This window comes from Coffea arabica, chromosome 3c (genome assembly GCF_036785885.1).
Source record: "Coffea arabica cultivar ET-39 chromosome 3c, Coffea Arabica ET-39 HiFi, whole genome shotgun sequence".
Lineage (NCBI taxonomy): Eukaryota > Viridiplantae > Streptophyta > Magnoliopsida > Gentianales > Rubiaceae > Coffea > Coffea arabica.
This window is the reverse complement of record NC_092314.1, coordinates 27,309,861-27,454,039: the sequence shown is the minus strand read 5'-3', so window position 1 is coordinate 27,454,039 and position 144,179 is coordinate 27,309,861. Positions and strand designations below refer to the sequence as shown.

Here is a 144,179-nt window from a genome sequence, read left to right as displayed (position 1 = left end):
CAGAAAATTCAAACCAGATATGAGCCTCAAAATAAAAGAGCAAATTGAAAAATAACTCAAAACCAACATTATCATTGTTTCCCATTACCCAATTTGGCTTTCAAATCCAGTCCCTGTTCCAAAAAAGAGTGGAGAGGTGAGAGTTTGTGTTGACTATAGAGACCTTAATAAAGCCAGTCCTAAAGATGATTTCCCTCTACCAAATATTCACATTCTCTTAGACAATACTGCCGGACATGAGATTGAATCCTTTTGCGATTGTTTTGCTGGCTACCACCAAATTTTGATGGCAGAAGAGGATAGGGAGAAGACTGCTTTCATTACCCCTTGGGGTACCTTTTGCTACCGAGTCATGCCTTTCGGTTTAAAGAATGCTGGAGCAATGTATCAGAGGACCATGACAACCCTATTTCATGATATGATCCACCGGGAGATGGAGGTCTACGTGGATGACATCATAATCAAGTCTAAGAGGGCAGAGGACCATTTGGTTGATCTGAAGAAGTTGTTCGAAAGGTTGCGGAAGTACAATTTGAAGCTAAATCCTGCAAAATGTGCCTTTGGAGCACCCGCGGGTAAACTTTTGGGATTCATTGTTAGCAAGAAGGGCATAGAGATAGATCCAGCGAAAATCGAAGCAATTCGAGATATGCCAATGCCGAAAACTCAGAAGGACGTGAAAAGCTTCTTAGGGAAGATCAATTTCATTGGGAGGTTCATCGGCCAACTAACTGCCACATGCGAGCCGTTGTTCAAATTATTGAGAAAGAATGTGCCGTTGTATTGGAATGAGGAGTGCCAACAGGCTTTTGATAAGATTAAAGATTATTTGTTGCAACCACCAGTCTTAGTGCCGCCCAAACCGGGCCGACCTTTGATTATGTATTTATCTGTACTCGATGGAGCAGTAGGGTGTGTTCTAGGTCAGCACGATGACTCTGGAAGGAAGGAACAAGCCATCTACTATCTAAGCAAGAAGTTCACGCAGTACGAGGCTAATTATTCATTCATTGAGAAAAGCTGTTGTGCATTGGCCTGGGCGGCTCAAAAGTTGAGACACTACTTGTTGAGCCATACCACTTATCTTATTTCCCGATCTGATCCTTTGAAGTATCTTTTGGAGAAGCCGATGTTAACCGGACGCCTAGCCAAATGGCAGATAATTCTATCAGAGTTCGACATTGTTTTCACTTCACAAAAGGCGGTCAAGGGGCAAGCTATAGCTGATCATTTGGCGGAAAATCCAAGGGATGATGATTATCAACCACTTCATACCTATTTCCCTGATGAGAAAGTTTTATTCGTAGGCGCTACAGATGATATAGGTGAGCAAAGCCCTGAATGGAGACTTTTCTTCGATGGAGTTTCGAATTCTCTCGGAGTTGGAATTGGAGCTGTTCTGGTCTCACCCGAAGGGAAGCATTACCCTGCCGCTGTCAAATTGCAATTTGCTTGCACAAACAACATGGCTGAATATGAAGCCTGCATTTTTGGTCTCAAAATGGCTTTAGAAATGGAAATCAAAGAATTGATAGCTTTCAGTGATTCAGATTTGCTCGTGCATCAAACCTTGAAACAGTGGATAACCAAAGATTCAAAAATTCTGCCATACCATTGCAGTCTGCTCACTCTGGCCAAGCAATTTCGAAATTTGGAGTTCAGACATCTTCCACGTGCCCGAAACGCATTTGCCGATGCTTTGGCCACTTTAGCTTCTATGATCCAATATCCTGATGAATTGAGGATCGAGCCAATTCTGATTCAACTTCAAGACAAACCTGCCCACTGTTGGGTTGTAGACAAGTCCTCCGATAATGTTCCGTGGTATACCAATCTTAAGGAGTTTCTAAAAACTGGGTCCTATCCTCTGCATGCTAGTACAAAGGACAAGAGTTTTCTGCGTAGAATGGCTTCAAAATTTTTCTTGAATGGAGAAGTGTTGTACAAAAGAACCTCGGATTTGAACCTGTTAAGGTGCATTGATGAAGATGAAGCTCAATAAATGATGAAAGAAGTGCATAGTGGCGTTTGTGGACCTCACATGAATGGCCATTTGCTAGCGAAGAAAATCATGAGAACCGGATATTTCTGGCTTACCATGGAGCATGATTGTATAGACTTTGTCCGGAGATGTATAAAATGCCAAATGCACGGTGACATTATACGCGCTCCACCCACTGAATTGCATAGCATGACCGCCCCATGGCCCTGTTCAATGTGGGGTATGGACGTGATTGGTACAATTGATCCTCCCGCTTCAAACGGACATCGATTTATATTGGTGGCAATTGAGTACTTTACTAAATGGGTTGAAGCGGAATCATTCAAACATGTCACGAAGAAGGTAGTGGCCAATTTCCTGAGAGATCACATCATCTGTCGTTTTGGAGTACCCGAAACCCTTATTACGGATAATGCCAAGAATCTGAACAATGACATGGTAGATGGACTATGCGAGCAGTTCAAGATCAAACACCGCAATTCTGCCATTTATAGGCCTCAAATGAATGGGGCTGTAGAAGCCGCAAATAAGAATTTGAAGAAGATTATCCGTAAAATGACAGAGAGGCATCGCGATTGACATGAAAAGTTGCCTTATGCATTGATGGCGTACCGGACTTCTATTCGGACATCGACTGGGGCAACGCCATATTCACTTATGTATGGGATGGAAGCTGTATTACCAGCTGAGCTTGAAATTCCGTCGCTACGAATCCTTATGGAAGCTAAATTGGAGGAGGCCGATTGGATCAAGCAGCGCCATGAGCAATTGACTTTGATGGATGAAAGGTGATTCAATGCTATTTGTCATGGTCAGTGCTATCAGAAACGTGTGGCCCGGGCTTACAACAAAAAAGTCCATCGACGGGCATTTGAAGAAGGTGATAAAGTACTAAAGTGGATTTTGCCAATGCAAGATGAAGCTAAAGGCAAATTTGCTCCAAATTGGCAAGGGCCGTTCATTGTCCAAAAGGTATTACCTGGTGGAGCTCCTGGGCGAAATGGATGGACGGACATTTCCTCAACCCATCAACTCAGATATGTGCAAAAAGTTTTTCATTTGATCATGCAAATTTTCTTTAGAAATTCATGCAAATGGCGAAATGCAAGTCGGGCCATCTTCTTTTACACTCAAAACATTTTATCTCTACTTGTCCCCTTTGAGCCATTAGAATTGCCAAATTTTCGTTTGATAGCCCTTGAGAATTGCAAACCCCACACTGGGGCAAATCTATTTTTGAAAAAGAGAAAAAAAAAAAGAAAAAAAAGAAAAGAGAACCCTACACTGGGGCAAATTTAGTTTTTAAAAAAAATGCAAAAGTGAGGAAAATACAATGGAAAATGCAAAAAGAGAAAGTCCGATTAAACTGGGGCAAATTTTCCTCAGTGTCGGAGTTGTTTTCAAAAGAGTGCAATCTCAAGTTATTTCACCCCTCGTATCAAATCTGCTTTCAAGCCTCAACTTTTCTTGAAAAATACCCCACCGGACCTCATTACAAAAGCCCAAAGTCCTGGCTTTCGTCACTTGCTGCATTTTTACTTGAAAGTTTGCTAATTAATTGGCAAGTGATGTCCATAATGCCTTCACCTAAAATTTATAAGGGAAGTGCATTTTACTGATGCCAACAATCTTTTAACCACATTTCTCAGTTGATCGGGAATGAGGTAGTTCTGCTATTCTATAGGTGAAAACCCGAAAGGGCACCTCGGAAAAAAAAAAGAAAAAAAAAGATGAAAAAATGAAAAGAAAAGGAAGGAAAAAGAAAAAAAAACAAAAAAACAAAAACAAAAAGGGTGGGGGCAACCTTGGTGAAAACCCGAAAGGGCGCCAAGGCAGGTTTTCTTAACAAGACGAGCTCGAGAATGAACAGCTGGTGACCTGGTTCATTTAGGCTTTTTCTCATGTTTGTGATACTTCTGCCAGTATCGAATTCTAAAGCAAAATATCCAAAGTCTTGAATATGATATTCGTTGGCCAACATTTGTATCTTTCTTTACAAATATTCTTTTGCAAAATGTAAATCTCTTAGTTTCTTTCAATTATTTGCATTCGATGCTTGTGGTTGTCTGCATTCTTTTGCATGTTCATCTTTGCCTGACATAGGAAATCATCTTGCATATATCATTGATTTTTACAAATTTTTCATGCATCATTCTTTCACTATTGGATTCGAATGGATGATAAACCCTAAGGTTTGCGCAAGGATAGGGGATTCCATCATCTATTAAAGTGGGTGAAGAGCAACAGAACTGCTACATAGATTCGGTGACGTGGTAAATACAGCTTCAGAAATTGAAAAGGGTTCCAAATTACGAGTTCAATTAAGGCAGACGCATCAGAAAAGAGGCAAAAGCATCACAAGACTCATGTTTACACGATTCTCAAGGCAAACCGGATCAAATGATGGTGGCAAGTCCATTATTTCTTCTTTTCTTGCAGGAACGTTGCATTTACAAACAAAAGCGGCCACTCTCCTTTTGGCATCTAAATCAATGACAGACAGAGTTTCCCAGTAAGCAAGGATCGATGTTATGTGCAAAGCTCGATCATAAGAAACAACATCAGCCATCGTTTCGGTCACAGAGATCCAAATCTCTCTCTTGGTACAAAAGTTTGAATCATTTTCAGGTAAAGACTCAATTCATTGTTTAAACTTCCCCAGTAAAGTCCCGTTTAAATTCCTGTTCGGGTCAGTCCCGTTTAAATTTCTGTTCGGGCCAGTCCCGTTTAAATTCTGTTCGGGTCAGTCCCGTTTAAATTCCTGTTCGGGTCAGTCCCGTTTTAAAATCCTGTTCGGGTCAGTCCCGTTTAAATTCCTGTTCGGGTCAATCCCGTTTAAATTCCTGTTCGGGTCAGTCCCGTTTAAATTCCTGTTCGGGTCAGCCCCGTTTAAATTCCTGTTCGGGTCAGTCCCGTTTAAATTCCTGTTCGGGTCAGTCCCGTTTAAATTCCTGTTCGGGTCAGTCCCGTTTAAAATTCTGTTCGGGTCAGTCCCGTTTAAATTCTGTTCGGGTCAGTCCCGTTTAAATTTCTGTTCGGACCAGTCCCGTTTAAATTTCTGTTTGGGTCAGTCCCGTTTTAAATTCATGTTTGGGTCAGTCCCATTTCAAATTTTTTTGTCAAAAGAGGTCAGTCCTCATTTCAAAAACAGCAGTCGTTCGAATAAGTGACAGCCGAATGGCACAGGTAGGTATTTGGTGTCTACTTCTTTGTCTCAAGTTTTTTCAAAACTCAGACAAAGAGGGGCAAACTGTAGACACCAAATTTTTGATTTTTTTTATTATTATTATTAGTTTTATTTATATTTATTTTAGTTTGGTTTTACTAATCTCATTTTTAGGCGTTTTAGCATAAAAAAAAAAGAAGAAAAAGAGAAAAACGAGAAAAACGATGAAAATGGAAAATGAAAAATGGAATATTGCAATTTTGCTGGTTATTATTTCTAGTTTATTCATTTTTATCCGATGTTAATTTGTTGGTTTTCATTTAATTTTATTACCATTTTGTTAAATTACTTCAAAAAGAAAAAGGGAAAAGAAGGAAGAAAGAAAGAAAATTAGCATTTTGTTAGCATTTCTGTATTTATTTTTTATTATTTATTATTAGGTAATTAGTTATCTACATTAATTAGTTATTTTAAAAAACATATATATATATGTCGCGGCATGCACGCTGCAATTTTTTGCAGCGTGTAAAGGACAGCCACGGATGCCCTTTGGAAGGCTGGATGTGAAGGCAAGGGTAAGCCTTCATCCTCACCATTCGGGAGAGGGTTTAGTGGCCTTGAGTTCCATATAAAAGGCAAGAAGAAAACATCAGCCGCAAGGAGAGAGTTTTAGAGAACGGCGGAAAGAAAAACTGAGCGACCGAAGGAGAGGTCTCAGAAGAGGACGGCTGGAAAATCTGGAGTGAGCAAGAGAGAGTGAGAGCAAGAGAGAAGGGACGGGCTGAGTGAAAAGCGAAGAGGGAGATAGCTAGAGAAAAGAATAGAAAAGGAAGAGCTTTCGGGGTAAAGAAATCAAACAGAGAGGAAGACTGTTTTGTAGAGAGAAAGAAACAGAAAGCTGAAGGTTTGGACGGTAGAAAGAGTAAAAGAGAAAGCTTTAAGAGTCTGGGGAAGAGCAGCCGGAAGAGGAAGCCGCAACCAGGAGGGAGACCGAGAGAAACCCAAGCAGCGACTTCAGCAGAATCTGCAACGGATTTCTTCATCGAACCCGAGCTGCAAATCCAAAGGTGAAACAGGTAGTCTTCAATCCTTGTTTTCGTTCATTCTTTTCATATGGAATCTGGTCTGTGTAACCAGAAATCTTAGGCTTTTACTTGCATTTAGATGTTGAATCACTGAAGTAAAGTTTGACGTTTGGATGTATTGGGAGGCAGTTCATCGTTTTTCTTGCATCCATTTCCATTTCATCAATCAAAGTTGTTTCCTTGTTGATGTTTTCTGTGTCGGACATAGCCAGGGTTGATGGCACTTGTTTTTTTTTTTACCATTTTTGTTTCTAAAATCTGGAGTCAATTCGGTCTTTCCTTTTGCACTTCATTCGACAATCTGGTTTGGAAAATTATGGGAAATGTATAATTTATGGCTGGGTTTGAGGATAGGTCATATAAAGTCTTGTTTTGTTTCGAAAAGATGGCTGTTTTCTTGAGTTTTGTGGGCTGCATACGTCCTGAATTCCATTGTTAGATTATGAAAAGAAAATAGTGGCTGGAAAATGGATTTTACCTGCTGAATGCGTTTATCGCATGATTTGTGTTGACTGGAGTCTTGCGGAAGTAGTGGGTATAATTACATTTCCATCTGAATTCATGTTCACGTCTGTTTTCTTGCCTGTTTGAAGGCTAGAAATTACAGAAATTTCTGGAGTTTGCTAGCAGATTTGAGTGCAGAAAGTTTACTTTTTTCGTAATTTGCATGAAGTTGGCTGCAACAAGCTGAAGTCCTTTGGTTTGTTGCAGCAACATAGGTCAAATTTTTGTTGTTTTTTTTCGCTGGTTTGAATCTTGGAGTTTACGATTTCATTTGGATTTTTGGCTAAGTGCATCTTGGACATGTCGGCTGTAAGTTACATTCTCTCTGTTGAGAATTGCATTTCCTGCCATAGTAGTGAACCAAATCTGGAAAATTGCAGCAAGCTTTGATTGCAGAATGTTTCTTTGTTGCCTTGCATGAACTCCTTTATGAATTAACATAGTTTCCTTATATGACTTTGTTTGCTTGGATTATGGTAGTTGTGCAGTTGTTAGTTAGTTCAAAGCTTGGAAGATTGATTAAGAAATTTTCTAATCTATTCTTGCTTGCCGAGACTTCAAAGCTTAGGAAGCAAATTGAAAAAAGCTTGCTGCACTCTTTCTTCTTTTGCTGTTTTGGTCTTCATTCTATTCTTGATGATCAGCTCCATCTTTTTGATTCAATCCTGCTATGAAGTAGCATGTTTAGTCGATGATGGATAGGTAGAATTCTGGTTTCTTGTTGAATCTGTTTGCATGATTGAAATGAAAAGAAAAGCTGCGGTTGAAAACCTTGCAGCAAACTTGAAAACAAAAGAAAGCATGCTTCATTTTTAGTTGCAGAAGTGTATCATTCATGTAAATTGCAGGACGTTGCCTTAAGGATTCTTGTACAAATGTCTAGTATTTTGGTTGCTTTATGGTCTAGGCTTTAGCATGTTTATTTGGATGGTCTGGTTTGATGTTTTGAGCAAGGTTTGGAATTTTTTCTGTTTCTTTCCTTGTTTTTCTTGCTTGGGATACTTTTCATTAGATCATATAGTGATAGGCAATCATGCTTGGGTTGGCAATTTAGATTTCATGTGAGCTTGGGTTGGCAAACAAATGAGTTTTTGTGTTTTTTTTTCTGGTATGAAATATGTATGTTTTGAAGCTGTCCAAGTTTGCGGCAGGAATTTGCAGAAATAAAGAAGATTTCAGTTTTTCTACGTAGCATGCATGCAATGTGTTCTAAAGTTTACATTTTAACCCCTCAAGTTTCCCCTTATGCCATTATGACCCACAAAATTGAGAAAACTAATCAATTGGGTCCCTGTGATTTTTGCAGCAATGCATTATGGCCCAATTACATTCCATGTTCTTGCAATTAAGTCCTAAGATATTTGCATTTGAACTATTACTTGCCCTTTTCTTTGCCCCTGGACCCTTGAAGTTCCTAAAAGTGTTTGATTAGGCTCGAGTGCTTGGTTAGTGTTTGCAATTGAGTCCTTGGTAGCCTCAACTTTGCAATTCGACTGCTCGTTTGCTTTCATTTGTTTAGGTGGTACTTAATACATGAATTTGTGAACTTTATGATCAAGCGAGCTTGTGTTTGTTTATTTTCTTTAATCTTCCCAAATAAAGTGGTATCTTGACCTTTTTATTGTTTTGAAGCCATTTTTCTTTCATTTGGACATCGTTCAAAGGGGGCGGTATAATTTCTTTTATCCCTTTTTGTGTCTCTCCTATGTGATCCAACGTGCTAAGTGAGAATTGCATGCCTACTTTGCTTTCCTAGCCTTTCCTTAATTCCTTTCATTTATGTCATTTACTTTCATTTTCATTAAGTTATTCTTTTAATGGGGTATGTGTACACCTCTTGGCTTGTAATAGATAGGGCTTTGGCAAGCAATTTGGTCCATTTTCCCCTTCCCCTTTTGTTTTAGTTAATGAATGTAATAAGTTCATTAGTTTGGTTGCATGCCTATGTGTTACGTGTTACTTGCTTTATTAGGTTTTGCATCTAGTCGAGCATGTTAAGTGTTACGTGCTACGTGTTTATGAGTGTTTGGCATGTCTACTAGCTTTCTGTAGTGTAGATGAATGGAATGGATGAATGTACGTTTCCACTAGTCCAACGCTAGTCGGAATTCATAGAATGGGCTAGTCCAACGCTAGACCCTTAGGGATTTCCCCTCGTTAGTACATATTTGCGTGTTCATTACATGTCATGCATTTTTCTTAGTTTATCATTTGGCATGCTCCTCGAACCCTTTTTCCCTTCATTTTAGGATTTTGGCATTTCATGCTAGTTATAGGGTTCATTTGCTTGGGTGTCCCCTTCCGATAAGGGAAACGAGCGAGTGTGGCTTCAAAATAGCCTTAGCACGCTAGTTCTCCCTTCTAATCAAAGGGAAAATTGAGTCACGATTTAGGTCTCCCCGTACCCAATATGCATGAATTCCCTAGGCTCATGCATTTTTAAATCCACTCTACCATTTTATACCCTCATCACACTTTCATTTTTCCTCCCATTTTTGCACACGTGCACCTTTATGTTTCTTCACTTGCACACGAACACTTTTATCATCACTTGCACACGTTCACTTCATATTATTATTTCACATACCGTACCTTGCCCACTCACGTGCACATTTTCATTTACATATTTATTGTTTTTATTACTTTTTTCAAACTCATGTCCTCACATTGCATACATTCCATTCATTTGCATCCCACTCGCATTATTCGTGACTTCTTCAAAGGATCGTTATTGGGCTTCACAATTAATGTGATTGGCACCACTCAACCTTTGAAGAGAAATTTCCCCCAATACCCCTAGGTCTAGGGTTTGCATTCATGTAGTGCATCCAAATGTAATAAATTCTTTGGTTAAAACAAGAAAATCTTTGATTAAATCACGCAACTAGCCTTGGCTAGGTCGAAGGGGTGCCTTGGATTTCTATCCTTGCCTTCCCCTTCGTCAAATGTGACTCCCGAACCTTTTTCGTTGGTTTACGTGGACTAGGAGTCGTTTAAAAGGGGTTTCTTACTATTTTTTCCTATTTTTTCTTTAAAAATTCATTTTTTGGTGACTTGGTACACCTTAACTCATTACCAAGTGGCGACTCCAATTTTTATTTCAAAAATCCTTTTTAAACTATAATTTTGGGTCAAATCGTCGTGTAGACACCAAATTTTGAATAATTTTATGTGGCATCTATTTCATGATTTTCATTTTAGATTGCTTGCATTCGTTGTTTACTTTTAGTTTTAATTTTTAGTTTTAGCTTTTAAGTTTAAAATTAGCATAGACTTTTTAGGAAAAAGAAAAGGAAAAACATCAAAAATATGTTTCAATCATTTTTGTTTTATTCAAGGCTTTCTTGGAAAAAAAAAAGAGAAAAAGAAAAGAAAAGAAAACAAGAATAATTAGCGTTAGCATTTCATTTTAATTTAGCTTTCTTCATTAGTTTTTCTTTTATTATTATGTATTTTGTTAAATTAGTTATGTTAATCAATTAATTTTCTTGAAAACCAAAAAAAAAAAAAAAAAAAAAACGATCGCGGCTTGCAAGCTGCATTTTTGGCAGTTTGCAAAGGGTTAGCTTCGTACGTGCCATTGAAGGGCAAGATGAATGCAGAGGCTGGCTTTCATCCTGACCATTCAAGGAAGGGTTTAGGAGATTTGGAAGTGGATATAAAAGAAAAAGGCAGCAGCAGCCGCAAGGGGGGGCTGACGGGAGAGAAAAGAAAAAACAGCGAAAGAAAAGCTAAGGGTAACAGCTGAGGGATAGAAAGGAAACAGCGAGAGAAAGAGAGGGAAGCGGGATTGAGAAGGCAGAAACTAAGGGAGTCTGGGGAGTTGAGAGGGTCGGCTGTGAGAAGGGGCGACGGGAGAGATAGAGGGAGAGAGCAAGCTGACGGCTGGAAACAAAAAGAAAAAATAGAGAAGTTCTTGGAAGATACGGGAGAGAGGAGATTAGGGGGAGGAACGGCCAAAAGAAAAACCAGCAGGAGAAGGCAGAAAGTGTCCAAGAGAGAGCAAGGGGACCATCCATTAGAAGCGAGAGCGAGGGAGATTCTGGGATAAGAAAAGAAAGGAACCAGAGGAAAGCTTTGGAGGAAGAACTGAAAACAACTGAAAGGAAGCAGCCGACAGCAAGGGAGGAGACTTCGGGGCCAAATGTCGCGCCCCACTTTTTGAATGAATTGTGTGAGTGATGTGTGTGTGAAGTGTGGTGTGAACGTGTGCAAAATGAAAAGTAAAAAGGCCATGGGACTTTGGAAAGCGACGATTTGGCCAATTGAAATTTTAAAAAGGGTTTTTTAAATATGAAAACGGAGTCGCCACTTGGTATAGATTTGGGGTGTACCAAGTCACCCAAAAAGTGTTTTTTAAAGACAAAGTAGTAAAACCCTTTTTAAAACGACTCCTAGTCCACGTAAGCCAAAGAAAAAGGTTCGGGGGTCACGTTTGACAAAGGGGAAGGCAAGGATAGAATCCAAGGCACCCCTTTGACCTAGCCAAGGCTAGTTGCGCGACTTAACCTTACCTTTCCTAATGTTCTACCCAATATATGTTCGCACGTTGGATATGACTATATGAATGCAAAACGGAAAAAAATGCAATCCTAAATTCTACGATGTCTCTCGTGAGGCTTTTGGTCCCAAACCACATGAATTGTGGCGGCCAACAAAGGAAAACCCCATAGAGGTCGATTAATGCAAATGAGACTCAAATGTGCAAGTGTGGAAGTGTATGAAAGAAATTAAAAATCCAAGTGTTTGTGTGCAAGTGTATGAAATATAGTGATAAGTGCATATAGGTGTAATTAAATGCAATTTTGTGAAGTAGAAATCAAAATGAACAATAAGGAAAGGAAAATGTGAATTGAAAAGAATAAGTGAGTGATAAATGAGAATGAATGAACCTAGGGGAATGCATCAGGTCGGGTATGGGAATGACTCCTAACTTGTCGACTTCGATTTTCCCTTTGATTAGAAGGCGAAACTAGCGTGCTAAGGCTATCGAGTAGCCACACTCGCTCGTTTCCCTTATCAGAAGGGGACTCTCAAGCAAATGAACCCTATAACTAGCATGAGATGCAAAAGCCCTAAAATGAAGGGAAAAGGGTTTCGAGGAGCATGCCAAATGATAAAACTAAGGAAAATGCGTGATATGTGGTGAACAAGCAAATGATGTATTAACGAGGAAAAACCCTAAGGGTCTAGCGTTGGACTAGCCCATTCTATGAATTCCGACTAGCGTTGGACTAGTGGAAACGATAAAAGAAGCCACAACTAGCATTGGACTAGTGTGGTGAAGTACATTCATCCATTCCATTCATCCACACTATGGAAAGCAAGTAGATATACCAAATACTCATAAACACGTAGCACGTAACATTTAGCAGGCTCGACTAGATGCAAGGCCCTAATAAAGCAAGTAACAAGTAACATATAGGCATGCAACCGAGCTAATGAACTTACTACATTCACTAACTAAAACAAAAGGGGAAAGGGAAAATGGACCAAATTGCTCGCCGCAGACCTATCTATTACAAGCCAAGAGGTGTACACATACCCCATAATGAATAACTTAAATAAAAGTAAAAGTAAATGAAATAAATGCAAGGAATTAAGAAAGCAAAGTAGACATGCATACTCACGTAACACGTAGGAGCACATAGGAGAGACAAAAAGATAAAAGAGATTATACCGCCCCCTTGGAATGGTGCTCTAATGGAGTGAGATCAACTTATTTACCCTCCAAAATAATAAAGGAGTCAAGGTGCCAATTTATTTGACAAATAATCACAAAGGATAAAAATAAACATGAATTTGAATCAATTAAATCATGTCAACAACCCACATTTAAGAAGTCAAAAGAAGAAAGGACTTGATTGCACAAATTAACAAAGTTTGGAGGTCAAAATTAAAGAAAAATAAAGTTCAGGGACCTATTTGCAATTAATTTAGGGACTCAATTGAAAGCATTGAAAGTTTGTAGGGCCATAGTGAGTCAAGGGGGAACTTGGGGGGTTAAAGAGCAAAATTCAGAAAGTATTTCATGCAATCCATGCAAATGTACGAAGCTGATTCTGCAATTCAACCAAGAAACGAACTTCAGCAACCAAATGTGAAGCTTGTTATATATTGAGTTTCAAACTCAGGTTTCGGACCCAAAACGCATAGCTTTGCTTGAAGATTTTCCAGCCAAAATCAGGATTTGTAACTAAACAACAAGGCATATAATTTCAACATCCAAACCAGCAAGAAACGTAAGATGAACTGGTGCAAAATCTAGAAGAATACTCATGCGAAAAAAAAAAAAAAAAACAAGGTTTGGCAGGTTGAAATGCGTTTTCCAGCAAAGTATTGGAACATGCTTCGAGCACTTCAGCCCCTAAACATGCAAATTCAAACACCATTTATCCAATTTCTGGTCAACAAGCAAGTTAGGGGGCAAAACTTGGTGAGCAATCGTGGAAAGGAAAACAGCAAAGAGATTGCAGCAGTTTTTCACTTCTCTTTTAGTTCAGCCAGAGATATTTACACGCAATGAGCTCAAACCAAATCTACTAAATGACCCACCAAACCAACCTGTTCAAGCTTCAACCCATTACCATCTAACACTCCCAAGCATAGTCATTTAACCCCAGAAACTAAATGAGACAGCAGGCATAAAATATAGCAAAAGAAAAGGTGAAACTTGCGACAGGTTTAGGAAACTTTCTTCAGTAATTTCAAGCTTTCAAACGCAGGTTTCATGCAAGACTTCAAGCAAGAGCTAGTGAAAAACAATCACTCAAAATCCTTGGGCCACTAAACACCTTACTCAACGCACACCCATCAGGAACACAGACCATCAAAATGAATGACCAAAATAGGAGACACAGGTTGCGGCAGAAAAGAGAACCAGCTATCCTTCTGCAACATCATTTCATTTCAATCAAGTACCAACGTAGCTAAACAGCAGAAATTTATATCAAGGAAAAGACTGGTATGCCTTAGTGACTTAGCTAAAATGGTTCCCCGAAATATGAGGTTAAACCACATTCCAAACACAGATGAACCGGGGACTCGTGACTCGTAAAAAAAATGTGCAACAGAAAGACACGAATAGATGGAGTGCTCCTCCAATCTACTGGGTTTGCAAAGCAAGTTTTCATTATCTATCCATGAGTGAAATCTCTACCAAACGTCAAACATTAGTCTCTTAAGCAATGAAAACACAGCAAGGCAACCATAAGAACAGCAAAGGGATCGAACACAACAAAGGACCGCAGGCGTGGTCCAACAATCCTCGTAGATTTCTCAGCCAAGACAGAGACAGAAACCCCAAACCCATTTCTTACAAAAATCATCTCAAGAAACCCCCACTAAAATCAGGAATCATGCATAATCCTTAGAAAAGATAACATATTTTTCCTTTTTACTACTGAAAAGGGAAAGAAACAAACAGGTTAAATGACTCTCATTTCAAAGATTTAAGGCAGGAAAAAGGTAAGGAAGCATTACCGTGCTCCTCCAATGACGGTTGTCAGCGATGGTGGTGGATTGTAGCGTGGTGGTCGACGGACAGCAGCAACAGCAAATGCGGACTGGTGGTGGGAGGTTCGTGGGAGGTGGTTATGATGAGCAGTGGTTGCTCCGCTTTCTTTTCCCCTGCCTCGCAAATGATCTTTTTTTTCTAAAATTCTTCTCGGCCCTCCTAGGTTTTCCCTTTCAGATGAAGCTTTCCGTTTCTTTTTTCTTTATTTCTATCTCTCCGATCCTCTCTCTCTCTCGTTGCCTCCTACTCCATTAGACCTCTACCCTTTTCCAATCAAAACCTCTCAGCCGTTAAAACCTCCCTGATTTTTCTTTTGCCGTTCCCCCTTTTTTTGTTCTTGTTCTGCCCCTTATCTTTTGCCGTTTCTTTCTAGCCCAATCCCCCTCCGACTCTCCCTTTGCGGCTGCTTGATCTCCTTCTTTTTATACCAGAAAACATCCTCCTAAACCCTTAAACATTCCCACATATTTGCAGCTTAAGGAGCCGCACAAGTCCTCCTTTGCAAGCTGCAAAAATTGCAGCTTGCCGTGACTAGCACCCTTTTTTTTTTTTTTTTTTTTAACTTAACCCTTAATAAATACAGAAATGATAAAATATAAATAATAATAATAATAACAAATTGACAAAAACCAGGTAATAATAATAATAATGAAAATAATTTAAAAACTAAAAACAACAAAAATGGCCATTTTTCCATCTTTTTTTTTTGTTTCATTTTTCATTTTTATCATTTTTCATTTTTTCCAAGAAAACATTGAATTAAAACATATTTTTTTTTTGAATGCTTTTCTTTTCATTTTGAGAAATTCTATGCTAAAAACTTAAAAATAATAAAACTATAAACTAAAAACTAAAAATCGAATAAAACTAACACGACAAAATAAAAAACTAAAAAAACTAAAAATAAATAGTAAATGAAATTACACCAAAAATTTGGTGTCTACAGTTTGCCCCTCTTTGTCTGAGTTTTGAAAAAACTTGAGACAAAGAAGTAGACACCAAATACTTACCTGTTTTATTCGGCGGCGAACGTCACGAACGGTGGACGTTTTAAAAAATGGGGACTGACCCCTTTGACAAAAATTTAAAATGGGATTGACCCAAACAGAAATTTAAATTTGGGATAGACCCACGGGATAGACCCGGACAGAAATGTAAAAATTAGATGAATTGAAGTGAGATGGAGTGTTGGTGGGATGAAAACACGCACATTAGTGAGATAGGCTCGATGCTAACGGCGGTAGGATGAAAACGCACACGTTAGTGAGATAGACTCGATGCTAACGGCGGTTGAAATGAAACACGCACGTTAGTGAGATAGACTCGATGCTAACGGCGGTTGAAATGAAACACGCACGTTAGTGAGATAGACTCGATGCTAACGGCGGTTGTAATGAAACACGCACGTTAGTGAGATAGACTCGATGCTAACGGCGGTTGAAATGAAACACGCACGTTAGTGAGATAAACTCGATGCTAACGGCGGTAGAATGAAACACGCACGTTGGTGAGATAGACTCGATGCTAACGGCGGTTGTAATGAAACACGCACGTTAGTGAGATAGACTCGATGCTAACGGCGGTTGAAATGAAACACGCACGTTAGTGAGATAAACTCGATGCTAACGGCGGTAGAATGAAACACGCACGTTAGTGAGATAGACTCGATGCTAACGGCGGTTGTAATGAAACACGCACGTTAGTGAGATAGACTCGATGCTAACGGCGGTTGAAATGAAACACGCACGTTAGTGAGATAGACTCGATGCTAACGGCGGTTGAAATGAAACACGCACGTTAGTGAGATAAACTCGATGCTAACGGCGGTAGAATGAAACACGCACGTTAGTGAGATAGACTCGATGCTAACGGCGGTTGAAATGAAACACGCACGTTAGTGAGATAAACTCGATGCTAACGGCGGTTGAATGAAACACGCACGTTAGTGAGATAGACTCGATGCTAACGGCGGTTGTAATGAAACACGCACGTTAGTGAGATAGACTCGATGCTAACGGCGGTTGAAATGAAACACGCACGTTAGTGAGATAAACTCGATGCTAACGGCGGTTGAAATGAAACACGCACGTTAGTGAGATAGACTCGATGCTAACGGCGGTAGAATGAAACACGCACGTTAGTGAGATAGACTCGATGCTAACGGCGGTTGAAATGAAACACGCACGTTAGTGAGATAGACTCGATGCTAACGGCGGTAGAATCAAATGTGGTTGTCAAGAGTGGGGAATGGAAAGGTGCGCGGCGGACACTAAGCTTTGCCAACAAGAAATGAAAAAATGGATTTTCAAGAAATAGGAATTTGAATTTGATTTGATTTTGATTGATTTTTTTCTGATTTTTTTTTATTTTTCCTTCTTTCTTTTTCTGATTTTTTGATTTTTTGATTGAGAGAGACTTGTGGAAATAATTTGCCCCAGTGATGAATTGGTCGGTGGGATTAGACCCGAGCCTGCCCAATGAAATTTTTGAGATGTTGGCGGCACCAAATCCAGGCCCAATAGGATTTTTGTGAAGTTGGCGGCACGAAATCCAGGCCTAACGAGATTTTTGAGATGTTAAGAGAAGGGGGGAAACAGAATGATGCGCGGCGTGCATTGAAACTTTGCCCACAAGAAATCAAATTTGATTTTTCAAGAAACAAGAATTTGAACCTGTTTTTTGACTTTTTTTTTTTTTTTGATTTTTTGATTTTTTTTGATTTTTTTTTTTGATTTTTTTTGATTTTTTTTGTTTTTTTTTTTTTGAGAAAGAATTTTTCAAAAATAATTTGCCCCAGTATGGTGAATTTTGCAAATTGAACCCATAGTTGATGTTGTTGCACCTTTTGATCAACTTTGCTTGCAAACATTTTCGATCTGTCTTTGTTCACTGGAGGACTCTTTCCGACACCGATTCCAGTGCGAGGCGTGGTTACTTTCATCTGTGCATGCAATTTTTCCTGTGAAAGAGAAAAAACAAAGAAATTGCCACCACCATTTGATCCATTTTCCTTTGTGAATCGTGTAAACATGAGTTTTTCGATGCCCGTATCAACTTTTGCTGCGGCAGCCGATTGAGTTGGATTTTTCACCCTGAGGCTTTTCTGATTTTCAAACTGACCAGGTATGTGCTTTGCTATATTGTGAAGTCTGTGTAGCTGGCTTGGCTGAATTTCAACTGTTCTCAAAAGATGACTGAATCCAAGCATACTTTTGCAATAAACCACGGGGATTGTCATTCACCACAATTCAATGATAAAGAATGAGGTATGCAAGAAAATTCACATGTCATGTAAAAATGAATATACACGAGAATGTACACCTAACCATTTGTGCTTAAATTCTACAAAAATGCCATGAATGCAAGTAATGGAAAAAATGAGTTTCCTAAGAATGTATTCGCAAAAGAATGTTTTACAAAATGACAGCTTTGGCCAACGGATGTCATATTCGAATCTCTGGGTATCCTTGTTCTGGGATTCAATGTTGCCAGAGGTATGACAAAAATGAGAAGAAATCTAAATGGACCAAACCACCAGTTGTTCTTCTTTGTGCTTGCTCATTGCAGAAACCTACCTTGGCGCCCATTCGGGTTTTCACCCAGGTTGCCCCCCACCCTTTTTGTTGGTTTTTCTTTTCTCTTTCTTCTTTTTTTCCCTTGAGGTGCCCTTGTGGGTTTTTCACCTAATGAAATAATGGAAGAGCTCAACCATAGTCGACTCAGGAATGTAAGTTGAAGATTGCTGGCATCAGTAAAAATGCGCTTCCCTTATAGACTTAATGAAGGCATTATGGACATCACGTGCCAGTTGATTAGCAAAATCCCTAATAGAAATGCAGCAAGTGACGAAAGCCAGGACTTTTGGGCTTTTGTAATGAGGTCAGGTGGGGTGTTTTTCAAGAAAAGTTAAGGCTTGAAAGCAGGTTTGATGAAAGGTGTGAAATAACCTGAAATTGCATCATTTTGAAATCATCTCCAATTTTTGAACGAAACCGAGGAAAATTTGCCCCAGTTTGATTGGATTTTTCTTTCTTTGTATTTTTCATTGCATTTTCTTCTCTTTTGCATTTTTCTTTGAAAACTAAATTTGCCCCAGTGTGGGGTTCTTTCTTCCTTTTCATTTTTCTTTCAAAAATAAATTTGCCCCAGTGTGGGGTTTTCCTTTTCTTTCTGATTACTTTTCAAAATGAATTTGCCCCAGTGTGGGGTTTCAATTCTCAGGGGTTGCCAAACGAAAATTATTGTTCTGATAGTTCAAAGGGGATGACTAGGGATGAAATGTTTTGATTGGAAAGGAAGATGGCCTGACTTTTGCCTCGCTCTTTGCATGATTTCCTAAAAGAAACTTTGCATAATCAAATAAAGAACATCTTACACATGTCCGAGTTGATAGGTTGAGGGAATGTCCATCCTTCCATCTCACCCAATAAGCTTTGTCAATTTGAAGCAAATTTGCCTTCGACTTCGTCTTTCATCGCTTTAGCACTTTGTTTCCTTTTTCAGAAGATCGGTGACGGATCCTTTTGTTATGAACAGAGGTCATGCGTTTTGACAACGTTGGTCATGGCACATAGCATTCAACTGCTTTCATTAATCAGAATCAATCGTTAATGACACTGCTTTAATCAATCAGCTTACAACCTGGCAGGAAAGGGATTTTCTCAATGAAGGAATTTCTCCATGAAGGTTTTTTTATGAAGGCTTTCTCCATGAAGGGGTCTCTCAAAGAAGAGATTTCTCAATGAAGGGATTTTTAATGGAGGGGTTTTCAATGGCTTTCTCAATGAAGGCTTTCCCAAGGAAGGGATTTTCAACGAAAGGATTTTTAACGAAGGGGTTTTCAATGAAGGGATTTTTAATGGAGGGGTTTTCAATGAAGGGCTACATCAGATTCCAAAACAGTGATATTCAAAGGATCAAATAATTTCATCTTTGGCCATCTCAAAGAATTAACAAAAATTTAGGACAATAATCAAATAAACAAATTGTGCATTTCATGAAACTTCAAATCAAAGCAGAAATAAGACAAAACTCAATTGCAAAAGATGCTTTCGTTAAGCTATTCACATATGCAAGAAAAAGTTTTCGTGAATTTTAGTAAATGACAACCCCTAGATTCATCGAAATTCCCTTCGAGAGGGAGGATAATCAGCCATCCAAATTGTGCAGAGCTCCTTCAGGATTTTTAAGTTTTGTCATTGGAGGTGGATGCCTCAAAGGTGTCCTTGTATTCAGAAAAAGGATTCGTACTTATGTTCGGTCCTTGTTCTTCCCTTTTCCTTAACACTATATTTCCTGCTTCGATCATATCCTGGATCTTATGTTTTAGTACCCAACATTTACTGGTCGAATGACCGGGCACTCCAGAATGGTAGGCACACGCGGCTTGAGGGTCGTATCCAGAAGAGAGACCTCGACGAGAGTAGTTTGGAGGAGGTATGTCATCTATTTTACCGGCAGCCTTCAATTGCTCATACAACTGGTCCAACGGTCTGCCTAGATTAGTAAAAGTGCGATTGCGGTTTTGCCTTTGAGGTTCAGTGGGTTGAGGGTAGTTGTAGGTGAGTCTATTTGGTGGAGGAAGTTGTTGATTGTAAGAGGGCCGGGATCGAATTTGTTGAAAATTAGGTTGAGTTATTTGAAAAGGGACTACAGGTGGATTAGGGTAGCTTGGGCGAGGTCGAGGGTGGTGGATATTGGCGTGATAAACAGGATGAGAGTTTGGATAATGGGGGTAAGGGTTGGAGTAGGTAGGGTATCGTCGAAATCTGAGTTTTGGGGTAGGGTTTTGATCCCAGACAAAAACAGTTTCCCCCTCTTGCTTTTTGAGTTGTTGCTTCTTCCCATTGCTACTTTGACTTTGCAAAACTTCCACTTGAGTTTTCAGGGCAGACACATTAACAATCTTTCCAGCTTTCACGAAGTCATCATATTCCTCCAGCTTATTGACAATAGCGGCAAATGAGCATCCAGTCATGCGAAAAATTTCCTCAAAGTACGGGGGGTCGTGTGCCTTAATGAAAGCTCGTATGATTTCGTCTTCAGTCATCGATGGCTCGACTTTTGCAGCTATTTTCCTCCATCTCTTGGCATAAGTCTTGTGATCCTCGGAGGGTCTTCTTTTCGTTCCTTCCAATGTGGTTCGCGTCGGAGCCAACTCGCAATTATACTCGTATTGCCTTATAAATGCATTGGACAGGTCCAGCCAGGTCTTTGCTTCTTCGGGTTTCAGCTTGGAATACCAGTCGAGTGCGTCACCTTCTAAGCTTTCGGGAAACAAACGAACTGGTAGATTCTCGTCATCTATTGGTTTGCCCAACTTGTTGGCAAACATTCGGAGATGCGTCTTGGGATTGCCTGTGCCATTGTATTTGTTAAATTTAGGGGTTTTGAACCTCTCAGGCAATTGTACATTTGGAAAGAGACAAAGCTCATCATAGTCCAGCACTCCTTGCTTGTTTAAACCCTGACTTTTCCTTATAAATTCATCAAAACGGTCAAGGCGTTTGAGCAGCTTTATATCAACGGGAGCGGAAGATTCCCCCATTTCTGGCTTGGTTTGAGCAGTATGGTCTGGTAGGAATGGCTCAGCAGCAGTGTGATAAAAAGTATGTGGCTCTGGTGGTATGTTTGAAGTGATTTGGGGTTGTGGGCCTTGCATGCAAGTAGGGAAAAATGAAGGATCAGGAGGGTAAGTGTATGGCAAATGTATAGTGGGGTATGTGAAAGCCCCTTCGGTTGGAATAGGGAAAGATGGAGCAACGGTGGCTTGAATTGAAGGTATGACAAATGGCTCTGGCCCAGGCTGCCTGCCGGGCACGGGCTCGGGTTGAACTCCACTGCTGATAAGCTCATCGATTAATTTCCTCTGGGCCGCCATCTCAGTGGTCATCTCACCGAACTTAGTGAGCATCTCAGTCAACTGAACCCCCAAACTTGTGGTCTCAGGCTGAGCGGTAGTAGTAGACCTATCTGATTGTTCCGGTTGTGAACTCATGTTTACACGACTCCTTTGAGCTTGGCTACGAGATCGTGTTATGATGGGGCTTCGACGAGAAGCTATGTTTAAATATTACCTGAGAATTTTTGAAAAATTGCCTTTAGATTTAACCCTTATTTAGTTATTACAATAAAAAAAAAAAAAAAAAAGAGAAAAAGGCAAGAGTTAGTAGATATCCAGGAAATTCGGATGCATGTCCTATGGGGGAACCCTTTTTGTGCCAAGGGTAGGCCTAGCATGAAAATGCAATCCTCCAGAGCAGGCACTATACCATACCTGATGGATCCGATCAACTCATTGAATGAGGAGTAATTTTGAAAAATTTGGTCAATTGAAGTGAGAAGAGACGTTTGTCAAAATGAGGATATCGTCCGAAGGGATTGATTGCTTTTGATTGATACAAGAATTTGCAAAAACGCACAGGTTTGACCTTGACGAACTTCCGATCGAAGAGATTGGAATTCGTTGACAAAATTTCTTCAGTAAAGCGCGGGTTAAAACCCCAACTGATCAAATGGCTGGATGCAATGGATGGTTTTTCTCAAAATCGACTAGGTTTTCCATTTTGAAATTCGACATTGAAATCCTAATTGGTCAAATGAAATTGACAATTTATTAAAAATCGACCGGATTATCCAAAAAAAGGAAAAAGGTCAAATGAATTGAATGAAATTTATGAATTGACCGAACGACCCTAAAAAGGGTAAATTGGTCAGATGAATTGAATGAAATTGATTTATTCAAAAATTGATCGAATCACCCTAAAAAGGGTGGATTGGACAAATGGACTAAATGAAAACTTGACTTATTCAAAATTGGTTCGATCGCCCTACCAATGGGTGAATTGGCCAAATGAATGAAATTGAATTAGTGATTTATTCAAAAATCGACCGGATGACCCTAAAAAGGGTAAATTGGTCAAATGAATTGACGATTTATTCAAAATCGACCAGGTGACCTTAAAAAGGGTAAATTGGTCAAATGACCTTAAAAAGGGTAAATTGGTCAAATGACCATAAAAAGGGTAAATTGGTCAAATGACCATAAAAAGGGTAAATTGGTCAAATGAATTGACGATTTATTCAAAATCGACCAGATGACCCTAAAAAGGGTAAATTGGTCAAATGACCCTAAAAAGGGTAAATTGGTCACATGACACTAAAAAGGGTAAAATGGTCAAATGAATTGACGATTTATTCAAAATCGACCAGATGACCCTAAAAAGGGTAAATTGGTCAAATGACCCTAAAAAGGGTAAATTGGTCAAAATGACCCTAAAAAAGGGTAAATTGGTCACATGACACTAAAAAGGGTAAAATGGTCAAATGAATTGACGGTTTATTCAAAATCGACCAGATGACCCTAAAAAGGGTAAATTGGTCAAATGACCCTAAAAAGGGTAAATTGGTCAAATGACCCTAAAAAGGGTAAATTGGTCAAAATGAATTGACGATTTATTGAATGAATTGGCAAAATGGATTGGTTGAATTGTCCGGCCATTGGTTATTTCAAATTTTTAGTCTATGAGCCTTCTAAAATCAAGATTTGGCCTCCATATTTATCATCTCAACCATGAGGAATCATTTGTGAATTTTCTTCAAATTAATGTCCTTTACGCAAAGGATTTTTACCAATTTTGATAAAAATGGCCAAAAAAAGTGATTATTAGACGCTCATATTCCAAAGATCACTCTGTGAAAATGATCGGATCCCACCTTACCTTGTGCACTACCCCTTTGGATGATACAAAAGTGTAAACGTGCAAGTCTCCTTGGATTAAGTATCCGAGACACAAGGTGGCTTATTCCTACACACGGGATTCCCTATGTGGCATTCCCTTTCTAGGGTTTATGCATGATGCCAGTTTATTAAAGCAATGTAAATATGTGACAAATATGGCCTAAAGGACATGAATAATGCATCGGGGGGAAAAGGTTTAAAAATGAAATGTATTTATTGAAAATCAAGTGTAATAACTGAAATTTAAACATGTGAGTCATCTAGTGGGTAAGTCACTAAAAGAGTGCCAAAAGGCCTCTTATTGCTAAGGCCCATGGATGCAAGCCAAGAAAACAAAAGAATGGTTAGTGCAATTGATAGTTCACATAACACATTGGGAGCAATTAAGAAAAGAAAATACAATAAAAACAAGTAAAAAGGGGTGGAACCCCTTCCCTCGTGCCTAATGTGCTTAAAAGAGGGTGAGGCTGACTCTAACCTAGGAAAATGCTAACATGGATGCATGAGGCTGGGGCTAACTAATGCAACTAGACTCGATAAGGCTTCGGCTCCCAAGCCTTCAGACCTAAAGGCAAAGGGTCATCACTCCCAAGGCCTTCGGTCGGTGGCTCGAGTGATCCCTTAGGTAGCGCTATGGGCGCAGAGCACACCATCCGCCTACCCAAGGCAATCGGTCCTAGTCCTACAAGGCGATGTGGGATGGCGCCCACGAAAATAAAAATAAAATGGGATAAAGCAAGTAAACATGCACGTATGAAGTGTTCCCCTATTTTGAGGGAAAGGGTTGAGAACCACGCGAGGCTCTAAAGGTGACACACACCCCCCCAAATGCAATGCAAGCGCGAGATACATACATCCAATCAACCAAACATACACACGTGAGTGAGGGAATAGTTTGATACGCGCGCGAGGCGAAAAAGTCCTAAAATAGAAAATGCAACCCTAATATCCAAATGCAATGCATAAAAAGGGTAGAAAAAGGAAACGCATGGTTAAGTCAAAATGCTTGGACCCACTTAGGAGTTCCCCAGTGGAGTCGCCAACTGTCGCGCCCCACTTTTTGAATGAATTGTGTGAGTGATGTGTGTGTGAAGTGTAGTGTGAACGTGTGCAAAATGAAAAGTAAAAAGGCCATGGGACTTTGGAAAGCGACGATTTGGCCAATTGAAATTTTAAAAAGGGTTTTTTAAATATGAAAACGGAGTCGCCACTTGGTATAGATTTGGGGTGTACCAAGTCACCCAAAAAGTGTTTTTTTAAAGACAAAGTAGTAAAACCCTTTTTAAAACGACTCCTAGTCCACGTAAGCCAAAGAAAAAGGTTCGGGGGTCACGTTTGACAAAGGGGAAGGCAAGGATAGAATCCAAGGCACCCCTTTGACCTAGCCAAGGCTAGTTGCGCGACTTAACCTTACCTTTCCTAATTTTCTACCCAATATATGTTCGCACGTTGGATATGACTATATGAATGCAAAACGGAAAAAAATGCAATCCTAAATTCTACGATGTCTCTCGTGAGGCTTTTGGTCCCAAACCACATGAATTGTGGCGGCCAACAAAGGAAAACCCCATAGAGGTCGATTAATGCAAATGAGACTCAAATGTGCAAGTGTGGAAGTGTATGAAAGAAATTAAAAATCCAAGTGTTTGTGTGCAAGTGTATGAAATATAGTGATAAGTGCATATAGGTGTAATTAAATGCAATTTTGTGAAGTAGAAATCAAAATGAACAATAAGGAAAGGAAAATGTGAATTGAAAAGAATAAGTGAGTGATAAATGAGAATGAATGAACCTAGGGGAATGCATCAGGTCGGGTATGGGAATGACTCCTAACTTGTCGACTTCGATTTTCCCTTTGATTAGAAGGCGAAACTAGCGTGCTAAGGCTATCGAGTAGCCACACTCGCTCGTTTCCCTTATCGGAAGGGAACTCTCAAGCAAATGAACCCTATAACTAGCATGAGATGCAAAAGCCCTAAAATGAAGGGAAAAGGGTTTCGAGGAGCATGCCAAATGATAAAACTAAGGAAAATGCGTGATATGTGGTGAACAAGCAAATGATGTATTAACGAGGAAAAACCCTAAGGGTCTAGCGTTGGACTAGCCCATTCTATGAATTCCGACTAGCGTTGGACTAGTGGAAACGATAAAAGAAGCCACAACTAGCGTTGGACTAGTGTGGTGAAGTACATTCATCCATTCCATTCATCCACACTATGGAAAGCAAGTAGATATACCAAATACTCATAAACACGTAGCACGTAACATTTAGCAGGCTCGACTAGATGCAAGGCCCTAATAAAGCAAGTAACAAGTAACATATAGGCATGCAACCGAGCTAATGAACTTACTACATTCACTAACTAAAACAAAAGGGGAAAGGGAAAATGGACCAAATTGCTCGCCGCAGACCTATCTATTACAAGCCAAGAGGTGTACACATACCCCATAATGAATAACTTAAATAAAAGTAAAAGTAAATGAAATAAATGCAAGGAATTAAGAAAGCAAAGTAGACATGCATACTCACGTAACACGTAGGAGCACATAGGAGAGACAAAAAGATAAAAGAGATTATACCGCCCCCTTGGAATGGTGCTCTAATGGAGTGAGATCAACTTATTTACCCTCCAAAATAATAAAGGAGTCAAGGTGCCAATTTATTTGACAAATAATCACAAAGGATAAAAATAAACATGAATTTGAATCAATTAAATCATGTCAACAACCCACATTTAAGAAGTCAAAAGAAGAAAGGACTTGATTGCACAAATTAACAAAGTTTGGAGGTCAAAATTAAAGAAAAATAAAGTTCAGGGACCTATTTGCAATTAATTTAGGGACTCAATTGAAAGCATTGAAAGTTTGTAGGGCCATAGTGAGTCAAGGGGGAACTTGGGGGGTTAAAGAGCAAAATTCAGAAAGTATTTCATGCAATCCATGCAAATGTACGAAGCTGATTCTGCAATTCAACCAAGAAACGAACTTCAGCAACCAAATGTGAAGCTTGTTATATATTGAGTTTCAAACTCAGGTTTCGGACCCAAAACGCATAGCTTTGCTTGAAGATTTTCCAGCCAAAATCAGGATTTGTAACTAAACAACAAGGCATATAATTTCAACATCCAAACCAGCAAGAAACGTAAGATGAACTGGTGCAAAATCTAGAAGAATACTCATGCGAAAAAAAAAAAAAACAAGGTTTGGCAGGTTGAAATGCGTTTTCCAGCAAAGTATTGGAACATGCTTCGAGCACTTCAGCCCCTAAACATGCAAATTCAAACACCATTTATCCAATTTCTGGTCAACAAGCAAGTTAGGGGGCAAAACTTGGTGAGCAATCGTGGAAAGGAAAACAGCAAAGAGATTGCAGCAGTTTTTCACTTCTCTTTTAGTTCAGCCAGAGATATTTACACGCAATGAGCTCAAACCAAATCTACTAAATGACCCACCAAACCAACCTGTTCAAGCTTCAACCCATTACCATCTAACACTCCCAAGCATAGTCATTTAACCCCAGAAACTAAATGAGACAGCAGGCATAAAATATAGCAAAAGAAAAGGTGAAACTTGCGACAGGTTTAGGAAACTTTCTTCAGTAATTTCAAGCTTTCAAACGCAGGTTTCATGCAAGACTTCAAGCAAGAGCTAGTGAAAAACAATCACTCAAAATCCTTGGGCCACTAAACACCTTACTCAACGCACACCCATCAGGAACACAGACCATCAAAATGAATGACCAAAATAGGAGACACAGGTTGCGGCAGAAAAGAGAACCAGCTATCCTTCTGCAACATCATTTCATTTCAATCAAGTACCAACGTAGCTAAACAGCAGAAATTTATATCAAGGAAAAGACTGGTATGCCTTAGTGACTTAGCTAAAATGGTTCCCCGAAATATGAGGTTAAACCACATTCCAAACACAGATGAACCGGGGACTCGTGACTCGTAAAAAAAATGTGCAACAGAAAGACACGAATAGATGGAGTGCTCCTCCAATCTACTGGGTTTGCAAAGCAAGTTTTCATTATCTATCCATGAGTGAAATCTCTACCAAACGTCAAACATTAGTCTCTTAAGCAATGAAAACACAGCAAGGCAACCATAAGAACAGCAAAGGGATCGAACACAACAAAGGACCGCAGGCGTGGTCCAACAATCCTCGTAGATTTCTCAGCCAAGACAGAGACAGAAACCCCAAACCCATTTCTTACAAAAATCATCTCAAGAAACCCCCACTAAAATCAGGAATCATGCATAATCCTCAGAAAAGATAACATATTTTTCCTTTTTACTACTGAAAAGGGAAAGAAACAAACAGGTTAAATGACTCTCATTTCAAAGATTTAAGGCAAGAAAAAGGTAAGGAAGCATTACCGTGCTCCTCCAATGACGGTTGTCAGCGATGGTGGTGGATTGTAGCGTGGTGGTCGACGGACAGCAGCAACATCAAATGCGGACTGGTGGTGGGAGGTTCGTGGGAGGTGGTTATGATGAGCAGTGGTTGCTCCGCTTTCTTTTCCCCTGCCTCGCAAATGATCTTTTTTTTCTAAAATTCTTCTCGGCCCTCCTGGGTTTTCCCTTTCAGATGAAGCTTTCCGTTTCTTTTTTCTTTATTTCTATCTCTCCGATCCTCTCTCTCTCTCGTTGCCTCCTACTCCATTAGACCTCTACCCTTTTCCAATCAAAACCTCTCAGCCGTTAAAACCTCCCTGATTTTTCTTTTGCCGTTCCCCCTTTTTTTGTTCTTGTTCTGCCCCTTATCTTTTGCCGTTTCTTTCTAGCCCAATCCCCCTCCGACTCTCCCTTTGCGGCTGCTTGATCTCCTTCTTTTTATACCAGAAAACATCCTCCTAAACCCTTAAACATTCCCACATATTTGCAGCTTAAGGAGCCGCACAAGTCCTCCTTTGCAAGCTGCAAAAATTGCAGCTTGCCGTGACTAGCACCCTTTTTTTTTTTTTTTTTTTTTTTTAACTTAACCCTTAATAAATACAGAAATGATAAAATATAAATAATAATAATAATAACAAATTGACAAAAACCAGGTAATAATAATAATAATGAAAATAATTTAAAAACTAAAAACAACAAAAATGGCCATTTTTCCATCTTTTTTTTTTGTTTCATTTTTCATTTTTATCATTTTTCATTTTTTCCAAGAAAACATTGAATTAAAACATATTTTTCTTTTTTTGAATGCTTTTCTTTTCATTTTGAGAAATTCTATGCTAAAAACTTAAAAATAATAAAACTATAAACTAAAAACTAAAAATCGAATAAAACTAACACGACAAAATAAAAAACTAAAAAAACTAAAAATAAATAGTAAATGAAATTACACCAAAAATTTGGTGTCTACACCAAAGCTTCGGGCTTTACAGCCCTGTACTGAACTTTGTGACCTGGGTTCGGTGGATCTTGCTAACCCCAGCATCCCCCACGGTGATTCGTTTCCAAAAAGGCAGTAAAGGAGGTAGCTTTAAACCCCATTCTTGTTTGCCTCTTCTAAAACTGGATGCGGATTCCTTGTTGATTAGCACGGTAATCGTCTGAATGCTTTGTTTGTTGGCAGAATGCTTTGTTGGTTAGTATAATTTCGGTAGTTGTGTTTTGAATTTGTTTGAGTGAGAATTCCTGAACAAAAGTCACTAGTTCACGTTCCCTCGCGAAACAGGAAGGTCGTGACTGAAATTTTGCAGCAAGTGTTCATATCATTTAGTGGTGTTTTGTCCTTTCCCTCTCCCTTCCCCAAGTTTGTGCCTCTAGATTCTTGCATTTGGTTTGTCCTACCTGAATTCGTTTAGGCTGAGCAAGGGAGTTGCTGCAATAGAAAATTTCAGCAAGTTTCACTCTCGATTTGCTGAAAATTTTCATTCATAGGCAATGGTTTCAGTTTTTGTTTATTCGTTGGAGTGTTAAAGGTTCTTGATTGGAGATGATTAGAAGGTTTTGCATGAACTTTGTTTGCCAAAAGATTGCATTTGATGGTCGAAGTTTGTGGACAAAAATGCAGCTGGCTGTTTTCTTTAAGTTGCAGAAGCAACATTGACCAGAAAATTGCAGAAATGCATGAGTTTCTTTGCATCTTTGGCATGAGGTTCCTTTATGTTTTTTGCTTGTTTAGGTGTTAAGATTCTATACTCATTTGTTTGGTCTAGAGTTTGATGTTTGGTAGGTGAAGTTCTCCTCAAAATTGAACCTGTGAATGGAACTTTGTGTTTGGAATTTGAATTTGCAGCAGAAAAATGGAAATGAAATCTGTTTTGCCGAGAGCCTAGTCTGCATTCTTGTTTGCATGAAAATCTTCCTCACTTTGTTTTCTGCCATTTCCTTTTATGAATGATAAGTTTAACAAGAACATGAGGTTAGGTTTTAGTTTGAGATGATTGTGTGAATGTACGGGCAAGGTTTTTGAAGTTGAGAGTATAAGAATTGTTGCAGAAATCTGTCTTCCTGCGATACATTGCATTGCATGCATGAAATAACTTTTAAAATTTGCACTTTAGCCCCCCAAGTCCCCTTTTATTTCACTATGACCCAATCAATTAGAGAATTTCATCATTTTGGTCCTTGTTAATTTTAATTTGTGCAACTTCATTGCTTGTTTGTTTCAATTAACTACTATGCTTAGTTTAAATTGCACTTAAGTTATGACTTTAGGGACTTTATGGCTAAGTGCGCTTTGTTTTGCCCATTTCTTTTAATTTTTCTTAAATAAAGTGGTGCCTTGACCCTTTTATTATTTTGGAGGGTAATTGAATAATTTCACTTCATTGGGGCGTCAATTCAAGGGAGGTACACTCTATCCCTCATTTGCACTTCATTTGACCCTACGTGCTCCTACGTGTTATGTGAATATGCATGTCTACATCGCTTTCCTTACCTCCTTGCATGCATTTGCTTGTTTTTTACTTTTATTTAAGTTTTATGGGGTATGTGTACACCTCTTGGCTTGTAATAGATAGGGCTCGGAGAGCATCTGGTCCATTTCCCCTTTCCCTTTATGTTTTTATGGGGTATGTGTACACCTCTTGGCTTGTAATAGATAGGGCTCGAAGAGCATCTGGTCCACTTCCCCTTCCCCTTGGTTGCTTGTTTTTGTTGCCAGATGTTTAATTGCTTTATTAGGCTCTTGCATCTAGTCGAGCATGCTAAATGTTATGTGCTATGTGTTTATGAGTGTTTTGGCATGTCTACTTGCTTTCATAGCCATGAATGAATGAAATGGATGAATGTACGTTTCCGCTAGTCCAACGCTAGTCGGAATTCATAGAATGGGCTAGTCCAACGCTAGACTCTTAGGGATTTCCCCTCGTTAGCACATCATTTGCTTGTTCACTACATATCATGCATTTCTCCTAGTTTTATCATCTGGCATGCTCCTCGAGCCCCTTTTCCCCTCATTTTAGGATTTTTGCATCTCATACTAGTTATAGGGTACATTTGCGTGAGAGTCCCCTTCCGATAAAGGAAACGAGCGAGTGTGGCTACTCGATAGCCTTAGCACGCTAGTTTCGCCTTCTAATCAAAGGGAAAATCAAGTCACGATTTAGGTCTCCCCGTACCCAATATGCATGAATTCCCTAGGCTCATGCATTCTCAATCCACTCTATCATTACACTTTCACTTTTGTCTCATTTGCACACATGCACCTTTTTATCACCTTCACTTGCACACGAACACTTTTTTGTCTCCACTTGCACACGAACCCTTTTATCTTCACTTGCACACGAACATTTTTATCTTCACTCGCACACGAGTACTTTCATCTACATTTGCACACCTTCACTCTTATCTTATTACTTTTATCATTTTTCTCACTTCATACAAACTCACACTTTCACATGGCATGCATTCCACTCATTTTTCACGTCATTTAGGTTTAGGTGTGACCTCTCCAAAAGGATCATTATTGGGCTTCACAATTAATGTGATTGGCACCACTCGACCTTTGAAGAGAAATTTCCCCCAATCCCCCTAGGTCTAGGTTTTTGCATTCATATAGACATATCCAATACGCGATACATACCTTGGGTAGAAAAATTAGGAAAAATTGGTTCAAGTCACGCAACTAGCCTTGGCTAGGTCGAAGGGGTGCCTTGGATTTTTATCCTTGCCTTCCCCTTCGTCAAATGTGACCCCCGATCCCTCTTTTGGTTACGTAGACCCAAAAGTTCTCAAAAAGGGTTTATTTACTTTTTTATTCAAAAACAAAAAGTCATTTTTGGGTGACTTGGTACACCCTAACTCTATACCAAGTGGCGACTCCATTTTTGATACAAAAAACCCTTTTGAACTTCACTTGGCCAAACCGTCGCATTCTAAGTCCCATGGCCTTTTACTTTTCATTTTGCACACGTTCACATATTACACAAACATCACATCACACATTTCCACATTCAAAAAGTGGGGCGCGACAGTTGGCGACTCCACTGGGGACTTCCTAAGTGGGTCCAAGCATTTTGACTTAACCATTCGTTTCCTTTTTCTACCCTTTCTATGCATAGCATGTGGATATTAGGATTGCATTTTTCATTTTTAGGACCTTTTGTCTTATGTACGTAATCAAACCAATCCCTCGACTCACGAATGTATGTTTGAATGAATGTTTACTTGTTATCTCGCGCTTGCATTGCATTTTGGGAGGTATGGGTCACCCTAGAGTCTCGCGTTGGTTCTTGACCCTTCCCCTCCAAACGAGCACTAGCATACGAGCATACGCTTTACTTCTTTTATCCCTTTATTTTTCTTTTAGTGGCTTGCCACGCCACTCCACCCTATTAGGATTAGGTGACTCACTTGGACATGTGATCACGACACGATGTGTGTGTAGCATGTTCCAATGGGTCACTCAATCTTCCACTTAAAGCTATTGGTTGATAGCCTTTAGCTTTTGGTCGAAGATTGAGGTTTTGATAGATTCACTCAAACACGTAGCCGTGACACGATGTGTGCGTAGCGGTGTTTGGGGAATCGCTCGAGCCACCGACAAAGAACCTTGGGATTGGTGACCCTTGGTTTCTAAGTCTGAAGGCTCGGGGACCTGAGCTCATCGAGTCTAGATGCATTAGTGAACCCCAGCCTCATGCATCCATGATAGCTTGCCTAGGGCAGAGTCGGCCTTATCCTAAGCTAGGGACACTATTCACGAGGGGAGGGGTCCAACCCCTTGTTCCTTTTTATTGCTTTATTTCTTTGATTGCTTTATCTTGTTATGACAATGTGTTATGTGCATTTATCTGGCTGAGCTAACTTTTCTTGGTTTTGTGTCCCCATTGCATTCACAAACTCTAGCAAATAAGAGGTCTGGTACGACCTCCTTTTAGAAACCTACCCTTATAGATAGGTTATTGCACGTTTAAATATTTTGGTATATTGCATTCATAGATTAGTAATTGCATATCATTCTAGGCCTACCTTGGCGTATAAAAGGTCCTTTTAGATCATGATTTCATTCCAAATTGCATGTTTTACTGCTTTAATAAAATGGCATCATGCATAAACCCTAGAAAGGGAATGCCATCTAGGGGATCCCGTGTTAGGAATAAACCACCCCATGTCTCGGATATATAATCCAAATGAGACTTGCACGTTTACCTTTCTCGTACCATCCGAAGGGGTAGTGCACAAGGTAAGGTAAAGATCCGATCATTTTCATGAAGCAATTTTTGGAATATGAGCATCTAATAATCACTTTTTGGCCATTTTCTCAAAATTGGTAAAATTCCCTTGCGTAAAAGGACATTAATTCGAAGAAAATTCACAAATGATTCCTCATTGTTGAGACGATAAATATAGAGGCCAAATTTTGATTTTAGGTGCTCATAGACCAAGGCATTGTAATGATTTCTTGAAACCACCCAGTGGGCGAATAATTCAATCATTTTTTGAACAAATCATCCATCTTATCCAATCCATTTTTTTTTCAATTCATTCAATTTTAGTACAATCTAATCATTTTTGAATAAATTCATTTCATCCAATTCATTTGACCAATTTACCCTTTTTAGGGTCATTCGGTCGATTTTGAATAAATCGTCAATTCATTTGACCAATTTACCCTTTTTAGGGTCTTTTGACCAATTTACCCTTTTTAGGGTCATTCGGTCGATTTTGAATAAATTATCAATTCAATTGACCAAATCACCCTTTTTAGGGTCACCTGGTCGTTTTGAATAAATCATCAATTCATTTGACCATTTTACCCTTTTAGGGTCACTCAGCCGATTTTTGAATAAATCGTCAATTCATTCGGCCAATTTACCCTTTTTAGGGTTATTCGGCCAATTTCTGAATAAATCACTAAATCAATTTCACTCATTTGACCAATTTACCCTTTTAGGGCGATCTGGTCAATTTTGAATAAATTCTCGATTTCATTCAATTCATTTGATCAAGTTCCTTTTTAGGGTGATCCGATCCATTTTTGAATAAAATTTTCAATTTCATTCGATCAAGTTCCTTTTTAGGGATGATTCGGTCAATTTTGAATAAGTTTTAAATTTTACTCAATTCATTTGACCCGTTTCCCTTTTTAGGGTAATGCGGACGATTTTAAATAAATTTCATTCAACACGTTTGACCAATTAGGGTTTCGATATCGAATTCCAAATTGGGAAATCTAGTCAATTTTTTAGAAAACCATCCATTATATCCAGCTATTTAATCAGTTGGATTTTTGACTCATGCTTCACTGGGGAAATTCGTCAACAAATTCCAATCTCTTCGATAGGAGTTCGTCAAGGTCAAACCCATGCGTTTTGCAAATCAAAGGTGATCAATCTATTCGGACGTTGACCTCATTTTGACAAATCTCTCGTCACTCCAATTGACCAAATTCTTTCAAAATTATTTCTCACTCAATGAGTTGATCAGATCCATCAGGTATGGTATGGTGCCTACCCTAGAGGATTGCATTTTCATGCTAGGCCTACCCGTGGCACAAAAGGGTTCCCCCATAGGACATGCATCCGAATTTCCTGGATATCTACTAACTCTTGCCTTTTTCTTTTCATTTTTTTTATTTTCTTTTAAATAACTAAGCAAGGGTTAAATCTATAGGCAATCTTTTCAAAAATTCTCAGGTAATATTTAAACATAGCTTCTCGTCGAAGCCCCATCATAACACGATCCCGTAGCCAAGTTCAAAGGAATCGTGTAAACATGAGTTCACCACCGGAATAGTCAGATAGGTCTGCTACTACCGCTCAACCCGAGACTGCAAGTTCGGGGATTCAGTTAACTGAGATGCTTACCAAGTTTGGAGAGATGGCGTATGAGATGGCCGCCCAAAGGAAGTTGAATAATGAGCTAATTAGCAGCGGAGTTCAATCCGAACCTGTACCCGCCAGACAGCCTGAGCAAGGGCCATTTGTCCTACCTTCGGCCCATGCCACTGTTATTCCATCATTTCCTCTTGCACCCGAAGCAACTTTCGCCTATCCCACCACAAATTTGCCATACGCTCACCCTCCTAATCCTTCATCTTTTCTTACTCGCAGGCAAGGCCCACAACCCCAGGCTACTTCAAATATATCACCCGAGCTACATACCTTTTATTACCCTGCTGCTGAACCTTTCCTACCAGACCACACTGTTCAAACCAAACCAGAAATGGGGGAATCTTCCACTCCCATTGATATGAAGCTGCTCAAGCGCCTTGACCGCTTTGATGAGTTTATGGGGAAAAGTCAGGGGTTGAACAAGCAAGGAGTTTTGGATTACGATGAGCCTTGCCTTTTTTCGAATGTGCAATTGCCTGAGAGGTTCAAAACCCCTAAATTTAACAAGTATGACAGGACGGGTAATGTCTCTGCCCTCAAATCGCAGTTGGATGCTTTGCAAGGACAAGGGAGCAGTGGGAAAGAGCAACAATTCCAAAAGGAAGAGGGGGAAATTGTTTTTGTTTGTGATCGAAACCGTGTCCCAAGCTCCAGGCCTAGACAACACCCTACCCACTCAAACTCCTACCCTTATTATCCAAACCCTCATCCTGTTTATCACGCCAACATCCACCACCCTCGACCTCGCCCAAGCTATCCTAATCCACCTGTAGTCCCTTTTCAAATAACTCAACCTAATTTTCAACAAATTCGACCCCGGCCCCCTTACAATCAACAACTTCCTCCACCAAATGGACTCACCTACAATTACCCTCAACCCACTGACCCTCAAAGGCAAAATCGCTATCGCACTTTTACTAATCTTGGCAGGCCTATGGACCAATTGTATGAACAATTAAAGGCCGCTGGTAAAATCGGCGTAATTCCCCCTCCAACTTACCTTCATGGCATGCTTGTTGGGTACAATCCACATGCTATGTGTGCCTATCATTCGGGAGTACCTGGCCACTCAACCGCCGATTGCAGGGCACTTAAGCACAAAGTCCAAGACATGATCGAGGCTGGGGAAATAGTGCTAAGAGGAAAGGGTGGACAAGGACCAAGTGTAAGCACAAACCCCTTTCCCAAACATGAGGACACTTTAGAGGCATCCACCTCCAGTGACGAAATCTGAGAATCTTGAAGGCACGTTGCACAATTTGGATGGCCAAGTATTTTCCCTCTCGAAGGGAATTTCGGTAAATCTAGGGGTTGTTATTTACTAAATTTCACAAAAACTGTTTCTTGCATATGTGAATAGTTTAATGGAGGCATCTTTTGCAATTGAGTTTATCTTGTTCCCACTTTGATTTGGAGTTGCATGAAGTGCATAATTTGTTTGATTTGATTATTGTCTTGATTCTTTTAAAGTTCTTTTAAGATGGCCAAAGGTGAAATTATTTGACCCTCTGAATATCACTGTTCTGGAATTCGATGAAGCCGCACATTGAAAATCCCTTCATTGAAAAATCCCTGCATTAAAACTCCTGTCCTTAAAAAGCCTTCAGTGAAAAATCCCTTCATTCAGAAATCCCTTCATATAAAACTTGCTTCAATGAAATCCCTCCATTAAAAATCCATTCCTTGGAAAAACCTTTATGAAAAGGCCAAAATCCCTTCATTCAGAAATCCCTTCATATAAAACTTGCTTCATTGAAATCCCTCCATTAAAAATCCATTCCTTGGAAAAACCTTCATGAAAAAGGCCAAAATCCCTTCATTAAAAATCCCTTCATTGATAAAAATTCCTCCCCTGCCAAGCTCGAAGCTGATTGGTTAGAGTAGGGTTACCAATGATTGATTCTAATTGATGAAAAACAGCTGAATGTCATAAAGCATGACCTATGTCCGCCACCGGTCCTTTAGAGAAGGAGGGCAAAGAGTTAAAGTGAGTTTTGCCAATGCAAGATTAAGCCAAAGGCGAATTCACTCCAAGTTGGCCAGGGCCATTCGTTGTTCAAAGGTGTTACCTGTCAAGGCATTCATTTTGGTAGAGATGGAAGGACAGACATTCCCTCGACCTATCAACTCGGACATGTGTAAATTTCTTTTTGGAAATCGCGCAAGGGACGAGGCACAAGTCAGGCCATCTTCCTTTCCAATCAAAACATTTCATCCCTAGTCATCCCCTTTGAGCTATCAGAACAATAATTTTCGTTTGGCAACCCCTGAGAACTGCAAACCCCACACTGGGGCAAATTCATTTTGAAAATGATCAGAAAGGAAAGAAAAACCCCACACTGGGGCAAATTTATCTTTGAAAGAGATGAAAAGGAAAAAGAACCCCACACAGGGGCAAATTTAGTTTTTGGAAAAATGCAAAAGTAAGAAGAATGCAATGAAGAAAATGCAACGAAAAAATCCAATCAAACTGGGGCAAAATTTTCCTCAGTTTCGTTCAAAATTGGAAATAATTTCAAAATGATGCAATCTCGGGCTATTTCACACCCCTTTCATCAAAATTTGATTTCAAGCCTCAACTTTTCTTGAAAAACACCTCACCTGACTTCATTTCAAAAGCCCAAAGTCCTGGCTTTCGTCGTTTGCCGTATTTTCTATTGGGAAGTTTGCTAATCAACTGGCAAGTGATGTCCATAATGCCTTCGCCTAATCTTACAAGGGAAGCGCATTTCACTGATGTCAGCAATCTTCAGTTCATACTCCTGAGGCGTTTAAGGTTGAGTTCTTCCATTGTTTCCTTAGGTAAAAACCCGAAAGGGCACCTCAAGAGAGAAGAAAAAGAGAAGAAGGAAAAAAGGAAAAGAGAAAGAGAAGAAAAAGAAAAAGGAAAAAACCAACAAAAAGGGTAGGGGGCAACCTTGGTGAAAACCCGAATGGGCGCCAAGGTAGGTTTCTGCAATGAGCAAGCACAAAGAGGAACAACTGGTGGTTTGGTCCATTTAGATTTCTTCTCATTTTTGTCATACCTCTGGCAATATTGAATTCCAGAACAAGGATATTCAGAGATTCAAATATGACATCCGTTGGCTAAAGCCGTGTCATTTTGTAAAACATTCTTTTGCAAATACATTCTTAGGAAACTCATTTTTTCCAAATTACTTGCATTCATGGCATTTTTGTAGAATTTAAGCACAACTGTTAGGTGTGCATTCTTGTGCATATTCATTTTTACATGACATGTGAATTTTTCTTGCATACCTCATTCTTTATCATTGAACTGGGGTAAATGACAACCCCCGTGGTTTACTCGAAGCATACTTGGGTTCAGTCATCGCTTAAAAAGGGCTAAGGTGCAACCAAGCCAATTACGAAGGCTTCGCAATATGGCAAAATGCTTACCCGGTCAGTCTGGAAAAGCAGAGACATTTGAAATGATAAATCCAACCAAGTCAGATGCCGCGGCCAACTTTGACGAAGGCATCAAAAGGCTTATGTTTACACGATTCTCAAAAGGCAAACGGATCAAATGATGGTGGCAATTCTTTTATTTTTTCTCTTTTGCAGGAAAATTCCATGCATGGACGAAAACAATCACACCTCGCACTGGAATCGGTGTTGGAAGGTGTCCTCTGGTGAACAAAGGCAAATCGAAAATGTTGCAAGTAAATTTGATCAAGAGGTGCAACAGCATGGCGATACAGAATCAGCAACAGACTCAAGTTGCAAAAATCCATCATACTAGGGCAAATTATTTTGTTGGAAAGATTCTCAAAAGTCGAAAAGAAAAGCGAAAAGAAAAATCACCAAACAAAAATCAAAAATCAAATCAAGTTCGTCTCGGCAGGACCGGGTTTTATCCCGCTGACCGCTTATTTCGGCAGGACCGGGTTTTATCCCGCTGACCGCCAATTTCGGCAGGACCGGGTTTTATCCCGCTGACCGCTTATTTCGGCAGGATCAAATTGGGACCGGGTTTCATCCCGCCAATCTCGGCAGGACCGGGTATAATCCCGCTGATCGCTTTTTATCAAATTGGGACCGGGTTTCATCCCGCCAATCTCGGCAGGACCGGGTATAATCCCGCTGACCGTTTTTTATCAAATTGGGACCGGGTTTCATCCCGCCAATCTCGGCAGGACCGGGTATAATCCCGCTGACCGCTTTTTATCAAATTGGGACCGGGTTTCATCCCGCCAATCTCGGCAGGACCGGGTATAATCCCGCTGACCGCTTTTTATCAAATTGGGACCGGGTTTCATCCCGCCAATCTCGGCAGGACCGGGTATAATCCCGCTGACCGCTTTTTATCAAATTGGGACCGGGTTTCATCCCGCCAATCTCGGCAGGACCGGGTATAATCCCGCTGACCGCCCCGAGACCCGCCAATCTCGGCAGGACCGGGTATAATCCCGCTGACCGCTTTTTATCAAATTGGGACCGGGTTTCATCCCGCCAATCTCGGCAGGACCGGGTATAATCCCGCTGACCGCTTTTTTCGTTGGGACCGGGTTTCATCCCGCCAACCTCGGCAGGATCGGGTATTATCCCACTGGTCGATCATCATGGCAGGTTCGGGTTTAATCCCACTGACCAATTCATTACTGGGGCAAATCTGTGGATACGTTTTCAAATAAAGTCTTATACAGTTTTCTTCATACAATCCCATTTGAATTTCCTATCTCTAGTCAATCCCAATTTTATATTTCTGTCCGGGTCTATCCCGTGGGTCTATCCCAATTTTACATTTCTGTCCGGGTCTATCCCGATTTCAAAATTCCTGTTCGGGTCAGTCCCGTTTTAAATCCCTGCTCGGGTCAGTCCCGTTTTAAATTTCTGTTCGGGTCAGTCCCGTTTTATTTTTCATGTTCGGGTCAGTCCCGTATTAGAATTCCTGTTCGTTGGAATCTTTTGCAAACCAATAACACAGGTAAGTATTTGGTGTCTACTTCTTTGCCTCAAGTTTTTTCAAAACTCAGACAAAGAGGGGCAAACTGTAGACACCAAATTTTGAATAATTTTATGTGGCATCTATTTCATGATTTTCATTTTAGATTGCTTGCATTCGTTGTTTACTTTTAGTTTTAATTTTTAGTTTTAGCTTTTAAGTTTAAAATTAGCATAGACTTTTTAGGAAAAAGAAAAGGAAAAACATCAAAAATATGTTTCAATCATTTTTGTTTTATTCAATGCTTTCTTGGAAAAAAAAAAAGAGAAAAAGAAAAGAAAAGAAAACAAGAATAATTAGCGTTAGCATTTCATTTTAATTTAGCTTTCTTCATTAGTTTTTCTTGTATTATTATGTATTTTGTTAAATTAGTTATGTTAATCAATTAATTTTCTTGAAAACCAAAAAAAAAAAAAAAAGGATCGCGGCCTGCAAGCTGCATTTTTGGCAGTTTGCAAAGGGTTAGCTTCGTACGTGCCATTGAAGGGCAAGATGAAGGCAGAGGCTGGCTTTCATCCTGACCATTCAAGGAAGGGTTTAGGAGATTTGGAAGTGGATATAAAAGAAAAAGGCAGCAGCAGCCGCAAGGGGGGGCTGACGGGAGAGAAAAGAAAAAACAGCGAAAGAAAAGCTAAGGGTAACAGCTGAGGGATAGAAAGGAAACCAGCAGGAGAAAGAGAGGGAAGCGGGATTGAGAAGGCAGAAACTAAGGGAGTCTGGGGAGTTGAGAGGGTCGGCTGTGAGAAGGGGCGACGGGAGAGATAGAGGGAGAGAGCAAGCTGACGGCTGGAAACAAAAAGAAAAAACAGAGAAGTTCTTGGAAGATACGGGAGAGAGGAGATTAGGGGGAGGAACGGCCAAAAGAAAAACCAGCAGGAGAAGGCAGAAAGTGTCCAAGAGAGAGCAAGGGGACCATCCATTAGAAGCGAGAGCGAGGGAGATTCTGGGATAAGAAAAGAAAGGAACCAGAGGAAAGCTTTGGAGGAAGAACTGAAAACAACTGAAAGGAAGCAGCCGACAGCAAGGGAGGAGACTTCGGGGCCAAAGCTTCGGGCTTTACAGCCCTGTACTGAACTTTGTGACCTGGGTTCGGTGGATCTTGCTAACCCCAGCATCCCCCACGGTGATTCGTTTGCAAAAAGGCAGTAAAGGAGGTAGCTTTAAACCCCATTCTTGTTTGCCTCTTCTAAAACTGGATGCGGATTCCTTGTTGATTAGCACGGTAATCGTCTGAATGCTTTGTTTGTTGGCAGAATGCTTTGTTGGTTAGTATAATTTCGGTAGTTGTGTTTTGAATTTGTTTGAGTGAGAATTCCTGAACAAAAGTCACTAGTTCACGTTCCCTCGCGAAACAGGAAGGTCGTGACTGAAATTTTGCAGCAAGTGTTCATATCATTTAGTGGTGTTTTGTCCTTTCCCTCTCCCTTCCCCAAGTTTGTGCCTCTAGATTCTTGCATTTGGTTTGTCCTACCTGAATTCGTTTAGGCTGAGCAAGGGAGTTGCTGCAATAGAAAATTTCAGCAAGTTTCACTCTCGGTTTGCTTAAAATTTTCATTCATAGGCAATGGTTTCAGTTTTTGTTTATTCGTTGGAGTGTTAAAGGTTCTTGATTGGAGATGATTAGAAGGTTTTGCATGAACTTTGTTTGCCAAAAGATTGCATTTGATGGTCGAAGTTTGTGGACAAAAATGCAGCTGGCTGTTTTCTTTAAGTTGCAGAAGCAACATTGACCAGAAAATTGCAGAAATGCATGAGTTTCTTTGCATCTTTGGCATGAGGTTCCTTTATGTTTTTTGCTTGTTTAGGTGTTAAGATTCTATACTCATTTGTTTGGTCTAGAGTTTGATGTTTGGTAGGTGAAGTTCTCCTCAAAATTGAACCTGTGAATGGAACTTTGTGTTTGGAATTTGAATTTGCAGCAGAAAAATGGAAATGAAATCTGTTTTGCCGAGAGCCTAGTCTGCATTCTTGTTTGCATGAAAATCTTCCTCACTTTGTTTTCTGCCATTTCCTTTTATGAATGATAAGTTTAACAAGAACATGAGGTTAGGTTTTAGTTTGAGATGATTGTGTGAATGTACGGGCAAGGTTTTTGAAGTTGAGAGTATAAGAATTGTTGCAGAAATCTGTCTTCCTGCGATACATTGCATTGCATGCATGAAATAACTTTTAAAATTTACACTTTAGCCCCCCAAGTCCCCTTTTATTTCACTATGACCCAATCAATTAGAGAATTTCATCATTTTGGTCCTTGTTAATTTTAATTTGTGCAACTTCATTGCTTGTTTGTTTCAATTAACTACTATGCTTAGTTTAAATTGCACTTAAGTTATGACTTTAGGGACTTTATGGCTAAGTGCGCTTTGTTTTGCCCATTTCTTTTAATTTTTCTTAAATAAAGTGGTGCCTTGACCCTTTTATTATTTTGGAGGGTAATTGAATAATTTCACTTCATTGGGGCGTCAATTCAAGGGAGGTACACTCTATCCCTCATTTGCACTTCATTTGACCCTACGTGCTCCTACGTGTTATGTGAATATGCATGTCTACATCGCTTTCCTTACCTCCTTGCATGCATTTGCTTGTTTTTTACTTTTATTTAAGTTTTATGGGGTATGTGTACACCTCTTGGCTTGTAATAGATAGGGCTCGGAGAGCATCTGGTCCATTTCCCCTTTCCCTTTATGTTTTTATGGGGTATGTGTACACCTCTTGGCTTGTAATAGATAGGGCTCGAAGAGCATCTGGTCCACTTCCCCTTCCCCTTGGTTGCTTGTTTTTGTTGCCAGATGTTTAATTGCTTTATTAGGCTCTTGCATCTAGTCGAGCATGCTAAATGTTATGTGCTATGTGTTTATGAGTGTTTTGGCATGTCTACTTGCTTTCATAGCCATGAATGAATGAAATGGATGAATGTACGTTTCCGCTAGTCCAACGCTAGTCGGAATTCATAGAATGGGCTAGTCCAACGCTAGACTCTTAGGGATTTCCCCTCGTTAGCACATCATTTGCTTGTTCACTACATATCATGCATTTCTCCTAGTTTTATCATCTGGCATGCTCCTCGAGCCCCTTTTCCCCTCATTTTAGGATTTTTGCATCTCATACTAGTTATAGGGTACATTTGCGTGAGAGTCCCCTTCCGATAAAGGAAACGAGCGAGTGTGGCTACTCGATAGCCTTAGCACGCTAGTTTCGCCTTCTAATCAAAGGGAAAATCAAGTCACGATTTAGGTCTCCCCGTACCCAATATGCATGAATTCCCTAGGCTCATGCATTCTCAATCCACTCTATCATTACACTTTCACTTTTGTCTCATTTGCACACATGCACCTTTTTATCACCTTCACTTGCACACGAACACTTTTTTGTCTCCACTTGCACACGAACCCTTTTATCTTCACTTGCACACGAACATTTTTATCTTCACTCGCACACGAGTACTTTCATCTACATTTGCACACCTTCACTCTTATCTTATTACTTTTATCATTTTTCTCACTTCATACAAACTCACACTTTCACATGGCATGCATTCCACTCATTTTTCACGTCATTTAGGTTTAGGTGTGACCTCTCCAAAAGGATCATTATTGGGCTTCACAATTAATGTGATTGGCACCACTCGACCTTTGAAGAGAAATTTCCCCCAATCCCCCTAGGTCTAGGTTTTTGCATTCATATAGACATATCCAATACGCGATACATACCTTGGGTAGAAAAATTAGGAAAAATTGGTTCAAGTCACGCAACTAGCCTTGGCTAGGTCGAAGGGGTGCCTTGGATTTTTATCCTTGCCTTCCCCTTCGTCAAATGTGACCCCCGATCCCTCTTTTGGTTACGTAGACCCAAAAGTTCTCAAAAAGGGTTTATTTACTTTTTTATTCAAAAACAAAAAGTCATTTTTGGGTGACTTGGTACACCCTAACTCTATACCAAGTGGCGACTCCATTTTTGATACAAAAAACCCTTTTGAACTTCACTTGGCCAAACCGTCGCATTCTAAGTCCCATGGCCTTTTACTTTTCATTTTGCACACGTTCACATAGTACACAAACATCACATCACACATTTCCACATTCAAAAAGTGGGGCGCGACACGTCGCATTCTTAAACCCCCATTTAGACCCATTTTTCTTTTAAATCACAAGTCATTTTTCAATCACAAATTGAATCAAAAAATACATTTTTAAACCATTTATTTAGTTATTCAAAAAATGGGGCGCGACAACGGATCGCCCGCTTACGCAGCGCTCGATCCTCTGGGCCCCTCCTACTCGGAGGTCTCGGTCCCACACCACTGGGTCCCGCATCACTCGAACCGCCCGGATACATACCTACAAAACATTAAGTCGTCAGTCAACCAGCATTTCAACTTAAAAGATATCATTCAACTTAAAATGGTCAAATATGCCTAGTGCCTATCGCGTATGTCCCACTTGCCCAAGTCCTCTAACCTAGGCGCTCTGATACCAACTGTGACGACCCCACTTCTCCCAAGGGCGGACCCAAGGGTATCGGCGGGCCGCCTGCCTAGCTCGCGCCAGGACTCAAATCTTAAAGTTCGAAAGAGCACTAAATACAATATATACAATCCAAAAGTTATAATTACATCTTCAAAGTCGCGAGTCAAACCACTCTAATATACTACAACCACAACCAGCAGAAGATAGACCCTAAGAAGGGTCCTTATACAAACCACCAAAACAAAAACAAACATCCTAACTGTCCAACTATTACAAACTAGACCTAACTTTACTAGCGGCAGAGTCCCAAAGTTCCCCGCGTCGTCCCCTGCTAAGGAAAACAAAGGAAACGGGGTAAGCTGGAAGCTTAGTAAGTAAACAGGGCAAAAGCGTAAATTTCACGTAACAGTTACACAGTAAGAGTAAAGCAAAAGCAGAAAAGTAACATCACATAATAAGGATACAGGTGGCTCCAAAGCCAATTCATATGCCATGCGTGATCTCCTGCCGACACTCCATCGACCACACTCAATGATCCGTAGAACTTCACTTGTACACCCACCGACACCTTATCACCCTCACTGGCCAGTCACCTCACAAACTTGCTCGGGCGAACGAAATCACAAACTTGAGCTTGAGTCACAAGCTCGGGTCACAAACTTGGTCACCTTCTCGGTGAACCGGATTCACAAAATTGGTTCATAACATGAACCTACAAACTTGGTGACCTCAGACTAAGTTGGACTGATTTCGACCAAACCCTAACCGGCTCGAATAGTCCATACAGGTTTTAGATCGGGCCCACGAACTCACAAACTTCACAAAATTCACAAACTTTACTCGAAAGTCGCCCCGAGCCACAAGCTCAAGGGTTTTGGTTCCAAAAGGTTCATATACATATGCCAAGTACAATTATACATTCAAATTAGGGTTTAGGTCGAGTGCGATAAAGTACACCCTCGCCTAAGTACCCTTTTCACATATCTCAAACACATAGCAAAAAAAAACACACCAAACTGGCCTGAATACTTACCCAAAATACCGAAAGTAGTACTAAAGCAAAATCGCTTCGCGCGTTCGCTAGTAGTGGGTCCCACCGGCTCCGCCTAACTCACCGCTGTCTGAAATAGAAGATTTTATCACATTATTATCACAAACGGCCACTAACATGCCCAAAACAAGCAAAATGGCAAAATTGGCACGCGCAAGTGCCGAAATGGCAAAAAGGGGCACACGCGCACGCGCGGAACGGCAAACGGGACGGCCAAATCTGCCATCTCAAACCGTTTTGGTCAAATGTTAGGCTAGAAATATCGGATCAAGGTGAACGAGACACCGTTTCGAAGATATGAGAAAGGTCTACAATTCTCATGAAGACACCTTAAACTGGATCCGAATCAAAACAAGTTGAAATCATGGAAAACGGTACCAGAAGTTTGCACTTTGAATGACAGACAGGGTCTGTTTACTAGACCATAACTTCTAGCTCACAAGTCCAAATCAGGAAATTCCAAAGGCATTAGAAAGCTGAGACATAAGGCTAAAACTTTGATGTTTTGGCCAAGATCTGAATCCACTCAGAATAGAACAAAAATTGAGTGCCAAAATACCCGTCAGAACTGTCCAAATACAAGGCAGTTCTGACGATCGATATAGTTTTGATCATAACAGGAACTACGGAACTCGGATTTCGACGCACTTTATACCGTTTCGAAGCTGAGACCAAGATCTAAATTTCTTATGAAGGAGTCGACACCCAGATCGAATGGGATCAATACGGAAAAACCCACTGTCAGAAACAGAAATTCAAAACGTACACAAACGAACGTCTAAAACAGGCCTGATGGTTTTGTCCATAACTCAGGATACACTAATCCGTTTGACCTGAAATTTTACAAGTAGATTCAGGACCTAAGAGGCTACAATTTTGAAGAAGGCCACTCAATCCAGTTTCGAGTATAACTAGGTCAAAAATGCAAGATACTACACCAGCATCGCAAAAACAGATTCACAAAACGTATTCTAGCACAAACATCATAAAACAGGCTACCTAAGTCCAAATTCCGAAATTCCAAAGCCATATGAAAGCTAAGATTTAAGACTACATTTCATCAGAAGACCATAACAACCAATTCAGAAGCAATCCCAACCAAAACAACCAATTACAATCGCAGTTCTTACATTCGGCCAAAACCAGAACAGCAAGGGTAAATTCGACTTTTCTCACTCTACGCTACTCCGATTGACCTGAAATTTTGTAGGCACCTCTAAAATGTCATTCCCTACAACTTTCATGTTTTAAGCCAAGGCCAATTCGGCCTCTATCTATGACCAAAATTTTCGGACAGAATGAAGAACCAAGAACCCTAATTTTCCAGATTTCTTCCAAAACAGAAATTCCTTGCAATCTTCCACCTTTTCCACCCTCTAGAATCATTATATACCATTTCCAATCATCATAGATAGCCACACAATCATGTTCATTTTAAAACAGAAAATTACCAATAAATAGAAAACTTCACCAATCCAACCAAAATCAAGATGTAATCCATAAACTTGCATCTCATTTCATCACCAAGCATGAATTAAACATTATTAGAAGAAGGAAAGTGGTCCTTCACAACTTACCTTAGAACAAGAGAGAGAGAGAGTACTAGGTCCTCTAGCTTTCCAACCAACTCCACACAACACCTTACAAGCACTAAACTAAGAGGTTTTATGGAAGGAATTCAAGATTAACCGGTTAGTTTGTGAGATTGGGCAAGATTGGAGTATGAAATTGAGAGAGGTTTTTCTTGTTTCTTCAAGGGAGAGAGCCGGCCAAGCTTCTATGTTTTTGAGGGATTTTTGGTCAATTTTTGGTTTTATTTAGAATTTGGAAAAAGGTTGAACAAAAAGTCAAAACAAGAATTAATCATATGGTGACACATGTCACCCTATTTAATGCAAGTTTATCACTTTGTCTCTCTCCACTCTCATCCATATATCAACCTTCAATTATCTCATAACACCCGGTAAATTAAATCCAGTATTCAGAACTTAACCTAGTTGGCCGAAATTTTCCGAACTTTTCGCACTAGTGGGTCCCACGTCCGATATACGTTCTTAATTTCTCAAAAACCAACTAATACTAGAAAAATCATCTAAAAACTCTATTTACTCAATAAAAATTATCTGGGGAATTTTCTAATAAAGAAAATGTAGAAAAACGGGTTTTCAATCTTAACCGGAACTTAGGGTTTAAATCTTAATCCCTACTTAGGGTTTTCGAAATACTCCCAAAACCAAACGTTACCGCCCAATTAATGAATATATCAACGTAGAACGAACTGGGGCCTCACAGGAGTGATATCTCCTCGACTAATCGGTATACTCGAGTATTACCACCCGTGTTTATTGAGGATTTTGGGCCCAGCTGGGGGTTTGAACGGTGGACGGAGAGTCGTGTAAGTGGTGTTCTACTGGATTGGTTACTTACTTGAAAGTTGACGGAGTGTCAACTACTACGTGATCAAGCTTCTGGTAATGCAACGGGAATTTGGCTCCTGAGAGTCATCTGTATCCTTATACTTTGGAGTGACTATTGTTTATTGGATTATTGTTGCTTTTGAAAAACTTCTACACTCGCTCATTTTAAGATTGCTACTTGACGTGTTATTGCTCACCTTTATGAACTCTTCATGCTTGTTACTTTGTTATACCGAAAACTTGTACTTCTAAATAATGGTCAATTTGCTATTTGGAACCTCACTAGGCTTTTAGCTCATTCCACTCCATTTGTTTTCCTTTCAGGGGTACGAGTGACGCGTGAGACTTGTAAAAGACTAGCGTAGCCTTTTGTTTTGACTTTTGACTTTTTGGTCTTGTACTCGCGCTATTCCTCGAATGGAACATGTTGTACTTGGATTGTATACGTATTGAACTAGTTGGGTGTGTTGAGACTTTGTACCTCGATTTCTATTAATGTAAATTATAAGCGTGAATTGGGAATGTTATTTATGGTTCATGGATGTGTGTACGTGACTCGATTAAGATAGTGAGTGAGTCCTGGCGAGAGTTGGGCAGGCGGTCCGCCGAACCCTTTGGTACGCCTTAGGGGGAGGTGGGGTCGTCACACTAAATGTATTTTAATCCAATGTTTTCTTTTGGTTGGTAAACTTATTAATATGTACATATTAAAGTGTTTCCTCATGTTTATGTGAAATTTGTATTTCGGAATGTACATTCTCTCATGTCATAATGGTGCTTGTGTAACGCCCCCACTTCTCCCTAAGGCGAACCAAAGGGTATCCGCGGGACGCCTGCCCAGCTCTCGCCAGGACTCACTACAATCCATCATTCAAAAGCTCGAAATACTTTAAGTAACTTCAATACATAATTAAAGTACTCCAAATATCTCACACTTACAATTATGCAGCTTCCAAGCTTAAATACAACCCAACGGAAAAGGGTACAATAGCCATCCGTTATAATATAACTTAAAGTTTTCAAAGAAAACAATCTAGTACTACTCACGAGCACCCTTGGTCTCGAACCCTGTAAAAGAAAACCACAACGTGGGATGAGCTACACAGCCCAGTGAGGTTCCAATACACTCTAACAGTTCAAATAAATCAAGTAAGTTGGGCATATCATATGCATGGTTCAATGTTACACAATGGCGTGTTATCATGAGGTGATAATCATTGTACGAGTAATTTGAGACATTTATCATGGTATGAGACATTTATCATGAGACAGGTATCATGATATAAGTACATTGGTCAGGTAACAGGTATGGAGCATATCACAGGCATAGTTCAGGATTTCATGTTGACATTTTAGCATGAAACAATTATCATGATACAAGGTAAACATATACGGTAGGATACGGTGTTCCAGTGGAATTCTGTCGGTCATCTGCACCTTATGACTTCTGATCCCCACGGTACGGTCTGGCCATCGCCTTATCCCTCCAGTGGTAATACTCGAGTATACCGAAACGGTGGCCCAGGGTTCCAACCTACCCGACCGAGCCCAGTCCTGGCTCGAGTAGGTCAGTAACCAAGGGCAGGGCCCAAGTTCAGCTTAGAGCTTACAACATGCACAGGTAACCAAGTAATTCGACAAAAGGTAAAATTCATCATTTGAGTAGGTCGAGTGAGGTAAAGTACACACTCGCCTAATAATGATGGACAGCTTCATATAACATGTGATCCATGATAATGAAGTAATCAGGTGGTCAAGTAACCAAGTAAGTTGGTGATCACGTAAGCAGATAACCAAGTAAGCAAGTAACCAAATAGATTAGAAAACGGTAAGTAAACACGGTTAACGGTAAACGGTAAACGGTTAACGGTAGTAATTACGGTTAATTGGTAGACATATGTCATTTCAATAGGCCGCCATTGGCCGTTTTTCACTTTCACCACGTAAGAGTCGAGGAGATTTACTCCAACCGACTTATGCTGTCATAGCATAATTAATCATTTAAACACATCATGAAAATATGCTCTCCAAACATTTCATATCTAGTATTTCAAGTAATCACATAAGTATGCTCTTTAAGCATTTCATATCGAATAGTTCAAATATACCTACTTCAGGTGTTTCATGTCGAGTAATTCAAGTATACATTATTCAAATGTGCATGAGTGTGGTAAATACTTAATGACCATGGGTTAAGCATGTCATAGACTTATTCCAATTACGTATTCCTATATGGAACACTCACCTAGTCAAAACAAGCGAGTAGTTCTTAAACAAGCGTCTTAGGTGTCCGCTCCGAGTTCCTCTGGGAGATTCCCTCGAGTGCCTGAGCAAACAATAATCAACTACCACTCAAAATCATTCTAATTATCGAGGAAAATTGTACACTAGTACAATCTAAGAAATTAACGCAGAGACGAGTCTAAGAGTTCGTGTAACTCGAGGTTCAAAAGTGGGTTTTAAAATACAAGACAAATCTGATTTCCATCTTTGAAATCAAATGTAAAACGATCAAATGATATTGAAGGAAAATGGAGGGTTTGAAACCCTTAGTTTCCTTTAAGTTAGAAAATTCCAGATTTAACAAGCAATATTTGAAAAATCATATTTCACTCTCCACAAGTCCAAAATTGGAAAACTTGGTACTGTTGGAATCCTCTTTCAAAGTACTAAAAGTTCTTAGAAGACACTTTTCCACGAATGTAAGTGAAAGGCACTCAAATTTTGGCTCAAAGTTGGTAACTTGAATTACCAAGACAGATTTAAGTTGGTTTTTGGCCAACTTTAGAAATTCGGCAAAATTCACTTGTTTTGAACTAACCTTTGAAATTTGGAAATCAATTAGTGTTGCAATCCAAGAGTATAACAAAACAAGCGGAACGAGAAATGGAGTTTCGAGCACCAAGATATAGTACCTCCAAGTTGCTGAAAAAGTTAAGACTGTTGGGCTATTTTCCAGGTTTAAAACTAGATTCGAAATATCATTTGGTCATCAAGTTGGCATTAGAAATACATCAAACTTGGTACACTAAATCTTCCATGTGTGAACAACATTTCTACTAAGTTTCGTACAAAAACTCTCACGGTAAGGTAGTCATTAAAACAACCAAAGTTTATGAAGAGTTCCAAGGCTAAACTACCTTCTCACTTTTCTTTCGTTTACAAACTTTTTGTACCATGAAATCAGTTCCAAATCTCTCCATTATTGAAACCAAGAGTTCATAAACATCCACTGAGCAATTTAAAGACCATTGACATCCAAATTCTAGAAATAAAACTCTCCAAATCAGATTTGACCATTTGGCTAAGAGAAAACGAAAAGTTTTCCAGATTCGATGAGCGAATTTTGTGACATCATTTGCATATCAAAATGGTCTTAGAATATTACCAAATTTTGTACAATTAAACCTCCATATGAGGATTACTCTTCTATCAAATTTCATTTGAAAATTCACACGGGAAGGTAGTTAACTAAACCATCAAAGTTCAGGAAATTTCCCAAGGTAAAACTGTCTTCTAGCTCTTCTTTCCTTTTCAAACATTTTGTCCAAAGCAACCAACCCAAATCTGGTTTATTTGTGAAACAAAGTCCAAGGAACATCTAATCTAAAGTTTGGTAGATGTCGGACATCAAAGTTTCCAAAACAACAAGTCCCAAATCATTGTTAGTTACAAATCTGTCCAAGTGGAAAATTCTATCACTGTAGCAGTTTCAAACTTTGGCCACAACTCACTCCATTCAACTTGTAATTGGGTGTGGTTGATGGCGTTGGAAAGCTCTCTTCTAAAGCTGAATTTTCTCAGAAGAAACCATTTTCAAATTCCATTCACAAATAGCTCGTTTTTGAGCATCAAGAAGCAATTTCTGTCCTGCCCCCTGGAGAGCAATGAAACAGGACAGTGATTTTCAATTGAATGGTGTGGATCACTCAAGTGGAACCAGATCGTGCATTTGGTACCAATGGAAAGCTGGGAATGTCTAGTTTCCAATGCCACAAACGGCACTTGATTTCGACATCGGAGTAAAGAGTTATGGCCGATACAAAATGACTGCCTGGGCAATACGGGAATCATTTTCCAGATTTGCTAACTTTCGAAATCAACTCATTTGACCAACCAAATCATGTTATTTTTCAATGAAATTTTGTACACACTTACAATAATAGATAAAAAACATAATCAATTCATTAGAATCTCAAAATCTGGCACGAAAACGGTCGGACAAGGCAGGGGTAAAACGGTCACTTTTGCTCCAAGCACCTCCTTTGATTTTCTACCAACAATACAACATTAATCTACTAATATAAGCACTAAACCACCATTAATTTCATCATCCAACATCAAATCAGCAACAACCCAAGAGTGGGAGTTCATAGAGCCCACTTTCACATTTTATACCATAAACAAGGCTACCCACATGATTATATAACCTTATATGTGCAATAAATCTTACAAAAACTAAGATCTATGGGTTGGATGATTTGCTACCTTCTTGGATGATTAGATCAGAAATTTTGGTCACTCTTTGCTCCAGAAAACCGTGGCTTTTCAGCTCCCTTTTGCAGCTCAAAATACTCCTCAAGTGTTAAGCTAAGTGTAGTTCGAATTTGGAGTGAATTGGAAGAGGTTTGGTGAAGATTTGATGGAGGAATTGGAAGAACTCTTGAGCTGTTTTTCTTGCTTTGTTGTTCGGCCAGATGAGGGAGCAAGAGAGAGAAATTGTGGTCTGAAATGAGGCTTCCAAAGGAAGCTTAATGACTAAGGATTGGGTGCACAAAAGTCAACCGCAAAAAGTGCGCGCACGCGCGCGTTTTGTGCTCGATTCCTCTCGCGTTTGTTTCACTAGTGTACTAAAATTCTAATGCATTTATATTCATATAAATATTATTCACTCTTAATTGTCCCAAAATAAGGGTCTAAAGTTCCTCAATTTAAATTGCGCGTGTGAAAACGCGTATCTCCAATTTAAGCGCAATAACGCGAAACTTCCGAGAAATTCTTATAACGATAGTACTAATAACTATCACTTGAGTATTTAAACATTAAAATGCCTAATTTAGGTCCATTGTACATGTCTCCAATATTTCAAACCTATTGTACTCTCAATCGATCAAGATTTCCAAAGACGTGTTCACTATTTTTACAAAACGAGCTTCCGAAAATTAATTTTTGAAACAAGTCATTTTAAAAATATAATGAAACTATATTTCCATGTAATTAGGTCTCAAGAGCTTAGAAAATAATATTCGGAGTAAAAGACCAAATAAATAATTAAATAAGCTAGAAATAGGAGATTAAATAAGTAAATTTTGTGAGTCCTCACAGCTTGTACCTGGTTGCATGATGACGTGGCAGCGGCCCGTCCAATTCGATTTGATTCTTGTAGTTTTATTCCGGTTTTGTTTGAGTGAACGACTGAGTCCCAATGAGAGTTGGGCAGACAGTCCGCTAACCTCTTTGGTTCGCCTTAGGGGAAAGTGGGGCTGTCACATTTAAGGTTCTATCTTTCTTGAGTTATAAGGTGAGTGGTTAAGAAAGTTCCCTTTTTGTTCTCATAACGGTATATTAGTGCTTCATAGTGGTTAAATATGTTGTTTTGCGGAAGGTTTCATGGGTTGAAGGAGTTTATGGTGAATTTCTGATTTATTAGGTGATTTTCTGATTTTATATTATAATCATGGGTTGGTCTTGGATTGATAGTTCTAAATGGTGTTAAATGGAGCTTTTGTGCGTTAATTACGACTGTTTGAGGAAAATTTCTGGTTTGTGCGGAAATTCCGATTTTAGGGTTTAATTTGGGGGTATTCTTATGGTTGGCTTTTAAACTTCTAATTAGTTTTGATTGAAAGATATTGTGGCCTAATTGGATGTGTTTTATTGCTTATGAACCGTATGTGTGATTGTGGTTGATTCTTGTAAGATTGGGTATTTGATTGTAGGGTGAAAGTGAAGAAAATAAGGGGAAGTGCTGTCCATTTCTTTTCTTGTAAATTGAGTGAGTTAAAGTGGATTTGAAAATGTGATTTTTGTAACAAGTTGGACTTATTTCGTTTCGTACTACCTAGACCCTCTCATAGGGTAATAAATGAACCACTTTTTTCTGAACTTGTACTTTTCCACCTGAGGAAGGTGGTGACCATTTTAACCGTTTTCAAACGTGATGCATAGCTACAACTATCTAGTTTTCACCATCAACTAATTACTTATTTCTTGCCAAAATAAAGAGGAGTGGTTTAGGATTTTCTTAGGTATTTTGGTCCTCTTTTCACATGATTTTTATCAGGACATTTGTTATATAATATCTACTTGATTATATATTGATTTTGAGCCACATAAATGATTTAGAAAGAATATTTCCTTAGCCTATCTATTTGGATTCTGATTTGTCTTTGGTTCAAGTGTTTTCCGTTAGAAATTTTATAACCCTTTTGAGTTTAGTTTTACGTTTGTTCGTGAAACCCTTAGTTATTCCCGTTCTCATATCCAAATGCTTTTTTTCACTTTAAATTCATCTTTATACGTTTTACTCGTAATTAGTCGAATTTCTTTGATTTCACCTAATTGTTTGTGCTAGATGAACTGTAATATTCTTTCTCGTTTAATCTTTGGTTTCATTGGCGACTGAGGATAATATCTGGAAGGATATTTTGGACGTTGTTTTGCGTAAATAGGTGAGTGCTCCTTGTTTGTTATATTTTTCTTGATTTCATGGCTTGTTGTTATTGTTTGATAATGTGTTAAGTGCTTTCAATGATTGCCAAAACAAGTTTTCTAGACGAGTGTGTACTTTATCGCACTGGACCTAAATAAATGTGAAATTTTCAATGATTCAATGATTGAAATGTTACTTGTGCATGAATGTAAGCCTTTTGGCTGAATTGGGCCCTGCCCTTCGTTACCGATCAACTCGAGCCAGAAAGCAGACTCGGTCGGGAGGTATGGTGACCCTAGGTGAATGTTTGGTATACTCGAGTATTACCTTGTAATCTGGTGGAGTCCGGCCAACATCTGGAAGGAGATGAATGAAATGAATGAACGATTGATATTGAAAATGAGGGGTTTTTACTCACAAAAATAAATTTTTTCAAATGATTGGAGGAATAAGGGAATGAAAGGAGAATGAATGAATGAATGGCTCCCTGTGAGCACGTATCCTTTTAATGAATGTGTTGTTATTGCTTTATATCGTAAATGTTTCTTGACTTATTGTTTGATTATCGCTTTCAATGGACTTATTGTTTGATTGTGTGTTCAGAACCTCACTGCGCTTTTGGCTCATCCCTTTAGTTTTGTTTTCCTTAACAGGGGAAGGCGAGCCAGGACGGGAGCTTTGTATAGACTAGCTTAGTCTAGATCTCTGAATTTTGTAATAGTTCTCGCCCTAGTGCTTGGCACGGGTTGGATGTATGAAGAATTGAGAACCTTTGTATATTCGATGTTTGTACTCCCTTTTGAGATAGAAATGTATATAAGTTACGCTTTAAGTTTTGGATTGTTGTTATACTTATTCTCGTGTTTTGATTTCGGATTTATTTGAGGTTTGACTGAGTCCCGGTGAGAGATGGGCAGGCGGTCCACCGAACCATTTGGTTCGCCTTAAAGTGAGGTGGGGCTGTCACACTGTGAACTATTAGTGAGTGTTTCCAAGTATATGATTGAACTTGATACTTGAATGAAATGTTTTGTTGATGTGATTGGATAGTACTTGACTTGTTTGATCGGACAAGGGTGTACTTTATCGTACTTGCCCTAATGTGACTTATTACTGTACACTGGTCACAATTGGTTTGATATATCTATGTGTATGACTTGAATACTGTCTGGAATTCCAAAACCCTGTTGGCCAGTTAATCGAGTCGAGTCGGCAAGAGCCTGGTCGATTAGATAACGAACCCTGGGTCCACTGTTTTGTCGGGTGGAGTGTTATCTTCTCGACTAATTGGTATGTTCAAGTATTACCACTACTGTTTATAGTGGAGATCGGGCCCGGTAGGAGGTTTGAATGGTGGACAAAGATTGGAGTTTAGTAGTGTACTACTGGACTAGTTACTCTACTTGGAAGTTGACAGAGTGTCAACTACTGCTTGGTAAAGCTATGGCTGAGTTAGCTCGCAAAAGCGACTGTATCCTTTTACCTGGAAATGTTGTATACCTAACAATTTGCTATGTAAAGTGTTATTCCTCACTTTTATGAACTTTATGCTCACTACTCTAATATTTCAAGTTTTATATAATAGTCAACTCGCTACTTGGGTTTGCATGATGTTTTGCAACCTCATTGAGATTTGGCTCACCATATTAGTTTTTGTTTTCCTTACAAGGGGTACAAGTATAGGCATGAGACTGGTACAGGCTGGTGTCGTCTAATTTTTTACTTTTGTGATTGTACTCGTGCTAGTGCTTGGTTAGGGTTGGAAGTTATCTAGAACTTGAATCTTTTGTTATATTTGGGAATGTATAAATGTTTGAGATAGAAATGAGTAAATGTACATTCTAAGTTTGGGAACTGCTGTTTCATTTACTTTTGAAGTTATACTTTGTTTTCTTGATGAAGAGAGTGAATGAGTCCTGGCGAAAGATAGGCAGGCGGTCCGCTAAACCCTGGGGTATGTCTTAGAGAGAGGTAGGATCGTCACAGTACTTATTTCTTATTTAATTAATAAAATAAGAAGTTGGCATCCCCACTTCATGGACAGGGTTTGCCCAAAAAAAAAGAGAAACATTTGATAACAAAAAATATAGCATTTTAATTAATTAAGTGGCACAAAATTTTTCATGCAAAAGACACTCCAAAAAATAAATGATAACCTATTCATTTATTATTTAATGTGATATACATTCAGATGTATCAGATTTAGTACATAACAATTGACTAATTTAATGGATTTAGATTTCACATTTAGGTTTTAAAATTCAATTTTTAGAATTCAGTTTTATTAGATGTACCTTTAGGCTTTGTAATAAACAAGCAAAATGATCCTGCATGGCTCTGTAACCGATTTAAAGGAATTAAAACTAAAGGTAATTTCTATCATGCAAAAATTAATTATCACTATTCAGTGACATACAACTTACATTCTTGCACATTTTTTATTTCAAGAAAGGTGTAGCATAATAGTATTTCATTATGTGCAACCATGCAAAGGTCATGCTTTGACATTTATTATTCTAATTCCTCAAACTATAATTTAGTTATCAAATGACGTTGAGTATCCCTACGAGAAATGTGACGCCCTTACTTCTCCCTAAGGCGAACCAAAGAATATCCGCGGAACGCCTGTTCAACTTTCTTCAGGACTCGGTACAAATTCCATTCAAGCTTAATACAATAGTATCTAAAGCGATAAGTCAAAGTAAAGAAGTGTGGAAAACTTCTATAACTTCTCCAACCATATACCATAAGATCACGATACATAAGTTATCCAATCCTTACATCAGGATTTCCAAAAGATACATTCGATTCCAAAATATGCAATAGTCAAAAGTCTAGCCAAATACATTTGAAACCTAATACAAGAGTACATCAAAAGAGGGTTCCATCAAGTTCCACTTCATTTATTCTTGTTAAGGAAAACAAATCTATGGGGTGAGCAAAAACGCTTGTGAGGCCAAGAACACACATGCAAGCACGTTATTCAAATAACAATCCCAATTTTTCAAGTCGAGTAATAACATTTCAATAAATGATAATTCAAGCTAGAAATGTAAATAGAAACAATTCAAAGATATAGAAACTCTCAGGAGCTATCACTACAAGAAAATTGGCCTTTTGTGACAACAAAAAATCGTCACTAAAAGCCACAAAGTCGTCATTATATGGATATAGTGACGACTTTTCCTTTTGTCACATGGTTGTCGCAAATTCTATGTCACAAATGAGTCAATGTGACCACCTTTTGAAAGTCGTCACAGAATCTTGTTATTCAATGACGAGGAAAAAGTCATCACTAAAGGACATCATTTTGTGATGACTTTTCTTATCACTATTTCACCTATATTTTTGTCATAGATGTAGCAAAAGTTGTCACAAATTTAAAATTTATAGTGACGACCAAAGCTTGTCACTATCAGTCCCATTATTCAGTGACAAAAATAGTCATTACTTAGTGAACTTGCAAATCAACTTTGTTTTGAAGGGCTGAAATTGACCATTATGAATATAGCATTTTCAACAAATTATAGTAGAACATTCAATTTGATAAAAGGCAAAATTAGTGTAGAATGAAGTCACAAATTAATATATATGGCCACAAGCATCTGTAAATTAATCAAAATAAAAGCCAACCAAAAATATTGGGTCCCAAATCCCACATAATCAGTTCAGGCACTAATGGTCAATACATATCCTTCCCAAAAAAATTGAGTACTACATTTCTTAACTAAAGCATAGATTGCACCACTAATGTTAGACTTCAACCATCTCTATCATCATATCCAACAGCCTCCTCATGATTAATATCAAATTAGATTTCATCGAAAATAAAGTATTATGTGCATTAGAATAGACTTTATTCTGAAAATAAGCTATTACAACCTTACACAACTAAATTGAATGAATAATCATACACAACAAGACTCCAACTACTGTCAACTTGATAAGAAGTAAAAGAATCAGTCAAAATAGAGTTTTAGCTAAAATAAAGAGAATATCATCAATTACTTCCAATAGCTTATTTGTTTGACATATTTGCATAGCTAGCAAATTTGGAATATAAGCGATAGCATAAACTGTCTTAAGTAACTCTTTCATTTGGGCAATCAAATCCTCATATAGCTCTCATGTTTCAAGTTGCTACTTCTGCAAGTTCTTAATCAGCTTGGAGTAAAACTGGTTGCCTGGATAGAGCTCTTTTTTTTCCATCTTCCAACAATCATATGTAGGTATCAGTTTCACTTTCATTCATATACTTGAGTTTTTAATCATCCTCAAAAACACACATCACCAGGAAGGAGATGCAAAATATCTTACACCAGAATTTACCTTTTACGAGATTTGACAGACCATTTTCCTTCAAACTTCTTGAAATCACCATCAACCATGGAAAACTGGAGTTCACGGTCATTTTCCTGAATAAATTTCATTTGCAAATAGTTAAAAACTGAGATAAAGTTATCACGTAAGAATACCTAGTTACTGCTACCTACTCTATCAGAATGAAAATGTAGTTTAACATCTCACATTATATTACTTGCAATAACTGCTTTGTTGTCTTTGCCTTTTGTAATCTCATAAAGGTTTAACAAATCACGTATCACCATCACAAGAAATCTGTTTTCCTGTCACAGTTGATGCAAAAAAATAAAAGTAAGAAAATGGTGAAAAAGAAAAAGAACCACAAAACTGAAAGCAATCCAAACGCAAGGTCTCATTCTGAGTAGAGAGAAGCCAGAAAATAGTCACTCAGCGAAGAAAGACTAAAAAATAGGAAAAATATACAGCATAAAGCAATACACCTGTTCCTCCATCATTGATCTTGATATAGATCCTATTGCCCATCACAAGGTATTTAGGTTGTTCCACGTCCAATCCTCACTATTCAGCTGTTTAGTTAACTTCCTCAGCATCTGTTAACAAGATTCATCATACATGTCAACACCATTTTTTTTTAAAAAATTTTACATGTCAACTCCTTGAACAAATATAGAAGAAAATCATAATAACTATAGCAGTTTTGACAAGAAAAGATTTGAGCCCCATCATTCATTTATAACCCAGGCCAACAAAATTAATGAGAACCATAGGCAGCCACCACAAATTGCAAAAGAATGTTACACATAATGGATACGAGCTAACAGAATGCCATTTAGGAGCATAATTGGTAGCCAATTGTATTAGATTCAAAGTAATAAAACAACTTAGGAGCACTGTTGCATATGCAGAATGCTAATACACATCATGTCCATTAATTTCAAGTCCCAATCAATCCTCTAAAGAGTCGATGCACACAACTTGTGCTTTCATGGAAACTATCTTTTTTGCAAAGAGTGGTCAACACGGGGATTTGCAATAGATATAACATAAGAATCTCTAGGTTGCCATAGACTTAACCACTTAACAACAACACAAGAAGAATAAACCCAAACTATCTTAATAACAATGCAAGAAGAGTAAAACCAAACTATTTTAACAATCAAGGCATGGAAATTAAGATGCCAGAAGACTGCATGCAATGAATACCTGCTTTTCAGTGTCTTCATGATCCGGATGTGATAAGTATATCAAGGTTTCTCACATGATCTGTAATATCAAACTTCATCAAATATTGCAGCATCGACATCGTCAGGGAACTTATAGACATCAAAAAATCAAGGCAGGGGAACTTAGCGATCAAAAATTGCAGCATCGACGTCATAAGGGAACTTATAGACATCAACAAAACAAGGCAGGGGAACTTAGAGCTTAGTGTAAATTTCCTGTTTCAACAGGTTAGTTGTTAGGCAGGAGCAAACGAAAGCAAGAAGATCATTTTCTTACTTATTCTATGAATAGAATGTTGAGAAAACATAGCATATAATAAGTTCAACTCCAAAGCCTGCAATCAAAACTATTTCCTCCCATGGAAACACACAGGCACATCATATTCTGGTAAGATAAACAAGTAGAAGAATGCACATGCACTTCAACATAAATTTGCAGGTCAATAATCAATACCAAACAAGGGCATCGAATTCACCACTTGCTTAAGAACAAAGGCACCCCAGATAACCATTAGCAGCAATATCTGGATACTCTCTGAGTTATATTATTGTTGATTCCATCATTGCTTTCACCTTTTGTGCAAATAAGAGCATTTATGTCAATTAACTAGTAGTTGGTCTTCTACCTTCACCTAGAAAGATTACCATACAACTAAGCATATTGAGCCACAACAATTTCAACTGAAAGTTCTCAAATGGGGGCAAAAAGAGCGGAAGGAAGTACAGTAACATTTGAAAAAATCTTCTTTGCCTTTAAAAATAGTGGAAATACCAGTTTTGCCCATGCCTTTCTTTTAACTTCTTAACTAAGGAAAGGTCCAAATGAATCTATTTTCTTAGCGGCATTGCTTGTCAGGAAACGAAGATGGATATGATAGTAACTCTTTTGTTATTAGAATTTCTTCTGCATAATATCAGTAACAAAAGGACAGACTGTAGAAGGATAGGACAGCTCTATAATCTAATACATCATAATTAATATCATGGATATCCTTGAATGGTCAAAATGTTTTTCAAGATCCCTCAGGCACCATTCTCAAAGAACTGCGCCAGTTACCTTAAAGTGTTGATGTATATTTTCGCCCTTACCCTACTCATATCTTTGTCAAAGTTAAATAGTTAAATGTTCTTCACTTGAAGAAAGTTTCTATGTAACAGATGCAAAAGAAATTTGCAGCTCAAATAGCAGCTTGACAAATACAATTAATATCTTAAGATTATAGAAATGCTTTAATATCTAAAGTTTACCAGATGACTGCTTTAATCCTCTATCAAATGACCCGTAAATCTCATCAAATTTCTCAAATGCTGATTTCGTCCAAACAATAAATCTCTCAACGTGACCTTCCGGGGCAAGTTTCAACAAATTCAAATGGCCACATCGACTCTAGGAATGTTACGAAAGGCCATCACGAGCTTAGTCCCTTCAGTACCATACACAACCAAAGGACTTTCCTGCAGATGTAGCAGTGGTTACACATCTTACCCTTTCCTGGGCGGATATCCTGGCTGTCTTTAGCCTTCTCAGCATCAGGGTAAGCCCCAATTTTCTTGAGAAGACTAATAGCGATGGAGGTTTTCTCTATGGCCTCAGCAGAATCGGAGATCACACAGGGGATTTGTAGGATAGACTTGATGCGGTGGCCGCGGGCCATGACAAGGGAAGGAACTGCAGAGGCGGCGATGGCAGAAACCACGACATACCATTTCTTGTTGACTGGGACCTATGGTGCCAACGGTGCCAGATCTTGGTCGGAGCAAACATGCGGCCGCGGCGGCACAGGTTGTGTGAAGACCCGAAATTTTCTTTATTTTATTTTATTTTACTGGCTTAATTAATTATTTAATTCGACTATTTAAAATCCATTTATATGGAAAAATGCCTCTCTTATGTTTTTAAAGCGTTTTGTTAGAAAAGTTACTTTTCGAAAACTCGTTTAGTTCAGAACAACGAGTACACATTTTTCAAAACTATATTTGAATTGAGAGTGTATTAATTTTAAAAAAAATAAGAATAATCAATAGTAGATTAAGAAAAGTCGTGAGGACTCGAAAAGAATTTATTTATTTTAAACTCCTATTACAAGTTTATTTAAATATTTAATTACCTGTTTGCCCCGAATATTATTTTCTAACCTTTTTAGACCCAATTACATGGAACTATGACTTTCATGTATTTTTAAAATGACTTGTTATGGAAATTAATTTTTGGAAGCTCGTTTAGTGAGAATAGTGAATACACGTTTTCGAGACAGCGATCGATTTGGCGATACAGTGAGTTTGAAAAATTGGAGACTTATACATCAGTCTTAAAAATAGGTATTTTTATGTTTAAGTACTCAATTATTAGTAGTAGTACTATCATTATCAGAATTTCTTAGAGGTTTCGCCGTAGCGCGTATAAATAAAAAATTCACATATATCGAGTCGGAGAGGTTAATTGGAGAATTAAGGAATTTATTCTAGACTATTAAGAGTGAATAATAATAGTATGAATACAAGTGCATTGGAGGTTTAGTGCATAAGTGAAACAAATTCGAGAGGAATCGAGCACGAAACGCGCGCGTGCATGCCAGAAAAAGAGTTGACCTTTGAATCAATGAGAGCCACACATTTTAGTTTCACATGGGAGCATCACACTAGATTAAAACCGTCCATATACTAACCTCAATTGCCACCTCTTTTGCTTCCATTCCAGCTGTACAACACCAAGAGAAAGAGACCAAAGTTCCTTCTTCATTTCACCTCTCAAACTTGCACCAAATCACTTGAAATTTCTACCACAAGCTCAAAACTACTTGGAGATTCACTTAGGCAAGGAGAAGAACTACATTTCCATGGTTTCTTGGAGTTTTCTTGTGGCAAAAAAATCTGACCTTTATCATCTAAGAAGGTATATGACGATCAAGCTCTCAAATCTTAGTTCATGGAAGTTATATTGCACTTATAAGTTCATATATTCATGTGGGTAGCTTTATTTATGTTGGATTTTGGTGTGTGGGCTCTATGAACTCCCACAATGACTTGAGGACTGATTTCATGAGTTTTGATGTTATTAATGTTGGTTTAGTACTTAAAATAGTGGAAATAATTTGTATTGATGAAAGGAAACTCAAAGGAGGTGAAGAGCAAAAATATTCCGATTATGCCCTTATGAATTTCGTGCACTTTAGTGCAAGTTTTTGAGGTTCTAATGACTTTTTTATGATGTATACATGTTATATGAGTTGTGTAGAAAGTTTCATTGAAAAATAACATGATTTGGTTGATCAAATGTGTTGATTTCGAAAGTATGGCAGAACTGGAAAATTTTCGCGGATTGCCCAGGCAGTCCTGTTGTTTCGGCTATAACTTTTTACTCCGATGTCGAAATCGAGTGCCGTTTGTGGCACTGGAAACTAGATATTTCCAGCTTTCTACTGGTATAAATACACATCCTGGTTCCACTTGTGTGAACCAAACCATTCATTTGAAGTTTGCTGTCCTGTTTCGTTGGTTTACTACAGGGCAAAACATGAACTACAAATTGATGCTCAAATGTGGGCTAGTTGTAGATGGATTTTGAAAATGGTTTCTTTTGAGAAATTGTAACTTTATGAATGTGTTTTCCAACACTACCAACCATGCTCAATTCTAAGTTAAATTGAGTGAGTTGTGACCAAAGTTTGAAACTGACTCAATGAGGAAATTCCTCATTTTGGACTAAATCTTTAACTAATCTTGGTTTGGGACTTGTACTCGAAATTCTTGGTGTTAATCACCCACAAATTTTGTTTTAGATGCCTCTTAGACATTTTCTATGCTGATGGACCGTGTTTGAGGTACTTTATAAGCTAAACATTTTGAAAACGGAAAACGGAACTCACAAGGCAGATTTGCCTTGGAATTTTTGGAACTTTGGTGTTTTGGTTAATCAACTTCCCATACTTATTTATCCATGAAATTTTTCAGAAAAATAGTCCTTATATGGTAATATTATACTGCAAATTTTGGTGCCATTCCGAGTTCATTTTCTTGATCAACTAAACTTCCAAAGTTCATGATTTGATTTTGGAAAACCCTTGTTTAACAAGGAAATTTGGGTAACTTTGAGCTACCATATCTTGGTGCTCAAAGCTTCAATTCTCTTTCCACTTGTTCCATTTTAAACTTGGATTACAACTCTAATAGAGTTCCAAATTTCAGAAGCTAATCCCAATTCTGTGAATTTTTCCGAATTTTCAAAGTTGGCAAAAAACCAACCCCGGAACTGCCTCGATAGTCTAGAACAAAAACTTTGAGCTGAATTTTGAATACCTCCCATTTGGAATCATGGAAAAGTGTCTTCTAGAAACTTTTAGTGCTTTGGAAGTAGTTTCCAACGGTACCAAGTTTTCCAATTTTGAACTTATAGAGAATGAGATCTGATTTTTCAAAGTTTGCTTGCCGAATCTGAAATTTCCAAACTTAAAGGAAATTGGGGTTTCAAACTCTCCATTTTCCTCCGATATTGCTAGACCATTTTACACTTGATTTCAAAAGCGAAAATTAGATTTCTCTTGTGTTTTTGAAACCCACTTCCGAGCCTCGATTATAAATAATTAAGGCTCAATTCATGAATTCTCCTTAGAATGAACACTAGTACAACCTTCTCGATAAGTAAGGAATTTTAAGCGATAGTGTGTAATAGACAACTATTGTTTGCTCAGGTGCTCAAGGAGACCTTCAAGAGGATCTCAAGGGGAACACCTAAAGGCTTATTTACACACTTACTCTCTTGTTTCAATAGGTGAGTGTTCCATATAGAAGTACGTAATTTGAATAAGTCTATGACATGCTTATTCCATGATCATTAAGTGTTAAGTGCTACATGTTAAGTATTTACCACACTCATGCATATTTAAGTAAGGTATACTTCGACATGAAATACTTGATTTGCATATTTATGTAATGTGTTTAAATGATTAAATATGCTATGGCTGCATAAGTCGGTTGGAGTGAATCCCCTCGACTCTTAAATGGTAAAAGGGAGAAACGGCCAATGGCAGCCTATTAAAATAACTAATGTTTACCAATTAACCGTGATTACTACCGTTAACCGTTGACCGTCAATCGTTAACCGTTTACTATAATTACTTACCGTTTTCCTATCTACTTGATTACCTGGTACTTGATTACTTGATTACCGTAAATTACATGTTCACATGAAATTATCAAATATTGCTTACGTGTTTATGTGTTAATTGTTGCTAGTAATTGCTTATATGAAATTATCCACCATTTTAAGGCAAGTGTGTACTTCATCTCACTCGACCTACCAAAAGAATAAATTTTTACCATTCGTCAAGTTATTTGATTACTTGTGCATGTTGTAAGCTCTAAGCTGAACTTGGGTCCTGCCTTTGGTTACTGACCTACTCGAGCCAGGACTTGGCTCGGTCGGGTAGGTTGGAACCTTGGGCCACCGTTTCGGTATACTCGAGTATTACCACTGGAGGGATAAGGCGATGGCCAGACCGTACCGTGGGGATCGGAAGTCATAAGGTGCAGATGACCGAAATGGTTCCACTGGAACACCGTATCCTTCAAATGTGTGTTTATTTTGTATAATGATAACCGTTTTATGCAAATGTGCTATACTTGTGATATGCTCAAATTACTCGTAGAATGATAATTGTCTCATATTCATATGTCAACGTGCAACCCTGAACCATACATGCGGTATGCTCAATTACTTGATTTATTATAACAACTAGAGTGTCTAGAAACCTCACTGGGCTGTGTAGCTCATGTGAGGACCCATAATTTTATTATTTCAAAATATTTTTAAATTGGTCATTTTAAAAATATTTCGTACTCGAGTTACCCAAAAAAAATAAAATATACTAAAGTACATGAATTTCTCGAAAATAAATTTTTCCGATTGGTTCTTTACGCGCATATTATTTTAATGCCCAAATTTATTCAAGATGAATTGCTTATCGTGATTTTTATTGTTATATATATATACTTGGATTATCATATTTTAGAGTTTTAGAATCGAATAAGTTGAATTTCCAAGTTCAAATGAGAAAACCCTTAAGTTTGACCTTTATACGCGAGCGTGCCGAAAAGGCCCCGACAGGCACATTAATTTGATTAATTGGAGATTTTAAGAACATGATATTGGACTACTAGTAATGTACTATTAATGTACTAGGGAAATTACCTCAGAGGTTTAGTGTACAAAAGTTGCAAACGAGCGCGAAAATTGGACACGCAAAGACCCTAAACGGACCTAGCATGAGTTGACACTTAGACTTAACCATTAAGTCACCAATTCTCTCCACTTTCATTACAATACCTGATTTCACTCTCTCTCCTCTCGTCACTCTCTAGTTGGCCGAAGATGGGAAGAAAAAAATCTAGCCAAAATCCTCACAAACTTGCTTCAATCCACTTCCAAATTTCATCATCCATTAGAGGGCTTTGATCCTAGCATGGAAGAGGGGGCTGTTCATCGGTTTTCTTGGAGGAATTTCGGTCAAGATTTCTGCCCTAAAGCTGTCCAACTAAGTTCTTGAGGTAACTCACTCACCTACACTTCAATCTTGCAAAATTATAGCTCAAATAGAGCAAAGGTAGCATAGGTTTGCAACCTATGGTAGAATTTGGGTTGATTGATTGAGTAATTATGTTCTTGCAATTCCATGACATGCTCGAGGGTTTGAGGATGTTTATTGGTGATTGATGTGATGAATTAGCATGTTGTGGTTGCTGATATTGTGCTATGTTACATGTATATAGAATGATTGATGGAATGAAGTTGGAAGAAAGTTAGAAATTTGGAGAAGGTACTGTCTGAAATTTCTGACTCGCTGCCGACTTTCTTGTTTGCTGCTGCCCTGTAATTTCGAAAATTTTCTATGCTAATTGAGCTTCCAAATTGGTGTAGATATGTTGTGCTATGTGTATTGTGGTTTTCTACCAAAAATCAACCCAAATGGTTGGTTAAATTTTGAGTTACAAGTAAAGAAGGAAAACTGGAACAAGCTCCAGAATTTTCTGACCAGCAACATTTGTGTAGCTATAATGTTTCGCTCATTGATCGAAATTGAGTGCCGTTTACAGCATTTGAAAGTAGACTCTTAGAGCTTTAAAATGGTACCAAGTTCATTTTCTAGTTCGTCCTGAGCGATTCGTGGCGAGTTTTGAAAGCTGGCTGCTTGTTTATTATTGTTCATCCGAGACTGTCCAAAAAATCCATTTTGTTGCTTGATTTTGAACCGCTTATGTCTGGATTTTGGAAATGATTTCTTCTGCATAAATATATCCTTGTGAACCTAGTTTCTAAAACCACCAACCGTTTTCAATTTCACTGAGAATCGAGTGAGATACGGCCTAATTAGCAAAGTGCATTAAATCTGGAAAATAGGCCAACAGTCCAGGAATTTTAGCGAACTTCAACTTTTTATTTCTTGAGCTAGGAACATCGGAATCGAGTTCCATTTTTTTCATTTGAAACATGGATTGGAACTTTACATGCATATCAAATTTCAAAGGCTGGTTTTGATTCTATGATTTTTAGCTAAATTCCAAAATTATTGGAAAAAACTTGGACTGTTTTGACCTATCTTCAATGAATAGTAAACTTTCTTGGAGAAATTGATTTGTTTCTGATTTGATTCTTGGAAAGTGACCTTCTACAAAGTTGTTATGCTTCGAATGAAGTTTTTGATGGTGTAAAATTTTCTATTTTAGACTTTCCGAACTTCCGGACTGATTTTTCCACGAATGACTCGAAAAGTGAAAATTTTCAATTTGGACCTAAATGTTCTTTTAAGGGCCTAGGTTACATTTTTACAACTCTTAGAGCATTTCAAACCTATTTTCATGAGTTCACCTATCACTTGAGACCTCATTTGAGAGTCGGTTCCTTATGAACTGAAATACTTTGGAAACTTGAATTGTGGAGTCAAAATTGACTATTTCTTTTCTTTACACGAATACTGTATGGCCTGGAATTTGAGATACAATGCATTATTGCATACTTTCAGGATCTCAAGAGGACTTCGAGGGAACTCCCGGCGAAGCGTCTTAGAGCTAATTTCTCAAACTTTAACTTTTGATACTTGGTGAGTATCAAGTGCATGTGCAGTGTTTAAATGAAATGATTCTTGTACTTGCTAGTTAATGAGGCTAGGTGTCGCGCCCCATTTTTTGATAAATAAATAAATGGTTTGAAAATGTGTTTTTTGATTGGAAGATGAATCGTGATTTAAAGAAAAATGGGTCTAAATGGGGTTTTGAGAATGCGACGATTTGACCCAAAATTATAGTTTAAAAAGGGTTTTTGAAATCAAAATTGGAGTCGCCACTTGGTAATGAGTTAAGGTGTACCAAGTCACCTAAAATGAATTTTTTAAAGGAAAAATAGGAAAAAGTAATAAGAAACCCCTTTTAAACGACTCCTAGTCCACGTAAACCAAAGAAAAAGGTTCGGGAGTCACATTTGACAAAGGAGAAGGCAAGGATAAAATCCAAGGCACCCCTTTGACCTAGCCAAGGCTAGTTGCATGATTTAATCAAAGATTTTCTTGTTTCAACCAAATAATTTATTACATTTGGATGCACTACATGAATGCAAACCCTAGACCTAGGGGGATTGGGGGAAATTTCCCTTCAAAGGTTGAGTGGTGCCAATCACATTAATCGTGAAAGCCCAATAACGATCTTTTGAAGAAGTCACGAATAATGCGAGTGCGATGTAAATGAATGGAATGCATGTATGCAATGTGAGGACATGAGTTTGAAAAAAATAATAAAAGACAAGAATGTGTAAATGAAAACGTGCACGTGAGTGAGCAAGGTACGGTATGTGAAATGTGAAGTGTATGTGTGCAAGTGATGATAAAAGTGTTCGTGTGCAAGTGATGATAAAAGTGTTCGTGTGCAAGTGAACATATAAAGGTGTACGTGTGCAAAATGGGAGGAAAAAGTGTTAGTGTAATGATAGAGTGGACTTAGAATGCATGAACCTAGGGAATTCATGCATATTGGGTACGGGGAGACCTAAATCGTGACTCAATTTGCCCTTTTATAGAGGGAATACAAGCGTGCTAAGGCTTATAAAAAGCCACACTCGTCTATATCCCATATTTAAGGGGACTCTCAAGCAAATGAACCCTATAACTAGTATGAAATGCAAAACCTAAAGTGAGAGGGAAGGGATTAGAGGGACATGCGAAATGATAAAACTAAAAAGAATGCATGACATGTAATGAATCATGCAAACATGTACTAACGAAAAGGGGAAATGGCTTATTGGGTCTAGCATTGGACTAGCCCTTTCTATGAATTTCTACTAGCATTGGACTAGTGAAAACGGAACAATGAACCACAACTAGCGTTGGACTAGTGTGGTGACGGGAAAGGGGGCCACAACTAGCATTGGACTAGTGTGGTGACGTCCATTCATCCATCACATTCATTCATGACTATAAAAAGCGAGTAGACATGCGAATCACTTATAAACACGTAGCACATAACACTTAGCATGCTTGACTAGATGCAAGGACCTAATAAAGCGATTAAACACGTAGCAACGAAAGCAAGCAATGAACTTATTGCATTTGCTAACTAAAACAAAGGGGGGAAAGGGAAATTGGACAAGAAAGCTCGCCAAGCCCTATCTATTACAAGCCAAGAGGTGTACACATATCCCATAAAGAATAACTTAAATAAAAAGCAAAAGTAAATGACATAAATAAAAGAAATTAAAGAAAGGCTAGGAAAGCAAAGTAGACATGTATTTCTCACGTAGCACGTTGGTTCACATAGGAGAGACAAAAAAAAGATAAAAGAAATTATACCTCCCTTGAAATGGAGCTCTAGTGGGGGTGAAGTCACTTATTTATCCTCCAAAATAAAAGAAATGGTCAAGGTACCAATTTATTTGGGAAAATTAAAGAAAATGTACAAACACAAGCTCAATTGATCATAAAACCTTTAAAATTGTGACTTAAGTGTAATTTAAGCAAAGCATAGTAGCTAATCAAAGCAAACAAGTAATGAAGTGTAAAAATTAAAACTATCAAGGACCAAATTGATGAAATGATTCAATTAGTTGGGCCATAGTGGAACCAAGGGAGACTTGGGAGGTCAAAGTGCAATTTTCAGAAATTATTTCATGCAAAATGCATGCAACCCACGTAAGAAACTTGTTTCTGCAACTAAAACATGAAGGCTACCGCAAATTACCATTTCTGCAAGTACATATCAACTTCAACACCAATCTTGATCAAAAAACCTTTCAACCAAACCTCCAAAACTAATCTAAACATCATAACACACAATTTCAACATTCAAACCAACTCAAACGTAGAAGAAAATTCATGCCAATGCTGGAAAATTCTATGCCAAGAGTTCAGCAATCCTGACTTGCTACTTTTCAACAAGCATTCGATCATAGCTAGCTCAAGCTTTTCCTTTTTTAGACCCCTACTTGCAAACTCAACATCAAACTCCCATTCCTTCCCTTCGACATAAGATTAGACATGCGGATTAAGTGTAAAGATTCATGGAAAAGAAGACAGCAATAAGAATGCAACAGATTTTTGCTTTGCTACGAATTTTGCAGCTTCGAACTCATGCAAATGAAATGCCGACCGCACACTGAATCAAACATGGTTACAACTTAACAACAAGGGGATTATGGGAATACTTTCATGCAAGTTTCATATAACAAAAGAAAGCAAAAAGCTTCTGCAACAAAACAAACCAAACTGCTGCATTTTGGTTTCCAGGCTTGCGGCAATTTTCCAGCAACTACTCTCCTCATTCTATCATGCAAACAGGTTCATCAGATAGCAGATTTCTACCTCTCTATCATCGACTAACATGCAACTTCATTGAAGGGTGGAAACAAAGAATTGGGGCTGACAATTAAAGATGAAAGTAAACAGCAAAACAGCAATAGAAGGAAAGAGAGGAAGTGCCGCAAGTTTCTGCATTTTTCCAGCCGAGACTTTTTTACTTCATCATGCAAACCAGATTTTTGATGTAAATACACAGCTTGGATTAGATATTTTTTAACCCAACATTACAACTTTGGACTGAGCAACAAACTACATGAATACCACCATCCAAATAAACAGCAAACTTAGAAGGACATCATACAAAATTCTGGACAACATGCAAAAGTGGTTTGGCAGCTTCGTTGGTTCATAAATCATGCAAACCATTCTTCAAACTAACAAATATCATGCGACCAAACACTAAATAAAGCACAGTCAATAACAATAGGAGGCAGAACTGCGTAGCTTTGCCGGGTTTTCAAACTTCGGCAAACATTACACAAGTTAAACCAGCAGAACAAACGCACTGTAAATCATGAACCCAACCCCAAACTGTCTACTGATGTTCAAAATAATCCTTCCCATATTTGCTTGTCTAACAGCCTAGTTCATCAAACGGAAGGTGGGCATAAGGAAAAGAAAAACCATGGTTCCCTACTCACAGGGGGTTGCAGCCCTCCTCCAGGTCCAGGCCAAACCCACACACTCCTCAACCAAAACCGAAATAAAAACCCAACCTTCCTCAAATATCAAAACCCAGCCATGAAACGAAAAGTGTTAGATGAAATGCCAAAAGAAAACAGACAAAGTTGGCTTCAGATTTTAGAAACAAAATGGTTGGTAAGAAAAACAAAACGTTATCAGGCCTGGCTATACTCAAAACACAGAAAAACAGCGAAGAAAGGAAACAACTTTGCTTGCAAACCCCAGTGAACACAAGAAAACAACATACTGTCTCGCAAAAATCATCCAAAGCACCAAGCTTTACTTTAGCAATCAAGAACTCAGTGTAAGACTCCAGGAACTCTAATTACGCAGACCAGATTTCATATGAAAGGGAAATAGACAAGGAAAACAAAATTTGAAGGCTACCTGTTTACTGTTTTTGGGACCTGAAGCTTGGGTTCGACTCCGATGAAGAAATCAGGAACTAGATGTTCAGCCTTGGATTTCCTCTTTCCCTTGTTCTTCCTCAAACCTCTCGGTTCCTCAGCCAACCTTCTTTCTTTTCTATCCCTCCGCCGCCAAGAAACTCTCTCCTAACCCCTGGTTTTCCTCAGCTTCTTGCCGTCACATAATCTTTCACTTCTCTTAGCTATCACACTTTCTTTCCTCGTAGCCGTTCTTTTGATTCTACTCTCAGCCGTCACCAATTTTCTGGGTTTTTTTTTCTTGCTTCCTGCTCGGCCAAAATTCTCTCAAAGCCTCCCTTTCCAGCCGCCACTTACTTCCCTTTGATTTTTCAGCCGTCCTTCTCTATCTCTCCCCTCTCTCCTAAACTCTCTCTCCTGCGGCTGTTCTTTTTTTTCTATTTATACGGACCTCCAACCCTAAAACCCCAGCCATCTCTCCTATATTTGCAGTTAAGGGCTGCCCAAAGCCCTCCTTTGCAAGCTGCGGCAGAATGCAGCTTGCATGTTGCGGTCACACTCTTTTTTTTTTTTTTTTAATAATAACTAATTAATATAGATAGCTAATTAATAATAAAAAAAACTAATGAAGAAATGCTAATTAAAGATAAAAATAAAATGCTAATTTTCTTTTCCTTTCTTTTCTCTTTTTTTCTTTTTTTTCCTTTTTCCTTTTTCAATTGATAAACAATAACTTGCATCTTAAAAGGAATAAAATATATTTTTTGTGAAGGATTTTTCTTTTCCTTTTCAATAAATTCCTACGCTAAAATTACTCAAAAATAAAATAAAATAAAATAAAATAATAACATAAAATACAAGAAATAAAAACTAAAAAAATACAAGAAAACAATACAAAACTAACACTAAAAAAATTGGTGTCTACAGTTTGCCCCTCTTTGTCTGAGTTTTGGAAAAACTTGAGACAAAGAAGTAGACACCAAATACTTACCTGTGTTATTTGGCTGCAAAAGATTCCCACGAACAGGAATTATAACACGGGACTGACCCGAACATGAAAAATAAAACGGGACTGACCCGAACAGAATTTAAACGGGACTGACCCGAACAGAATTTAAATGGGACTGACTCGAACAAGAATTTAAACGGGACTGACCCGAACAAGAATTTAAACGGGACTGACCCGAGCCTGCAGTGATGAACATGATTTGATTTTTGACTTTGATTTCATTTTTTATTTCCTTTTTTATTTTTTGATTTTTTTTTTTGATTTTTTTTTTGATTTTTTTTTTGATTTTTTTTATTTGATTTTTATTTGATTTTTGATTTTTTTGACTGAGAGATTTGTCGAAATAATTTGCCCCAGTGTGATGAATTGGTCAGTGGGATTAAACCCAAGCCTGCCCAATGGGAAGTTGGCGGCACGAAGTCCAGGCCCAACGTGATCTTGTAAAGTTGGCGGCACCAAGTCCAGGCCCAACGTGATCTTGTAAAGTTGGCGGCATTAAATCCAGGCCCAACTCGATTTTTGAGATGTTGGCGGCACCAAATCCAGGCCCAACGTGATATTGTGAAGTTGGCGGCACGAAATCCAGGCCCAACATAGTGATGTTTGGGAAGTTGGCGGCACAAAATCCAGGCCCAACATAATCTTTGGAATGTTGGCGGCACGAAATCCAGGCCCAACTTGATTTTTGAGATGTTGGCGGCACCAAGTCCAGGCCCACCAAGATTTTTGAGATGTTGGCGGCACCAAGTCCAGGCCCAACGAGATTTTTGGAATGTTGGCGGCACCAAGTCCAGGCCCAACAAGATTTTTGAGATGTTGGCGGCACCAAGTCCAAGCCCAACTTGATTTTTGGAAGGTTGGCGGCACGAAATCCAGGCCCAATGTGATATTTGTGAATGGCCAGTGGGATAAGACCCAGTCCTGCCACTCAATTGGTCAAGAAATTGAATTTGATTTGTCAAGAAACAAGAAATTTGATTTTCCAAGAAACAAGAATTTGAACTTGATTTTTGATTTTTGAATTTTGAATTTTTTCTGATTTTTCGAGAGAATCTTTTTCAAAATAAATTGCCCTCAGTGTAGGGTCCCTTTTCCCTTCTTTCTTTTCTTTCTTCGGCGTCGGCTTTCCACATCGCCAGATGCTCCTTCGTCGATTTCAACTATGAATACCTGCACAGGGCTTACTAAAATATGACATGCACTTGAATTTTATGAAAAGAAACAGCGTGATTGATTTGAAAAATGCCTTATTTGATTCTTGGACGAAATCCTCAAATGAACTATAAAAATTTTGCCCCAGTGTGGGCTTATTCTGTGAAATCCCATGAATAAAAATTTTTCCCCAGTGTGGGCCCATTTGATTGTAAAAATTGGTTTGGATGCTTCTCCATTTATTTGCACAGGGTAAGCAATTGCTTTTTCTAACATGAAGAAAATTGAATGTCTTGCTTAAACTGATATAGCACATTCCATGATGAATTTCTCAAAATAATGCCAAATTACGAAAGATTTCTTCCCCACTTTAGCATCAATGCTTTAGGTAATGGGTCACTATTTCTTGTTGGTTCATCTGTCAGGACCAATCAAGTGATCTGATTTTTTGAGGGGGTTAAGGGAAATGAGAAGATGAGATTTGTTTGGTTCTTGTGCCCAAAATTGTAATTCCTTCAATACCACATCTTAGTGAAAGCAAAGAGTTTGTCACCCTTATTTTCAAGAAAACTTAGTCAACATACAAGCTTTCTAGGCATGCAACGTATGGGCAGAAATGATAGCTAAACATGCGGAAACGGGTTATACCCTTATGATCACAAATGATTTGATGAATTTCTTATGAGCATAATCCTCACTTTGGATTGTCATGAAGGAATAAGTCAACAATGGACTTTATTAGCTCGTAATGTGGCTTGAAAACGATAGCTAAAGAATAAAACTTTCAAGGACATAGCACCGAAGATCGCATTTTTCCAAAATTGCCCCTATTTTGAACCCGAAGATTCTAAACTTTGTTTGATCATTCAAAAGGGACTTCACCATCGAATCTTTTGTATTTCATTTTTCCTTTTTGCTTTTCTGTTTTCTTTTCTTTGATCTGGTGGGTTTTCACATGGTGAGTAGCGTCAACCCCATACCCAAGCAATTCAGAAATACAGCTAAAATTTTCCGGCATCAGAAATTTTCTTGACAAGGCCATTGCAAAGAACAGAAGTCAGGACTTTCAGCTTTTGTAATGGGGTCTGGTGGGGTGTTTAGAAAAGTTAAGGCTTGAAGGCAGATTTCAAGAATGGTTTAAAGAATCTGAGATCGCATTGTTGTGCCAACCCTATTTTAGGGTTAAATCAGAATTTGCCCCAGTTTATGCTCAATTGAGGCTTTTTCTTTTTCATTTTCTTTCTTCTTTTGATTTTTCGGCTTTCTGCCATTTTTTGAAATTTTCACAAAACTTGCCCCAGTTTATTTGTGAACTGAGGTTCTCATTTCTTCTTTTGTCTTTTGATTTTGTGGCTTTTTACTTTTCACTTCTTGAAATTTTCATTTTCAACTCAAACTTGCCCCAGTGTGGGGTTTGCAATTCTCAGGGGTTGTCAAATGAAGTATTTTATTCTGAAGGCTCAAAAGGGATAACGAGGGATAGAATGTTTGATTGGAAAAGAAGAGGGCCTGACCTTTATCCCGTTCTTTACATTAACTCAGAAAGGAAACTTTCATTAATGACGAAATTTCTCGCATGTATTTGAATTAATTGACTGAGGAAGACGCCTGTGAAGCATAGATGATCCGCCAGATGAAATTCTTCCTTTTCTTTTTTCAACATTAGAACCCAAGTGGAATCAAATTTCCAATTTGCGGTTCTCTCCCTTTTAGTCTTAGCATTTTGGCTTTTCTCTCTCTTTTTGAAAATTCTCCAATCTTCTTCCCCAGTGTGGGGGCGATCATAAGTGCTTTGAAAAGAACCAGCAATTTTGGCTCAAATGAGGATGCAAGGGATAAAGCAGTGTTTAAATGGTAGAAACGATGGCCAAAGCATCATTCTTACGCTTCATGACAAACCAAAGTAAAGAAATGCTCATTGAGAATCCATTCCCCCTTTTGATATTCGAAAATTTTTCCATGTAGGGTTGTGATCATCAAGGCGCTTATTTGAAACGAAGTTATTCTTTTAAAGGCTCAAACGGGAGAGCAAATGATAAAATCTGTATGGGTAGAGAAACGAATGCTCAAAGTATCATTCCAAATTTTCAAAACAAATAAGAATAATGCACCCTTTCGCTTTCACTTAGATATGATTTGAGTCTAATTAGACACTATGGACATTTTTCCAAGTAAAGGTTGCCCCAATGGGGTCAATAGAAGTGGCAAAACATGAATTGTTCAGCGAAGGAGAAAAGGTATCTCATTGGGCCTTTTGAAGGACCTCTCTTATTTTTGAGCACTTTTATTGTACAGCTCGGATCACCAACCTGGTATGCATGAAGATTTTAGAGAGTATACACTTGTGAATCCTCAGACTGAGGTTGGAAAAAATCTCAATTTGGTTTTATTTCTCAAAATTCATCATGAACTCTCCAATGAGTAAGAATAAAGAATGAAATGTACATGAATATAAAAAAAAAATAATTGTCCAAAAATTTTTATTGCTGAAAAAATTTGAAACAAAATTTCTCGTTCAATTATGATACAAATGAGAAGAAAAAAAACTTCTAAAGAGCTCCACATATATACTCTTTTTGTCTCCCTTTCTTTTAGAGCAAAAATGTATTAACACATCAAATAAACAGAATTTTCCTTTGAAAAACAATTATAAAGCCTCTCAGAGATTTTGGCCTAGAGCCTTCAGATGGATCTTTCATGTCTCCGTGGCAAGATCTACCCAAGAATCAAATAATACTTGTAACCTTCAAACTTTATTGGACCAAAATTATCATCAGATATAGAAGAATGTTTTCGCCTTATTGAAACATTTTATGAATGCAGGGGAGGGGAAAACAAAAGAAAAATACCCCGAGTTAGTAGGCAAAACTGCAAAATCGGTATGCATGTCCTATGGGGGAGCCCTTTTATGCCAAGGGTAGGCCTAGCATGAAAATGCAATCCTCTAGGGTAGGCACTATACCATACCTGATGGATCCGATCAACTTGTTGAGTGAAAAATAATTTGAAAAATTTGGCCCATTGGAATGAGAAGAGACGTTGGTCAAAATGAGGACCTCGTCCGAAGGGATTGATCACTTTTGATCGATACAAGAATTTGCAAAAAACGTACGGGTTTGTCCTTGACGAACTTCCTATCGAAGAGATTGGAATTCGTTTTGACAAATTTTCTCAGTGAAGCACGGGTCAAAAAATCCCAACTAATCAAATGCAATGGATGGTTTTTCCAAAATCGACTAGGTTTCCCTATTTGAAATTCGACATTGAAATCCTAATTGGTCAAATGAAATTGACAATTTATAAAAAAAAACGACCGGATTACCCTACAAAGGGAAACAGGTCAAATGAATTGAATGAAATTTAATTTATCCAAAATTAATCAAATCACCCTAAAAAGGGTAAATTGAACGAAACTTGATTTATTCAAAATCGGCTCGGTTGCCCTAAAAATGGGTAAATTGGCCAAATGAATGAAATTGAATTAGTGATTTATTCAAAAATCAGCCGAATGACCCTAAAAAAGGGTAATTTGGTCAAATGAATTGACGATTTCTTCAAAATCGACCGGATGACCCTAAAAAGGGTAAATTGGTCAATGAATTGACGATTTATTCAAAATTGACCAAATGACCTTAAAAAGGGTAAACTGGTCAAATGACCCTAAAAAGGGTAAATTGGTCAAATGAATTGACGATTTATTCAAAATTGACCAGATGACCCTAAAAAGGGTAAATTAGTCAAATGAATGAAATCGGTGATCTTATTCAAAAATCGACTAGATTGCCCTAAAATGGATAAACTAGTCAAATGAATTCAAAATCGACTAGGTTGTCTTAAAAATGAACAAATTGATAAAATGGACTGGATGAAATTGAGGAATCAAATGATCCAATGGACTGAATGGCTTGATGCATTAGTCTATGAGCCTTCTAAAATCAAATTTTGGCCTCAGTTTATTTATCGTCTCAATAGGAAGAATCATTTGTGAATTTCTTCAAATTAATGTCCTTTTACGCAAGGGATTTTTACCAACTTGACAAAATGGCCAAAAAGTGATTATTAGACGCTCATATTCCAAAGATCGCTCTTATGAAGACGATCGGATCCTACCTTACCTTGTGCACTACCCCTTTGGATGGTACAAAATGTAAACGTGCAAGTCTCTTTGGATTAAGTATCCGAGACACAATGTGGTTTTATTCCTAACACGGGATCCCCTAAGTGGCATTCCCTTTCTAGGATTTAATGCATGATGCCAGTTATTAAAGCAGGAAAAAAAATGCAATTCGAAATGAAATGTGACCTAAGGAACCCTTTATCTGCCAGGGTAGGCTTAGAATGATATGCAATTACCAAAATCTATGAATGCAATATACCAAAATCTTTAAACGTGCAATAACCTATCTACGAGGGTAGGTTCTAAAAGAAGGTCATGCCAGACCTCTTATTTGATAGGGTTTGTGAATGCAATGGGGACATAAAACCAAGAAAAGTTAGTTCAGCCAGATAAATACACATAACACATTGTAGCAACGAAATCAATACAAAGAAATAAAGCAATAGAAGGGAGAAAGGGGTTGGACCCCTCCCCTCGTGAATAGTGTCCCTAGCTCAGGATAAGGCCGACTCTACCCTAGGCAATTCTAATATGGATACATGAGGCTGGGGTTCGCTAATGCATCTAGACTCGATAAGCTCAGGTCCCCGAGCCTTCAGACTTAGAAACCAAGGGTCATCAATCCCAAGGTTCTTTGTCGGTGGCTCGAGCGATTCCCCAAACACCGCTACGCACACATCGTGTCACGGCTACGTGTTTGAGTGAATCTATCAAAGTCCTCAACCTTCGACTAAAAGCTACAGGCTATCAACCCATAGTTTAAAGTGGAAGATTGAGTGACTCATTGGAACATGCTACACACACATCGTGTCGTAATCACATGGCCAAGTGAGTCACCTAATCCTAATAGGGTGGAGTGGCGTGACAAGCCACTAAAGAAAAATAAAAGGGATAAAAGAAGTAAAGCGTATGCTCGTATGCTAGTGCTCGTTTGGAGGGGAAGGATCAAGAACCAACGCGAGGCTCTAGGGTGACCCATACCTCCCAAAATGCAATGCAAGCGCGAGATAACAAGTAAACATTCATTCAAACATACATTCGTGAGTCGAGGGATTAGTTTGATTATGTATATAAGACAAAAGGTCCTAAAAAATGAGAGATGCAATCCTAATATCCACATGCCATGCATAGAAAGGGTAGAAAAAGGAAACGAATGGTTAAGTCAAAATGCTTGGACCCACTTAGGAAGTCCCCAGTGGAGTCGCCAACTGTTGCGCCCCATTTTTTGATAAATAAATAAATGGTTTGAAAATGTGTTTTTTGATTGGAAGATGAATCGTGATTTAAAGAAAAATGGGTCTAAATGGGGTTTTGAGAATGCGACGATTTGACCCAAAATTATAGTTTAAAAAGGGTTTTTGAAATCAAAATTGGAGTCGCCACTTGGTAATGAGTTAAGGTGTACCAAGTCACCTAAAATGAATTTTTTAAAGGAAAAATAGGAAAAAGTAATAAGAAACCCCTTTTAAACGACTCCTAGTCCACGTAAACCAAAGAAAAAGGTTCGGGAGTCACATTTGACAAAGGAGAAGGCAAGGATAAAATCCAAGGCACCCCTTTGACCTAGCCAAGGCTAGTTGCATGATTTAATCAAAGATTTTCTTGTTTCAACCAAATAATTTATTACATTTGGATGCACTACATGAATGCAAACCCTAGACCTAGGGGGATTGGGGGAAATTTCCCTTCAAAGGTTGAGTGGTGCCAATCACATTAATCGTGAAAGCCCAATAACGATCTTTTGAAGAAGTCACGAATAATGCGAGTGCGATGTAAATGAATGGAATGCATGTATGCAATGTGAGGACATGAGTTTGAAAAAAATAATAAAAGACAAGAATGTGTAAATGAAAACGTGCACGTGAGTGAGCAAGGTACGGTATGTGAAATGTGAAGTGTATGTGTGCAAGTGATGATAAAAGTGTTCGTGTGCAAGTGATGATAAAAGTGTTCGTGTGCAAGTGAACATATAAAGGTGTACGTGTGCAAAATGGGAGGAAAAAGTGTTAGTGTAATGATAGAGTGGACTTAGAATGCATGAACCTAGGGAATTCATGCATATTGGGTACGGGGAGACCTAAATCGTGACTCAATTTGCCCTTTTATAGAGGGAATACAAGCGTGCTAAGGCTTATAAAAAGCCACACTCGTCTATATCCCATATTTAAGGGGACTCTCAAGCAAATGAACCCTATAACTAGTATGAAATGCAAAACCTAAAGTGAGAGGGAAGGGATTAGAGGGACATGCGAAATGATAAAACTAAAAAGAATGCATGACATGTAATGAATCATGCAAACATGTACTAACGAAAAGGGGAAATGGCTTATTGGGTCTAGCATTGGACTAGCCCTTTCTATGAATTTCTACTAGCATTGGACTAGTGAAAACGGAACAATGAACCACAACTAGCGTTGGACTAGTGTGGTGACGGGAAAGGGGGCCACAACTAGCATTGGACTAGTGTGGTGACGTCCATTCATCCATCACATTCATTCATGACTATAAAAAGCGAGTAGACATGCGAATCACTTATAAACACGTAGCACATAACACTTAGCATGCTTGACTAGATGCAAGGACCTAATAAAGCGATTAAACACGTAGCAACGAAAGCAAGCAATGAACTTATTGCATTTGCTAACTAAAACAAAGGGGGGAAAGGGAAATTGGACAAGAAAGCTCGCCAAGCCCTATCTATTACAAGCCAAGAGGTGTACACATACCCCATAAAGAATAACTTAAATAAAAAGCAAAAGTAAATGACATAAATAAAAGAAATTAAAGAAAGGCTAGGAAAGCAAAGTAGACATGTATTTCTCACGTAGCACGTTGGTTCACATAGGAGAGACAAAAAAAAGATAAAAGAAATTATACCTCCCTTGAAATGGAGCTCTAGTGGGGGTGAAGTCACTTATTTATCCTCCAAAATAAAAGAAATGGTCAAGGTACCAATTTATTTGGGAAAATTAAAGAAAATGTACAAACACAAGCTCAATTGATCATAAAACCTTTAAAATTGTGACTTAAGTGTAATTTAAGCAAAGCATAGTAGCTAATCAAAGCAAACAAGTAATGAAGTGTAAAAATTAAAACTATCAAGGACCAAATTGATGAAATGATTCAATTAGTTGGGCCATAGTGGAACCAAGGGAGACTTGGGAGGTCAAAGTGCAATTTTCAGAAATTATTTCATGCAAAATGCATGCAACCCACGTAAGAAACTTGTTTCTGCAACTAAAACATGAAGGCTACCGCAAATTACCATTTCTGCAAGTACATATCAACTTCAACACCAATCTTGATCAAAAAACCTTTCAACCAAACCTCCAAAACTAATCTAAACATCATAACACACAATTTCAACATTCATACCAACTCAAACGTAGAAGAAAATTCATGCCAATGCTGGAAAATTCTATGCCAAGAGTTCAGCAATCCTGACTTGCTACTTTTCAACAAGCATTCGATCATAGCTAGCTCAAGCTTTTCCTTTTTTAGACCCCTACTTGCAAACTCAACATCAAACTCCCATTCCTTCCCTTCGACATAAGATTAGACATGTGGATTAAGTGTAAAGATTCATGGAAAAGAAGACAGCAATAAGAATGCAACAGATTTTTGCTTTGCTACGAATTTTGCAGCTTCGAACTCATGCAAATGAAATGCCGACCGCACACTGAATCAAACATGGTTACAACTTAACAACAAGGGGATTATGGGAATACTTTCATGCAAGTTTCATATAACAAAAGAAAGCAAAAAGCTTCTGCAACAAAACAAACCAAACTGCTGCATTTTGGTTTCCAGGCTTGCGGCAATTTTCCAGCAACTACTCTCCTCATTCTATCATGCAAACAGGTTCATCAGATAGCAGATTTCTACCTCTCTATCATCGACTAACATGCAACTTCATTGAAGGGTGGAAACAAAGAATTGGGGCTGACAATTAAAGATGAAAGTAAACAGCAAAACAGCAATAGAAGGAAAGAGAGGAAGTGCCGCAAGTTTCTGCATTTTTCCAGCCGAGACTTTTTTACTTCATCATGCAAACCAGATTTTTGATGTAAATACACAGCTTGGATTAGATATTTTTTAACCCAACATTACAACTTTGGACTGAGCAACAAACTACATGAATACCACCATCCAAATAAACAGCAAACTTAGAAGGACATCATACAAAATTCTGGACAACATGCAAAAGTGGTTTGGCAGCTTCGTTGGTTCATAAATCATGCAAACCATTCTTCAAACTAACAAATATCATGCGACCAAACACTAAATAAAGCACAGTCAATAACAATAGGAGGCAGAACTGCGTAGCTTTGCCGGGTTTTCAAACTTCGGCAAACATTACACAAGTTAAACCAGCAGAACAAACGCACTGTAAATCATGAACCCAACCCCAAACTGTCTACTGATGTTCAAAATAATCCTTCCCATATTTGCTTGTCTAACAGCCTAGTTCATCAAACGGAAGGTGGGCATAAGGAAAAGAAAAACCATGGTTCCCTACTCACAGGGGGTTGCAGCCCTCCTCCAGGTCCAGGCCAAACCCACACACTCCTCAACCAAAACCGAAATAAAAACCCAACCTTCCTCAAATATCAAAACCCAGCCATGAAACGAAAAGTGTTAGATGAAATGCCAAAAGAAAACAGACAAAGTTGGCTTCAGATTTTAGAAACAAAATGGTTGGTAAGAAAAACAAAACGTTATCAGGCCTGGCTATACTCAAAACACAGAAAAACAGCGAAGAAAGGAAACAACTTTGCTTGCAAACCCCAGTGAACACAAGAAAACAACATACTGTCTCGCAAAAATCATCCAAAGCACCAAGCTTTACTTTAGCAATCAAGAACTCAGTGTAAGACTCCAGGAACTCTAATTACGCAGACCAGATTTCATATGAAAGGGAAATAGACAAGGAAAACAAAATTTGAAGGCTACCTGTTTACTGTTTTTGGGACCTGAAGCTTGGGTTCGACTCCGATGAAGAAATCAGGAACTAGATGTTCAGCCTTGGATTTCCTCTTTCCCTTGTTCTTCCTCAAACCTCTCGGTTCCTCAGCCAACCTTCTTTCTTTTCTATCCCTCCGCCGCCAAGAAACTCTCTCCTAACCCCTGGTTTTCCTCAGCTTCTTGCCGTCACATAATCTTTCACTTCTCTTAGCTATCACACTTTCTTTCCTCGTAGCCGTTCTTTTGATTCTACTCTCAGCCGTCACCAATTTTCTGGGTTTTTTTTTCTTGCTTCCTGCTCGGCCAAAATTCTCTCAAAGCCTCCCTTTCCAGCCGCCACTTACTTCCCTTTGATTTTTCAGCCGTCCTTCTCTATCTCTCCCCTCTCTCCTAAACTCTCTCTCCTGCGGCTGTTCTTTTTTTTCTATTTATACGGACCTCCAACCCTAAAACCCCAGCCATCTCTCCTATATTTGCAGTTAAGGGCTGCCCAAAGCCCTCCTTTGCAAGCTGCGGCAGAATGCAGCTTGCATGTTGCGGTCACACTCTTTTTTTTTTTTTTTTAATAATAACTAATTAATATAGATAGCTAATTAATAATAAAAAAAACTAATGAAGAAATGCTAATTAAAGATAAAAATAAAATGCTAATTTTCTTTTCCTTTCTTTTCTCTTTTTTTCTTTTTTTTCCTTTTTCCTTTTTCAATTGATAAACAATAACTTGCATCTTAAAAGGAATAAAATATATTTTTTGTGAAGGATTTTTCTTTTCCTTTTCAATAAATTCCTACGCTAAAATTACTCAAAAATAAAATAAAATAAAATAAAATAATAACATAAAATACAAGAAATAAAAACTAAAAAAATACAAGAAAACAATACAAAACTAACACTAAAAAAATTGGTGTCTACACTAGGGCGTACTTTTTCGCCCTTGTCCTCTCTTTCATGAAATTGCTTGCTCGATAAGTGATACGTGTTACATGTGAATGCAAATGAAAGTGTTTTTCGTGAGCATTGAGCGGCAGAATGAATCATGCCCTTTTAGGGTAGGAGGTACCGCTCATCCCGTCTCAATGCTATGACCAAATCTTGTTGATTGGAGCTTCGTCTCATCGACCTAAAAGTGAATGGGGGGATGTAACAGCCCCACCTTCCCCTAAGGCGAACCAAAGGGGTTAGCGGACTGCCTGCCCAACTCTCGCCAGGACTAACGGTTCGGTTTACGTCGATCTATTACGTTCCGGAACATCGCATTGCGCATAAACAAGTCAAAATCACAAAAATAAAAAAAACGAAGATCGAAGCCGAAGATGAATAGTACATGACCCGTCGGAATCCGGCCGGAATCTGGCCGGATACTAGGCAGAGAGTTGCCAATTTTTTTTTCAAATTCTCCAAGCAATCCGGCCGGCAATCCGGCCAGTTTCTGGTCGGATTCTGTCCAGTGCCTTTCGTTCAAAATTTTCCTTTGGCCGTTTGAAACGTGAATCAGTCCGAAGTTCAACCAAACATCAATTTAACATACACACATTGAAATTCAACATTTACAACCACATTGGCATGCCAAATACCATTCATCATGAATGTACAAGATCGATTCGCCAATCAAAAGAAAACGAACCCAGGACACATTAGGGCTTCATTAGAGGGCTATACAAAAGACATGTACATGAGCTCAACTTGTCATTCAATTATCACAACCTTTTCCAAAAGTGTTCATTTGCCTGTAAGGAAAACAAATGGAACGGAATGAGCTAAAGCTCAGTGAGCAACTATCACGTAAGCATCTAAAATCACATAAGTGTAACCTTTCAGTTCAAGTATACAATTAAGAGTAAATCACACCAGTAAAAGGATACGGATGGCTCTCAGGAGCCCGTTTCCTCGCTTGTAGTCTTGTTCCAACCTCATTGACCCTCCGTCAATGTTAAAGAATAACCAACCGTAGACAACTCTTTACTTCCATTCCTTCCACCCAACATCCCCCAACTGGGCCCGCACTCCATTCAGTCATTTTGGTAATACTCGAGTATACCGGAACCAAGAGTCTCATTACTACAAGGTTCCCCAGTACAGAACCCGTGGCAAGTCAATTTTTCACGACCAAGCCCTCGCCGGCTCGATCCAATCGATTACCAAACGGGGTTGAGCTCAGTGATACAGTAAAGCCGTTGGATATTCGCCCATACGACACCAAATCAGTTTTCATGTAAGAAATTCAATATCTCATATCTCAATTGCAGTATTTCAGTAAACAGTACACCGTCATGAATATTATCACAAGGGGTGAGGGCGGTCAAGTACACCCTCACCTCTATCAATTCCAATAGCCAAGTAAGCCTTTAAGGCATCAAATTCACATATAGCAAAGCCACATTGTAACAATTAAGTGAGTAGTATACTCACAAAGCAATTAAGTGCTATGTCATGCACTTCCGTCAGGGGAATGTCGTGAACCGCCGTCACGCCCTAGAACACATAAGCAAGTACAATGAGACTCGATAACGAGTCGCAAAACAATGCTAAACACAACCCCAATAGGGTTTTCATAAACATATACAAGCATGGTAGCAAACCAGAAATTAAGAAAGGGCTTTAACTTAGGCCTTAATAAGAAAACCGGATTTGACCTCATAATGCGGTAATGGCACAACTCTCACTACAATTATCGGATGGGGGTGTAAGACCCACCGTTTCAAAGCCAATAAGCAGGGCTACAACAATGTAGAAGGCCCCTCAATCCAGTTCCTAGCTTAACTAGGTCAAAAATGCCAAATACTATACCAGAATTACCAAAACAGGTTTGCAAATCGTACAAAACTGTAATTACTATAACTCAGTCTATATAGGTCCAAATGCCGAAATTCCAAAGGCATATGGTAGCTAAGACATTCAGCTACATTTCATCAGAAGACACCAACTTCAAAATCCAAACCAATTCTAGCCAAAATAGCCAAATACAAGTACAGTTTTCGCATTCTGTCCAAAGCAGAACATCTACAGTAATTACGCCATAACTCACTCTACACTAATCCAATTACCCTGAAATTTTGCAGGCACCTCAAGCACATCAATACCTACAACTTTCATGTTTTGAGCAAAGTCAAATTCGGCCTCTAACCCTATGATCCAAAACCGGACAGAATTAGGGATTTTCAAACCCTAACTTTTCACAATGCACTCCAAATCCAAAATTAGTTGTATTTATCCACATTTCACACCCACTAGAGTCATTATAGGCCATTGCCAATCATCATAAACAACCACACCATCATAATCCAATTAAACCAGAAAAATCATCAATAAAATAAAAACTTCACCAAATCACTTCAAACCAAGATAAAAACCAGAAATTTCAGCACTCTAATCACTAATAAGCATAACATAAGCATCATTAGGTGTAGTAGGGTGTTTCAAGCCTCACTTACCAAGAAACAAGAGAGTGGAAGATGTTGGACACCTTAGCTCTTCAAACAAACTTCACCAAACAACTCACTAGCACTAGAAGGAAAGATTTTATGGAGTGGAATCTAGTGTAGGCTTTTGTTCTTGGAAGATTGAGTGAAATGGAAGCTTGAAAGTTGGAGAAATTCCTTTCTTCTTTGCAAGGAGAGGGCCGGCCATAATAGGTAAGAAAATGGTGATTTTTGTGCATTTTTTTTTTATATTTAATCCTTTGGTCAAAAAAGTCAAGAAAATGAATAGTGTTTCTTAAAGTCCAACAAATGAGAAGGTGACACTGTAGACACCAAATTTTTGGTGTAATTTCATTTGTTGTTTTTTATTTGTCGTGTTCGTTTTTTAGTTTTTAGTTTCTAGTTTTATTTTTTATTTTTAAGTTTTAGCATAGAATTTCTTGAAAAAAAAAGGAAAAAGAAAAAGGAAAAACATTCAAAAAATATGCTTTAGTCGTTTTCTTTCTTATTTAAATTCAATGTTTTCTTGAAAAATAAAAAAAAAGAGAGGAAAAAGAGGAAAAAGAGAAAATTGTTCACAAAATATGTTTATTTCTTTTAAATTCAACCTTTTGTCATTTTATTTATTTTTATTAAGTTATTTTGAAAAAAAGAGAGAAAAAAGAGAAAAATGATGAAAAATGAAAAATGAAAGAAAAATTGAAAAATGACCATTTTTGTTGTTTCCATTTGTTTAGTTTTTTAATTAATTAGTTTTTATTATTATTACCTGGTTTTTGTCATTTTGTTATTATTATTATATTCTGTAATTATCAGGTAAAAAAAAAACAAAAAACAAAAAAAAACAAAAAAAAACGCAGCATGCAAGCTGCATTTTGTTGCAGCTTGCAAAGAAAGGTTGAGATGGCTCCTTTGGCTGCAAATATGGAAAGATGATGAGTTGGTTTAGGGATTGGAGAGGCCTCATATAAATAGATAAAGGAAAGGCAGCCGGCAGAGGGGGAGGAGATGAAAAGCAACGGCTGGAAAAAGAAACTAATGAGAGGGGTTTTCTGGAGAGAGCTAGTGGAGATGAAAAGTGACGGCTAAGGGGGGTTGGGAAGAGAAAACCAGAGAGAGCTGGAGTTGGTGGCTGAATGAAAGAAAGGCTAAGCGAGAGTGAAAGAGAGGGGACAGCCGCAAAGGAGAGAGAGAGCAAGGGGGGTGGCGGCTGAGATTGTGAGGAAAAGAAAAGGAGAGGTAGAGAAACGGCAAGAAAAGAAAAAGTTTGAGAGGGGGCGGCTGTAAAAATCTGGAAAACGGCAAAAGAAAGAAACAGAGCAAGAGTGAAGTAGAGAAAGGAAACTTACGGTAAAGGAAAAAGAAGAGGGGAGCGGCAGCTGAACAAGAAGAAACGTTGCTGAGTTCCAGAAATTTCTTCACCAGAAATCTGTGGCGTTGAAGTCGACATCCTCACGCAAGTTCTTCGATTTATGCTTGGTTCACGGGATCCCATACGGTGCTAAAGGTAATCCCTTTACTTCATATCTTCTAGCAAGCCCAGCAGATTGTATAGTCTTTCTTTTTTCCATTAGATTTTCACGATCTTTAATCTGATCCGTAAGATCACGGTAGGAAGTTGCAGGTTTGACATGTTTTGATATGATGTGTTTATCTTGTTTTGATGTTCTGGGTTTGCTTTCTGGAAGTTGGGATTGAAGATTTAGAGATTGTTTGTCGGAAAAATTAGACTTGTTTGAGTGTTTTTTTTTTGATCATACACGCCTGGTATTCTATTCCTTCATGGCTGTTTTGACGAATAAAGTTGCTGAAGAAGTATGGAATTTCTGGAATGGATTTTTGTATGTTGAAATATTGGATGTTGTTTTCTTGCTAGCAATCTAAAAGCTTATGATGTTGGTTCTTGTGATGTTGGTTAAATGGTGCTCAAGGTTTGTGATTGAGGCTGAAGCCTGCGCACGAAAATGAAGAGTCTTTGCTGCATTATCATGTTTCGAGACCTTGTTGAACCTTCCCACTCCCTTTTGTCCCAGATTCATGTGTATCAATAAGTCATGGCATGTTTTGGGTTATTTTGTTTTTCTTTTCATGGTTTCTAGTTAAAAATATTAGCATCAATCTGAGCAACTAAAAATGTTGCAGCAATGCTGATAGCTCACGTTACTTGTCGCGTTCCAGGCCTGCAACTTTTTGTTATACTGTCTTCCTTCCCATCATTCCTGTTTGTCCATTTGCTTAAGTAGCTGTTGTCTTGAGAGGTTGTCTTGGCCAGCATTGGTTGTTTGAGATATGTTCTTGCATTTTAAGTGGTGTGTTATGATATGCTTGCTGGCATTTAAAAGAAGAAACAAGGGGCACAATGCCAGGCTGCAATACTAGCCGCAATACTGGTTTTTGTTTTGCAGCTATAGCTACTTTGGTTTTGTTTTGTTTTTCTGTTTGGCCGCAAGTTTTGATTTGCAGAAATTTGAGGTTCACAAGCGATAGTTTAGGGTGCAACATTGATTTCATGTTCTAGGTTCGATTTTGGGTAAAGAGTAAGCACTAGGATGTTTCATTGTAAATGTTAACATGTTTTTTTCCTCATTATTTGTTTCTTTCCTGCTCCACAGAAGTTTTGTTGGCAAGAGTTGGGTAGTCTAGTTCATTTTCTTGATGTCCGTTCATGCTAAAAGGATACGTAAGAAATCTTGTTGTTTGGTTTAAGTTGAGTTGTTGGATCCTTTGGGTTACTCTGTACAAGTACATCTCGGCTGAATGAGCTGCAAAATTGCAGAAAGAAGAAATCAGCAGAAACAAAGAAAGTGCCGTATGCATGCATGCAAGTTTTCATAAACATTGCACTTTGATCCCCCAAGTCCCCCTTTGTTCCACTGTGGCCCAAATAATTGGAAAAACTAATCAATTTGGTCCTTGTAATTTTGCAGCAATGCTATAAAGACTCAATTGAGTTCTAGTAGCTTGTAATTAGGTCCTAAGGTATTTGCATTTCAATCATTATTTGGCTCTTTTATTATTTTTGGGACCTTTGAAGTTCTTGAATGTTTCGATTGGACTCGAATGATTGATTAATATTTGCAATTGGGTCCTAAAAATGCATTTTTGAGCCATAACTTGACTTTTTCTTTGCCCTTGGACCTTTGAAACTCTTAAAAATGTTTAATTAGGCTTGAGTGCTTGGCTAATGTTCGCAATTGAGTCCTTGGTAGCTTTAATTTTTCAACTTGATTGTTTGTTTGCTTTCATTAATTACCATGTTTTGTTAGGTTGTATTTAATACATGAATTGGTGAACTTTGAATCTAAATGAGCTTTGTTTTGCACATTTTCTTTAATTTTCCCAAATAAATTGGTACCTTGACCATTTCTTTTATTTTGGAGGATAAATAAGCCATTTTTTCTTTCATTTGGGTACCATTCCAAGGGAGGTATAACTTCTTTTATCTTTTTGTTTCTCTCCTATGTGATCCAACGTGCTAAGTGAGAATTGCATGTCTAAATTGCTTTCCTTGCCTTTCTTTAGTTCCTTTATTTCATTTACTCTTACTTTTTGTTAAGTTATTCTTTTATGGGGTATGTGTACACCTCTTGGCTTGTAATAGATAGGGCTTGGAGGAGCATTTGATGAAGACCTATTGAAGACGTGTGCCTAGCTAGCAAATGTAATAGATTTATTAGTTTGGTTGCTTACCTTTGTTGCTATGTGTTATTTGCTTTATTAGGCTCTTGCATCTAGTCGAGCATGCTAAGTGTTATGTGCTATGTGTTTATGAGTGTTTGGCATGTCTACTTGGTTTCTATAGCCATGAATGAATGTGATGGATGAATGTACGTTTCCACTAGTCCAACGCTAGTCGGAATTCATAGAATGGGCTAGTCCAACGCTAGACCCTTAGGGATTTCCCCTCGTTAGTACATATTTGCATGTTCATTACATGTCATGCATTCTTTTTAGTTTTATCATTTTGCATGCCCCTCGAACCCCTTTTCCCTCCATTTTAGGATTTTTGCATTTCATGCTAGTTATAGGGTTCATTTGCTTGAGAGTCCCCTTAAATATAGGATATAGACGAGTGTGGCTTTTTTTAAGCCTTAGCACGCTTGTATCCTCTCTATAAAAAGGGCAAATTGAGTCACGATTTAGGTCTCCCCGTACCCAATATGCCTAAATTCCCTAGGCTCATGCATTTTTAAATCCACTCTACCATTTTATACCTTCATCACACTTTCATTTTTCCTCCCATTTTTCACACGTGCACCTTTATGTTTCTTCATTTGCACACGAACACTTTTATCATCACTTGCACACATGTACTTCATATTATCATTTCACATACCGTATCTTCCCCACTCATGTGCACATTTTCATTTACATATTTATTGTCTTTTATTACTTTTTCAAACTCAAGCCCTCACATTGCATACATGCATTCCATTCATTTGCATCCCACTCGCATTATTCGTGACTTCTTCAAAGGATCGTTATTGGGCTTCACAATTAATGTGATTGGCACCACTCAACCTTTGAAGAGAAATTTCCCCCAATACCCCTAGGTCTAGGTTTTGCATTCATGTAGTGCATCCAAATATAATAAATTCTTTGGTTAAAACAGGAAAATCTTTGATTAAATCATGCAACTAGCCCTGGCTAGGTCAAAGGGGTGCCTTGGATTTTATCCTTGCCTTCCCCTTTGTCAAATGTGACTCCCGAACCTTTTTCTTTGGTTTACGTGGACTAGGAGTCGTTTAAAAGGGGTTTCTTACTACTTTTTCCTATTCTTTAAAAGTTCATTTTTAGGTGACTTGGTACACCTTAACTCATTATCAAGTGGCGACTCCGATTTTTATTTCAAAAAACCCTTTTTAAACTATAATTTTGGGTCAAATCGTCGCATTCTCAAAACCCCATTGAGGCCCACTTTTCTTTTAAATCAAAATTCATTTTCCAACCACAAATTGAATCAAAAAACTACATTTTCTCAAATCATTTATTTATTTATTCAAAAATGGGGCGCGACAGTTGGCGACTCCACTGGGGACATTTGAGAGTCCGAGCAAATTTGATTTAATCAATCTTTTTCTTCTTTTAATCTTTTCATATATCACATTTGGGTGTTTAGGATTGCATTTTTTCCTTTTATTAGGATTTTTGCATTTCACGCGTATCCAACTACTCCCTCGCTCACGAATGTATGATTGGTTGATTGGATGTATGTTTACTTGCTTACCTCGCGCTCGCATTGCATTTGGGGGGGTGTGTCACCTTAGAGCCTCGCGTTGGTTCTTGATCCCTCCCCTTCAAACGAGCACTAGCATACGCGCATACGCTTTAATTATTTTTCTTTTAGTGGCTTGTCACGCCACTCCACCCTATTAGGATTTTAGGCGACCCACTTGGACATGTGATCGTATCACGACGTGTGCGTAGCATGATCCGAGGGGTCACTCGATCTTCCGCTTTAAACTTTAGGTTGATGACCTATTAGTTTTTAGTCGAAGGTTGAGGATTTTTTTTAGATTCGCCCAGACGGGTAGCCGTAACACGACGTGTGCGTAGCAACGTCTGGGGAATCGCTCGAGCCACCGACAAGGAACCTTGGGAGTGATGACCCTTGGTTTCCAAGTCTGAAGGCTTGGGGACCTGAGCTTGTCGAGTCTAGATGCATTAGTGAACCCCAACCTCACGCATCCATTTTAGAATTGCCTAGGGTAGAGTCGACCTTACCCTATTAGGGACACCATGCACGAGGGGAGGGATCCCACCCTCTTTCCTTATTTCTTTGTTGCTTTTGTATCATCTAATTGTCCAACATGTTATGTGATTATGTGTTGAACTAACGTTTCCTTGTTTCTTATCTTTTGCATTCACAAACGTTAGGAAATAAGAGGTCTGGCATGACCTCCTTTTAGGACCTACCCTTGTAGATAGGCTATTGCACGTTTGAAAATTGTGGTACATTTTGTTCATAAATTAATAATGCCATACCATTTTAGGCCTACCCTGGCAAATAAAGGGTTCCTTAGGTCACGTTTCATTTCGAATTGCGTATTTACATCGCTTTAATAAATGGCATCATGCATAACCCTAGAAAGGGAATGCCATTTAGGGGATCCCGTGTTAGGAATAAGCCACCTTGTGTCTCGGATACTTAATCCAACGAGACTTGCACGTTTACATTTTGTACCATCCAAAGGGGTAGTGCACAAGGTAAGGTAGGATCCAATCATTTTCATAGAGTGATTTTTGGAATATGAACGTCTAATAATCACTTTTTGGCCATTTTATCAAACTTGGTAAAAATCCCTTGCGTAAAGGACATTAATTTGAAGAAATTCACAAATAATGCCTCCTATTGAGACAATAAATAAATTGAGGCCAAATCGTGATTTTAGAAGGCTCATAGACTAATTTTTTGAAGCCACCAATGGCCGGACGATTCAATCGATCCATTTCTGTCAATTCATAATCAATTTTGAATAAACCATTCATTTGACCAATTTACCCTTTTTAGGGTCATTCGGTCAATTTTTGAATGAATCATCAATTCATTTGACCAATTTACCCTTTTTAGGGTCATTCGGTCGATTTTGAATAAATCGTCAATTCATTTGACCAATTTACCCTTTTTAGGGTCATTCGGTCGATTTTGAATAAATCATCAATTCATTTAACCAAATTACCCTTTTTAGGGTCATTTGACCAATTTACCCTTTTTAGGGTCATCCGGTCGATTTTGAATAAATCATCAATTCATTTAACCAAATTACCCTTTTTAGGGTCATTTGACCAATTTACCCTTTTTAGGGTCATCCGGTCGATTTTGAATAAATCGTCAATTCATTTGACAAATTTACCCTTTTTAGGGTCATTCGGCCGATTTTTGAATAAATCCCTAATTCAATTGCATTCATTTGACCAATTTACCCATTTTTAGGGCAACCGAGCCGATTTTGAATAAATCAAGTTTCGTTCAATCTATTTGATCAATTTACTCTTTTTAGGGTGATCTGATTAATTTTGAATAAATTTCATTCAATTCATTTGACCTGTTTCCCTTTTTAGGGTAATTCGGTCGATTTTAAATAAATTGTCAATTTCATTCAATCCATTTGCCCTATTAGGGTTTCAGTGTCGAGTTTCAAATTGGGAAACCTAGTCGATTTTGAAGAAAACCGTCCATTGCATCCAATCACTTGATCAATTAGGGTTTTGACCCGTAATTCACTGAGAAATTTTATCAACGAATTCCAATCTCTTTGATAGGAAGTTCGTCAAGGTCAAACCCGTGCGTTTTTGCAAAATCTTGTACCGATCAAAAGTGATCAATCCATTCGGACGTTGACCTCATTTTGATAAATGTCTCTCGTCTCTCCAATTGATTAAATTTTTCAAAATTATTTTTCACTCAATGAGTTGATCAGATCTATCAGGTACGGTATAGTGCCTGCCTCAGAGGATTGCATTTTCATGCTAGGCCTACTCTTGGCACAAAAAGGGTTCCCCCGTAGGACATGCATCCGAATTTCCTGGATATCTACTAACTCTTGCCTTTTTCTTTTTCTTTTCTTTATTTTTATTGTAATAACTAGGCAAGGGTTAAATCTAAAGGCAATTCCTTTCGAAATTCTCAGGTAATTTTTAAACATAGCTTCTCGTCGAAACCCCATCATAACACGATCCCGTAGCCAAGCTCATAGGAGTCGTGTAAACATGAGTTCACAACCGGAACAATCAGATAGGTCTGCTATTACTGCTCAACCCGAGACCGCAAGTTTGGGGGTTCAGTTGACTGAGATGCTTGCTAAGTTTGGTGAGATGGCATCTGAAATGACGGCCCAAAGGAAGTTGATTGATGAGCTAATCAGCAGTGGAGTTCAACCCGAACCTATACCCGTCAAGCAGGCTGAGCAAGAGCCATTTGTCATCCCTTTAACTCAAGTCACTGTTACTCCATCTTTACCTATTCCACCCGAAAGAACTTTCACATATCCCACCATACATTTGCCATACACTTACCCTCCTGATCCTTCATTCTTTCCTACTTACGTGCAAGGCCCACAACCCCAAATCACTTCGAATATACCCCCTAAGCCGCATGCCTTTTATCATGATACAGCTGAGCCTTGCTTACCAGACCATACCATTCAAACCAAGCCAGAAATTGGGGAATCCTCCGCTCCCGTTGATATAAAGCTGCTCAAACGCCTTGACCGTTTTGATGAGTTTATAAGGAAGAATCAGGGGTTGAACAAGCAAAGAGTCCTGGATTACGATGAACTTTGCCTTTTCCCGAATGTGCAATTGCCTCAGGGGTTCAAGACTCCGAAGTTTAACAAGTATGATGGGACAGGCAATCCCAAGACACACCTCCAATTGTTCGCCAACAAATTGGGTAGGCCAACAGATGATGAAAATCTGCCTTTGAAGCTATTCCCAGAAAGTCTGGAGGGGGATGCACTCGACTGGTATTCCAAGCTGAAACCCGAAGAGGCAAAGACCTGGTTGGACCTGTCCAATGCCTTTACAAGGCAATATGAGTATAATTGTGAGCTAGCGCCAACGCGGACCACACTGGAAGGAACAAAAAGAAAACCCTCCGAGGATCACAAGACCTATGCCAAGAGGTGGAGGAAAATAGCTGCCAAAGTCGAGCCACCGATGACTGAGGATGAAATCATACGCACTTTCATCAAAGCACATGATCCGCCGTATTTTGAAGAAATTTTCCGCATGACTGGATGCTCGTTCGCTGCCATTGTCAATAAGCTTGAGGAGTACGATGATTTCGTGAAGGCAGGAAAGATTGTTAATGTGTCTGCCCTCAAATCGCAGTTGGATGCTTTGCAAAGCCAAGGTAGTAATAGGAAGAAGCAACAGTCCAAAAAGCAAGAGGAGGAAACTACTTTTGTTTGGGATCAAAACCCTACCCCAAGACCTAGACCTCGACCACACTTTACCTACTCGAACCCTTACCCTTACTATTCAAGCCCTCATCCTGTTTATCACATTAATACCCCTCATCGTCAACCTCGACCAAATTACCCAAACACATCTACAACACCATTTCATATTTCTCCACATAGTTTTCAAACTAGACCTCGCTCTCCTTATCATCCAAGACCCACATTACCCGTCAACCATAATTACAACTATCAACAAATCGCTGGCACCCAAGACCCGGCCCGATATAGAACTTTTACCAATTTAGGTCGGCCCTTGGATCAACTATATGAGCAGCTCAAGGCCGCAGGGAAAATTGGTACAATACCTCCTAAAGCCTATGCTAAAGGATTTCCTCCTGATTATAATCCTCAATCTTTTTGTGCCTATCATTCCGGAGCTCCTGGACATTCTACTGCCAATTGTCGGGTACTTAAACACAAAATCCAAGACATGATTGAGGCCGGAGACATAATTTTGAGGGGGAGAGAAGAACAAGGACCAAGTATAAGTACAAACCCCTTTCCCAGACACAAGGACACCTTTGAGGCATCTACCTCCAATGACGAGATTTGAAAATCTTGAAGGAGCTCTGCACAATTTGGATGGCTGATTATCCTCCCTCTCGAAGGAAATTTCGATGAATCTAGGGGTTGTCATTTACTAAAATTCACGAAAACTTTTTCTTGCATATGTAAATAGCTTAACGAAAGCATCTTTTGCAATTGAGTTTTGTCTTGTTTCTTCTTTGATTTGGAGTTTCATGAAATGCATAATCTGTTTATTTGTTTATTTGATTATTCTTTGAGATGGCCAAAGATGAAATTATTTGACCCTTTGAATATCATTGTTCTGGAATCCGATGATCCCTTCATTGAAAATTCCTTCATCGAGAAATCCCTTCTTTGAGAATTCCTTCATTGAAAAATCCCTTCATTTGAAAAATCTCTTCATCGAGAAATCCCTTCTTTGAGAAAGCCTTCATTGAGAAAACCCTTCATTAAGAACCCCCTCATTGAGAAATCCTTTCTTTGAGGAAGCCATACAGTGGAAAATACCTCCATTTGAGAAATCCCTTCATTTGAAAAATCCCTTTACTTAAAAATCCTTTCATTTGAGAAATTCCTTCATTTAAGAAAATCCCTTTCCGACCAGGTTGAAAGTTGATTGGTTAAGGCAGTGTCATCAACGATTGATTTTGATTAATGAAAAGCAGTTGAATGCTATGTACCATGACCAATTTTGTCAAAATGCATGGCCTGTGCTCATAATAAAAGGGGCCGCCACTGATCTTCCGAAGAAGGGAACAAAGTGCTAAAGTAATGAAAGATGAAGTCGAAGGCAAATTTGCTTCAAATTGGCAAAGCTCATTGGGTGTTCAAAAGGTATTACCTGGCGGAGCATTCATGGATAGACAGACATTCTCTCAACCTGTCAACTCAGACATGTGTAAGAAATTTTTTATTTTGATTATGCAAATTCCTTCTAGGAAGTCATGCAAGAGACGATGCAAAAGTCAGGCCATCTTCCTTTCCAATCAAAACATTTCATCCCTAGTCGTCCCTTTTGAGTTATCAGAACAATAATTTTTTCGTTTGGCAGCCCCTGAAGATTGCAAACCCCACACTGGGACAAATTCATTTTGAAAAGAGATGATTAGAAGGGGAAAGCCCTACACTGGGGCAAATTTATTTTTGAAAAAAAAAAGAAAAATGGAAAAGAAGGAACCCCACACTGGGGCAAATTTAGTTTTGAAGAAAAATGCAAAAGTGAGAAATATGCAATGAAAATGCAAAGAAAAAAAATCCAAACAAGCTGGGGCAAATTTTCCTCGGTTTCGTTCAAAAATTGGAGATAATTTCAAAATGATGCAATCTCAGGTTATTTCACCTCTCATAAGCACAAATTGCTTTCAAGCCTCAACTTTTCTTGAAAACACCCCACCTGACCTCATTACAAAAGCCCAAAAGTCCTGGCTTTCGTCACTTGCTGCATTTCTATTAGGAATTTTGCTAATCAACTGGCACGTGATGTCCATAATGCCTTCGTTTAAGTCTATAAGGGAAGCGCATTTTACTGATGCCAGCAATCTTCAACTTACATTCCTGAGTCGACTATGGGTGAGCTCTTCCATTGTTTCATTAGGTGAAAACCCACAAGGGCACCTCAAGAGAGAAAAAAAAAAGAAAAAACCAACAAAGAGGGTGGGGGGCAACCTTGGTGAAAACCCGAATGGGCGCCAAGGTAGGTTTCTGCAATGAGCAAGCACAAAGAGGAACAACTGGTGGTTTGGTCCATTTAGATTTCTTCTCATTTTTGTCATACCTCTGGCATCATTGAATTCCATAGCTAAGATATCCAGAGATTTGAATATGACATCTGTTGGCCAAAAGCTGTGTCATTTTGTAAAAATATTCTTTTGTAAATACATTCTTAGGAAGCTCATTTTTTCCAAATTACTTTCATTCATGGCATTTTTGTAGAATTTAGGCATGAATGGTTAGGTGTGCACTCTTGTGTATATTCATTCTTACATGACATGTGAATTTTCTTGCATACCTCATTTTTTTTATCGTTGAATTGTGGTAAATGACAATCCCCGTGGTTTATTGCAAAAAGTATGCTTGGATTCAGTCATCCTTTGGGAACAGTTGAAATCCAGCCAAGCCAGCTACACAGACTTCACAATATGGCAAAACACATACCTGGTCAGTTTGAAAATCGGAAAAGCCTCAGGGTGAGAAATTCAACTCAATCGGCTGCCGCAGTAAAAGTTGATAAAGGCATTGGAAGACTCATGTTTACACGATTCTCGAAGGAAAACGGATCAAATGGTGGTGGCAATTTCTTTGTTTTTTTTCTCTTTCACAGGAAAATTGCATGCACAGGAGAAAGTAATCACACCTCGCACTGGAATTGGTGTTGGAAAGAGGCCTCCGGGGAACAAAGGCAGATTTGAAAATGTTGCAATCAAATTTGATCAAAAGGTGCAGCAACATGGCGATACCGAATCAACTATGGACTCAAATTGCAAAAATTCATCCAACTGGGGCCAATTAATTTTTTGGAAAGATTCTCAAAAGTCAAAAAAAAAAATCAAAATCAATCAAATCAAATCAAAAATCATCATCAGAAAAGTCAAAAATCAAATCAAGTTCACCTCGGCAGTGTAGACACCAATTTTTTGGTGTAATTTCATTTCTTTTTATTCTTAGTTTTTTATTTTGTCATGTTCACTTTTTAGTTTTTAGTTTCTAGTTTTAGTCTTATTTTTAAGTTTAGCATAGAATTTCTTGCGAAAAAAAAGAAGAAAAATCATAAAAAAGAAAAAAGGAAAAGGAAAATTGTTCACAAAAATACGTTCAAATTCAATCTTTTGGCATTTTGGTTTATTTTTGTTAATTTATTTTGAAAAAAAGAAAAAGGAAGGGAAAAATGAATGAAAAATTTAAAAAATTAAAAAACGGCCATTTTTGTTTAGTTTTTTTGTTTAAAATTATTTTTGTTTTGTTATTATTATTATTACCTGGTTTGTGTAATTTTGTTATTATTATTTTATTTTATCATTTCTGTAATTATCAAATTGTTAAAAAAAAAAAAAAAAAAAAGAAGCTCGTGGCATGCAAGCTGCATTTTGCCGCAGCTTGCAAAGGGATCATGGAGCGGCTCCTTAGATGCAAATACAGGGAAAGTTGCTGAAGTTTTAGGGTTGGGGTTTGCTCATATAAAAGCCAAGGAGAAAGGGGAGCCGCAAGGGGGGAGAAAAAGAGAGCAACGGTAGATGAAAAGAGTTTGGGGTGGACGGCAAAAGGAGAGTAAGGGAGATTTGCGGCTAAAAAAAAAGAGAAAGCTAGGAGTAGATGAGAGGGACAGCTGAGAAAGCAAGAGTTAGTGGCTAGGTTTTTTGAAGGCAAGAAATCTTCGGGAAAGTGGAAGAAAATGAGAGAATCTGGTGGGCGGCAAAAACGAAAAGGGAGCTAGAGGAAAGGCTGAGAGAGGCTGAGAGAGACTGAATCTTAGCAAAAGGAAAGGAAAAGCAGCAAACGGAAGGAAGAAACAACGCCTCTACCATCGGCTTCAACCATCGTTGAAAGGCACGGTTCTACGACAAGTCACCTGCTGTGATCTTCCTCTTTGTTTTCATCTAAGGTCCAAGTTGATTCCTTTGCTATTTACTTGTTTGGTTTGTTTCTTTGATTTTCATGTTTTGATGGTTGCTTTTAGATGGTTTCACTTAGGATTTGTCTGTTCCTAGATCCCTATTTTGACCCCCCCAACCATAAATCTCCACTGCAGCATATTTAGTCGTGTGTTTATGTGGGTTTTATGGAGTCAGATGAGTATTGGGCTCTTAGTTATTCATTTTGTGTTAGCTTGTCTATGTTGGCCTCGAACCTTCTTGTACAGATGCCTAGCATCTCGTTTGTTTCATGGTTCAGAATTTAGAATGATTCCTCGCATGTTTTAGTTAGGTGTTTCAAGTTTTTTATGATAGGGCTCTCTTTGTAACGTTTTCTGTTTGTGTTTTGGCCTGATTCATTTCTGTTGGGGTTCCTAGTGGTCGGGATCTTTGCATAGACAAATTCTTGTTGGATATTGGTGATAAGTATGTGAATGACCTGATGTTGGAATGTGTTTGTGAGCAGCTGTGGTTAAAAGTGGAAAAAGGGTCTGCGACGTTTGTATAAGAAAATGGATAGGAGTTGAGGTTCCCCTGGTTATGCATGCCCACTGGTTTTTGTTATATCGGAGCCATTGTTTTTTCCTTTATTTGTTCATTTGTTCTAGTACCTGTTTTCTTGTGTTTTAGGGAGTTTGTTGATCTCCCCAGAATCTGGTATAAGAGATTTCGGTTTTACTATGATTGGCGACTTTAATGGTTGCTCATCTTTTTCATCATACAAAGCGCGTGCTAGTGTGTGTTAGTTAATCATTTTCTGTAATCTCACCATGTTGAAGCATGAGCTCCAAGTTCATGTTACCTTGCTGCATTTCATGCCTGAAAGTTTGATGGATATTTCCCCCTTTTCCCTTGTTTCGCGTTCTCACATGTCTGCCCTTGGATAAGCTAAGACTGCATTAGATCATTTTTAGGAGCAACTAAAAGTTGCTGCAACAGGATCGGAACTCCTTGTTTGCCAATGGTAATGTTGATAGATTTGGGTCCTTCGCTTGTTGCAGCAGCGTGGAAGGAACCTTTTCTCTTCTTTCGGTTACTGAAGTTCTGGCTGGGCTTAGATTTTCTTTTGCTCTTGTTGGCTGTGTGATGGTGATGACGCGTATATACCTGCTGCAACTTAAAGCAGCGATGTGTACGTTGCAGCCATAGATTACTTTTCATTTCAGAGCTTCAATTGTTTAACCAAATTTGATTCTGGTTGCAGCCTCGATTTAGCATGTGTATAGTTTCTCTCTTTTCTTTTACTTTATGTTCGGTTAGAAAGGGGGTAAGTACAGAAATGGGTGAGTTCGAAAAAGCCCAAGGTTTCGATGCTTTGTTATGTTCTTGGATCCTATCAGCTCAAATCGTTGGGGTTGCCTTATCAGTTATGTATGTTTGTTTCTCCTTTTGTTCTTTCCTGCCTTGCAAGCTCTTGTCCTGGAAGCTTGGTTTATCACACAGTTGGGAGGCTTAGCTCATGTTCTTGATGCTAGAGAGCTGGATTGTATCTTTTGTCAAGACGGCATGCTATTTTTCCTCCTTTTCTGCTGTTGTGCAAGGAGTCATGAGCGAATGAATGGTTAAAGATTGCAGAAAGAATTGTAGAAGCATAAGCTTCATAAATTTGCATGAACTTGCATGAAAACTTCAGAAAATTGCCCTTTAACCCCTCAATTTCTATCTAATTGCGTTGTGACCCAAAAACTAAAAAATATCAAGTGGTCTTGGCCCAAGAAGTGAATAAAATGGTCCAAGTGGCCTGATCCATTAAGAAACCAGAAAATGCATTTTGCATATCAGTCCCTGAATTTCCCCTTGACTGTACTGTGGCCCTGGATATTTTTAACTTCTTTCGATTATGTCCCTAGCTTAATTGCAAATAGGTCCCTAAACTTTATTTTTCTTTGATTTTGACCTCAAAGCTTTGTTAATTTTTGCAATCAAGTCCTTTCTTCTTTTGGCTTCTTAAATGTAGGTTGTCTACATGATTTAATTGATTCAAATTCATGTTTGTTTTTGTCATTTGTGATTATTTGTCAAATAAATTGGCACCTTGACTCCTTTATTATTTTGGAGGGTAAATAAGTTGATTTCGCTCCATTAGAGCTTCATTTCAAGGGAGGTATAATTTCTTTTATCCCTTTTGTGTCTCCTATGTGATCCAATGTGCTAAGTGTGAATCGCATGCCTAATTTGCTTTCATTACCATTCTTTAGTTTCCATTATTTCATTCATTCTTGCTTTTATTAAATTATTCTTTTAAATGGGGTATGTGTACACCTCTTGGCTTGTAATAGATAGGGTTGTGGCGAGCAATTTGATCCATTTTCCTTTTCCCCTTTTGTTTTAGTTAGCAAATGTAATAAGTTCATTGCTTGCTTTCGTTGCTACGTGTTTAATCGCTTTATTAGGTCCTTGCATCTAGTCAAGCATGCTAAGTGTTATGTGCTACGTGTTTATAAGTGATTCGCATGTCTACTCGCTTTTTATAGTCATGAATGAATGTGATGGATGAATGGACGTCACCACACTAGTCCAATGCTAGTTGTGGCCCCCTTTCCCGTCACCACACTAGTCCAACGCTAGTTGTGGTCCCTTGTTACGTTCCACTAGTCCAACGCTAGTAGGAACTCATAGAAAGGGCTAGTCCAACACTAGACCCAATAGGTCCATTTCCTTTTCATTCGTGCATAGTTTGCATGTTCACTACATATCATGCAATTTTCCTTAGTTTTATCATTTGGCATGCTCCTCTAAACCTTTCCCCTTCACTTTAGGTCTTGCATTTCATGCTAGTTAGGGTACATTTGCTTGAAGTGTCCCCTCCGATTAGGGAAACGAGCGAGTGTGGCTACTCGATAGCCTTAGCACGCTAGTTTTGCCTTCTAATCAAAGGAAAAATCGAAGTCGAAAAAGTTAGGAGTCATTCCCATACCCGACCTGATGCATTCCTTTAGACTCATTCATTCTCAATTTTTCACTTACTCACTTTTTCAATTCACATTACTTTTTCCTTTCCTTATTGTTTAATTTGATTTCTACTTCACAAAACTGCACTTAATTACACCTATATGCACTTATCACTATATTTCATACACTTGCACACAGACACTTGGATTTTTCATACAATTTCACACATGCACCTTTTCATACACTTGCACACAAACACTTGGATTTTTCATACAATTTCACACGTTCACCTTTTTATACACTTGCACACTTGCACTTTAGCCATCATTTGCATTAATCGACCTCTATAAGGTTTTCCTTTATTGGCCGCCACAATTCATGTGGTTGGGACCAAGAACCTTACAAGAGACATTTTAGAATTTAGGTTTGCATTTTTCCTTCATTTTGCATTCATGTAGTGCATCCAAATGTAATAAATTCTTTGGTTAAAATAAGAAAAACTTTGATTGAATCACGCAACTAGCTTTGGCTAGGTCGGAGGGGTGCCTTGGATTTTTATCCTTGCCTTCCCCTTCGTCAAATGTGACTCCCGAACCTTTTTCATTGGTTTACGTGGACTAGGAGTCGTTTAAAAGGGGTTTCTTACAACTTTTTTCCTAAAAAATTCATTTTTGGGTGACTTGGTACACCCTAACTCTATACCAAGTGGCGACTCCATTTCTCATATAAAACCCTTTTTGAACTATTTTTCTTGGGTCAAATCGTCGCATTTTCAAAAGTCCCATTTAGACCCACTTTTTCTTTTAAATCACAATTCATTTTTCAATCATAAATTGAATCAAAAAATACATCTTTCTCAAACCATTTTATTTATTTTATCAAAAAATGGGGCGCGACAGTTGGCGACTCCACTGGGGACATTCGAGAGTCCGAGCAAATTTGATTTAATCAACCTTTTTCTTCTTTTAACCTTTTCATATATCACATTTGGGTGTTTTAGGGTTGCATTTTTTTTATTTATAGGATTTTTCATCACTCGCGTCTCAAATTACTCCCTCGCTCACGAATGTATGATTGGTTGATTGGATGTTTACTTACTTATCTCGCGCTTGCATTGCATTTGGGGGGGGTGTGTGCCACCTTTAGAGCCTCGCGTGGTTCTCAACCCCTTCCCTCAAAATAGGGAACACTTCATACGTGCACGTTTACTTATTGTTATCCCACTTTATTTTATTTTTCGTGGGCGCTATCCCACACCGCCTTGTAGGATTAGAATCGATTGCCTTGGGTAGGCGGCTGGTGTGCACTGCGCCCATAGCGCTACCTAAGGGATCACTCGAGCCACCGATCAAGGGCCCTGGGAGTGATGACCCTTTGCCTTTAGGTCTGAAGGCTTGGGAGCCGAAGCCTTATCGAGTCTAGTTGCATTAGTGAGCCCCAGCCTCATGCATCCATGTTAGCATTTGCCTAGGTTAGAGTCAGCCTCACCCTCTTTTAAAGCACTTTAGGCACGAGGGAAGGGGTTCCACCCCTTTTACTTGTTTTATTGTATTTCCTTTCTTATTTGCTCCCAATGTGTTATGTGTACTATCAATTGCACTAACCATTCTTTTTGTTTTCTTGGCTTGCATTCATGTGCCTTAGCAATAAGAGGCCTCTTTGGCACTCTTTTAGTGACTTACCCACTAGATAGCTCACATGTTTAAATTTCAGTCATTATGCTTAATTTTTAATAAATACATTTCATTTTAGACCTTTTCCCCCCGATGCATTATTTATGTCCTTTAGGCCATACTTGTCACATAGTTACATTGCTTTAATAAATGGCATCATGCATTAAACCCTAGAAAGGGAATGCCACTTAGGGGATCCCGTGTTAGGAATAAGCCACCTTGTGTCTCGGATACTTAATCCAACGAGACTTGCACGTTTACATTTTGTACCATCCAAAGGGGTAGTGCACAAGGTAAGGTAGGATCCGATTATTTTCATAGAGTGATCTTTGGAATATGAGCATCTAATAATCACTTTTTGGCCGTTTTATCAAAAATTGGTAAAAATCCCTTGCGTGAAGGACATTAATTTGAAGAAATTCACAAATGGTTCCTCCTTTTGAGACGATAAATAAATTAAGGCCAAAATTTGATTTTTAGACGGTCATAAACTAATGCACCTCAATGATTTTGAAATAACCAATGGCCGGACAATTCAACCAATCCATTTTGCCGATTCATTTCAATAAATCGTCAATTCATTTTGACCAATTTACCCTTTTTAGGGTCGTTTGGTCAATTTTTTGAATAAATCAATTTTATTCATTTCGTTTGACCAATTTACCCTTCTAGGGTCATTGGGTCGATTTTGGAATAAATCAAATTCATTAATTCATTTGACCAATTTACCCTTTTTAGGGTCATCTGGTCGATTTATGAATAAATCTTCATTTCATTTCATTTGGCCAATTCACCCATTTTTAGGGCAATCTAGTCGATTTTCTGAATAAATGACCAATTTTTCCATTCTTAGGGCGATCTTATCGATTTCGAGTAAATCATTAATTTTGTCCGATTCATTTGACCAGTTTACCCTTTTAGGGCGATCCGGTCAATTTTGAATAAATTCTCGATTTCATTTGACCAAATCCCTTTTTTAGAATGATTCGGTCAATTTTGAGTAAGTTTTTAAATTTCACTCAATTCATTTGACCTGTTTCCCTTTTTAGAGTAATTCGGTCGATTTTAAATAAATTGTCAATTTCATTCCATCTATTTGACCAATTAGGGTTTCAATGAAAAAATTCAAATTGGAAAACCTAGTCGATTTTGAGAAAATCATCCATTGCATCCAGCCATTTGATCAGTTGGGGTTTTGACCCGCGCTTTACTGAGGAAATTTTGTCAAACGAATTCCGGTCTCTTCGATAGTAAGTTCGTCAAGGTCAAACCCGTGCGTTTGTGATCAATTCATTCAGACGTTGTCTTTATTTTGACAATTGTCTTTCATCTCTCCAATTGATCAAATTTTTCAAAAATTATTTTTCACTCAATCAATTGATCAGATCCATCAGGTATGGTATAGTGCCTACCCTAGAGGATTGCATTTTCATGCTAGGCCTACCCTTGGCACAAAAAGGGTTCCCCCCATAGGACATGCATCCGAATTACCTTAATTGTTACTAACTCCTGTCCTTTCCTTTTTCCTTTTTCATTTCCTTTTGACAGCAATCAATCAAGAAGGGTATCTAATAAGGGTTTTCCTACATTCTCAGGTAGTATATAGCTACCCGAAAAAGCCCCATTATCACCCGATCGCGTAATCGAGCTTCAAGAGATAGTGTAAACATGAGTACCCATCCAGAATCATCTGATAGGCCCGTAACTACATCACCGACCGACTTGACAAATCTGGGAGCTCAACTGAGTGAAGTTCTAAACCGATTTAATGAGCTGAGCGTTGGAATGATGGCCCAACGGCGAGTAATCGATCAATTGGTGGCTAGTGGTGCTAGTGGTGAACAACATGAGCCCCTACCTCCTGGCCAATCTGAACCTCAACCCATATTTTTACCTTATATTCAAACCTCAGTTACTTCACAAGTCATAAACCCACCTGAGGAAGTCTTTACTTATCCCACTCATGGCCCACAACCTGCTTATGCACCTTACATCCAAACTAACCTTCCTCATGTCCAAATTCCTCTAAAATATCCACCAATTACTATGAGCATGCCATTCGAGCCACAGGGACCTTATTATTACTCTACCGCTGAGCCATTCACCCTAGATACTGCTGTTCAAGGGAAAGTTGAAGCCGGGGAATCATCCGCACCAGTGGATAAGAATTTGCTAAAGCGATTGGATCGGTTTGAGGAGTTCATAAGGAAAAGCCAAGGCTTGAACAAACAAGGAGGGTTAGACTACAACGAGCTGTGCCTATTTCCGGATATGCAATTGCCCATGGGTTTCAAAACGCCCAAGTTTAGCAAGTATGATGGAACAGGCAACCCCAAGACGCACCTTCGAATGTTTGCCAACAAGTTGGGCAAGCCAATAGATGATGAGAACTTACCTGTACGTTTATTTCCCGAGAGCCTAGAAGGCGACGCGTTGGATTGGTATTCCAATTTGAAGCCTGAGGATGTGAGATCTTGGATAGATTTGTCAACTGCTTTTATGAGGCAGTACGAATATAATTGCGAGCTTGCTCCAACGAGGGCCACACTTGAGGGGACTAAAAGAAAACCATCTGAGGACCACAAGACGTACGCGAAGAGATGGAGGAAATTGGCCGCCAAGGTGGAGCCTCCTATGATTGAAAACGAGATTGTTCGCACGTTCATCAAAGCTCATGACCCGCCTTACTTTGAGGAAATTTTTCGAATGACCGGGTGTTCCTTTGCCGAAATCGTCAACAAATTGGAAGAATTTGATGAGTTTGTGAAGGCCGGAAAAATTGTTAATGTGTCAACATTGAAGATGCAACTAGAGGCTCTGCAAGGCCAGAATGACAGTGGAAAAAAATCCCAACCTAAGGGAAAAGAAGAGGAAACTGCTTTTGTTAGGGATCAGGGCCCCACGGCCAGACCTAGATTTTCAAACTGCCTTGCTTATTCATCACCCTATCCATACTACCCAAACTCCCGTCCTATCCCCCATAATACCATTAACCATTCTCGACCTCGACCCAATTATCCAAATGTGCTCACACCACCCTTTCAAAATCCTCAACCAAATCTCCAAACTAGACCTCGCCCTCCTTTCAACCCAAGACCTATTCCCCCCTCTAGCCCAAATTACTACTACCAACAAACCAGTGACACCCAAAATTCAACGTCACATCGAACCTTCAACAATCTAGGTCGGCCTGTTGACCAATTATATGAGCAATTGAAAGCTGTCGGGAAAATTGGTGTTGTACCTCCTAAGATCTATTCTAAGCGCTTTCCTTCTGACTATGACTCTCAAGCAGTCTGTGCTTATCATTCTGGAGCTCCCGGGCACTCCACCAATGATTGTCGGGCATTGAAACATGAAATCCAGGATATGATCGAATTCGGAGAAATAGTGCTAAAGAAAAAGGGTGAACAGGGACAGAGCATAAGTACAAATCCCTTTCCCAAACACAAGGACGCCTTTGAGGCATCCAACCCCAATGAAGAAATCTGAAAATCCTGGAAATGGCTGAATTAGTGAGGTTCCTTTTGAAGAGAAGTTTTGATAAATTTGGGGAGTTGTTTTTGTTAAAACAAATGAAAATCGTTCATACATGTGTCTTTTGTTTAAATATGTTTTTTGTAAATAGTTTTCAATCAAGTGACTGCTAAAGACACGTTCCATGATATTAAGTCTGGTTTTTCAATAAAATGTACAGTTTTATATATTGTGACTTACACATTCTTTTCAGATGGCGCAGAATAAAACCGTCTGACCCTTTAGATATCACTGTTCAGAAATTTTATGGCAGTGATCTCATAAATGTGAATGTGAATTTCAAAATGAGATGAGTGGGGAAGAAGCATCCGAAAATGTTTCAAAGAAGCCCGAATGGAATAAAAGAAGTCCAAACCGAATCGGGATCAAGATTAGGAATAAAAAGCAGTTGAACACGGTCCATCGTGGTCAATATGATCAAGAGGATTGGTTTGTGATTACCACTAAAGGGTCAAATCATGACCATTCAGACGAGAAGGCAAAGCATTAAGGTGATTTTTATCAGTACAAGATGAAGCCAAAAGGAGAGTTTGCCGCAAATTGTTGAGGTGCTCTTATCATCAAAAAGGTATCGCCTGGTGGAGCACTTGTTCCCTCAGCCAATCAATTCGGAGATGTGTAAGAAATTTTCATCTGATAAACGAAAGTTTTCTTTTAGAGTTAATGCGAAGAACGGAATGAAAGTCAGGCTCTCTTCTTTTCCCATTAAGACATTATATCCCTAGTTATCCCTTTTGAGCCTTCAGATTAAAATACTTCATTTGGCAACCCCTGAGAATCGCAAACCCCACATCGGGGCAAAGCTGAGTTGAAAAAGGAAGAAAAGTCCCAAGAAGTGAAAAGCGATACATCAACAAAATCAAAAGAAGAAAAGAACCTCAGTTGAGTATAAACTGGGGCAAATTTTGGGAAAAATTCAAAAGAATAGCAGAAGGTCGAAAAATCAAAAGAAGAAAAATGAAAGAGAAAAGCCTCCATTGAGCATAAACTGGGGCAAATTTTCAAAAGATGGATGAAAAAGGGAGAAAATGAAAGAACAAAGAATCTCAGTTGAAAATAGACTGGGACAAGTTTTGGTTTAACCCTAAAATAGGGTTAACATGAAAATGCGATCTCAGATCATTTGAACTACTTTTTGAAGTCTGCCTTCAAGCTTTAACCTTTCCTAGCACCTCACCAAACCCCATTACAAAAGCCAAAAAGTCCTGGCTTCCGTTCTTGACTTTACCTCTTTTAAGGAAATTTTCTAAGTCACATGGCAAATGATGTCAATACGCCTTCACTCATGTTGTTAGGGAAGGGGTTGTCGCACTGATGCCATTATTTCTTAAAACACATTTTTTGAGTTGATAAAGGCTATTGGCAATATTTGTTCATCAGGTGAAAATCCGAAAAGGGGACCTTTGAAAAGAAAAGGAAAAGAGAAGAAGAAAAGAAAAGAAAGAGAAAGGAAAATAAAAAGAAGGAAAAGAGAAGAAAAAAAGAAAAGGAAAAGAAAGAAAAAGGAAAAGAAGTGGGAAAGGCCTTAGTGAAAACCTGAAGGGGCGCTAAGGTAGAGTTTCATGAGAAAAGTGAGATTGGAATTAGAAAGCTGGTGATTCGGTTCATTTGGGACTCCTCCTCGCATTATGATTTTTCTGTTGCCGACATTGAACTCAGGGCAGATGATATCTAAAGGGTCAAGCGTGGCATTTTGTTTGAAGTCGGAATACTTCGGTTTTTCAAGCGTAAATTGTCGAAATTATAGATTCATTTTTTTAAAATTAATTTTCTTTCAATAAATGATTGTTTTCATGTTACAGAAAGTTTTATCATTTTGTTGTGTAAATAGACTATTCTTTCATCAGTTTCATGGTTTTATTTATCTCTTTAGTCTCATCGGCTGGCAATCCCCCGGATTTATCGAAAATCCCTGGATACCAAGGGCCTTATTAGCGTTGGAAGTCAATGGAATTTGATCAGATCACAGAGCAAAGTTGAGTTTTCAAAGTATCAAGGGGAAAACATCAAAGTACTCATGTTTACACATTTTCTTGAAGGAGGAATTGATCGAATGGTGGTGGCATTATTTATTTTTTCCTTTTTGCAGGTTCATACTCGTTTCAAAGGACGAAACTGGGGCAACTTTTTGAATTGAGAAATGTCGCCCAAGAATTTTTATATGACTAAGGGGTTCGGACCAAAGAAGAAGTGAATCAAAAGTTTTAAGGAGGAGCAACCCTGCCATAATGCAAATCAAGTGATCGGTTGCACAATAATTGGTGGAGACTGGGGCAAAAAATTGTTTCTTGAAAAGTTTTCGAAAAAAAAAAAAAAAAGAGCAAAAATCGATCAATCAAAATTAGGTTTAACTTCCTATTTCTTGAAGAAATCAATTTCAAATCTCAAACTTTTAAATTCTTGTTGTCTTTTCTGGCGAAATTTCAGCATCTGCCGCGCACCCTCCTATTCCCCACTTTCGTGACATTCACGTTCAATTTCTTGACCAATTGAATGGCAGGATTGGGTTTTACCCCAAAAATCACGTTGGGCCTGGATTTCGTGCCGCCAACATCACCACGTTGGGCCTGGATTTCGTGCCGCCAACCTCACAAGGATCACGTTGGGCTTGGACTTGGTGCCACCAACATTCCAAAGATCACGTTGGGCCTGGATTTCGTGCCGCCAACTTTACAAAAATCACGTTGGGCCTGGATTTCGTGCCGCCAACATCACCACGTTGGGCCTGGATTTCGTGCCGCCAACCTCACAAGGATCACGTTGGGCTTGGATTTGGTGCTACCAACATTCCAAAGATCACGTTGGGCCTGGATTTCGTGCCGCAAACTTTCCAAAAATCACGTTGGGCCTGGATTTCGTGCCGCCAACATCACCACGTTGGGCCTGGATTTCGTGCCGCCAACCTCACAAGGATCACGTTGGGCTTGGATTTGGTGCTACCAACATTCCAAAGATCACGTTGGGCCTGGATTTCGTGCCGCCAACTTTACAAAAATCACGTTGGGCCTGGATTTCGTGCCGCCAACATCACCACGTTGGGCCTGGATTTCGTGCCGCCAACCTCACAAGGATCACGTTGGGCTTGGATTTGGTGCCACCAACATTCCAAAAATCACGTTGGGCCTGGATTTCGTGCCGCCAACTTTACAAAAATCTCGTTGGGCCTGGATTTGGTGCCGCCAACATCTCAAAAATCTCGTTGGGCCTGGATTTGGTGCCGCCAACATCTCAAAAATCTCGTTGGGCCTGGATTTCGTGCCGTCAACATCCCAAATATCAAGTTGGGCCTGGATTTGGTGCCGCCAACATCTCAAAAATCTCGTTGGGCCTGGATTTCATGCCGCCAACATCACATCCCGTTGGGCCTGGATTTAGTGCCGCCAACATTCACAACATCATGTTGGGCCTGGATTTAGTGCCGCCAACATTTCATTGGGCAGGCTCGGGTTTAATCCCACTGACCAAGTCATCACACTGGGGCAAATTATTTCGACAAGTCCCTCTTAGTAAAAAAAAAAAAAAAAAAAAAAAAATCAAATCAAAAAAAAATCAAAAAAATCAAAAAATCAAAAATCAAATCAAGTTCATCACGGCAGGCTCGGGTTTGATCCCACTGTCCGATTGTCAAGACATTTCATTTTTACAGCCACTGGAGCGTGAGGTTAGTCCCGCCAGTGAGCATTTCATCGTCACTAGCCGTGGGTCGGTCCCACTATGGAGCATTTCATTTGCATCACTAACAAACATGGTTCAATCCCATCAACACTCCATCTCACTTCAATTCATCTGATTTTTATTTTGTTCGGGTTAGTCCCGTTTAAATTCTGTTCGGGTCTATCCCAAGTTTAAATTCTGTTCGGGTCTATCCCGTGGGTCTATCCCAATTTTAAATTTCTGTTCGGGTCTATCCCAATTTTACATTTCTGTTCGGGTCAGTCCCGTTTTTAATTTTATGTTTGGGGTCAGTCCCATTTTAGAATTCTTGTTCGTTGGAATCATTTTTTGCAGCCAAATAATGCAGGTAAGTATTAAGTGTCTACTTCTTTGTCTCAAGTTTTTTCAAAACTCAGACAAAGAGGGGCAAACTGTAGACACCAATTTTTTGGTGTAATTTCATTTCTTTTTATTCTTAGTTTTTTATTTTGTCATGTTCACTTTTTAGTTTTTAGTTTCTAGTTTTAGTCTTATTTTTAAGTTTATCATAGAATTTCTTGAGAAAAAAAAGAAGAAAAATCATAAAAAAGAAAAAAGGAAAAGGAAAATTGTTCACAAAAATACGTTCAAATTCAATCTTTTGGCATTTTGGTTTATTTTTGTTAATTTATTTTGAAAAAAAGAAAAAGGAAGGGAAAAATGAATGAAAAATTAAAAAAATTAAAAAACGGCCATTTTTGTTTAGTTTTTTGTTTAAAATTATTTTTGTTTTGTTATTATTATTATTACCTGGTTTGTGTAATTTTGTTATTATTATTTTATTTTATCATTTCTGTAATTATCAAATTGTTAAAAAAAAAAAAAAAAAAAAAGAAGCTCGTGGCATGCAAGCTGCATTTTGCCGCAGCTTGCAAAGGGATCATGGAGCGGCTCCTTAGATGCAAATACAGGGAAAGTTGCTGAAGTTTTAGGGTTGGGGTTTGCTCATATAAAAGCCAAGGAGAAAGGGGAGCCGCAAGGGGGGAGAAAAAGAGAGCAACGGTAGATGAAAAGAGTTTGGGGTGGACGGCAAAAGGAGAGTAAGGGAGATTTGCGGCTAAAAAAAAAGAGAAAGCTAGGAGTAGATGAGAGGGACAGCTGAGAAAGCAAGAGTTAGTGGCTAGGTTTTTTGAAGGCAAGAAATCTTCGGGAAAGTGGAAGAAAATGAGAGAATCTGGTGGGCGGCAAAAACGAAAAGGGAGCTAGAGGAAAGGCTGAGAGAGACTGAATCTTAGCAAAAGGAAAGGAAAAGCAGCAAACGGAAGGAAGAAACAACGCCTCTACCATCGGCTTCAACCATCGTTGAAAGGCACGGTTCTACGACAAGTCACCTGCTGTGATCTTCCTCTTTGTTTTCATCTAAGGTCCAAGTTGATTCCTTTGCTTTTTACTTGTTTGGTTTGTTTCTTTGATTTTCATGTTTTGATGGTTGCTTTTAGATGGTTTCACTTAGGATTTGTCTGTTCCTAGATCCCTATTTTGACCCCCCCAACCATAAATCTCCACTGCAGCATATTTAGTCGTGTGTTTATGTGGGTTTTATGGAGTCAGATGAGTATTGGGCTCTTAGTTATTCATTTTGTGTTAGCTTGTCTATGTTGGCCTCGAACCTTCTTGTACAGATGCCTAGCATCTCGTTTGTTTCATGGTTCAGAATTTAGAATGATTCCTCGCATGTTTTAGTTAGGTGTTTCAAGTTTTTTATGATAGGGCTCTCTTTGTAACGTTTTCTGTTTGTGTTTTGGCCTGATTCATTTCTGTTGGGGTTCCTAGTGGTCGGGATCTTTGCATAGACAAATTCTTGTTGGATATTGGTGATAAGTATGTGAATGACCTGATGTTGGAATGTGTTTGTGAGCAGCTGTGGTTAAAAGTGGAAAAAGGGTCTGCGACGTTTGTATAAGAAAATGGATAGGAGTTGAGGTTCCCCTGGTTATGCATGCCCACTGGTTTTTGTTATATCGGAGCCATTGTTTTTTCCTTTATTTGTTCATTTGCCCTAGTACCTGTTTTCTTGTGTTTTAGGGAGTTTGTTGATCTCCCCAGAATCTGGTATAAGAGATTTCGGTTTTACTATGATTGGCGACTTTAATGGTTGCTCATCTTTTTCATCATACAAAGCGCGTGCTAGTGTGTGTTAGTTAATCATTTTCTGTAATCTCACCATGTTGAAGCATGAGCTCCAAGTTCATGTTACCTTGCTGCATTTCATGCCTGAAAGTTTGATGGATATTTCCCCCTTTTCCCTTGTTTCGCGTTCTCACATGTCTGCCCTTGGATAAGCTAAGACTGCATTAGATCATTTTTAGGAGCAACTAAAAGTTGCTGCAACAGGATCGGAACTCCTTGTTTGCCAATGGTAATGTTGATAGATTTGGGTCCTTCGCTTGTTGCAGCAGCGTGGAAGGAACCTTTTCTCTTCTTTCGGTTACTGAAGTTCTGGCTGGGCTTAGATTTTCTTTTGCTCTTGTTGGCTGTGTGATGGTGATGACGCGTATATACCTGCTGCAACTTAAAGCAGCGATGTGTACGTTGCAGCCATAGATTACTTTTCATTTCAGAGCTTCAATTGTTTAACCAAATTTGATTCTGGTTGCAGCCTCGATTTAGCATGTGTATAGTTTCTCTCTTTTCTTTTACTTTATGTTCGGTTAGAAAGGGGGTAAGTACAGAAATGGGTGAGTTCGAAAAAGCCCAAGGTTTCGATGCTTTGTTATGTTCTTGGATCCTATCAGCTCAAATCGTTGGGGTTGCCTTATCAGTTATGTATGTTTGTTTCTCCTTTTGTTCTTTCCTGCCTTGCAAGCTCTTGTCCTGGAAGCTTGGTTTATCACACAGTTGGGAGGCTTAGCTCATGTTCTTGATGCTAGAGAGCTGGATTGTATCTTTTGTCAAGACGGCATGCTATTTTTCCTCCTTTTCTGCTGTTGTGCAAGGAGTCATGAGCGAATGAATGGTTAAAGATTGCAGAAAGAATTGTAGAAGCATAAGCTTCATAAATTTGCATGAACTTGCATGAAAACTTCAGAAAATTGCCCTTTAACCCCTCAATTTCTATCTAATTGCGTTGTGACCCAAAAACTAAAAAATATCAAGTGGTCTTGGCCCAAGAAGTGAATAAAATGGTCCAAGTGGCCTGATCCATTAAGAAACCAGAAAATGCATTTTGCATATCAGTCCCTGAATTTCCCCTTGACTGTACTGTGGCCCTGGATATTTTTAACTTCTTTCGATTATGTCCCTAGCTTAATTGCAAATAGGTCCCTAAACTTTATTTTTCTTTGATTTTGACCTCAAAGCTTTGTTAATTTTTGCAATCAAGTCCTTTCTTCTTTTGGCTTCTTAAATGTAGGTTGTCTACATGATTTAATTGATTCAAATTCATGTTTGTTTTTGTCATTTGTGATTATTTGTCAAATAAATTGGCACCTTGACTCCTTTATTATTTTGGAGGGTAAATAAGTTGATTTCGCTCCATTAGAGCTTCATTTCAAGGGAGGTATAATTTCTTTTATCCCTTTTGTGTCTCCTATGTGATCCAATGTGCTAAGTGTGAATCGCATGCCTAATTTGCTTTCATTACCATTCTTTAGTTTCCATTATTTCATTCATTCTTGCTTTTATTAAATTATTCTTTTAAATGGGGTATGTGTACACCTCTTGGCTTGTAATAGATAGGGTTGTGGCGAGCAATTTGATCCATTTTCCTTTTCCCCTTTTGTTTTAGTTAGCAAATGTAATAAGTTCATTGCTTGCTTTCGTTGCTACGTGTTTAATCGCTTTATTAGGTCCTTGCATCTAGTCAAGCATGCTAAGTGTTATGTGCTACGTGTTTATAAGTGATTCGCATGTCTACTCGCTTTTTATAGTCATGAATGAATGTGATGGATGAATGGACGTCACCACACTAGTCCAATGCTAGTTGTGGCCCCCTTTCCCGTCACCACACTAGTCCAACGCTAGTTGTGGTCCCTTGTTACGTTCCACTAGTCCAACGCTAGTAGGAACTCATAGAAAGGGCTAGTCCAACACTAGACCCAATAGGTCCATTTCCTTTTCATTCGTGCATAGTTTGCATGTTCACTACATATCATGCAATTTTCCTTAGTTTTATCATTTGGCATGCTCCTCTAAACCTTTCCCCTTCACTTTAGGTCTTGCATTTCATGCTAGTTAGGGTACATTTGCTTGAAGTGTCCCCTCCGATTAGGGAAACGAGCGAGTGTGGCTACTCGATAGCCTTAGCACGCTAGTTTTGCCTTCTAATCAAAGGAAAAATCGAAGTCGAAAAAGTTAGGAGTCATTCCCATACCCGACCTGATGCATTCCTTTAGACTCATTCATTCTCAATTTTTCACTTACTCACTTTTTCAATTCACATTACTTTTTCCTTTCCTTATTGTTTAATTTGATTTCTACTTCACAAAACTGCACTTAATTACACCTATATGCACTTATCACTATATTTCATACACTTGCACACAGACACTTGGATTTTTCATACAATTTCACACATGCACCTTTTCATACACTTGCACACAAACACTTGGATTTTTCATACAATTTCACACGTTCACCTTTTTATACACTTGCACACTTGCACTTTAGCCATCATTTGCATTAATCGACCTCTATAAGGTTTTCCTTTATTGGCCGCCACAATTCATGTGGTTGGGACCAAGAACCTTACAAGAGACATTTTAGAATTTAGGTTTGCATTTTTCCTTCATTTTGCATTCATGTAGTGCATCCAAATGTAATAAATTCTTTGGTTAAAATAAGAAAAACTTTGATTGAATCACGCAACTAGCTTTGGCTAGGTCGGAGGGGTGCCTTGGATTTTTATCCTTGCCTTCCCCTTCGTCAAATGTGACTCCCGAACCTTTTTCATTGGTTTACGTGGACTAGGAGTCGTTTAAAAGGGGTTTCTTACAACTTTTTTCCTAAAAAATTCATTTTTGGGTGACTTGGTACACCCTAACTCTATACCAAGTGGCGACTCCATTTCTCATATAAAACCCTTTTTGAACTATTTTTCTTGGGTCAAATCGTCGCATTTTCAAAAGTCCCATTTAGACCCACTTTTTCTTTTAAATCACAATTCATTTTTCAATCATAAATTGAATCAAAAAATACATCTTTCTCAAACCATTTTATTTATTTTATCAAAAAATGGGGCGCGACAGGCAGGCTCGGGTTTTATCCCACTGACCGCTTTCATTTTCGTTGGGCACGGGTTTTATCCCTCCGACCTCGGCAGGCTCGGGTTTTATCCCACTGGCCGCTTTCATTTTCGTTGGGCATGGGTTTTATCCCTCCGATCTCGGCAGGCTCGGGTTTTATCCCACTGACCGCTTTTACTTTCGTTGGGCACGGGTTTTATCCCTCCGACCTCGGCAGGCTCGGGTTTGATCCTACTGTCCGATTGTCAAAAGCATTTTATTGCTACTGGAGCTGGGTTTGTCCCGCCAGTAAGCATCTCATTCTCATTGCTATTGGAGCTGGGTTTGTCCCGCCAGTAAGCATTTCATTTGCATCACTAACAAACATGGGTCAGTTCCATTAACACTTCATTTCACTTCTTTCATTTGTATCACTAACAAACATGGGTCAGTCCCATTAACACTTCATTTCACTTCTTTCATTTGCATCACTAACAAACATGGGTCAGTTCCATTAACACTTCATTTCACTTCTTTCATTTGTATCACTAACAAACATGGGTCAGTCACATTAACACTTCATTTCACTTCTTTCATTTGCATCACCAATAAACATGGGTCAATCCCACCAACACTCCATCTCACTTCAATTCATCTGATTTTAATTTCTGTTCGGGTCAGTCCCGTTTAAATTTCTGTTCGGGTCAGTCCCGTTTAAATTCTTGTTCGAGTCAGTCCCGTTTAAATTCTGTTCGGGTCAGTCCCGTTTCAATTCCTGTTCGGGTCAGTCCCGTTTAAATTCTTTTTGTTCGGGTCAGTCCCGTTTAAATTCTGTTCGGGTCAGTCCCGTTTAATTCCTGTTCGGGTCAGTCCCGTTTAAATTTCTGTCTCGAGTCAGTCCCGATTTTAAAATTTCCTGTCAGGGGTCAGTCCCCATCATTTGAGTAATTCGCAGCCGAATAACGCAGGTAAGTATTTGGTGTCTACTTCTTTGTCTCAAGTTTTTTCAAAACTCAGACAAAGAGGGGCAAACTGTAGACACCAAATTTTTGGTGTAATTTCATTTGTTGTTTTTTATTTGTCGTGTTCGTTTTTTAGTTTTTAGTTTCTAGTTTTATTTTTTATTTTTAAGTTTTAGCATAGAATTTCTTGAAAAAAAAAAGGAAAAAGAAAAAGGAAAAACATTCAAAAAATATGCTTTAGTCGTTTTCTTTCTTATTTAAATTCAATGTTTTCTTGAAAAATAAAAAAAAAGAGAGGAAAAAGAGGAAAAAGAGAAAATTGTTCACAAAATATGTTTATTTCTTTTAAATTCAACCTTTTGTCATTTTATTTATTTTTATTAAGTTATTTTGAAAAAAAGAGAGAAAAAAGAGAAAAATGATGAAAAATGAAAAATGAAAGAAAAATTGAAAAATGACCATTTTTGTTGTTTCCATTTGTTTAGTTTTTTAATTAATTTGTTTTTATTATTATTACCTGGTTTTTGTCATTTTGTTATTATTATTATATTCTGTAATTATCAGGTAAAAAAAAAACAAAAAACAAAAAAAAACGCAGCATGCAAGCTGCATTTTGTTGCAGCTTGCAAAGAAAGGTTGAGATGGCTCCTTTGGCTGCAAATATGGAAAGATGATGAGTTGGTTTAGGGATTGGAGAGGCCTCATATAAATAGATAAAGGAAAGGCAGCCGGCAGAGGGGGAGGAGATGAAAAGCAACGGCTGGAAAAAGAAACTAATGAGAGGGGTTTTCTGGAGAGAGCTAGTGGAGATGAAAAGTGACGGCTAAGGGGGGTTGGGAAGAGAAAACCAGAGAGAGCTGGAGTTGGTGGCTGAATGAAAGAAAGGCTAAGAGAGAGTGAAAGAGAGGGGACAGCCGCAAAGGAGAGAGAGAGCAAGGGGGGTGGCGGCTGAGATTGTGAGGAAAAGAAAAGGAGAGGTAGAGAAACGGCAAGAAAAGAAAAAGTTTGAGAGGGGGCGGCTGTAAAAATCTGGAAAACGGCAAAAGAAAGAAACAGAGCAAGAGTGAAGTAGAGAAAGGAAACTTACGGTAAAGGAAAAAGAAGAGGGGAGCGGCAGCTGAACAAGAAGAAACGTTGCTGAGTTCCAGAAATTTCTTCACCAGAAATCTGTGGCGTTGAAGTCGACATCCTCACGCAAGTTCTTCGATTTATGCTTGGTTCACGGGATCCCATACGGTGCTAAAGGTAATCCCTTTACTTCATATCTTCTAGCAAGCCCAGCAGATTGTATAGTCTTTCTTTTTTCCATTAGATTTTCACGATCTTTAATCTGATCCGCAAGATCACGGTAGGAAGTTGCAGGTTTGACATGTTTTGATATGATGTGTTTATCTTGTTTTGATGTTCTGGGTTTGCTTTCTGGAAGTTGGGATTGAAGATTTAGAGATTGTTTGTCGGAAAAATTAGACTTGTTTGAGTGTTTTTTTTTTGATCATACACGCCTGGTATTCTATTCCTTCATGGCTGTTTTGACGAATAAAGTTGCTGAAGAAGTATGGAATTTCTGGAATGGATTTTTGTATGTTGAAATATTGGATGTTGTTTTCTTGCTAGCAATCTAAAAGCTTATGATGTTGGTTCTTGTGATGTTGGTTAAATGGTGCTCAAGGTTTGTGATTGAGGCTGAAGCCTGCGCACGAAAATGAAGAGTCTTTGCTGCATTATCATGTTTCGAGACCTTGTTGAACCTTCCCACTCCCTTTTGTCCCAGATTCATGTGTATCAATAAGTCATGGCATGTTTTGGGTTATTTTGTTTTTCTTTTCATGGTTTCTAGTTAAAAATATTAGCATCAATCTGAGCAACTAAAAATGTTGCAGCAATGCTGATAGCTCACGTTACTTGTCGCGTTCCAGGCCTGCAACTTTTTGTTATACTGTCTTCCTTCCCATCATTCCTGTTTGTCCATTTGCTTAAGTAGCTGTTGTCTTGAGAGGTTGTCTTGGCCAGCATTGGTTGTTTGAGATATGTTCTTGCATTTTAAGTGGTGTGTTATGATATGCTTGCTGGCATTTAAAAGAAGAAACAAGGGGCACAATGCCAGGCTGCAATACTAGCCGCAATACTGGTTTTTGTTTTGCAGCTATAGCTACTTTGGTTTTGTTTTGTTTTTCTGTTTGGCCGCAAGTTTTGATTTGCAGAAATTTGAGGTTCACAAGCGATAGTTTAGGGTGCAACATTGATTTCATGTTCTAGGTTCGATTTTGGGTAAAGAGTAAGCACTAGGATGTTTCATTGTAAATGTTAACATGTTTTTTTCCTCATTATTTGTTTCTTTCCTGCTCCACAGAAGTTTTGTTGGCAAGAGTTGGGTAGTCTAGTTCATTTTCTTGATGTCCGTTCATGCTAAAAGGATACGTAAGAAATCTTGTTGTTTGGTTTAAGTTGAGTTGTTGGATCCTTTGGGTTACTCTGTACAAGTACATCTCGGCTGAATGAGCTGCAAAATTGCAGAAAGAAGAAATCAGCAGAAACAAAGAAAGTGCCGTATGCATGCATGTAAGTTTTCATAAACATTGCACTTTGATCCCCCAAGTCCCCCTTTGTTCCACTGTGGCCCAAATAATTGGAAAAACTAATCAATTTGGTCCTTGTAATTTTGCAGCAATGCTATAAAGACTCAATTGAGTTCTAGTAGCTTGTAATTAGGTCCTAAGGTATTTGCATTTCAATCATTATTTGGCTCTTTTATTATTTTTGGGACCTTTGAAGTTCTTGAATGTTTCGATTGGACTCGAATGATTGATTAATATTTGCAATTGGGTCCTAAAAATGCATTTTTGAGCCATAACTTGACTTTTTCTTTGCCCTTGGACCTTTGAAACTCTTAAAAATGTTTAATTAGGCTTGAGTGCTTGGCTAATGTTCGCAATTGAGTCCTTGGTAGCTTTAATTTTTCAACTTGATTGTTTGTTTGCTTTCATTAATTACCATGTTTTGTTAGGTTGTATTTAATACATGAATTGGTGAACTTTGAATCTAAATGAGCTTTGTTTTGCACATTTTCTTTAATTTTCCCAAATAAATTGGTACCTTGACCATTTCTTTTATTTTGGAGGATAAATAAGCCATTTTTTCTTTCATTTGGGTACCATTCCAAGGGAGGTATAACTTCTTTTATCTTTTTGTTTCTCTCCTATGTGATCCAACGTGCTAAGTGAGAATTGCATGTCTAAATTGCTTTCCTTGCCTTTCTTTAGTTCCTTTATTTCATTTACTCTTACTTTTTGTTAAGTTATTCTTTTATGGGGTATGTGTACACCTCTTGGCTTGTAATAGATAGGGCTTGGAGGAGCATTTGATGAAGACCTATTGAAGACGTGTGCCTAGCTAGCAAATGTAATAGATTTATTAGTTTGGTTGCTTACCTTTGTTGCTATGTGTTATTTGCTTTATTAGGCTCTTGCATCTAGTCGAGCATGCTAAGTGTTATGTGCTATGTGTTTATGAGTGTTTGGCATGTCTACTTGGTTTCTATAGCCATGAATGAATGTGATGGATGAATGTACGTTTCCACTAGTCCAACGCTAGTCGGAATTCATAGAATGGGCTAGTCCAACGCTAGACCCTTAGGGATTTCCCCTCGTTAGTACATATTTGCATGTTCATTACATGTCATGCATTCTTTTTAGTTTTATCATTTTGCATGCCCCTCGAACCCCTTTTCCCTCCATTTTAGGATTTTTGCATTTCATGCTAGTTATAGGGTTCATTTGCTTGAGAGTCCCCTTAAATATAGGATATAGACGAGTGTGGCTTTTTTTAAGCCTTAGCACGCTTGTATCCTCTCTATAAAAAGGGCAAATTGAGTCACGATTTAGGTCTCCCCGTACCCAATATGCCTAAATTCCCTAGGCTCATGCATTTTTAAATCCACTCTACCATTTTATACCTTCATCACACTTTCATTTTTCCTCCCATTTTTCACACGTGCACCTTTATGTTTCTTCATTTGCACACGAACACTTTTATCATCACTTGCACACATGTACTTCATATTATCATTTCACATACCGTATCTTCCCCACTCATGTGCACATTTTCATTTACATATTTATTGTCTTTTATTACTTTTTCAAACTCAAGCCCTCACATTGCATACATGCATTCCATTCATTTGCATCCCACTCGCATTATTCGTGACTTCTTCAAAGGATCGTTATTGGGCTTCACAATTAATGTGATTGGCACCACTCAACCTTTGAAGAGAAATTTCCCCCAATACCCCTAGGTCTAGGTTTTGCATTCATGTAGTGCATCCAAATGTAATAAATTCTTTGGTTAAAACAGGAAAATCTTTGATTAAATCATGCAACTAGCCCTGGCTAGGTCAAAGGGGTGCCTTGGATTTTATCCTTGCCTTCCCCTTTGTCAAATGTGACTCCCGAACCTTTTTCTTTGGTTTACGTGGACTAGGAGTCGTTTAAAAGGGGTTTCTTACTACTTTTTCCTATTCTTTAAAAGTTCATTTTTAGGTGACTTGGTACACCTTAACTCATTACCAAGTGGCGACTCCGATTTTTATTTCAAAAAACCCTTTTTAAACTATAATTTTGGGTCAAATCGTCGCATTCTCAAAACCCCATTGAGGCCCACTTTTCTTTTAAATCAAAATTCATTTTCCAACCACAAATTGAATCAAAAAACTACATTTTCTCAAATCATTTATTTATTTATTCAAAAATGGGGCGCGACAGACACTTGTCACCTCCATAAATGCATTCTTATCTTTCTTTTCTCTCTCACATCAATCATTTCACACACTCTACTTATCTCTTAACACCCGATAAATTTTACACAGTATCCGAAACTTAACCTTATTGGCCGAATTTTTTCGAACTTTTCGTACTAGTGGGTCCCACGTCCAATATATATTCTTAATTTTCTAAAATTTCTCCAATACTAGAAAAATCATCTAAAAACTATAATTACTCATAAAATCCACCAAGAAAATATTTCTAAGCCACAAAATGCAGAAAACATGCAATTAAGGGAACTAAAACCCTAGGGAAAATGATTAGGGTTTTTTTTTTTTTTTTACGGGTTCTCACACTCTTTCCCCCTTAAAAGAATTTCGTCCTCGAAATTCCTTATCATTGCCTACTCCGGGATCAAATTGAGCACTATACTTAGCTAACAGATCGGTACCCCTTCACTGGCCAGGTTCAGTAAATTATTACCTTCCACGTCCTCTAAGGGGTCAAAGACTTGATGTTGTTCTAAGGAGTACACCCGAGAGGACACTTTCGATCCATCCTTGTCCCCCTTCGGCTGGGCAGGGTTGGTCGTAGTTGGTGGCAAAGTCCCTTGCCGCTCGCGCAGGCGAGCTGGACAATTAGCAATTTGATGGTCGGCACTCCCACAGAGCAAGCATTTTCCTCCTTTCCTCCAGCAGTTATCCTCCGAGTGGTTTAATTTTCCGCAATACCCGCAGGGTCCGCGTGCTGTAGAAGCCGAGCCTCCTCTTGACGGCCTCTCCGGTGACACTCCCGGCATCCTTACTCCTCCCGTTCCTCGTCCAAACTTGGGAAGGGTACTTTCATCTCCCTGCCCCGAACTATTTCCAGGAAATCCACGCTTCTTAGCCTGGAAGTTTCGAAACTGCATTCGTGCACTTTCAACTCGTTGGGCTTTTTCCATTGCCTCGCTAAACGTAGTGATTTGAGCCGCCGCGAGGTCTTTCTGGATCTCAACGTTCAAACCCTGAATAAAGCGCCTAACCCGTCGTTGCTCAGTCATGATTAGTTCAGGCGCAAACTTGGACAGGCGGGTAAATTGACTCTCATATTCCGCCACAGTCTGAGCCCCTTGCCGGAGCCGGATAAACCCATCCTCCTTCCTCTCCTGGACTAGAGGAGGGAAAAACTTGGCATTAAATTCTCGGATGAAGTTCACCCAAGTCCTAGGCGTCTGCTCCCGCTCTCATTTCTGTCTAATTACGTTCCACCAGGAACGGGCTGCTCCCTCAAGTTGAAACACGGCAAAAGTCACCTGCCGTTCGTCTGGGTAGTGTAGAGCGGCAAATATATCTACCATCTTCTCAAGCCATTTCTCAGCAACGTCAGGGTCGGGTCCCCCAACAAACTTTGGCGGGGAAAACTTTTGAAAACGTTCGAGAGCTCTATCCTCGCTCTCGATATGGTTACCGGGGTTTCCGGGATTAGGGTTTGGGTTCTGGCCCTGTTGTTGCACTTCTTGTGCTAGTAAATTGGTCATTTGCTGCATAGCAGCAGCTATTTGAACAGTGGGGTCGGCTTGTGGTTCAGGATTGGGCCCAGTAGAGGTTTCCCCCGTACCCCTAATCGGTGTGGGTTGTCTACCCCTGCGTCCACGGCCTCGACCACTTCGGGTGCCTTCCATCAATCTAAGTCAATCTAGGTCATCAAATAAATACACTGTTAAAGGGCACCTAACCCTTCCTTCCGTAGCACCAGACAGGAACAATGAAACAAGAATAAGCAACTCAAACATTTACTGCGAAGAGCATTTAAACACATAACACGTATACATAGATCACATAACCAGGTTAAGCAATCATACGGAACAGTCAGTCAATTACATACGAAGTCATTGCATGAAACAATAGGGTCCTCAACAAATACTATGAACAACTAGGTCACAAGTACAAAAGAACTCACGAAAAGCTTTTCCCCTTCTAGGGCTTCGTCCAAATATTTATGTCTTAATCAAGGTCGATCACGCTTAACCACACCCAAACAAACCACACGAAGTTCCATAGAATTGCCTTTCTAGTTCACCAAATCCTTTCTAACCTAGGCCTTCATATCTTTCGTATTCGAGCGCAAGAATCTCGTCTAAGATAATTCACATCTCGAGCTGACCGGTCCCAAGAGTAAACCATCCTTATTAAAGATTCCTACCCGACATACATGCCTAGCTTCCTCGAGTCCCATAATAATGATTCGTACACTTATCACATGCCCGGTTCATAACTTACGCTCAAACGAGCACTTAGACATATTCATGAAATTAGGACCACAACACCACTTGGCCCAGTCTCACTTCGCGCAGAGACCACGCGAAGTGGCTCTGATACCACTTGTAACAGCCCCACCTTCCCCTAAGGCGAACCAAAGGGGTTAGCGGACTGCCTGCCCAGCTCTCGCCAGGACTAACGGTTCGGTTTACGTCGATCTATTACGTTCCGGAACATCCCATTGCGCGTAAACAAGTGAAAATCACGAAAATAAAAAAAACGAAGATCGAAGCCGAAGATGAATAGTGCATGACCCGTCGGAATCCGGCCGGAATCTGGCCGGATGTCCGGCCATATTCCTGGCCGGATACCAGGCAGAGAGTTGCCAATTTTTTTTTCAAATTCTCCAAGCAATCCGGCCGGCAATCCGGCCAGTTTCTGGTCGGATTCTGTCCAGTGCCTTTCGTTCAAAATTTTCCTTTGGCCGTTTGAAACGTGAATCAGTCCGAAGTTCAACCAAACATCAATTTAACATACACATATTGAAATTCAACATTTACAACCACATTGGCATGCCAAATACCATTCATCATGAATGTACAATATCGATTCGCCAATCAAAAGAAAACGAACCCATGACACATTAGGGTTTCATTAGAGGGCTATACAAAAGACATGTACATGAGCTCAACTTGTCATTCAATTATCACAACCTTTTCCAAAAGTGTTCATTTGCCTGTAAGGAAAACAAATGGAACGGAATGAGCTAAAGCTCAGTGAGCAACTATCACGTAAGTATCTAAAATCACATAAGTGTAACCTTTCAGTTCAAGTATACAATTAAGAGTAAATCACACCAGTAAAAGGATACGGATGGCTCTCAGGAGCCTGTTTCCTCGCTTGTAGTCTTGTTCCAACCTCATAGACCCTCCGTCAATGTTAAAGAATAACCAACCGTAGACAACTCTTTACTTCCATTCCTTCCACCCAACATCCCCCAACCGGGCCCGCACTCCATTCAGTCATTTTGGTAATACTCGAGTATACCGGAACCAAGAGTCTCATTACTACAAGGTTCCCCAGTACAGTCCCCATGGCAAGTCAATTTTTCACGACCAAGCCCTCGCCGGCTCGATCCAATCGATTACCAAACGGGGTTGAGCTTAGTGATACAGTAAAGCCGTTGGATATTCGCCCATACGACACCAAATCAGTTTTCATGTAAGAAATTCAATATCTAATATCTCAATTGCAGTATTTCAGTAAACAGTACACCGTCATGAATATTATCACAAGGGGTGAGGGCGGTCAAGTACACCCTCACCTCTATCAATTCCAATAGCCAAGTAAGCCTTTAAGGCATCAAATTCACATATAGCAAAGCCACATTGTAACAATTAAGTGAGTAGTATACTCACAAAGCAATTAAGTGCTATGTCATGCACTTCCGTCAGGGGAATGTCGTGAACCGCCGTCACGCCCTAGAACACATAAGCAAGTACAATGAGACACGATAACGAGTCGCAAAACAATGCTAAACACAACCCCAATAGGGTTTTCATAAACATATACAAGCATGGTAGCAAACCAGAAATTAAGAAAGGGCTTTAACTTAGGCCTTAATAAGAAAACCGGATTTGACCTCATAATGCGGTAATGGCACAACTCTCACTACAATTATCGGATGGGGGTGTAAGACCCACCGTTTCGAACCCAATAAGCAGGGCTACAACAATGTAGAAGGCCCCTCAATCCAGTTCCTAGCTTAACTAGGTCAAAAATGCCAAATCCTATACCAGAATTACCAAAACAGGTTTGCAAATCGCACAAAACTGTAATTACTATAACTCAGTCTATATAGGTCCAAATGCCGAAATTCCAAAGGCATATGGTAGCTAAGACATCCAGCTACATTTCATCAGAAGACACCAACTTCAAAATCCAAACCAATTCTAGCCAAAATAGCCAAATACAAGTACAGTTTTCGCATTCTGTCCAAAGCAGAACAGCTACAGTAATTACGCCATAACTCACTCTACACTAATCCAATTGCCCTGAAATTTTGGAGGCACCTCAAACACATCAATACATACAACTTTCATGTTTTGAGCAAAGTCAAATTCGACTTCTAAACCTATGATCCAAAACCGGACAGAATTAGGGATTTTCAAACCCTAACTTTTCACAATGCACTCCAAATCCAAAATTAGTTGTATTTATCCACATTTCACACCCACTAGAGTCATTATAGGCCATTTCCAATCATCATAAACAACCACACCATCATAATCCAATTAAACCAGAAAAATCATCAATAAAATAAAAACTTCACCAAATCACTTCAAACCAAGATAAAAACCAGAAATTTCAGCACTCTAATCACTAATAAGCATAACATAAGCATCATTAGGCGTAGTAGGGTGTTTCAAGCCTCACTTACCAAGAAACAAGAGAGAGGAAGATGTTGGACACCTTAGCTCTTCAAACAAACTTCACCAAACAACTCACTAGCACTAGAAGGAAAGATTTTATGGAGTGGAATCTAGTGTAGGCTTTTGTTCTTGGAAGATTGAGTGAAATGGAAGCTTGAAAGTTGGAGAAATTCCTTTCTTCTTTGCAAGGAGAGGGCCGGCCATAAGAGGTAAGAAAATGGTGATTTTTGTGCATTTTTTTTTTATATTTAATCCTTTGGTCAAAAAAGTCAAGAAAATGAATAGTGTTTCTTAAAGTCCAACAAATGAGAAGGTGACACTTGTCACCTCCATAAATGCATTCTTATCTTTCTTTTCTCTCTCACATCAATCATTTCACACACTCTACTTATCTCTTAACACCCGATAAATTTTACACAGTATCCGAAACTTAACCTTATTGGCCGAATTTTTCCGAACTTTTCGCACTAGTGGGTCCCACGTCCAATATATATTCTTAATTTTCTAAAATTTCTCCAATACTAGAAAAATCATCTAAAAACTATAATTACTCATAAAATCCACCAAGAAAATATTTCTAAGCCAAAAAATGCAGAAAACATGCAATTAAGGGAACTAAAACCCTAAGGAAAATGATTAGGGTTTTTTTTTTTTTTTTTTTTTACGGGTTCTCACAGGGGACGCCCCAACCCATTGGTTAGCCTTGTAACTCGAGTCGGCAAGGGCTTGGTCGAGAAACTTGGTGAACCTTGGGAAGTGTTATAGCTTGATCCAAATAAGGGGTCTTGCTAGGTATACTTGTTAAGTGATACCACCTACATGCTTGTTTGGTTACTGATCCTAGAGGGTGTCATGGTGGCTGGAGGTAGTAAGTGGCTCCTGACTACGTTGCTTTGGATGTGGCAAACAAGATTGGAATAATATGAATGAATTTAGTCATTGTTTTGTTTTCGATCAAAGATATTGTCTTTTAAGTATGTCTAGTTTGTCATTCTTGGTACTTTGAAATATTTGTCTAACCTTCCTCAAATACAAGTGTTTTTTGTCTATCCAAGAATCAGGTTCAAATATGTCATGAAATGTAAAACAACCAAAATGAGAAGCAAAAACAGGACAATCAGGTCGGACGGCCGAAAGGAAACTGTCGGACGTCCGAAAAGATAAAGAACATCAGGAAGGAAGCACCGTCGGACGCTCACATGGAAGCATCGGACGTCCGGAAGGATCGGACGCTTGCCATCGGACGCTAATCAACCGCATCGGACGTCCGAAAAATTCCAAGATAACTTGCTAGCTCTCGGCCCAAGGTCGGACGCTGTGCTGTCGGACGACAAAGAACTTATCGGACGTCCGAACCTCAACTTGGCTATCATCGGACGATTGGTTCGGACGATGATTCGATCGTCGGACGTCCGACAGCCCCAACGGCTAGTTGACTCTTCAGCTGCCTTCTATCCGTTGGAAGCATTGATGAAGCCCATTTCTGGATCCCTTTAAAATCAAACTGGTCTGAACGAAGTAGGAACTTTTGCTCACTTTGTTTACAAGTTCTCAAGAGATATTTTAGCTAGAAAATAGTCTCCAAAGCAGATTTGTATTAAAGTGGTGTGAATTTCTGTTGAGCATTTCTTTTGTGGTTGAAAGGATCTTTAGTGTAGCTTTGTTGAGGGTTTTCTGAGTGATTGTAAAACTTCCTAGCTTGACTAAGTGAGGCTTAGGGCAAGGAGGAAGAGCTCCCTCCATTGTACATCTAGTTGATCTTCGTTCATCAAAGAGAAGTTGCTCTTCCTAGTGTTTGGTCTTCAAGTTTGGGTAAAGCTTGGTAGACACTTGGTTTGTTTCTCTATTTTATATTTCTGTTTAATAAAATCTTCATTGCTTATCTATACTTGCTTCTCTGATTAATATTGCTATTGTCTTCTAATCTACTTGGTTGATCATTACTAAAAAGGAAGGTAAATTTTCATTAAAGAAAAAAAGTGCATAAACTTGGTTAAGATTTTAATCAACCAATTCACCCCCCCTCTTGGTTGTCTGTGGGACTTACAATTGGTATCAGAGCTTGGTCTCCTTGAGATTAAGCTCTAACGGCTTGGAGTAAAGATGACAACCAGTCATGCTATGTTTGTTGAGGGGCAATCTGTTACTAGGCCTCCCATGTTCAGTGGCTCTAACTATGTTAGCTGGAAAGAACGAATGATTATCTTTTTGCAATCTATCGATATTGAACTATGGTTTATTGTGAGTGAAGGACCGCATGAAGCTAACTTTCTTGATGCAGATACAGGGTTGCTTCGGCCAAAAACAAGAGTTGAAATGAATGCTCAAGATAGGACTAATCTCACATTGAATGCCAAGGCCATGAATGTTATTTATAGTGCCCTAGATTCAAATGAATCAATCAGAGTAAAAGGCTGCAAATCGGCTAAAGAAATGTGGGATAAACTAAGAGAAATCCATGAGGGTGGTGACAATGTGAAAGAACAGAAAAAGGCCATCTTGGTCACGAAATATGAATCATTTAAAATTGAACCTCTTGAGAATATTGACAAAATGTATTGCAGGTTCACTGACTTGATCAAAGATCTCGAGGCGTTGGGCAAAGAGTACACCTTGGGAGAGAAGAACAGGAAAATTCTCAATGCCTTGGGCAAAGAATGGGAAAATAAAGTGACAGCAATAGAGGAGGCCAAGGATTTAAGTTCTGTGCCTATTGAATCTATCATTAACTCACTAACCACTTATGAGTTGAAACTGAAATCTAAAGTGCAGGAGGAAGAGGATGCTAGAGCAAAGAGAAACATTGCTCTAAAGACTACTCAAGGTGAAGATGATTCTGCTCATCTGGATGATGAAGACTCGGATGGTGATGATAATGATCTTGCTCTCATCACCAGAGGCTTCAAAAGAATCCTGAATAAAAGAAAGTTTAGAAGGGGAGGACCTAGCAATCAATTCCAGAATCAGCCATCTATCGCAAAGTATAAAGGTAAACAAGATTTCAACAAGAAACAGTTGGACAAATGCTTCGAATGTGGACAGATTGGACATTATGCAAACGAATGCCCCATGAAGAAGATGAAAGATGGAAAAGCTGATCGAAAGCCAAGATTCAACAATTTTCAGATTACTTGGAATGAATGCAACTCCGAAGGGGAAGTTGAAGAAGAAGAAGAATCTGCTCAAATGGCCTTCATGGCTATTGGAAATAATGAGGTAACCTCCACACACTCTCAATCTGAAAGTGATAATGATGAAGATGATGATCTTGAATCTTTTGTTGAAAAACTGCATAATGCCTTGAAGGAATCCTATGATAAAAACAAGCAGTTAAAACAGAAAATGGCTTTTCTCATTCAAGAAAATGCAAGTCTTTTTCAACAAAATAAACAACTAAAGACCGACAATGAAAGTCTAGTAAGAGCTGGATGTAATGTTCAAGATGAGCTTGATAGAAAGACAAATATTTGTGAAATGCTGAAGGAAAGACATGGTGATTTGAAAAAAAGGATGGACAGCTTGGATGAGAATTTGAAAGCAAGAAAGCAGGAGTTTAACAAAAGGAACATGTTATCTACACATCCTACTACTTTTCAAAGAACATTTGCACACAACAAAATTGCACATGGTTTCACAACATATAGAAGAGGTGAATTAAGATATGTCAAACCAGTACATGTTAAGGACTCTTCCATTATGTGTGTTTTTTGTTGTCAAAGAGGGCATTTGAAAAGTAATTGCTATGTGAAAAGAAATCTGAACAAAGGGATGAAGTGCATGTGGTTAGTTAGATACAATGCTAACTATTATGGACCCAAAAATTAAAAAGGGTACCAAACACGTTATCTTTTCAGGATAAAGGATCAAACAAGTCAAAATGGTTTATTGATAGCGGCTGCTCAAGGCACATGACCGGTGATCCTTCCTTGTTCATAAAGCTGAAATCAAAATCAAGTGGAAAGGTAACATTTGGTGATGATGTGAAAGCTAAGACAATTGGAATAGGTGATGTTGGTAAGGATGGTGAAACTTTTGTTCATAATGTGCTCTTGGTTGATAACTTAGGTTATAACTTGCTTAGTGTTAGTCAACTGTGTGATAAAGACTTGTATGTGTTATTTAAAAAGCATGAATGCATTGTACTTGATTCCAAATATAATGTTGTGTTCAAAGGTAAGAGGTTTAATGACATATATATTGTGATTCTTGATAAAGTTGATTCTTCTAGCTTAAAATGTCTTAAAGCTTCAAATGAAGATTCTTGGTTGTGGCATAGAAGACTTTGTCATTTTAACATGGATTTACTAAAGGAAATTTCGAAAAAGGAGTTGGTTAGAGGCTTGCCAAAAATTAGTTTTGATAAGGACAAAATATGTGATGCATGTCAATTTGGGAAGCAAACTAAAATTTCTTTTAAACCAAAAATGTGTGTATCTACTTCAAAACCTTTGGAACTCTTGCATCTTGATTTATTTGGTCCCACTCAAATCACTAGCTTGGGAGGTAAAAAATATTGTTTTGTAATTGTTGATGATTATTCCAGATACACTTGGGTGATATTTCTTGCTCATAAAGATGATGCCTTCAAGAATTTTACTTCAATGTTTGCTAAAGTGCAAAATCTGCTTGGGTTAAAAATTGTTAGGATTAGAAGTGATAATGGGACGGAATTCAAGTATTGTGGTTTTCCAGAATTTTGTGATCATAATGGTATAACACATGAGTTTTCTATTGCAAGGACTCCACAGCAAAATGGTGTTGTAGAAAGGAAAAACAGGACTCTCCAAGAGGCTGCTAGAACTATGTTGAATGAATGTAGGTTGCCTAAATATCTTTGGGCGGAAGCGGTAAACACTGCATGTTATGTGATGAATAGAATACTCTTGAGACCTATTTTAAAGAAAACTCCTTATGAGCTGATTTTTGATAAGAAACCTACGGTTGGTTATTTCAAAGTATTTGGTTGTAAATGTTTTATTTTGAATCTAAAGGAACATCTTGGTAAGTTTGACAAAAAATCTGATGAAGGAATATTTTTGGGGTATTGTGAGAATAAAAGAGGATATAGAGTTTTTAATAGAAGGACACTTGTGATTGAAGAAGCTATACATATAACATTTGATGAAGCCAATGATGATAATTCCAAAAGTTTGTGTGAGGATGATGATGTAGGTGTTCGAGAAGGAATGGAAAAGCTATCAATTGGAAATGAAGGAAGTTCTGAACCAGCAGCAACTGAAATGGAAAATGAAGTTCATAATGATCAAGAAGAGGAAGATGAAGACAAAAATGATGATCCACTCAAAGATCTTCCCAAGGCTTGGAAATTCAACCAAAATCATCCAAAAGAGCTTATAATTGGTGATCCATCCGAGAAGGTAAACACTCGTTCCTCATCTAGAAAATTGATTGATAATTTTGCTTTAGTTTCTCTTTTTGAACCCAAAAATATCAATGATGCTTTAAAGGATGAAAATTGGATTTTGGCTATGCAAGAGGAACTTAATCAATTTGAGAGAAATGAAGTTTGGACACTTGTTGATAGACCTCAAAATCAACCTATCATTGGCACAAAGTGGATTTTTAGAAATAAGTTGGATGATAAAGGTGTTGTTGTAAGAAATAAAGCCAGATTAGTTGCTAAAGGATATGCACAAGAAGAAGGAATAGATTTTGATGAAACATTTGCTCCCGTAGCAAGATTAGAATCTATTAGAATGCTTCTTGCTTTTGCTTGCTTCAAAGGTTTCAAATTGTTTCAAATGGATGTTAAAAGTGCCTTTTTAAATGGTTTTATTGATCAAGAAGTGTATGTGGATCAACCCCCAGGTTTTGAAAATACAAAATTTCCAAGTCATGTGTTTAAACTTTCTAAAGCTTTATATGGTTTAAAACAGGCTCCAAGAGCTTGGTATGAAAGATTAAGTGGGTTCTTGATTGAAAAAGGTTTCAAAAGAGGTATTGTGGACACCACACTTTTTACTAAGCATGTGTTGAATGACCTTCTCATTGTGCAAATATATGTTGATGATATTATCTTTGGTGCTACTAATGAGTATCTATGTAAGGAGTTTTCCACCACTATGCAAAATGAATTTGAAATGAGTATGATGGGAGAATTAAATTTCTTCCTTGGACTTCAAATACATCAAACTCTTGAGGGAATCTTTATCAATCAAGCAAAGTATACCAAGGAATTACTGAAAAGGTTTGGCATGGAGGACTCAAAGCAAGTTGGAACTCCAATGTGCACTTCTACAAAGCTTGACAAAGATGAAGAAGGTAATCATGTGGATGAAAAGCATTATAGAGGTATGATCGGAAGCTTACTCTATTTAACTGCAAGTAGACCTGATATTATGTTTGCAGTTTGCTTGTGTGCTAGATTTCAATCGTGTCCAAAAGAATCACATTTGAATGCTGTAAAAAGAATTTTTAGGTATTTGAAAGGTACATTAGACTATGGTCTTTGGTATGCTAAATCCAGTGAGTTTGCACTATATGGTTATTCGGATGCTGATTTTGGAGGGTGTCGTGTAGATAGAAAGAGTACTAGTGGATCTTGTCACTTTCTTGGAAATTCTTTAGTCTCTTGGTTTAGCAAGAAACAAAATGCAATCTCATTGTCTACAACCGAAGCAGAATATATTGCCGCTAGTGCATGTTGTGCTCAACTTTTATGGATGAAGCATACCCTGAATGACTATGGATTGTTGTATGACTGCATGCCTGTATTCTGTGATAATACTAGTGCTATAAATTTGACCAAAAATCCTATTCAGCATTCTAGGACAAAGCATATTGAAATAAAGCACCACTTTATTCGTGATCTTGTTCAAAAAGGTGAAATTTGTGTAAATTATGTTAGTTCTAAAGATCAATTTGCTGATATTTTTACAAAAGCTTTGCCATTAGATCAATTCATTCATCTAAGATCAAAATTAGGAATGTTCGAAAAATCATCATAAATTTTTCATTGCCTTCGGACGTCCGAAAGAGGATGAACGGACGTCCGATGATGTTCTTCAGCCATTTTCCAGATTGCACCTGTTCGGACGCAGCTGTCGGACGCACAACTTCGTTCGGCCGTCCGACAGTGCAACGGCTCATTTTTTAAAATAACTTTCTTCCTTATTTGCTTCAGTCTCTTCCTATTCTATCTCCTCTCGGACGAAAACCCTCTCTTCTCTCACTCTCAAATTCGTACCATTCTGTAGCTACCATTCCCAAATTGACTCAACCAAAACATTTCCCCATCGTTTGCGTTTCATTTCTCCTGATCATTTCACCAAACTGAGTAACACTTCGCAAATCCCCAAATTTTCCTCACAACCCTACTCTTGCATAACCGCTCTGTCAAATCTCGTTCAAGGTGTTTTTGTCCCAAAATTTCTGTGCGATTCACTTCCCTACTGTTGTGTGCATCATTTGCATCCTCCATTCCACACATTTAGAACAATGGTGAATCTAAGGGGAGGAAAAGTTACTGCCGGACGCAAGCATCCACTCAGGGATGAGGATGAGAATCTTCCTACTGTCAAACGGACATCCAAACGCTTCAAAAGGGGAGCTATCAAGGGTCAAATGTCACGACCTACTCCACAACCCACTTCTCAACCAGAATCTGGACAGGGGACCTCTTCTCAACCGCCTCCTAAATCAGTCCCTCTCCCTCCATTCTTTGATGATGCTGCGAAAGACAAATACGCCTGGATATCTCAGAAGGGTGTCATCCCTCAAAGAACTGTAAACCCCTCTGAATTTCGTTCCATAGGTTTAGAATCCATTCTAAGTCTATTTGATTTCCAGAAATGGTCGCATCTCATTTCCATGCCCAATGTCTACTATCCTGATATGCTGCATCAATTTTTTGCTAACCTTAGGAAAGGAACTGACCAAACTGAGATCATGTCTAGGGTAAATGGGGTAGACCTAATCTTTGATTCTGATACTGTGAATTCCATTTTAAAGACTACCATTGAACGTTTGTGCAAAGATAAGGTTGCTAATTTCTTTTCTTATGAAGAGCTTCCTACTGCTGCAAATCATTTTGATGGGACAAAAATGTTAACTTATTTCAAAAGAAGTTTTTCTTCACCTGCTGATGCTAAGTTGAATGATTTGGCTCCTGTGAATTTGATTGCCTTTTCTATCATTTCAAACTTGCTTGTGCCCACTGATGGCCATAGAACTGATGCAAACAAAATGGAGCTGTATCTTTTTTACTGTTTTCGAGAAAAAATTCGGATTGATTTTGGCTTTGTCATGTGCAAGTTTTTACTTCGCTATGCTACTGACTCTCGAAGAAAACTATCCTATGGGAAGTTTCTTCAAAAGATTTTTGAATTTTACAAAGTTCCAATTCTAGGTGTTTGTCCCAAAGAAGCATCTTCTTATGCTTTTACCAGAGCATATTTTGAAAGGAAAAATCTTATTTTTAAAGATAATCTGTGGGCATATAAGGGGGCATCATCTAGTGAACAAAGATCTAAGACTGTACATGATTCTTCACCCATTTCACTCACTCCCATTCACCCTAGGAAGTCTACCACTAAAGCATCTTCCTCTTCCAGTAATGAGGTAATTGAGCTTCTTCATGAACTCAAACAGCATGTTCTTCTTCTAGAACATGGCCTAATGCTCACCATGTCTTCTGAGCAACAAGCTGCCTTTCTTGATAAAAAGAACCTTCTTTTTCCTCCACCTGTGGTTGAGGAAGTCTCACATGACAAAGAACCTCGAACCACTGATCCAGGTTCATCAGTTCCAGATCCGAATCCATCAACTCCTGTGACTCCTCATGGCCCTTCCACATCAGACAAAGGCAAGGCACCAATTGAAGAAGCTACTGAAGATGATGAAGAAACTGATGAGGAAGACCTCTCTCAATATCAGCTCTCTCGGAGGACTCCTGGATCCACTTAGTTCATCATTTAGGACATTTGCATTCTGTTTGTCTCTTTTATGTGTTTGTGGTATTCAACAATGAATATGTATTGTAATGGATATTTTAAGTTTCTTTTGGTATGATCTGGTGGATGTTTAAGTACTGTTTTGATGAATGTCTAAATATTTTGATGAATGATTGTCTATTCTGCTTGTGTGAATGTAATGAATTTGTGGATTGTATGATTGTCTATTGAATATGATTGTTTATTTTAAGTACTGTTTTGATGGATGTGTTGGATGGTGTCACCAGGATGTTGATTTGTGAACTTGTGTAAATTTGTGACTGTGTGGATGACAAAAAGGGATGTTGATGTTGATGTGATTGGTTGCCCTTTTGTGATGACAAAAAGGGGGAGATGGTATAATGATTGGATTGAGTGATGATTGGTGATTGATGAATGATTGGATTGAGTGATGATTGGTGATTGATGATTAGTGATGTTAGGATATGTTGGATTGATTGTTTAAATTTGGATTGGCTGATATGCTTAATTGTGATGATTAGTGATGTTAGGATATGTTGGATTGATTGTTTAAATTTGGATTGGCTGATATGCTTAATTGTTTAATGTTTAATTGTTTAACTCGGATGGGCAGCCAAGTGAGGGGGAGGTTTTCAAAATTTTTAAATTTTAGGATTCACTAAGACAGGGGGAGTTTTCATTTCAATCATCAATTTCATTTCAAACTTTTGTTTTGTCATCATCAAAAAGGGGGAGAATGTTATTCTTGGTTTTGATGATCACAAAAGTTTGTTTATACAGACCAAGAAAGTGAACACTTTGATCAGGTCTGTTGGAACAAAGAAAGCATATGTTCGTTTATCTCCTGACTACGTTGCTTTGGATGTGGCAAACAAGATTGGAATAATATGAATGAATTTAGTCATTGTTTTGTTTTCGATCAAAGATATTGTCTTTTAAGTATGTCTAGTTTGTCATTCTTGGTACTTTGAAATATTTGTCTAACCTTCCTCAAATACAAGTGTTTTTTGTCTATCCAAGAATCAGGTTCAAATATGTCATGAAATGTAAAACAACCAAAATGAGAAGCAAAAACAGGACAATCAGGTCGGACGGCCGAAAGGAAACTGTCGGACGTCCGAAAAGATAAAGAACATCAGGAAGGAAGCACCGTCGGACGCTCACATGGAAGCATCGGACGTCCGGAAGGATCGGACGCTTGCCATCGGACGCTAATCAACCGCATCGGACGTCCGAAAAATTCCAAGATAACTTGCTAGCTCTCGGCCCAAGGTCGGACGCTGTGCTGTCGGACGACAAAGAACTTATCGGACGTCCGAACCTCAACTTGGCTATCATCGGACGATTGGTTCGGACGATGATTCGATCGTCGGACGTCCGACAGCCCCAACGGCTAGTTGACTCTTCAGCTGCCTTCTATCCGTTGGAAGCATTGATGAAGCCCATTTCTGGATCCCTTTAAAATCAAACTGGTCTGAACGAAGTAGGAACTTTTGCTCACTTTGTTTACAAGTTCTCAAGAGATATTTTAGCTAGAAAATAGTCTCCAAAGCAGATTTGTATTAAAGTGGTGTGAATTTCTGTTGAGCATTTCTTTTGTGGTTGAAAGGATCTTTAGTGTAGCTTTGTTGAGGGTTTTCTGAGTGATTGTAAAACTTCCTAGCTTGACTAAGTGAGGCTTAGGGCAAGGAGGAAGAGCTCCCTCCATTGTACATCTAGTTGATCTTCGTTCATCAAAGAGAAGTTGCTCTTCCTAGTGTTTGGTCTTCAAGTTTGGGTAAAGCTTGGTAGACACTTGGTTTGTTTCTCTATTTTATATTTCTGTTTAATAAAATCTTCATTGCTTATCTATACTTGCTTCTCTGATTAATATTGCTATTGTCTTCTAATCTACTTGGTTGATCATTACTAAAAAGGAAGGTAAATTTTCATTAAAGAAAAAAAGTGCATAAACTTGGTTAAGATTTTAATCAACCAATTCACCCCCCCTCTTGGTTGTCTGTGGGACTTACAAGATTTTGAATTTCGAATGGATAACCTTTGGTTTTAGCTTGTGTTATGGTTTGATTGGATCTAATTTCGTAAAAGCATGTGATCTGATTGAAATTAGTGATATTTGGACCCTTTGGTTTAACTATGGACTTAGGAAGGGTGGTGCACGCCGTGAGGCCTTTTGTATCCTGCTTGCATATACTTCTATATGTGGCATTTAATTGCCTTTATGCAGTATTTGACATATTGGGTTTGTTTTGTGACTTCTAACTCGTGCTATAACTTTTGATACAAGTAAAGAAGCATGTTTTGATTCTAAATATTTTTGCAACTTGTATATGCATTAAGTTCTTTTATGGTTAATTATTCTTTTTCTTGTGCTTATAGACTTCTATTAAGTATGGCAGCAGGAATGAGAAAAAGGGGTCGTGGCCTAGGGCTTAGACAACCCCGTACTCATGAGAGAAATTGATGGGTAGTCCTATATAATATAATGGGGGCGACGCCCTAACCCATTGGCTAGCCTTGTAACTCGAGCCGGCAAGGGCTTGGTCAAGAAACTTGGTGAACCTTGGGAAGTGTTATAGCTTGATCCAAATAAGGGGTCTTGCTAGGTATACTTGTTAAGTGATACCACCTACATGCTTGTTTGGTTACGGATCCAAGAGGGTGTCATGGTGGCTGGAGGTAGTAAGTGGAGTTCTACATGGATAACTGTGAAAGTTGACGGAGGGTCAACTACTTGAGCTTGGATCGCGCGTGGATTAGCTCCTGAGAGCTTCCGTATCCTTTTATTGTGATTAAATTCCCTAGTTGCTTAACGTTTCGTAGTTACTTGTTACTCGAGTTATTGCTTTATATTGTGTCTTTGCTAGCATGCTTGCATGTTTTTCCCTTGGCCTCACTGAGCGTTAGCTCACCTCAATTTGTTTTCCTTAACAGGTTTGGAAGTGGAAGTTTTGAGGCTTAATTAGTGACCCCAAAAATAATTTTTCCCCACAGGGCTCGAGGCCAAAGAAAGCGCTTGTATTGAGTTATTAGTGCCTGAAGGGATATCTCATATATAATTTGAATTCGATTCACTTGATAAGTATTTGAGTACTGAGGACTTTTGTCTTATTTGGGGAATGATACCCTTACTTGAGATTTATAATGTATCTTATCTCGTTCTAAGTTTGAAAAATGTTATTTCGTTTATTCTTGAGGTTGTACCCTATGTTATTGGATGTGATTGATGTATTTTAATTGAGGACTGTAGTGAGTCCCGGCGAGAGCTGGGCAGGCAGTTCGCCGAGCCCTTTGGTTTGCCTTAGGGGGAGGTGGGGCTGTCATAACTCATCCCACGTTTTGGGTTTCTTTAACAGGGTTCGAGACCAAGAGTGCTCGTGAATAGTACTAGATTGCTATCTTTTGAAGACTTTAAATTGTATTACAGCAGATGGCTGTAGTAAATATTCTTTTGGGTTGTATTAAGTTTGAGAACTGATTAATTGTAAGTGTGAGATATTTTGGAGTACTTTAATTATGTATTGAAGTTATTTGAAGTATTCCGAACTTTTGAATTAAGGATTGTAGTGAGTCCTGGCGAGAGCTAGGCAGGTGTTCCGCGAATACCCTTTGGTTCGTCTTAAGGAGAAGTGGGGGCGTCACAGGTTGCCATAGGCACCCTGACCAGCACAGTGAGTGCCACCGCCAGGAACACGAGAGATACGAGAAACAGCACGACCAGTACCCCAAGACTCAGCCGAGGTCTGGTGGCCGGCAGACCTAGAGACGGCGTACGGTTGGCGAGAGTTCTTGGAGATGTGATACCCTAACTTTTAGGATACTATTGTTGTTTAGTTTCAAAGAGAATATTATGATTTCTTTATTTAAGACATTGTTTTGCTTTAAACATGACAAACGCTAAATTCTAGAAACCATAAAGTCTAATAAAAAAACCCTAGTTTACTTGTGACTAACCGATTTTCTTAAATCTCTCATTTTGAATCAAAACCCTAATTGTAATCACTGGAATTGTAAAATCCCTCATATTTTCTTAAAATTCCTTTTTATTTGGCATTTATTCCCTTATAATAGCTATACTACTCATTTTACATCCCCAATGTTTAGAATAAAGAATAGAATTAAGAGTTTTCCCTTTTGCATTCATCGTTAGGGTAAACTAAGATTTTTACGCCTATCCGTAATGTGACTGTGACGACCCCACTTCTCCCAAGGGCGGATCCAAGGGTATCGGCGGGCCGCCTGCCTAGCTCACGCCAGAACTCAAAACTTAAAGTTCGAAAGAGCACTAAATACAATATATACAATCCAAAAGTTATATTTACATCTTCATAAGTCTCGAGTCAAACCACTCTAATATACTACAACCACAACCAGCAGAAGATAGACCCTAAGAAGGGTCCTTATACAAATCACCAAAACAAAAACAAACATCCTAACTGTCCAACTATTACAAACAAACTTAACTACACTAGTGTAAGTGCCAAAATCCCCGCGTCGGCCCCTGCTAAGGAAAACAAAAGGAATGGGGTAAGCTAAATGCTTAGTAAGTAAACAGGGGCGAAAGCATAAATTCACGTAGCAACAATTACACAATAAGAGTAAAGCAAAAGCAGAAAAGTAACATCACATAATAAGGATACAGGTGGTTCCAAAGCCAATTCATATGCCATGCGTGATCTCCTACCGACACTCCGTCGACCACACTTAATAGTCCGTAGAACTTCACTTGTACACCCACCGACACCTTATCACCCTCACTGGCCAATCACCTCACAAACTTGCCCGGGCGAACGAAATCACAAACTTGAGCTTGAGTCACAAGTTCGGGTCACAAACTTGGTCACCTTCTCGGTGAACCGGATTCACAAAATTGGTTCATAACATGAACCTACAAACTTGGTGACCTCAGACTAAGTTGGACTGACTTCGACCAAGCCCTAACCGGCTCGAATAGTCCAAATAGGTCTTAGATCGGGCCCACGAACTCACAAACTTTACAAACTTCACAAACTTTACTCGAAAGTCGCCCCGAGCCACAAGCTCAAGGGTTTTGGTTCCAAAAGGTTCATATACATATGCCAAGTACAATTATACATTCAAATTAGGGTTTAGGTCGAGTGCGATAAAGTACACCCTCGCCTAAGTACCCTTTTCACATATCTCAAACACATAGCAAAGAAAACACATCAAACTGGCCTGAATACTTACTCAGAAACTGAAATAACAAAAGTACGAAGTCGGATAGAAATGAACAGCTAGTAGTGGGCCCCACCAGTTCCGCCCAGCTCACCACCGTCTGAAATAGAAGATTGTGTCACATAATATCGCAAACGGCTACTATCGTGCCTAAAACAAGCAAAACGGCAGAACGACACGCGCGCACGTAAATATGACGAACGGAAACGGAAACGGCCGTTAGCGGAAACGGCAGATTTGACACTCGTTTCTAGTTTACTCATAAATTGAGCTACGAATATCGGATTAAGGCGTATGAGATGCCATATCGAAGCTTAAAGGATGAACAACAACTGTTATGAAGACATCCAGAACTGAAACTGGAGGCTTCAGTCCCAAATGAACCAAACACAATCACTTACGAAATCTGGCCAATGCACAAATGGTCAGTTTTGAGTGCAACTGTTTTCTATGCTACACATGGTCAAAAGAGCTGAAAATTGGCAGTTAGATAGTTCATTCCAAATGGAACAACTTTCATGAAGGTCGGCAATCCAAATTCGGAACGGAAATTGGTCATCAGGACCAAAACAGATCTGACCAGAAAATGGTCATCTTCACGGACAAGCCTTGTTTCCTCGGCTATATCTCAGGTTTTATAAATCCGATTCATGAAATTCCAAGGGCGTTAGAAAGCTCTGATATAGGGCTATAAGTTTGGTGTTTTGGTCGCAAGCCCAAACAGCTTGTAACCCAGTCAAATGTGAAGCCAAAGTTCCAGTCATACACTTTCCAAAAACGTAACAGAATTTGACGGTCAAAACAGGTCTGAGTATTTCGTTTATAGCTCAGGATATACTAATCCGTTTACCCTGAACATTTACAGAAATATCCAGGACTTAAGGGGCTACAATGTTGAAGAAGGAAACTTTGTCCAATTTTGAATGTAACAAGGTCAAAAATGCAAGACACTATACCAGAATCGCAAGACAGGATCACAAACCGTATTTGACCTCAATATGCGGTAATGGCACCAAATTCACTACGGTTATCGGATGGGGGTGTAAGACCCACCGTTTCGAAGCTAAGTAACAGGGCTACAACAATGTAGAAGGCCACTCAGTCCAAATCCTAGCACAACTAGGTCAAATATGCAAAATACGAAACCAGAATTACCAAAACAGGTTTGCAAATCACATAATGCTGTAATGAGTCCAACTCAGTCTATACAAGTCCAAATGCATTGATTCCAAAAGCATATGGTAGCTAAGACATTCCTCTATATTTCATCAGAAGACACCAACATCTAAAACCAAAGCAATTCCAGTCAAAATGGCCAATTACAAGTGCAGTTTTCGCATTCTGATCAACCCAGTACAGCAACAGTAAAATCGACATATCTCATTCTACACTAATCCAAATGACCTGAAATTTTACAGGCACATCAAACACATCAATGCCTACAACTTTCATGTTTTAAGCAAAGTCCAATTCGGCCTCTAATCCTATGATCCAAAACCGGACAGAATTAGGGGTTTTGAAACCCTAACATTTCACATTTCAATCCAAATCCAAAATTGGTTGCAATTATCACTAATTCACACCTACTAGAGTCATTCCCCCTCATTATCAACCATCATAGATGACCACAACATCACATTCATATTAAACCAGAAAATTCCTCAAAAATATAAAAACTTCACCAAATCACTTCAAATCAAGAAATAAATCACAAATATCATCACTTTAGCCACTACTAAGCATAACTTAAGCATCATTAGGTGTAGGAGTATGTTCAATCATCACTTACCTAGTATACAAGAGAAGAGGAGTTGTAGACCACCTTAGCTCTTCCAAACAAATCCACAAAACAACTCACAACCACCACTTGAAGGTGTTTTATGGAGCAAAATCAAGGTTGGATGGTTGGTTTTGATGATTTGGAACAAGATTGAAGTGTTTCTTCCTTGTACTTGGAGTAAGAGAGAGAGAAAGAGAGGAAGAGAGGGCCGGCCACAAGGTGAAAGAAAATGGTGATTTTTGGTTAATTTTTTAGATATTTAACCAATTTGGTCAAAAGTCAAAAAATGAAATAGTAATTCATAAGTCTTCTCCAATGAAATGGTGACACTTGTCACCACCATTAATGCATTCCTATCCTTTCTTTTCTCTCTCACATCAATCATTTCACACACTCAACTTATCTCTTAACACCCGATAAATTTTACACAGTATCCGAAACTTAACCTAATTGGCCGAATTTTCCGAACTTTTCGCACTAGTGGGCCCCACGTCCAATATATATTCTTAATTTTCTAAAAAATTCTCCAATACTAGAAAATCATCTAAAAACTATAATTACTCATAAAATTCACCAGGAAAATATTCCTAAGCCCGAAAATGCAGAAAACCTGCCATTAAAGGGTTTAACCCTAGGAAAATTTATTAGGGTTTTACGGGTTCTCACAGTGACTCTCCGGTATGGAGAGTGGATCAAATTTGGTGATTAAGAGTGAGTTTTAGATAATATTAAGTGTATGATGAGAAGTGATAATAATAAGTTAGTGAATTATAAGTTAAAACCCTAGTATACGCGATTTAAAGAAAATCGGCTCGAACCGATGGGTACCGTTCACTACCAATTGAACACACCATTTGACCACCATTTTTATCAAGTTAATCTTCTTGATATTAGAGCTTAAATATCAGCTCAAAATCTGATCTTGAGGGCCGAAATTTTTTACTTGGAAAACAAGAGAAAAGAAAAAATTTTGGATTAACCAAAGTGTGACACTTGTTGGTTACTTAGAGACCTTTGACCAAGCCAATTTTCTTTACTTCTTATCTTCACTTTGGCTCCATTTCTTCACCATTTTTCCTTGGATTGGCTGAGAGCAAGAGAGGGAGAAAGAGTGAAGAGAGCTTTCCATTTCAACCTTGAATCAAGCCTTGTGAGTGAAAACAAGAACAAATAAACCGATTAACTTGTAATTGGAAGCTTGGGAAGCTTAGGGAACTAAAAATTTCAAGGGGAAGTGAAGAAGAACACTAGAAAGCTCTGGTTTTGAGGTAAAATAGCTGACTACTCTTTTCTTTTCCCTTAATCATGTTGGAGTTGTTTAGTAACTTGTATTTGTGATTGTGATGCTTAAATGAAGGGAATTTGGATGATTGGGGTGATGCATTTGAGTTAGGATTTGAATGATTCCCTTATCATACTTGTTGTATGGATAGTATATGATGTATATAAGCTTGTATATGAGGTGGTAGTGATGGTTTTATGTGACGCCCCGAAAAGTAGGGTTTTCATTTTATGGATATTTTCGTTGGACGAGCGAAGGAGCACAACTTTTAAATTTGGAAAAAAAGAAAAAATTTTGGAAAAGTGAAAGGGGCCAAATCCGGCCGGGAATCCGGCCAGTTTCTGGCCGGATAGCTGGCCGGATAGCTGGCCGGATTGCCTTGCCATTTTGAAAAAAAAATTGGTTTCGTCTCTGCCTCGAATCCGGCCAAGAATCCGGCCAGATTCCGGCCGGAATCTGGAGTGGCATGTCGGCCAACAGCTTTGACCAGCTGATTTCTCTGTCTTTTTATACTGTTTTGCACCCCAAAAATATCTCATTTTTGCTTCAGCTCAACCGAGCTCTTGAGAAAAGAAA

At 38.7% G+C, this 144,179-nt stretch overlaps 1 protein-coding gene, 2 long non-coding RNA genes and 1 pseudogene across 3 annotated transcripts in view; 1 reads left to right on the top strand and 3 right to left on the bottom strand.

Annotated features, from left to right (window-relative positions):
• The window catches only part of LOC140037899 (uncharacterized), a 5,057-nt gene extending 2,476 nt beyond the window's left edge, over positions 1–2,581 (top strand). Inside the window, exon 3 of the mRNA XM_072083059.1 lies at positions 2,497–2,581. Within this exon, the coding sequence (XP_071939160.1) occupies positions 2,497–2,581 (85 nt within the window). The remainder of the gene's footprint in view (positions 1–2,496) is intronic.
• A 45,431-nt stretch (positions 2,582–48,012) lies between these two features.
• On the bottom strand, positions 48,013–52,000 carry LOC140037673 (uncharacterized). The gene is made up of 3 exons (XR_011841649.1): positions 51,668–52,000; positions 49,425–49,505; positions 48,013–48,247 (listed from the first exon to the last, which is right to left on the bottom strand). It is a non-coding gene; the product is annotated as an uncharacterized lncRNA (long non-coding RNA).
• A 6,183-nt stretch (positions 52,001–58,183) lies between these two features.
• On the bottom strand, positions 58,184–58,739 carry LOC113733799 (uncharacterized). Its single transcript, XR_003459151.2, has 3 exons — positions 58,634–58,739; positions 58,359–58,456; positions 58,184–58,246 (listed from the first exon to the last, which is right to left on the bottom strand). It is a non-coding gene; the product is annotated as an uncharacterized lncRNA (long non-coding RNA).
• A 1,875-nt stretch (positions 58,740–60,614) lies between these two features.
• LOC113735762 (large ribosomal subunit protein uL4-like) lies at positions 60,615–139,429 on the bottom strand (annotated as a pseudogene).
• Positions 139,430–144,179: the final 4,750 nt, after the last annotated feature.